This window comes from Sus scrofa, chromosome 5 (genome assembly GCF_000003025.6).
Source record: "Sus scrofa isolate TJ Tabasco breed Duroc chromosome 5, Sscrofa11.1, whole genome shotgun sequence".
NCBI lineage: Eukaryota > Metazoa > Chordata > Mammalia > Artiodactyla > Suidae > Sus > Sus scrofa.
Window position 1 is genome coordinate 63,469,993 of NC_010447.5, and position 101,355 is coordinate 63,571,347.

A 101,355-nucleotide genomic window follows, 5' to 3' on the forward strand; every position below is an offset into this window, starting at 1 on the left:
GTGGGTCCCTGAGAACAAGGCCCCCATAACCCGGCTGGCATAGAACAGTTGCATCAAAAAGCGTGAGTGCTTTCTCTCTCCCTGACCATCTCTTGGGCTTTCTCTCCCCACCATCATCCTGGCTGATCACCACAGGCTGTGAGATCTCACAGGGTCGGGATGCTGGGACCAGGTGGCCCCTGGAAAATATCTTTGATGTAATCAAGCATTGATCTTCCCTGTGACCGAGCCCAGGGCTGAGCGGAGTACCACAGAAGACTCCAAATACAAGAATCATCAGCAGGCCAGCAGAAAGTGAGGACCAGGAGCACAGGACTTCACAGGTGAACGTGGAGGGGGTGAGGTGAGAGCCATCAGCTGGGAGGCGTGATTGCTGGTCTTTCCCCCCGGCTCAGGGTGATCTAGTTACCGGGTCCTGGAGCACAGAGGGGCTCATAGTAACACGGGGCTTTGACAGAACCTAACGTTTCCCCTCGCGCACTTTTCTTAGCCCCTAAGACCAGTCTGTCCTGCACAGACATGTCCCCTGGAGCCAAAGTCTCCTTCTCCGGGATGGGAAAGGCTCCAGTCTACAGGGGATTTATAGACCCGATGTCCTCCTCTCTGTGCAGCTGCCCAGGGCCAGCAGTCCTGCCCTGAGGGTCAGGATGGGGTCAGGGGTCAGAGCCACTGGTGCACTTGAACCACATTGTTTCCTACAAAACACAGGCTGACCTCGATGACACGAGTGTGTCCAGGCAGAATCCCCTTGGACCTAGTCCAGAGAGGGCCCTGCCCTGGATCCTCCACATCAGAGGACAATTCCCCACTGTCCAGGCCCCCAGCAAAGAGAGGGGTCCGTGAGCACAGGGGACACACACACCCAGATAGTGTCCATGCCTTCCCCCTTCTAGACCATCTGTGTGTTCTCCTGCCCCAGTGGAGGAATCTCCTTACCCAGCGGAGCCCAGCTGACTTCAAGACCTGCAGTGGCCCCTTCCCAACACATCCAGAGTGGACAACGAGTGAGCAGCCCTGGTTCTGACAGTGACCGAGAGCCTGCTGTTTTCTGTGGAGGTTTAGACCAGGGCTTCTCAAAGTACAGACCATCTGCAGGCAGCATCAGCTGGGATGCTGATTACCTGAGAGGCTGTTAGAAATGAAGGTTCTCAGGCCACACCCCAGGCCTAGAAAGTCAGAATCTGTGTGTCACAAACTTTCTAGGTTATCCTTACGCACATTAAGGTTTGAGAGGTACTGGTTTATGGGGAACAAAGACACACAGGCTGGGTTGCAGCACCTGCTCACAGGCCAGGCCCCAGGCTGCTGGGAGATGAGGGACCTGGAAGAGCAGATGACAGGCCTCAGCCTGGCTCTCCCCTCAAGGCCACATTCTTACCTCTTCTCCAGCTTCAGGGTCCTCTGAGGGACAGGGCATTGCAGCACATTTTGGGCAGGGGATGCCCACCTTACACAGGGAGCATGAGGAAAAATCTCTGGCTTCAGCACACACACACACAAAGTGTACCCTAATCCTCCTTCACAAAAATCCTCCTTGCTAGACAGTAGATCCCCTTAATATTCAGACTCTGCTTAAAAGGGCCAAGCGCCACAGGACCAAGTCTAATGTATTTCTTTTGCAAATTCTGCATTCAGTAGTCAGGCTTCAGATTTTCATATCTATTACATTCTGATGTCTTGGTGGAAACTCAGCTTTAACACTTCACTCCAGAAGCATAAAAGAGCTATCAAAGGCAGACCGTGGAATTGCCCATGCAGGGATTGGTAAACCAGAGAATGTCCTGACTGGCCAAGCTGAGGGATGGCCTCCAAGAAAGGCATATGATATTGTCTCATTGGGATGCAAGGTACATGTGTCTTTATTGGAAAGATGGGTTTGCCAGTTTGCAGAGCTTAAAGCCGTTAAACCTTCCAACTAAATATCCACCTTCCCCTGTTCATGAAGTAGGTCTTCAATCATTTCATACCATCCCCTCCTCGACTCTTGTGGGTAAGAGGTAGACGATGCTTTGGTCACATTGATGTGATTTTCAGCCCATCGCAGTGTTTCAGTTCTCAGTGTAAATTAATTTTTAAAAAGTTATTCTGAATTAAAATGTGTACTGTTTAATGAAAAGTTGCTGTTGGTAGACATCTCAATTTCTTTTGAAAATAAGAACATATAGGAGTTCCCAGGATGTCTCAGTGGATTATGGATTGGACATGCTCTCCATGAAGATGTGTGTTCAATCCCTGATCTCTCTAAGTGGATGAAGGATCCAGCATTGCCACAAGCACTGACATAAGTCCAGTTGCAGCTAAGATCCAGTGTTGCCATACCGTGCCTCCAGTTCTGATTAAACCCCAGCTTGGAAATTTCCATATACCACAGGTATGGCCATAAAGAAAAAGAAAAAAGACAAAACAAAACCTATTAACAATTAGCTTCCTTCATGCTAATAATTTATTGATGATTATCCGAGAGAAAAAGAGAAAAAAGAATGAAACTATGAAGGAAGATGGAAAGAAAAATTCCATATCTTTGTTTTTATATAATTAACGTTACCATAGAAATCCTTTCCCATAAATTGTGTCCAGATTTTGGATTATTTACATGTACTAGATACCCAGAACAGGAATTATTCTTATTATTAGGTTTACAGAAACGACATTTATTATTATTCAAATGGCAAAAATATTAAAAAGTTTACCACATCGCCATGTAGAATCTGGACATCTATCTATTCTCCCCTGAATCACTCAACCGCCTTTAAAAAAAAAAAAAAAAAAGGAAAAAGAAAAAAATAAATCTGTCTTTCCTTCCAGCCCGGGTCTAGGTCACTGTCTCTTCCAGGAGCGGCTGGGTGGGCAGAGTTACAGGCAATGGACACTCTCGTGCTGATGACTCCGCTCACCTCCACCCCTGCCCTTTGCCTGGGCTCACTGCCAGGCCTCAGCTCAAGCAGACAAGGAACCGTTAAATAGTACTTGATATATTCCAAATACTTAAATGATTAAATTTTATGGTGGTAAGTCAAGGTTAAATTGCAATCCACTCACTGGATCGGTGGACTTGTCGGTTAGGAGAAAGCATCTGCTTCCTCATGGATGCTGCTTGTCTAATAAAGTATCAGAGGCTCCACTTCGTAAATACCCAGTTTACAGGATCGCCACAAGGTGGCAAGCTGGGAATGACAAAAATTCCTGGTAGGCGTCAAAACTGAATTGCCTTTTTTTAAAAAAAAGATCATGATTCATATCTATTTCACATTGTGACATCTTACAATAAATAGTCTGTTTAGGAGTTCCCATTGTGGCGCAGTGGTTAACGAATCCGACTAGGAACCATGAGGTTGCGGGTTCGGGCCCTGGCCCTGCTCAGTGGGTTAACAATCCGGCGTTGCCGTGAGCTGTGGTGTATGTAGGTTGCAGACGCGGCACAGATCCCGCGTTGCTGTGGCTGTGGCGTAGGCCGGAGGCTACAGCTCCGATTGGACCCCTAGCCTGGGTACCTCCATATGCCACGGGAGCGGCCCAAGAAATAGCAAAAAGACAAAAAATTAAAAAAATAAAAAATAAAGAATAGTCTGTTTATAAAGATATCACAGTTTCACTGTTTGAACTATCAAGGAAATGAATGAAAATAAAATATAGGTAGACACTAAAGAAAGAGATTCAACAGATGAGATGATGGATTGGTGATGAAAGGGATGGTGATAGAAAAATAGAGAGATAATAGATAAATTGATTCCTAGATACAGAGACACACTAGCTTTATGTAAGGGGCTTTTTAAACATGCTAAATCCCTTTCCCTTTTTTGCATTTCACGTGAAGTGAAATAGCCCTTTCAGCTCGTCACCAAACGATGCTTCAGGAGAGAAAGATGTTGTTATTCCAGGAAATAAAGGGAAAGAAGGAGTCATCATTCAAGCCTAGCCCTGCAAAATAGGATTGGGGGTCACAAGAAGGAAATAAATACTTTGGAAGACTAAAGTTTCTAAACTTCAGACTGTTCCCCTCACACTCCCCAGAGCCCCCACCAGAGCTCAGAGCCAGCTTCACACCCTCCCCATCCCACACCGGAAGTTCTGTGTGGGACAAACACTGAGGGCAACTGCAAGTCAGTCCACAGCCCCCTCACATTCCTCATGAGGAGGACCCACCTCATCCGGGTCAGCAGACACAGCTTCTCCTTTCTGCCATGCCCGTCCTTTCTCCTTGAGGCTCAGGTAAATGAAAGGGAGAAAGGCAGCTGAGCACATGTACGTCTCCCGCTAAATATGCTAACATTTACCCATTAATTTTCCAAGGATCTCTTACTTGTCATCTGTTCCCCTCACTCCCACGCCCCATGGCTATACATGAGCCCTATCTCCTTCTCTGCCTGTATCCTTATCACATGGATGACAGGACTGATTACACATATCAGAACTGGAATTTAAATTCAGGTGTTGGAGGAGGACCGGGATCCACTCAGCCACTTAGAGTTGATGCTTTATTACCTCTGGGACCTGAATTTATCATTGCTGACCCAGTTTTGTATACCACAGCATCACCAGAAACCATTCAGCCAGACACCTAGAGCATAGGATGTGCTTGCTGGAGTCCATCCTGATTTCCCGCAGGATGACATGGGGAGGCATTTACTGTAACCAGCTAAACGTGACCGTGAACCCAGGTTTCTTAAATTCTGTATCACTGCTTCATCTATATTTTGGTCACACCCATGGCATGTTGAATTTCCCAGGCCAGGGATCGAGCTGCACCACTGCAGAGACAACGCTGGATTCTTAACCCACTGCCTCACAAGAGAACTACAAGCATTGCTTCACCTATTAAATGAGGGGTATGATCCTGCCTGGAAGAGAGGGGTATGATCTTGCCTAGAAGAGAATTAATAATAAGTTGGCTCAAGCTGCTTCATGCCATGGCCAAATAAAATAAAATACAAAGAGCCATTTTTATTTGGAAAATAATAATAATAAGTTGGCATTAGCACATGGTATTAAAACTGCTAGCTAGCAGTAGTACATAGCAGTAGTAGTAGATAACTAGTATTAGGGCATCTTTCTCCCTCCTACCCCAGGAATCACAGGACTCTAGATTGTGAGGTTAAATTCTGTTACCTCAAGACTTGACTGGAGCCATCAAAAATCTGCCGGGGAACCAAAGTGTTGCGATGACAATCGGTGCCGCTCGGAGCTGTCCCTTCCACAAATGACCCCTCTCTCTTTTGTGTCTCCATTCTACGGCTCATGAAACTCTCCCTTACAGTGTGTAGCCTTTCATGAACTCAGGGAACAGCAATACTTTATAAGCTCTAAAGATTTGGTAGACTTTCTGTATATAATTCACCTCTACGTCCCCAAAGCCTGGTTAATTAAAAATCCCAAACTGTGTCTTAAACGAATGAAAGAATGGCACTCTGCTAGATGTGTTACACAAATCATATCAAAATAATGTTTGGAGAATGTTATTCAACTTGTGAGGAGTATCACAATGCAAGAGACACAATGCAAGTTGATTGTGATGTTATTACGATTCCATTGAAAAAAAAAAGATATGAGCTATGTATGGTTCAATACCACACATTCCTGCAATAAAAGCAGAAACTTTTAATTTTCAGAAACAAATGCAATCACATTCCCAGAGCAGTCCTTAGACAGCAAGTTCTAAAAATTTATAGATGCTGCAGGTTTCTTTCTGTATCTGAAGATACAGAAGACAAACCACAACATACTGACAGGTGAAGACCATGTAGCCGTGTACTCTGTCTTAATCAGATACAGCCAGGTGGGCAGGATGTTTATATATTTATCACTTGGAACACTTTTAATTAAAACTGCACAACTCTCATACTAAGTGAAGTAAGTCAGAAAGAGAAAGACAAATACCATATCACTTATATGTGGAATTTAAAATATGGCACAAATGGTGATAATACGGCACTATCTACGGAACAGAAACAAACTCATGGACATAGAGAAGAGACATATGGTTGCCAAGAGGGAGGGAAAGGGATGGACTGGGAGGTTGGGGTTAGTAGATGCAGACTATTGCATTTGGAGTGGATAAGCAAGGAGATCCTGCTGTAGAGCACAGGGAACTCTAACCGATCATTTGTGATGGAACAAGAGGGAAGATACTATGAGAAAAAGAAAGAATTTATATGTATGACTGGGTCGCTTTGCTATACAGTAGAAATTGACAGAACATTGTCAATCAATAACAATAAGGAAATGTTTTGTCTAAAAACATTTAAAAATTACTGTTACAGGAAGAGAATTCTGTTACAAAACATTTAGTTGAGCAGCTTCTATATTGAATAAGATAGTGCAGAAGTAAAGAACAGAAAGAATTCTAATTTTTGACTTAGGATAAAGGCTCACTTAGCCTTATGGATTGCTAAACAATACAATAAGTTCCCGGAATACTGTAATGTAGCATTATAATTCCCAATTTACTTATGAGAAAGTGAAAGCTTAAGAGGTTAAGTAATCTCTTTTCTGGGAATATTAATAAGTAAAGGTTTTGCTTAAGGAATATTTCCTTAGGAGCTATCAGAAACATAGCGATTAGGATTTTAAAATATTCCTTATGAATAAAAAAGATCTATACAACATGAAAACAAAGTGTTAATTAAGTTGTTTATCAAAGCATCCACCTTATCCATCTGTGTTCCTTGCATGGGCTGTAAAAGGGTTAGTAAAGTCTACTTTACCAAAGACCACTTCATCACAAGGGCAGGAAAGAAAGAGCAAGGTCAAGTGCTGCCTGAGGTCCAGCCCACCATCCTCATTCAGCCCTTTGCTGTCTATGACTAGCAACATCTAGCACGGAGCTAAGCACTGAATTGGCCTCATATATTGGCTCCACAATTCCAGCACGTAATGCCCAGAGACCATGCCAGGTCAAACCTACTAAATTAAAGCCAAGCAGATAGCAAGTGGAGAGCATGCAGACCAAGGACCCTTCCCCACTGCCATTAGTGTGGTAAGAAGCTCCCTCGTCCCATTTATGGAGTGAAGGAAAAAGAAGATGCTTCCTGATAAGACGAAAGCTAATCTCACAGAGAGTTTGAACCAAGAATTGGCCAAGTAATTATTACAGTGAGCCTGAGCTCGCCGAAGGACACATTTTATTTTATTTTTTCTGTTTACTGTCCCACCTGAAGCATATGGAAATTTCCAGGCTGGGGGCCAAGGTGGAGCTGCAGCTGTAGGCCTCTGCCACAGCCACAGCAATATCGGATCTGAACCACATCTGCCACCTACACCACAGCTGGCAGTATTGCTGGATCCTTAACCCACTGAGCAAGGCCAGGGATTGAACCCTCATTCTCGTGGAGACTAGTCAGGTTCTTAACCTGCTGAGCCACAGTGGGAACTCCAGGGGACACGTTTTAAATGGGAGAGTCTGTGTTAGCTTAATGGGAAAATTTAATCCACCCAATACGGTAACCTAGTGAGCAAGATTAAGTCAGTTATAAAAATACAGAACATTGCATTTATGCATATTTGAATTCTAGAGGACACATTTTCAAGCCCACTACAGACAGGTAATTCATAAACTTTCTCATGTTTGTACATGCACAAATCTGTCACCTTCACAAAACCCTTTCTGATCTTTCAGGTCAAAATTACCATGTTTATTTAATCTGCACAAACTTCCTTACTTTCTCCAAAGGGGGTGCTTCTTGAGAGCAAGTATTATGTCTTATTCCTCATTGTCTCTTTAGGGTCAAGTGAAAACACATAGTAAGAGCTTTAAAATATTGGATAAATAAAGAAAAGAATGCAGCAACAAAGGGTGAAGATGGCAAGGGAGATGGGGAACAGGGGAAACACAAGTCTGGCTAATACACTAGGTACAGACTGAAGTGGATGTGAGGAGTTAGAGACACGCCAGGCAAAAGAATCAAATAGAAAATGCCTCCGAATCCGAGTCTGGGGTGAGTCTTATCACATGCCATATCTTCACAATACTTTTACATCCGAAACCTATCCAAGGCAAGACAACACTGAAAGCATCACTATCAACAGTTCTATTGAGGGAAGCGGCATAGACAGTAATACTCATCCAATGTGTTTTTTTCTAGTCCCCAGTGACTAGTTCTGCCAAAGAAATGTGAGTGGGTGTCACCTGCATCACTTCCAAGTTGGGGCAGTGCAAAGGCCAAGTATGATTCTCTAGTCTCTCTCTTTCTGCCCCCCAAAATGCATGTTACCTGGTACATGTCCCATCCAGTGGAGCCTCAGTCAGCCTGGGTCCTGAATTACTATGTGGAGCAGAGCTCTCTGCAGACCACAGCACATTTGTAGCTTGGTGATCAATAATTTTGTGTGTGAGTCACTGAGATTTGAGAGTTAACTTATTCCAGGGGAAGAAGAGAGTCTATTCTGACTGATATAAAGGAGAAAGAAGACTTGAAAAGACAAAATCTGTCACAGGAAGAGATGCTTCTCAGCAGTTTCCTGGATCTTGACTTCCTTCTGTGTCTTCATCCCGAGCTGCTCTCAGGTCTCACCTTGCTTCCTCCTTGGACTTGGCATGTTACCAGTCACCATTTCTGATTTACCAGCAACTTTATCTAAAGCCCTGTTTAAGAGCACCTGCTCCTGGGTGCATCACTTTCACTTTTTCCATCAGTCTGTGCCAACGGTCACGCCCCATTTCTCCATCTTCTTTTCTTAGCATCTTGACCTTCATCCTTAAACAGTCCTCCTTCCCTCTGGTTAGCTCTCCTTTCCTACGATCCTCGTTGAGCTGATTTTTATCCTTCTACCCTTCTTCTACTAATGAAAAGGCAGCATGTGCTTTTAAACCCCTTCAATTCCTCCTTGATTTCCTGAACAAATCGGATTCCTGGACTTGGTGCTCCACGCACTTAATTAACTTCTTGGCCTTTGGGTAAGAAAGAGTTTTACTGAATTGCTTCCTTTCCTCAACCCAAGCAAATGGCACATTCAAATGTACATTTCCCTTCCTAGCACATTAGTTGTGTGATTAACCCACTTTCCTTCAGAGTTCATGTCATCAACAACTCCAGAGCAACAGTGTCCTCATGGATGGTGATTCTTAAACAACTGAAATACAAGGTTAGTGGCCCCAAGGCGGCCCTCGGAGTTCAAAACCTGATGCTCCCGCACTGGTGCTCTGTTGTACATGAGGTTTAGTGCAGTTTGGTCTTGCCTGCAGACCAGCCTAAGAACACCAGAAATATAGCAAAACCTGTTCTTCCCTTTAACATCAAAAGTGTGTGAACAGAATCTCTTTTCCTTAGCATTGAATCCTTCCCCATCCAGGCAGGTTACTTAAGGCCACAGTAAGCATCTGCTGAGACCCTGCCAGAGCCCAAGTCTGGGTAAAGTCTACACAGAGGCAGCTCCTTTATGCCCCTGTTTTACCTCCCAGGTACTGCTGCCAGAGTGCCTGAAATTTTCAGTTCCTTTGTTGATGTGGCCCTTAATCTCTTCAACTAGACTGTGAGGAGACTGGCTGCGCATTTCCACTGTCTATGACTTAATAGTTGTTCGCTTAATGTCTATTGAATGATTGGATGGCGCTGTGCTAGACATTTAAGAGAAATTATCTTAAGAATGAAGGAATATTTTTTGAGGACATTCTTTAGGCAATTGACACTTTGACACTTAGACTTTTATTTTCAAGAAAAGCAGCTTATGGGTTCCCTGGTGGCCTAGCAGTTAAGGATCCGGCATGGTCACTGCTGTGACTCTGGTCACTGCTGTGGCGCAGGTTCAGTCCCTGGCCAGGGAACTCCCACTTGCCATGAGCGCAGCCAAAAACTCAAGCAGCTTCTCATCAAGACCTGTATAACAAAAACTGTTGCAAATCTCTGTATCAAAAGATACACAGAACAAACCACAATATACTAACAGGTGCAGACCATGTGGCTTCTTATTAAGTCTTAATCTGACCCTGCAGATGAGACAGGATACTTCTATATAATTTATCATTTGGCTGCTTTTCAAGTAAAACCACACAGGAATATAACAGGAAGAAAGATTACTATTACAAACATACTGCTGCACCATGTATATGACATAAGGAGGGAGACGAGGGGTAGAGTTCTTTTTCTTAAAAAAAAAAAAAAAAAAAAAACAGCTTAATTAGCCTTTCACTTTGGGAATGGAGGGTCTTCTGGAGCTGATCTTGAAGGATGCTTTAGAACCAGGACAACCCAACTGTCTACACAACAGTAGAAGGGAAGCGGGAGGGTCAGGGTGCAGAGGCAGGCTATGTTTGTGCCTAACAAATTAAAACGAGGATTTTTGCAGGAGACCAAGGACCCAAGAAGTCTGGTCCTCCCTGATCTATGACTTACACCTGCTGTCCCAAAGTAGATAGTAATTAGTCAAACAAATATGAAATTAAACATGCATCCAAAAACCTCTCACTATGTCTTTCTACCTAAGCTCAGGCAGTAAAGCACGATGTAGCCTTAAAAGTGAGAAGAAAAGAAAAGAAATAACGAGAAAGTATAAAAGAGGACCAAGATACAGGAGCGTTTAGGCACCCATCCTTTATCAGGGAGGTTAGCTTATTGTTATCTCTTCTTGTCATTTCCCGATTTGACTTTGGTATATTGGGGTAAAGCTGGCCTCATAAAATGAGTTTGAGAATATTTCCTCTGTTTCAATTATTTGAAAAAAAAAAAAAAAAGAGTTCCTGTTGTGGCTCAGTAGTTAACAAACCCAACTAGCAACCATGAGGACATGGGTTTGATCCCTGCCCTTGCTGTGTGTTAAGGCTCTGGCATTGCCGTGAGCTATGGTGTAGGTTGCAGATGCAGCTCAGATCTGGCGTTGTTGTGGCTGTGGTGTAGGCCAGTAGCTGCAGCTCCGATTTGACCCCTAGCCTGGGAACCTCCATGTGCCACAGATGTGGCCCTAAAAAGACAAAAAAAAAAAACAATTTTTGGGAAGAGTTTAAGAATTATGGCTTCAAACACAATGTTGTAACTCAACTATATGTCAATAAAAATAAATTTCATAGAAGAATTATGGAGGAAGTGAGAAGGACTGTGAATTCAGAGTTAGTAGCTACAGACGATTACATTTAGAATGGCTAGGCAAAGAGGTCTTGCTGTATAGCACAGGGAAATATATCCAGTCTCTTGTGAGAGAGACCATGATGGCAGACAATATAAGAAAGAACATGTACATGTGTGTGTGACTGGGTTTCTCTATGCCATACAGCAGAAATTGGCACACCAGTGTCTATCAACTATAATTTATAAAATTCAACAGAAAATAAACATTAAAAAACTATAAAAAGAATTATGGCTTTAACCCTTCTTTCACTATTGGGTAAAATTATGAATGGAACCATTTGGACCTGGTCTTTTCTGTGCTAGGCAGTTTTTGATCACTGATTCAAGCTCTTTACTTCTTAATAGTCTGCTCAGATTTTCTATGTTGAGCTCAGATTGGTGAGCACAAAAAAAAAAAAAAAAAAGATTTTCTATGTTGCCATGATTTTCTATGTTGCCATAATTCAGTTTAGAGGGTTCTAGGTTTCAAGGAATGGATCCATTTTTTTCTAGGTTTTCCAGTTTCTTGGTATGTAAACAGTCACAGTATAGTCTTATAATCCATTGTATTCTATGTATATCAGTTGTAGAGTCTCCTCTTTCATTTGATTTCATTTCATTCATTCCTCTCTTTTCTTCTTCACTGGTCTAGCTTAAGGTGTGGGTTTTTTTGTTTAACTTTAAAAAAAAAAAAAAAAAAAAAAAACATGTCTTGGAGTTCCCGCGGTGGTTCAGTGGTTAACAAATCTGACTAGGAACGATGAGGTTGCGTGTTCGATCCCTGGCCTTGCTCAGTGGGTTAAGGATCCAGCGTTGCCATGAGCTGCGGTGAAGGTTGCAGACGCAGCTTAGATCCTGTGTTGCTGTGGCGCTGTAGTAGGCGGGCGGCTAGAGCTCCAATTCAACCCTTAGCCTGGGAACCTCCACATGCTGCGGGAAGTGGCCCTAGGAAATGCAAAAAGACAAAATAATAAAATTTAAAAAATTAAAAAAAAAAAAAACATTTCTTAGTTTCCAAGATCTCTTTTATTGTCTTTCTGTTCTCTATTTCATTGATTTCAGCACTGATCATTGTTATTTCCTTCTATCTAAAAATATGGGGCTTATTTTCCTTCTCTTTTTCTAGTTTTGGAGATGTGCCTTTAGGTTGCTATTTGAGATCTTTCTCCTTCCTTAATGTGGGCATTTAAATTTCCATTTTAAAAACTGCCTTTGGGAGTTCCCGTTGTGGCGCAGTGGTTAACGAATCTGACTAGGAACCATGAGGTTGCAGGTTCGGTTCAATCCCTGGCCTTGCTCAGTGGGTTAAGGGTCCGGCCCTGCCGTGAGCTGTGGTGTAGGTTGCAGACACGGCTCGGATCCCACTTTGCTGTGGCTCTGGCATAGGCCGGAGGCTGCAACTCCAATTCGACCCCTAGCCTGGGAACCTCCATATGCCGCAGGAGTGGCCCTAGAAAAGGCAAAAAAACAAAACAAAAAACTGCTTTTGGTCTTCCCCAGAACTGTTGATATGTTTTATTGCCATCAGTGTTTTTTCAAGATACTTCTCTATTTTCCACTCACTTTCTTCTTTAAGTCAGTGGTTAAAAAAAGTGTTATTTCATTTTCATACATGTCTCAATTTTCCAGCTTTCCTCCTGTTACTGAGTTCCAGTTTCATATCCTCGTGGTCAGAAAAGATACTTGGTATGATTTCAGTCTTTTTAAATTTGCTAAGAATTGCTTTGTGACCTCTCATATGATCTTTCCAGGAGAATGTTTTGTGCGTGCTTGAAAAGAAGGTGTATTATGCTGGGTTAAGATAGAATATTCTGTATATGTCTCTTAGAGCCATTTGTTCTAAATTATGGTCACTGTCCAATGTCACTGCATTGATTTCCTGTCTAATGATCTATTCCTTCTTGAAGATAGGGCATTGAAGCCCTATAGTGTGTTGTATTGTATTATACTCTGCGTATCTGTTCATATCTGCTTTTATATGTGGCTACTCCAATATTGGGCACATATGTATTTACAAATGTTAAAGCTTCTTGATAAACTTAACCCTTTATCATTACATAACAATCCTCTTTATCTCGTCTTATAAATTTTGGCTTAAAGTTTATTTTCTCTAAATGTAGCCACACTGTTCTCTTTTTAATTTCCATTTTCATTGGATATTATTTTCCATCCCTTTACTTTGAGCCTACATGTATTCTTAAAGCTAAGCGAGTCTCTGGTAGGCAGCACACAAGTGGGTTATGGTTTTTTATCATTCAGCCATTCTGTATGTTTTGACTGGAGGATTGAGTCCATTTAGGTCTAAAGTAATTAGGAATAGGTAAGAACTTGCTAATGGCATTGTATTGTCTTCTTGCTGTTTTACCATTCCTCTGTTTCTTTCTTCCTCTCTTTTGATTGTCTTTTGTGAATTGATTTTTTCATTATGGTGTGTTTTGATTCCTTTTTCCTTATCTTTGACCATCTACTCTAGGTTTTTTACTTTTTAGTTATCATAAAGTTTGCATACAACATCTTATAGATATGACAATCTATAACACACTGACAACATCTTAATTTCAATCACATACTAAAGCTCTAAACATTTACTCTCCCCACTCGTATTTTATGGTTTTGATGTCAGAATTTACCTCTTTTTATATCAGTATCCACTAACAAAACATTGTCTCTATAGTTATTTTTAATACTTTGCCCTTTAACCTATATACTAGAGTTAACTTGTTAACACACTAACTTATTGTGGTATTAGAGTATTAGATAATTACATTTATAAGTCCATAGGGTATTTTATTTTTTTTCTTTTTGTTCTTTTGTTGTTGTCGTCCCTGTCACTAACTACAATCCTTTCAGTAAGCTTGAAGAACTCCCACCAATAATCTTGTAGGCAAGTCCAGTCTTGATGAACCCCACCAACTGCTGTTTATGTGGGAAAACATTTAGCTCACCTCCATTTCTGAAAAACAACTTTTCAGGGTATACTTTGTAGGCATTTTTTTTTTCCAGCACTTTGAACATATATTCCCTTCTCTAACGGCCTGAAAGCTTGCTCCTAAGAAATCCACTAATAGACTTGAGGCAATTTCTTTTTATGTGAGGATTTACTTTTCTCTTGCTCCTTTTAAAATTCTCTCTTTGTCTTGATTTTAGAAAACATATCTTGAGGAAGCTCATTGTGAGTAGGACTTTGGACATGAACTTGGATGTCCAAGTCTCTCATCAGATTTGGGAGATATCATTATTTCTTTTTCTTTCTTTTTTTTTTTTTTTGTCTTTTGTCTTAGGTCTTTTCTAGGGTCACACCTGTGGCATATGGAGGTTCCCAGACTAGGGGTCTAATCAGAGCTGTAGCCGCCAGCCCATGCCAGAGCCACAGCAATGTGGGATCCAAGCCACATCTGCAACCTACACCAGAGCTCACAGCAACACCAGATCCTTAACCCACTGAGCAAGGTCAGGGATCAAACCCAAAACCTCATCATTCCTAGTCAGATTCATTAACCACTGCGCCACAATGGGAACTCCCCATTATTTCTTTAAATACAAACTTGGTGTCTTTCTCCCTCTCTTCTCCTTCTGGGACTCCAATAATGCATAGGTTGTTTCTGTGAAAGGTATGCCATCATTCACATGGATTTCTTTCATTCTTTCTCATTCTTTTTTTCTTTCTAGTCCTCTGGGTATTTCAATGGTCCTGTCTTCTACTTCACAGACTCTTCTGCTCAATCCACACTGTTGCTGATGCTCTCCGTTGCAATTTTTATTTCCTTCCTTGTAGTCTTAAGCTGCAGAATTTCCATTTGGTTCCTTTTTTATGATTTCTATTTCTCTGTAAAATATCTCATTTCATTATGTATTCTCTTCCTGAATTGGTTGAATTATCTACCTGTGTTTTCATAGAGCTCACTGAACTACGTTACTACTGCAGTTTTGATCTTTTTCTTTTTTTTCTTTTTACAGCTGCGCCTGCAGCATGTGGAAGTGTCCTGGCTAGGGGTCGAATCAGAGCTGCAGCTGCAGGCCAACACTACAGCCACATCAACACTGGATCTGAGTTGGCTCTGTGACCTATGCACAGCTTGCAGCAATGCCAGATCCTCAACCCACCAAACGAGGCCAGGAAGTGAACCCACATCATCACAGACACTATGTCAAGTTAATAACCCACTGAGCCACAACAGGAATTCCCCGTTTTGAATTCTTTATTGAGCAACCCACATGTCTCCATTTTCTTTAAGGTCGGCTGCTGGAAATGTTGTTCTTTTGATATTGCCATATTTCCTTGCTTTCATGCTCCTCGAAATCTTGCATTTGTGTCCTCACATTTGAAGAAATAGTTATTTCCTCCAGTCTCTACTGTTGGTTTTTGGAAAGAAATACATTCTTCTATCAACCCTGAGGATAGATAGAGGGTATGGAGGAAAGGGTACCAAATTCTGAGGCTTTCCTAGACGTTTTCTAGTGCTCCAAGCTCCTTGTTATGTCTTATGGCTGAATTCTTAAGCTTGTCTACCTTCTCTCAATCCTGCAAAGTTAAGCTGAGTGCTCACAGCTTCCCTTTTGCTTTTGCTAGGGAAGCGCCAAATGCTTAAGTTTGTGGTATCTCCCAGGCCCGTGAGGTCGTGCAGGTTTTCTGCACATGCTTACTAGCTATCTGCCAATACTCCTTCACATTACTGTCAGAAACATGCACAGGTATGGAGTTCCCGTCGTGGCGCAGTGGTTAACGAATCCGACTAGGAACCATGAAGTCACGGGTTCGATCCCTGCCCTTGCTCAGTGGGTTAACGATCCGGCGTTGCCGTGAGCTGTGGTGTAGGTTGCAGACGTGGCTCGGATCCCACGTTGCTGTGGCTCTGGCATAGGCTGGTGGCTACGGCACCGATTCGACCCCTAGCCTGGGAACCTCCATATGCCGCGGGAGCGGCCCTAGAAATGGCAAAAAAAGACAAAAAAAAGAAAAAAGAAAAAAAGAAACATGCACAGGTAGCCAACCAGGAGTGGGCAGGTGTGTGGATGAGTCATGCGAAGTGCTCGGGAGGCTGTGGGTCAGTGGAGGGGATCTGCAGGTGAGGAATTCCCCACTCTTTGTAAATAGGTTTTCCAATGCACAGCAGTTAAAGAATCCACATGACATTGATGCCCTCTGGAGCATTATCTGCACTCCCATTTCATAATTTTATCATTGCATCAGGCCAGATATTTCTGAGGGCTGAAATGATACATGATAAAACAAGTCGATGCATTATATGGGCATGAGAACATTACTTGACCTTTTTTTCTGTATAGTGAGCTCCTAGTACACAAGAAATATTAGGTAAGACACCCTTTAGAGTGAATAAAGTATTCAGCAAGTCCAAGAATGATAGCACAAGCAGAAGTATTGTGCACAGGGAAGACAAACATATCCAGAATAAGTCTCTATTCCAGGGAGGAAAACAACCACATCCTTATCCATGATGGGAGAGATGTAATGTAATCAGCTTTGAGAACAGGTGGCTAGTTCATCTCCAATGACGTGGCAGTATATTGGAAGAGTCTTTGGATTCTGCAGTTATCAGGTTTGAGACTCACCAGAATTGCACCCAGATCAGACTTGATGAGGGAAAGACCAACTGCTGAGCCCATTTATAACCTCCATTCTTCACACCATTGCCCCTGTGTTCACAAGTCGATGAGCAAGCGTGAAACTGATTGCCATGCCCAGAGCCTGTTATCTTGTCAAGATGATTTTTGAGCACCACCTCTAGGAAAAAGGACTTTTGGTGAGCATTCACCTGGGACACAAATATCTCCAGTTTTTGTGCCCTTACAAACTGTCTGCATAGCGCTTCTCCAATACCTGGCTGTGAATCGTCCCATCTTGTTCTTTCTAACCCTCCGAATATCCTGCCAAATGATTAGTCAAAACCCATGGATCAATATAGATCCATAACTTATGACCTTCCCTCCTTCCAGGGAAGCAGACAACGAAATGCACCAAAGTTCTGGACACTAAAAAGTTATTTCTTATTCACTTCCTTTCAGGACCTGCCTTGAAGGATTCCGTAATAGCAAGGTTATCAATTTTGAGGTGCTGCCAGCATATAAATCAGAACCATCTATAGATGTCTTGAAGTTTGTTCTGTCAATTAGTCATAGAAGCTTCCCATGAAGCCCTGTGCGGGTGAAAAACAAGGGGTCAGTGCAGTGGGATTAGGTGCCATTGGAGGTGCTCCAACGGGGTTGGGGGAATGTGTTTCAGCAAGTAACACTGAAAATTTATTATGTACAAGAAAATAATTGCCTGTAATTATGTGTAACAATTCATGTCATTATCACAACAATCCTCTGAGACAGAGTTTTTACTAACATCTCTATTCTACAAAGAGGAAAATCAAATTAAAAACTCATCTGTGAGTTCCAGTCGTGGCTCAGCCGTAACAAACCTGACCAGTATCCATGAGGACGGGGGTTTGATCCCCGGCCTTACTCAGTGCGTTAAGGACCTAGTGTTGCTGTGAGCTGAAGTGTAGGTCACAGACACAGTTCAGAACTGGTGTTGCTGTGGCAGTGACATAGTCCTGTGGCCACAGCTCCAATTCAACCCCTAGCCTGGGAACTTCCATATGCTGCAGATGAGGCCCTGAAAGAAACAAATAAACAAAAACCTCATCCAATATCACACAGCTGGCAAATGCTATATTGTGAAGCCAGGCAGTCTAGGCCTGGATGAAGGGAGTGGAAAACAGAAGATAATCCCGGAGATGGGAGCAGAGCTGTTGGCTGCTACTGAGGTCCTTCGGCGCCATCTGCTGCTGATCCAAGGTTAGCTGTAGCAAATGGCGTGGAGTGAATCCCTAAGGCTGTTCTTCTTCCTCTTACTGGATCTTCTGCATGGGACCTTTTTTCCTTCTATTGAGTCATCTATTCAAATGAAGGTATTTATATTACTTGGGTCTCATTTAAATTAAAAAATGGGTCCTTGAACGGCTCGAGTATCTGAGGAGGGCCCAGAAATGGGAGCAGCTGTCTGAAAGAGGTACAGAGCAGGGACAGGGAGTCCTCCCTACAGGTTCCTGCTAGGAAGCCCTGGGGGCAGAGCAACTGCAAGCACGGGGAGGATGCTGCAGTGAGGTGCTCTGGTCAGTGGGAGAACCAGGTTTGAGACTAGGACTGAAGAACATGTGAGTTTGTATGCAGAGGCCCTTCATAAACTAATCTCCTGTTTTGAGCTCTGGTTCCAGGAGAGGCTATTGCCTCATCTCGTGGAATGTGGGAGAGGTTCATATGCCAGGGATGATAGGTGTGATCCTATGGTTTTTTCAGGCCACCTGAGTACAGTGACCCATTTACTCCCATCCTCAACTTTGAAACTCACACCCAAGTCTGAGGCCCAAGAATTGATCTAAAACAGATGATGCAACACCTCAGGAAAAGCATACACCAATGATCAGGATTGTGCTTTTTCCCAAGTTCCTCTTGCTGGGAATGAGGGTGTGAGTGTGGACCACGTTTAGCATCTCTTCTCTACATAGGGGTGACCCTGAGCATCTCCAAGCCTGGGCAAAGTCATGCCTTGAACAGGGGAGCTAAGAAAACAGGACAGTTCACTAACCTACATTTCTTCTGAGGACCAATCCTCTAACAGCACTGGGATGAAACTTGCTAAATTATCAACAAAGAAAAAAAGTTACTTTATTCAGACTATTTCATTTTGAACAATTTCCATACAATGCAATTATACATCAGCATTAACATATCAGAATACAAGCAATTAGAGTATCGAAGCCTTCATCTCATATTTAATGGACTATCATGGGAAAGCTACGGTGAATGTTCCAGGAGCACTTATTTCAACGTCGTCGTACCCAGGGTCAAATATTTCCCCCTGGTGCAGCCAGCGGATAGCTTCTCCTTTTTCAGGCTCAGCCTCCCCTCGAGGGAAGTTCAGAGAAGAGCCTGAAATAGTAAAGTTTGATTAGAACAGTGTCCTGTGATGGAAGCAAGTCGAGCAAGTGGTGATGACAAAGCATCCTTGGAGACCCAGTAATGCTCAGAGAGGCTCAGACTAACTCATATGAGTTCTAGCATGGCTGCATCAAGGCTGTCCTATGGGGATCCAGCCCATCTGGGTCTCTGAGGCTTCAGTTTACTGGAAACTTTTTTCAGGCAAACTAAGTACACTGATCCATTTGCTCGCCACACATCTCTGCTCAACACAGGAGCCCTGCAAAGACCTGCATCCAGGCTTAGACAATCAGTAAGGAGATGGCCCAAGACACATAAGAAGCATAAAAAGGAATTTGAAATTTCCTCTTTTCACAGCTCACAGGTCTGAATTTACACTGAGAAGGAGACTGGAATCTGGAAAAAATCTCAGTTCCTTGCTGACAGTCAAACTCTGCGCTTAGTTGCATTAACTTCTGCTCCCAAATGCCCACAAATACAATCACGCACTGCTGCATCCACAATTGAGGAACCACAGGGATCCTCAGGTGGAGAAACACTCTTTGCTGGAGAAGGAGTGTCTTCTCCTGACCATTGAAATGTCTGAAGCACATTAGCTTTTAGTTGCCCACAAATTCTGAGTCTATGATCCACCACCAAGGCTTAATTTTAAGGCCACTATACATCACAAACTTTGTACATGTTAGTGCTAACACAGGAACACAGAGCATCTTAAATTATCAAAATGCTTCACAAACTCTAATACTGCAATATCTTTTTAAAATCTCTGACTACCTTTCAGGTACAAGACAGCACAAAGATGGCAGCAGAACCATTCTTAGATTTGGTAAAGATGCTCAATTAATCTACAGGTTTTAATGGAAGAACATCAAAGATAAAGTGATAAACATATGGACACATAATGGAGACATCCACACCAAGAATACAGAATGATTCCACCCTCCTAAGGCGGCTGAGAGCATGAAATAACATAAGTTTCAGGTGATGCTGTCAAACACAAGAAGTCATGGAAATTTTGATTCTCAAAGACAGATGAGCATTGAGGAGCTCACATTCACTCTTTCCAGGACAAAGACCACAGATGACAGGAGATCAGTCAACCCCACTCACCTGTCTGAGAGGCCCGCATCCCACTCTCCTCTTCTGGGGGCACTTCCCTCTTGCTCATCAGAGAGGCAGCAGGAGCCCCGGGCACTGGTACCTCTTCAGCATCATCATAACCCTCACTGGGGGCATCAATCCCCTGGGTTGGGGGTTCTAAGGACAGACAAGGGGGACAGATGAAACCAGAAAAATGGGTTTTCCTGGGAAATATCTAAAGTCCCTTCTGACCCAGAGTCTCTGAGCCGCTAACTACTGGCCATATTCACTCTTTGATTTCATAGGTTTTTTTCTTAGGCCATACTTGATGTCGATGTACAGCAACAATAAGCAAAAAAATATTTTTAAAGCTATGACTATTTCTGGATTAAAATTGTATGTCTCGAGATAACTGTTACACCAATGAACATTACCAATGAATTATATTTACAAGAAGTAATTTTTAAAACAATATGTGCCTGTTGTGACTGAATGAGGAGGGCTTCTGGACACACAGAGCCCAGCCACCACGTGAGACATCACAGAACAGTGAGGGAACGGGAGTCTGGACCCCATCTGGAGTCAAGAGGCCCCCTAATCCCAGTCAAAGGAGAGCCGCTCCCCTTGGGTCCCATCCATAAAGGGGAACTTCCCTGCCCCCAACACCCAGCCCAGGCACAGCCTCCTCTACCATCTGGAGCAGATTTGGAGTCTCTGTTCTCTTCACCTTCCCCGGTGTAATACGGCAGTTTCGTCACTGAGTCATCTGATAGGAACCCTAAGGTGAAGAAAATCATCACAAAGGAACAGAACAGACCTTCCCACTCCCATAGGAGCCACGAGGCTGAGAGGACGTGCTGGGACAGCCTTGGCTCCTGGAGTGTAAAGGGAGTTAGGAGTTCACAGGGGCTCTGGAGAGGCCCATCATGCCACCTTTGCTGCAGGGGCTGCCTCTGTGAGCCTGGGGCAGATGTAGGGTCTGTGGATGCTGAGAAGCCTAGGCTGACCACCAGGGGTCCCAGGAGGGCAAGACAGAGACACACACCTGGGCTGCCCAGCAGATCCTCCTTCGGTGTTACAAGGTAATCGATCTCTTCATACACGGCCTCAGCGAGAGCCCCTTCCAAGCCGGATAAGGCTGAGAAGACCACCAGCAGCTCAAACATTGCCACCCTAGACACCCTGAACCAGCAGGCGAGTTCTTCAACTCCCCCATCCTCATACACACAAAACCCTCAAGACTGCTGGGAACTCATATAGTCCATGCCCCGTGTGCTATGTCTGCACCTTCTGCCCTTGCCTGACCCTAAATCCACATCTCAGCCCTGACTCTCTCTTCTCACACACAAGAGGCCATCATGGTCACACCCCAATTCTAAGAACCTCTGTCTCGTCAGCCCTTAGAGTTCAGCATGGAGTGACGGAGTTTTACAGACTAACGGGGGTAAGAACAGAGACCTCACCCGCTTTTCCCCTCCTCACACGCAGCCCCATTTCCCACGTCCACACACTCTCCCTGTTACCCAGTGCCCCCAAAAGCCCACCTCTGCGCTCTGCTCTCCATCTGAGCAGCTGTGTCACCAGGATGATGAGGACCAGGAAGAGAAGAGCCCCCAGGATGAGGCAGAGGATCTCGGGAAGGGAAAAAATGCCAGGGATAGGATTGGAGCCTGGTCTGGCCCCTACGGAGAACAAGACAAGAGGGGTTGGACAAGGTCATGGGCACAGGGAAACTCCCTGCCAGCATTTCCACAGAGCTCTGGACAATGCAGTCCCAGCCTCTGACACAACTGGACTGACTGTGACTGGGATCCACCAGGTCCTGCCCTTTGAAAATTCAACTCCAGGGCAGAGCTGGTGATCATCAAGGAGCTTCCCTGCTGAGACAGCCTCTGAGGACCAGGCTCACACTGCATCCCTTCCCCAGGGATTCTCAACACCAGGGCATCAAACAAGTCCTGAGACTGGTACCTTGCTATTGAGGACGAACATTCATGGGCAAGTAGGAAAGCCTTAGAGCCTACAGCACAGGAACCGGCCTCCTGTGACCAGGTGCATGAGAAATTTCTGGCACCATCAAACAAGGCAGGGGAGTTTCCAAGGAAAATGCCCTGCTTCCTCCCCACCAGCCAGTGACTCCTGAGGACCTTTCCTCTCCTGAGTTGGCTAATTCTGCCAGAGAGTCCACAGAACAGGTCCCAAGAATCTGAATACCCTCCCCTGTCCATGGATTTGGCACAGTACCTGCTATAGTGGGGGGAGATGTGGTTCTTTGACCTAAACAAAAAAGCAGCAACACAGGAATTGACCAGAATGCAGGGCAGCCCACCTTCCCCTGCCTGAGCCCTGAAATAACCCCGCAGTTACCAAAACCTGCCGAGACCTCCCAGCTCCTCCTCTCTAGGTCCAGAGCTACAGCACCAAGATGTTTTCTGAACAAACTCCCCATCTTACCTCAGCCCAGCCCATGGACCCTTCACTGCCCCAGCTCACCCAGAGCAGATCCCAAGCCCCCCACTCACCAGAGCACCTCACTCCAGCATCCTCCTCGTGCTTGCAGTCGCTCTGCCCCCAGGGCCCCGCAGCACAGTCCCACAGGGAGGACTCCCTGCCCCTGCACTGCACCTCGTCCAGCCAGATGCTCCCACTTCCAGGGCCAAATGCCGCATCCCGCAGGGCTTCCAGGGCATGGCCACAGCCCAGCTGCTGACACACCACCTCGGCCTCCGCCAGGCTCCAGGAGTCATCACACACAGTGCCCCAGGAGCCGCTGTGCCACACCTCCACTCGCCCTGAGCACACGCTGTCTCCTCCCCTGAGTCGCAGCTTCTCTTTGTCTGAAAAGGCAGCAGCCCCTCCTGTCACTGCCCCTGGTGGGAAGGAGGGAGCCCCTGGGAGCCACAGGGGAGGCTGGAGGGCCTGACATACCTGTGCAGGGGGCAGCAGTTGGGCAGCTCTTGGGTCTCCTTCCTGCAGAAGCAAACGATGGGAAAGCTCTGGATCAGGGACAGCTGGGGTTGTCTTGTCCCCAAAACAAAGTTATCTATGGTCCTTGGCTCAGTGCAAATGACAAATGTAAGCACAGGCTTCACTCTCTGATGGGCCGTGACAGTCACTGCATCTTTTGTCAGCTGAAATGACTTTAGCTGCTTACTTATATACACTCTCCATATTCCACAACTAATACAAAACACACATGTTATACACTCAATCTAAACTCATCACTTAGGTTGCAAAATGCAAAATCTCCCTAACAACATAATACAGGCTTGGGACATATACATACAAACAAACAGTAAGACACCTGCACAGGAGACATAGGCTTCCTCTGTTAGAGAACATGAACTGTTTTTCCAAGGGTCAGAAGGACACTGCCAGAAAGAGGTGTCAGTTTTTCCGCACTGGATTCCATCGACCCACCGGGGTCTAGAACCTTCCCTAAGAGAAACGGAAGAGTTGAGGGTTCCACTGTCCCCACAGCCAAGCTGCCTGCAGATCATGGACAAGGTGATGTCTTCCATGGGGCTGCGGCAGACACCGCCCCAGGTCCCGTTGTAGAAAACTTCCAGCCACCCGGCACACTCCTGGTCCTCGCTCACCATCCTGAGGGCCAGGGACTCTGCAATGGAAAGGGGGGAACACGACACAGTGAGCCCTCCACTCAAAGCTCGGGGTTTCTTCTCTCCCAGAAATTGTGAACACTCATCCCCAACCACCTGAGCAGATGCCCACTGGGAGACAAGACTGAACTCTGTCTCTCTTTTACCTGACTTTGTCCATATCTGTCTGTCCTTCGACTTCTACCACAGTGATGCAGTGAAATATGAACCAAGAGGAAGACCATCCTGGGCACCTGCAGTAGGGGGAGCTGAATCTTGCTCCCTGACAAACTCGAAAATCTATGTGAAAGGGATGTGGATAGTAGTGTGGTAGCTGGAATAATCCCTGGAACCCGTGAAGCTGTGACTTTACTTGGCAAAAGGGACTTTATAGATGTGATTGAGGCAAGGACTTGTGATGTGAGATTAAGTTGGAATATTGTGGATGGACCACGTGAGCCCAGTCTAATCATATCCGTAGACCCACCGTCATAAAAGTGGAATACTCTTCCTAGCTCTGGCCAGAGGGAGCTGTGACTTTGGATAATGGTTAAGAGACATGCAACATTGCTGGTCTGGGATGAATGAAGGAGGCAGTGAGCAAGGAATGCATGCAGTGTCTAGAAGCTTGAAAAGACAATAAATGGACTCTTCCCCCAGAGCCTCAGAAGGGACACAGCCCTGTTAAAACCCTGATTTTAGCCCAGTGAGAGTGAGATCCCTGTTGGGGATCTCACCTACAGAACTGGAAGGCAATAAACATCTGTTGTTCTGAACCCCCAAGTGGTAATTTGTTTCAGAAAAAAATGGAAACTAGTACAGTGGATGTCAGATTTTTGTACCCAGACATAACTGAAGAGGGAGCCCTGCTTTCAAGTGGAAACTGTAACAAATGGCCCTGCCAGGGGATATTGCTAAGAAAGCACCAGAACCTCAGCTGCTGCAGGAGCTAGAGAAAGCATCTGCTGCACATCTGCGAGAAAGACCGGGTTCCTGAGAGGAAGCTTCCTAGTCTCTGGCCCTTTCAGCAATCTCCCTCAGGGCTCAGACCCTGACCTCCAGGGGCCCCGCCCTTCCCGCCAGCCTGTGGACAGGTGTGCCACGGACCTGAGCAGATGACCCCTGCGTCCTCCTTGTGTCTGCAGTCGTGCCGCCCCCAGCCCCTGAAAGGGCACTGCCACACGTGGGACTCCTTTCCTGTGCAGTTCACGTCATCCAGCCAGATGTGGCCTGAGCCCGCCCCAAAGTGAGCAGACCCCAGTGCACTGATGGCATCTCCACAGCCCAGCTGCCTGCACACCACGTGCGCATCGTCCAGGTCCCAGCTGTCATCACAGATGGTGCCCCAGGAGCCCTGGTGAAGGATCTCCACTCTCCCTGAGCAATAACTCTCTCCATCCACCAGGCGCAGCTGTCTGCTCTCTGAGGAGAGAGAGTCAGCAAGGTCAGGCATTTACACAGGGAAGGAGGAGGGTTTTCTGGTCCTGTGCGACCCCTACCTGAGCAGTTGGTGGTGCTCTCCTCTGAGGCTGTAGAGCCTCCTGGTTCAGACAGGGAGTCATTGCACTGAGGCAGCACCTGGGTCTGGTTTCCTACAGAAACAGCAGAGATCAGAGGGCTGGCAGGGTCCAAGAACAGGACATGGAATTACACTAAATAGTGACCTACTGCTGGGGTCTGAGATGAAAACTGTGACATAGCAACAAAGTTATCGTAACTTTACAGTTCACCTTCTTCGTGGAGAATTCTGCCTCTGTGTATTTACTTAAGGCCAGACTTTCTGCTTTAAGCTAAGTGTTAAACTAAAAATGATTTTAGAAAAGTGAGAAAATGTGAACAATTTTCATATTACTGAAAAGTTGTTCTAGAGCTACCAAGGCAGTGAGACTTCGGAATCCAAGATCTCAGAGAGAAATAATGGGCAGAAGTGAGCCACTACCCTGAGATCTTTGTCAATTTAAAGACAATATCTGACTCCCTGAAAAGCTCAGCAGAGGTTTTGCCAGACCTACAGGGCTCAGGGAACACAGAGCATAATTCAGGGTTGGCCAAGGAGGAGGAGCCCTGTTGATCAGACACCTATAATGTCTGGCAATCAAACATACCAAGGTGTATGGAACTCTCTTGTGGTACAGCAAGTTAAGGATATGGGGTTGTCACTGTGGCAGCCTGAGTTCCTGCTATGGTGTGGATTCGATCCCTGCCCAGGGACTTCCATTTGCCACTGCTGAGCCAAAAAAAAAATATATATATATATATATGTGTGTGTGTGTGTGTGTAGCATATGTGTGTGTATGTGTGCATGCGTGCAAAAAAGAGGAGAAATTTGACAAAAATCAATGAGGAGAAACAGAGGCATTAGAGAGAAATTTATAGGACATTCAGCTCCCGGAGTTACCTGACAGGGAGTTTGAATCACTATGACTGAAATGTGCAAAGAATGAAATGACAACGTAGTATTTGGTGGAGAAATGATAACAAAGGATCAAATAAAAATTCTAGAACCAAAATAGTCAATATTTGAAATATATACTCTCAGAGGATGAGAATAACAGCCCATCAGATCAGCTCAAGATAGAAACAGTAAAATGGAAGATCAGGAGAAAACGCACAGAACGAAGCACTCAAAGATACGATTGGAAAATATAAAAACATACTTAAAAATTCTGAAAATGTCCAACACGCATGTTCACTCAGTGCTAGATACATAAAGCCATAATTGACAAAGCTGAAAGTAGAAATGCAAAATCCACAATCACCCATTTTATACATCTTAGTGATTTTTAAACTCTTTGATGTTACATCCATTGGGAAGTGAGGTCCTTCCCTTGAATCTCTGCTGACCCTCCTGGGTTGCTTGTGAACAATACAAAGATGTGAAGGTAACACTGCTTGACTTTCAGCACAAGGTCTGAAAAGTCACTCAGCCTCCCCTTGAGTCACATAAGAAAATATTTGCTTTAGGAAAATATTCCCTGTGGAGACTCTGGTCCTGGAAAGAATGTCATCTGCGGGTCTCTGGTCACATCCCAGCTGAACTTCCAGCTCCCAGACATGTTCATGAACCACCCTGCATCCCCAGCTCAGCTGGGGATCAGTTCGATGACTTCAGTCCCAGATATCTGACCGCAACCTCATGAGAGACCCCAAAACAGAACTGCCAACCTGAGCACTTCCCAAATTTCAACAAATCATGAGCAAAAGAGAAAAGAAAAGCAACTACCATTCCCAACACATGCTCTGGGTACACATAAGCCACCACCACCAGTGAGAACTCCAGAACTGGGCACCAGCCATCACATCTACATACCTGCTGTCAACAGGACCACAAACACAGAAAGTTAGAAAACTTGAGGTGACAGAGAAACATGTTTCAGACAAAGGAACAAGATAAAGACACACAAAAGCAAATCAGTGAGGATGACAGTAAAGGTGACCCAGGATCTTGGAAAATGAATGGAGAAACAGACTGAGAATTGCAAGAAATGTTTAACAAAGAGCTACGAGATTTAAGGAACCAGCAAACAAAAATGAATAACACAATACCTGACATGGCAAATGCGCTGGAAGGAATCAACAGCAGGATAACGGAGGCAGAAGAATGAATAAGTGAGGTGGAAGACTGAGTGGTGGAAATCAACACCACAGAAAAGAATAAAGGGAAAAAATGAAAAGAATGGAGAACAGTCTAAGAGACCTCTGGCTCAACATTAAACATACCAACATTCATGTTACGGGGGTCCCAGAAGGAGAAGAGAGGAGAAAGGGCCAGAGAAAATATTTGGAGAGTTTGAAGAGATTATAACCAAAAACTTCCCTAACATGGGAAAGGAAACACTCACTCAGGTTCGGGAAGAACAGACAATCCCACATAGGATAAATCCAAGGAAGAACGTGACAAGGCAAAGACTAACCAAAGAGACAGATAGAAAACACAAAGGAAAATATTACAAGCAAAAATGGAAGAGCAACAAATAGCATACAAGGGAACCCCTGCAAGGATATCAGCTGATTTTTCAGCAGAAACACTGCACACCGGAAGGGTTGTCATATCAGACAAAATAGACCTTAACATAAAGAATGTTACAAGAGACAAAGAAGGACACTACCTAATGATCAAGGGATCAATTGAAGGAGAAGACGTAACAATGGTAAATATTGGCATTCCTGCTTTGGCACAACAAACAGAAGTCCAGGACCAGAAGGTTTCACATGTAAATTCTATCCTCAAGTTAACAGCTCTCTTTCTGAAACTCTTCCAAAACATTACAGAGAAGGAACACTCCCAAGCCCTGATACCAAAACCAGAAAAAGAAACCACAAAAAAAGAGAAAATTACCTGGCATTCCCAGTGTGGCTTAGCAGGTTCAGGACCCCACATCTCAGCGAAGATGCAAGTTCGATCCCTGGCCTCACTCAGAAGATTAAGGATCTCGTATTGCCACAAGCTGCGGCAAAGCTTGCAGATGCAGCTCAGATCCAGTGCTGCCATGGCTGTAGTGTAGGCCTCAGCTGCAGCTCTTACTTGACCCCTGGCCTGGGAATTTTCACGTGCCACAGGTGGAGCCAAAAAGGAAAAAAGGAAAAAAATGGCAGGCCAATATCATTGATAAATATAGATGTAAAAGTCCTCAACAAAACATTAGCAACACATTACATGGATCATACACCATGATCAGGGGGGGCTTTATCCCAGGGATGCAAGGATTCTTCAATATATGTAAACCAAGCAATGTGATACACCACGTCAACAAACTGAAGAATAAAAAGCCTATGGTCATCTCAATAAATGCTGAAAAAGCTTTTGACAAAATCCAACACCCATTTATGACTAAAAACCCTCCAGAAAGTGGGCATAGAAGGAACCCATTTCAACATAGTAAGGCCCATACATGACAAAACCACAGTTAATATCATTCTCAACACTGAAAAGCTGAAAGAATCTCTGCTAACAAGTATGTCCACTCTGACCTCTTTTATTCAACATAGTTTTGTGAGTCCTAGCTGTGGCAATCAAAGAAGAAAATGAAAGAAAAGGGATCCAAATTGAAAAGACGTAAAACAGTCGCTCTTTGCAGATGACATAATACTATGCCTAGAAAACCCTAAAAGATGCTACTGGAAAACTTCCAGAGCTCATCGATGAATTCCGTAAATTCGGAGGATAAGCACTGAACACAGAAATCTCTTGTACTCCTATACACTAACAATGGAAGATCAGAAAAAGAAATGAAGGAAATAACCCCACTTCCCACCCCATCGAAGAGAATAAAATACCTAGGAATAAGTCTACCTAGAGAGGCAAAAGAACGGTACTCTGAAAACTATCACACGCTGATGAAGAAAATCAAATATAACACAAACAAATGGAAAGAGATACCATGCGCCTGGATTGGAAGAATCCATGTCATCAAAACGGCTACACTATCTTCCATGATGGTGTCCATCAACAGAGGGCTGGATAAAGAAGAGGTGGTAATATATGCAATGGAACATGACTCAACCAAAGAAAGAAAGAAAGAATGCAATATGCAGCAACATGGATGGACATAGAAATTATCATACTAAGTGAAGTCAGTCACACAGAGAAAGACAAATATCACATGACATCATTAATATGTGGACGATAAGTGATGATACAAAGAACTTACAAAACAGAAGGAGACTCAGTGATTTAGAAAAGCCTTATGGTTACCAAAGGCGAAACATCAGGGGAGGGACAAAGTAGGAGTTGGGATATGTACACACTGCTCTATAGAGAATAGGTAGGTAACAAGGACCTACTGTGCAGCACAGGGAAATCTACTCAATACTGTGTAAGAAGCCATATGGGAAAGGATCTGGAAAGGATTGAAAAGATGTATGTGGATAACTTATTCACTTTGCTGAAGACCTGAAACTAACACAGCATTGTAAGTCAACTATACTCCAATAAGGTTTAAATATACATATATAGAACTTGTACTACAACAACAAAATGAAACGAAAAGCTAAAACCTTCAGGCTCAGATATATTTCAGAGTAAACAGTTAACTGTTAATAATAATTGCATGAAATTTAAATTTCCTGAATTTCAATGAAGGTCTTTTCCTTAAGATATACATGCTAAGAAAAGGAACCTGATGTCTATATAAGTAATTCTCAAATGGTTCCGAGGGGAAAAAAAAACCTGAGATATACACTTGTTGCTTTTACATTGTTCTCTATGATTATATGTGGTAAAATAATAATGTCTGCTTTGAAAAGTATTATTCCTCTTAATACTTCTTGCTCTGACCTGAGAAAATACATTGTTCTCTATGATTATATGTGGTAAAATAATAATGTCTGCTTTGAAAAGTATTATTCCTCTTAATACTTCTTGCTCTGACCTGAGAAAATAATGAACAATGAGTAAAAAAACAAAAAAATTCACCATGAAATATCTTACTTTTCAAGTCCATCTCCCTCATTCTTTGCCCTGAGGGACATTTCACTCCAGGAGCATCCTGAGTACCAGTTAGCCCTTCTCTCTCTTACCTGAGCAGATCACAGAGGCTGTGTTTCCATGGGCACAGTCAGGAACACCCAGGGCAGTCACAGGGCAATTCCACAAGAAGGACTCAGCCCCAGAGCAGTGAAATCGGGCTTTCCACATCTGATCACCTCCCTCTGCTCCCTTTGGGGTGGAGAGGGCGACCCCACAGCCGAGCTGACGACAGACAACATTGGCATTGGCCATGGTCCAGTGGGAGGCACAGAGTGTTCTCCATCCTCCAGAAATATTCATCTCCACTCGCCCCGCACACTGAGAGGTGCCATTTCTCATGAGCCGGACTTCTGAGTATGCTGGGGGGAGAGGACGGGATTTTAGCAACATCTCAGTTTTCTTACCTGAACTGGGTAGGCAGGGAGGTGAAGTCCTGATACACATCTCACCTGAACAGACAACTTGAACAGCTCCACTGTGGTGACAAGTGCCTCCTGGACAGGGCACTCTGGGGCAGGACGAGAGCTCATGCTCGTCCCCTTTACACCTGAACTCTTCAGCCCAGACCTGGTTACCTGGCTCTCTGAGGGGCCTCTGACCCAGGACAGACACAGCCTTGCCACATCCCAGCTCTGCACAGATGACGTGGGCAGTGGAGAATGTAAAGTTCCCATCAGACACTGGCATCCAGTCTTCTCCAGAATGCACTTCTACTCGCCCTGAGCAAGGTCTGTCCCCTACAACCAGGCGCACATATCCTAGGAAAACAACAACAACAACAACAACAAAACCAGTGAGCACTGGTGCTCCTGGCTTGGCAGTTAGAAACAACATGTCACAGGCAATGGTGTGAAAGAAAGCTTTTCTTTTGCAAGAGTGGGGCAGGAGAGAGAATTCGACACTTTGTGTCATAATTGTGTTCTCTTTAGCCAGTTTCTGAAGAGACATCCAGAAGGGTTTCTTTGCAGGGTCCTTCTGGATGGCTGAATCTCAAAAATGTATACCTTGAGGTTGAGTGGGAATGTGGATTCCTTATCTAGGGGCCTGGAAACTACAGAGCTCAAGACAGATCATCTGGAATAGCTGAATGCCAGGAACATGCATTGGTTGGAGAAGTGACTTTCTCATTTATGAACTTGGGACCTACAGAGCCCAGGAAAACTGCGTATGTAGGCACTTTAACTCGAATGAAAAGATGGGAAGTATAGAACCAATCTATAGAACCAGAGGGACATAGCCTATGGGAGTAGAGACCTGTCAACCAGACAAAGATAGAAAACCATCCTGATCCGTTTTCTCTTCCAAGACAAAGAAATCCTCAGGTGACTTAAGGTAGGGAAAATCATGAGGGCTGTCCACATAAATGAATGCCAGGCTGTAGACACATGTTCACTCAAGAGAAGAAATATATACATGATAACTAGATATTTTTATGGAGTTCCCTTCTTGGCTCAGTGGTTAGCGAATCCAACCAGGAACCATGAGGTTGCAAGTTCGATCCCTGGCCTTGCTCAGTGGGTTAAGGATCTGGCATTGCTGTGAGCTGTGGTATAGGTTGCAGACGCGGCTCAGATCCCACATTGCTGTGGCTCTGGTGTAGGCCAGCGGTTAAAGCTCTGATTCACCCCCTAGCCTGAGAATGTCCATATGCCATGAGAGCAGCCCAAGAAATGGCAAAACGACTAAATAGATATATGTATATTTTTATGGCATCACGTTTTGTTTTTCTGAAAAAAATGGTTTTTTGCTTCTTTTTTTTTTTTTTTTTTTCTGCATCTTAGGGCCACACCAGTGGCATATGAAGGTTCCCAGGCTCGGGTCGAATCAGAGCTGCAGCTGCTGGTCTACACAACAGCCACAGCAGTGCAGGATCCAAGCCAGGTCTACAACCTACACCACAGCTCACAGCAATGCCGGATCCTTAACCCACCGAGTGAGGCCTTAGTCAGATCATTTTCCACTGCGCCACAACGGGAACTCCTGAAAATGTTTGATGACAAAAAATTCTAAGAATTTCTCAGGTAACCTAAATGGGAAAGAAGATGAGTTAAGAATACTGGTGGGGTGGAGGGGAAGGGAGAGCATCTCTACTGAACCTCCAGAATTTGTCAATGAACCTGGGAAGGAGCAAGTTCTCAGTGGGTCTTTATTGGACAGCCGAGTTTGCAGATCACTTCCTATTATGCAGATAACTCAATGAAACAAATTTTTTTAATTCATCAAGTACAACTTCCTGGTTTCTGAGTATATTCCGATTATTTACTGCTACAGGATGTCCTGGTAAAGGAATGCCTAGCAATGGCCAGCATCCAATCAAAAAATTAAACTCGAATTTCCAAAAAGAAAAATGTAACCTGTAACTAATTTTTAAATAAAAATTATTTTAAAAAGATATAGAAATTACAGAGATGATTGAATTTGCTGGCAAGGTCTTTAAACCACAAATATAAATATGCTTAATGAAGCATAAAAATACGCAGAGAGGAAAAACCGAAAACAGAAAAAAATAGAACTTTTTCTACAATGACTTTTATTTTTTTCCATTAAAATACAAAACTGGAATGAGAAATTATTTGGATTAATTTAACAAGCAGTAGATACTGCAAAACAACAGAACTGGGAAACTAAACACATAGCAGTAGAGACTCTAAACTGAAGACGAAAGAGGAAAAAGGCAGAAAATAGAAATGGAGCCTCAATGGCATGTGGGATAATATCAAACCGTATCAAAATAAGTGTATTTGGAGATTCAGAATAGAGAATGTGTAGGAAAAAAATATTTAAAAGGATAGATGAAATTTTTCCAGATTTAATGAAAACTGAAAATCCACTGGTCCAAGAAGTGAAACAAACCCCAAACAAGATAAACATAAGGAAAAGGTTCTCAGATAACTTGATAGTATAATTGCTAAAATCCAGTGGGAAAAAAAAAAGTCTAAAAAGCAGCCAAGAAAAATTGACACATTATAAACAGGGAAACAAGGATAAGCAGCACTGACTTTTTGTTTGCATTGTGGAGGCAATGCAAGCCACATGAGGTAAAAACCTATTTCAAGTCCTGGGGTTGGGTTTGGGAGGATTCGTAACCTAGAATTCAGTCACCTATGAAAATACCTTTCAAAACTGAATGAAAACTTAAATGATTTCATGTTTTGAAAAGATACAGAATCTGAGGCCACAGATCCACACTACAAAAAATGGTATAGAAAGGTCTTCAAGCTCAGGAAAATGATAACAGATGAAAACTTGAATCTAAATAAAGCTATACTGAGTGTGCTAAATGGTAAATCTGTGTGCAAAATATGTTTTAAAAAAAACTTTCATTTTGAAAATAAGAGAATATTTAAGGCAAAATCATGGCAACATATTATAAGCGTCACAATGCAGTTAAAAGTAAAATGTATGAACAACAATAGCACAAAGACAATGACAGGGAAATGGAAATACACGCCAGAAAGAGCTTTCGTTGTAGGTGAAGTGACAAAATATCATTTCAAGGTAAAATGTGACTAAAGAATAATAATTTCAACATTACGTTAAACTCCTCAAAAGGTGATAAGGCTAATAAACCAATAGAGTGAATAAACAGAATACTGGGGGGAAAGAAAGCCACAGAGATTAAAGTAGGAACAAAGAAAACACAAAACAAATACAAGGCTAGTAAACATAAGCCAAATTATATCAATAAGTACATTAAACTTAAGTTAAATATTCTAAATAAAAGCAAGATGCTCAGATCAGACAAAAGATACAACCATGTGTGTCTATGAATATATGCGTGTTTAACTATAAATATGGAAACACATTAAAGAGGTAAAAAATTAGGTACCAGGCAAACACAAATTAATATTATACAAAATAAGACTATAGGACAAAGAATATATTCAAAGGAAAGGAAAAAAACATTTATAATGATAAAATACAAACAAAATTATGTAGTATCAAAATTCATGGGTTAAAACTAAAGTGATGCCTAGAAGAAAATTTAGAACCTTGATATTTCCTTCATGCTACATTAGAATAGATAATAATAACTGAATGAAATGACCTAAGAGTCCATTCAAGAATCTAGAAAAATAACAAAAATCATAACCAAAAGAGAAGAGTTAAAACTGAGAGCAGGAGTTCCCGCGTGGCGCAGTGGTTAATGAATCCAACTAGGAACCATGAGGTTGAGGGTTCGGTCCCTGCCCTTGCTCAGTGGGTTAACGATCCGGCATTGCCGTGAGCTGTGGTGTAGGTTGCAGACGCGGCTCGGATCCCGCGTTGCTGTGGCTCTGGCGTAGGCCGGTGGCTACAGCTCCGATTCAACCCCTAGCTTGGGAACCTCCATATGCTGTGGGAGCGGCCCAAGAAATAGCAACAACAACAACAACAACAAAAGACAAAAGAAAAAAAAAAACTGAGAGCAGAAATCAATTAAACAGAAAGCAAATACACAATAAAAAAAAAAAAAGTTTTTTTAGGAGTGGCTTAGTGCGTTACAAATCCACCTAGTATCCATGAGCAAGTGAGTCTGATCCCCGACCTCGCTCAGGGGCTTAAAGGATCCAGCATTGTTGCAAGCTGCAGTGTAAGTGGCAGATGCAGCTCAGTTCTGGCTTTGCGGTGGCTGTCCTGGAGGTGGCCAGCTGCAGCTCTGATTCAACCCCTAGTCTGGAAACTTCCATATGCCTCAGGTACAGCCCTAAAAAGAAAAAAAAAAACAAACAAAAAAAAAAAAACAGAAAAAGGAAAAATCAACTGAGTCAACTGGAGATTGTCTTAAAAAGAAGAGGAAAACTGATTATCCTTTAGCAAAACCAATTAAGAAAAATGAGAGAATACACAAATTAACAACACCAGGAATGAAAAGGAGAGTACCCTTACAGGTCTGACCAACAGTTAAAGATATGAGGTAGGAACAAATTGTATCCTAGTTTGAAAAACTTATGTGAAATGGACTCAGTCCTTGAAAACTAATTTCTTGAAAAATTCAACTCACCAAGAACTGATACCACAAAAAAAGGGAAACTCGGAGTAGTCCTAAATTTGTCAGAGAAACAGAATCCATTGTATAAAACCTTCCCACAAAGAAAATGGCAGCCTTCAAAGGCCGCCTCTTCCTCAGAGCTCAGAAACGACTGCTACATCAAGGTAAAGGAAGAAACAGAAGAAATGAGAGCAGGAAGGAAAGCAAACCGGAAGCTGTGGTCCACACACAAGTTAGCAAGGATCTTGAGTCCCCACCCCCACCCCCACCCCCCGTAATCAGTGGCATCTTCATGCCCTCACCATTCTGCACTTTAGTACCAGTCTTTCTCAAGTTCTGAAGATCCTCCCAAAACTTTATCCTGAACCCCCTGAAGTCTCTTCCTTATTGCATACAACATCCTCTACATTCTTCTCAGGCCATGGTTTCTACCTCTGGATTTCTCCTAAACTCAGTCCTTCACTTGCAAAAACCTACTCAAGAGGCTGAAATTTCACTGCCATATCCCATCCCTAAAATTAAGATGAAGAACACCCAAGAGCTCAATTCCAATTAAAACATCGAAAGGACATGCTCTTCTATTCTCATCTCTGCTACATCATCCCCACTTTGACTTACCTTCACATCGCTAAACATGTTCTGAAAATACAGAACAGACAGACCAGAGGGAGGAAACTGGTGAAAAATAGAAGAAAACTGCAACAGTTTATAAAAACGAGAACCTTTAGCAATTAGAGCAATAGTAGTCGGGGAGTACAAACCATGATCCATGTTAAAATGTCAGCGCACTCTCAAACTTTTTACTTTTACCTTACCTGGAATTAAAATCAAGACATCGATGTTCTTAACATCGAACTTAGGAACATTAGAAGCACCAATATCACACAGAGGTCCAATATCACACACTCCGTTTTCACTCGGACGCTCATTTCTCAAAAATAAGGCAGGGCACACCGGAGGGCTTCCACAAGCTTGTTTGCATTTGAAACCACAAGTAGGATATTGTGACAACAAGCCAAGTTACTCGAAATGTCAGGAAACAGATTTCTTCAAACAAAAATTTCCAACTGAAGCTCATACGCCCCTTGAAAATAATGATTTTCAAGGAGTAATAATGAAAAGAGTGGAAGAACCCTTTTGAGGACATGAATAGGTTTATGTCACATGTGTGGTAATGGCTTCATAGATGGATGCTGATCCCCAGACTCATCAGGGGGTAAATACAAACTATGTTCAGTTTGTGTATGACAATCAGACCTTTGGAAAAGAATTATTTTCTTAGGGGCCTACTAATATCCTCAAAGATCTGCTAGATGTGAAATTAGAAAAATCACTTTCCTGGAGTTCCCATTGTGGCGCATCGTCAATGAATCTGACTAGGAACCAGGAGGTTGCACATTTGATCCCTGGCCTCCCTCGGTGGGTTGAAGATCCAGCGTTGCCGCCATGAGCCATGGTGTAGGTCGCAGACGCGGCTCGGATCTGGCATTGCTATGGCTCTGGCACAGGCCAGCAGCTGGAGCTCTGATTTGACCCATAACCTGGGAACCTCCATATGCCGTGGGTGCGGCCCTAAAAAGACAAAAGACAAAAAAAGAAAGAAAGAAGGAAAGAAAGAAAGAAAGAAAGAAAGAAAGAGAGAGAGAGAGAGAGAGAGAGAGAGAGAGGGAGGGAGGGAGGGAGGGAGGGAGGAAGGAAGGAAAGGAAGGAAGAAAGGAAGGAAGAAAGGAAGAAAGAAAGAAAGAAAAAGAAAAATCACTTTCCAATGATATTCCCAGACGTGAAGGCAAAGAACTGATTGGCTATGGCTACTCATAACATACTGCCAATGGTCTCAGGTCTCTGCCTGCCCCAGCCATTAGAGCTCTGACCACTTCCTGAGACCCAACTGCCTACATGAGGAATTCACTGGGATATCTGATGATATCTTCCTCCAGTTGAGTTGTTCTGATTGGATTAACATCTGACATTTCATCCACCATTGTGATAACAACTGGAAACATCTCTGGCAGATACTGCAACCACCCACTCACACTCTAGCTGATGTCTTATTGCATCTGTCTTGGCACAGGGCAAATACACTAAGGCAGCACTGAGCACAGCTTGTGAGTCACTTCAGGTTCTCTCAGTCTCACTGTCCTTTGTACTTTCTTTGCTCCAGCTACCGTGTTGTAAAATTCTAAAACTTTACACTTTCCTACTACCTCAACATCCCCTTAAACAGGATGTGACCATCCCATCCAGGTGAACAGGGGCACCAATGTCAAAAGTCTAGCCCCTGCCGCAAATCGCCCTTCTTGCCTTCCCCTGCCTGTGACCTAGTATCATTCAAAGGCACCAGTGAAATCCCCTCATGCTTTTTCCTTGTGTAACTCCAACCTGACCCCCAATATTGTCACTTCTCCATGAGTCTTCACTCCCTCTTTTGGGTCCACACTGCTTGGTTGAACCTGTTCTACTGGTGCTTCCCCCATGTAGCCCCTTTAGGGTACTCTGTCTTTCTAGGACCTGTGAGCATAATACACTTTGTTACCTGCACCTTCCCTATGTCCCCTCTTGTAGCCACACCTGCTGACCATCTCCATAAAAGAATACAAAACCGCTACCATGATGACACGAAGTCATAGATATCCACCCCAGCAGTCGTATCTGTATGAAACATTTGAACTCACCTTCCTGCCTCTTAAGACACACCACAGAGACCTGATTGTCCAGTGACCAATAGATCTGGAGCCTTGACTGTCCAGAACCCAATAAGCCCGTATGTTTTCTTGAGCACCTGATGCTCTAGGAATCACTGCGTGATGGGAGTCTTCACAAAATTATGCTCAAAAGGCTGTGATCTGGTTTTCTTATAGGTACTCTGGGAATAGACTGAGGCTTTTCCTGCTGGAGACCCCTCCCAGACCAGACAGGCCTTACCTGAGCAGACTGCTCCAGCATCCCAATCATGGGAAGCGCCTTTAGTCCTGTAGTCTGTAATATTAGGATGCCTACAGTCAGTGAGAGTTGACTCTGTCCCTTCACATAAAGCATACAACCAGATGGGACCATCCCCTCGTCCAAAATAAGACGCCTTGGGAGCATCAACAGCAGTTCCACATTCCAGCTGTCTGCACACCACGGTTGCTCCCGGCAAACCCCAGTAAGCATAATTCACAGTGCCCCATTTTCCTTGGTGCTTCAGTTCCACTCTCCCCTCACAGCGGTGCCTTCCATCCTTCAGCCTCAGCTCCAGAGCTGCAAGAGAGACACAGACACCGAACATGGGACACAGGAGAAATTTTAAGAGGCCATTCAAATGGTGTGCTGGTAAGTGTTAAAATATACATACATGCACTCTGAAGGGGAAAAAAATTCCCTGGGTGTAGCATTTGTTAATTTCTGTCACCTAAATATTGCCATGATGGCCAGTTCTAAGCTACCAGTGTGGCATCACTGAATGGGGAGCAGGGAAGGGATGCTCCCAATTATCTCTCACGAGCCTGTAGAACAAGCTCCAGGGACATCCTGAGGACGGACCTTCAGAGACTCTGGAGGCTGCCTTCCCACCAGATGTGCCCAAGGCCAGTAGGGGCCCAACTTCCCTTGTCTCAGTTACAGTCATGACCATGATCCCAGAGAGAAATCTTCCCCCTCCTTCTCCGTCCCATAGGGCGCACTCTCATCTAGCTTGGGAACAGAGGACTATGACCAGCAGCCTCTACAATGTCCCAATCATCCTGCTGCCTGGTACTCATGTCCTTGTGTAAACCCCACACTTGACTCTACCTAACAATATGCATCTAACAAATGGGATCTGGCAAAAGTGATGTCCCTTGAGAGATAAGGTTTCAAGCCAGCTCTGGTTGCTCCCTTGTTGGCCTGTCTTGCTCTCTCTTGCTGTGCTGAAGCCACTGCCACATCTGAGTTGCCTACGGAGAGACCCCCATGACAAGGGCCTGAGGGAGGCCTCCAGCCAACAGCCAACAAGGGCCTGGAGCTCTTGATTTAACAGACCACCAAGGGCTGAAGGCTGCCACAACCAGGTGAGTCGTGTGAGTGGTACCCACTCCTAGCTAAACCTTCATGTGACTGCAGCCTTGTAAGAGATCTTGAGTCAGAGGAGCCAGGTAAGCCATGCCGATTCCTGACCCACAGAAATTATGAGATGCTAGATGCTCCACAGGGAAAGAGGAGCTCTCAGTTATACGGAGCAGGACATCAGAAGGGCTCCTTGGTTGCCAGGGGTACTGCTGGAATGCATCCCCCTACAGCTCTGAGTTAGCAACCTTCGCAAGAGTTGCTGTTTCCTGTTACTGACCAAACATCTTGGAGTTGTTCTGGTCTGAGGGATAGAACAATTGTTAGCTGGGGCTTGAGTTGTTCACACAAGTAGTTACTGAATAAGCTTGCAGCTTAGGTGAGAGTACAAACATACACATAAGGAAAGGGTGAGGCAGGGCCAGATTGTGCAGGGGATATACAGGGAGCAAGAGAGTAGCCATTTTATGGGCCTGACCATACATATAAAAAGGACGGTAAATGCAGAACAAAAGCCTACAATCGATTCATGAAGGCTAAAGGAAGGGAATCAGTTGTTCCCTGAGGGCTCAGCAGGTTAAGAATCTGGCATTGTCACTGCAGTGGCTCTGGTTGGTGCAGTAGCATGGGTTCCATCACTGGCCCCAGAACTTCCACATGCCACAACACAACCAAAAATTAAAAAAAAAAAAAATCAGTAAATAAAGAGCTCCTGTAAGCCCACAAAATAAAAGACAACCTATAGAATGAAAGGAAAAAAAAATACTTTCAAGTCATAATCTGATAAGAGGGTAATATCCAAAATACCTAAGTAACTCATATGACTCCATAGCAAAAAAAAAAAAAAAAAAAAAAAAAAAAAAAAAAAATCTGATCTATAAATGGATAAAGGACATGAATAGACATTCTTCCAGAGATATACAGATGGGAGTTCCCTTCATGGCTCAATGGTTAACGAACCCAACGAGGAACCATGAAGATGGGGGTTCAATCCCTGGCCTCACTCAGTGGGTTAAGGATCCTGCATTGTTGTGAGCTGTGTTGTAGGTCACAGACGCGGCTCAGATCCCGCGTTGCTGTGGCTGTGGCAGAGGCCAGCGGCTACAGCTCTGATTGGACCCCTAGCCTGAGGATTTCCACATGCTGTGGGTGCAGCCCTGAAAAAAAAAGAAAAAAGCATATACAAATGGCCAACAGTACAACCAAATGGGCTCAACATCAATAGCCATCAGGAAAAGGCAAGTCACATCCACAACGAGCTGTCACCTCACACGTTTTAGAATGGCTACGATCAAAAAGACAAGAGATAGGAATTCCCACTGTGGTGCAGTAGGTTAAGAATCCAAAATATACAGACAACTCATTCAACACAACAGCAAAATAATAAGCAACCCAATCCAAAAATGGGCAGAAAACCTAAATGACATTTCTAAAAAGAACATGTATGGATGACCAACAGGCACATGAAAAAATGCACTAATTATGAAAGAAATAGCTTCAAAACTACAATGAGGTACCACCTCAGAACACTCAGAATGGCCATCATTAATGAGTCTACAAAGAACAAATGCTGGAGAGGGTGTGGAGAAAAGGGTACCCTCCTACACTGTCGATGGGAATGAAAGTTAGTGCTACCATTGTGGAAAACAATAAGGACATGCCTCAGAAAACTAAAGATAGAACTAATACAGCATCCAGCAATCCCACTCCTGGGCATATATCCAAAGAAAACGTTCATTCAAAACATACATGCACCCCCTATGTTCATTGCAGCACCACGCACAATTGCCAAGACATGGAAACAACCTAAATGTCCATCAAAACAGGTCAATGGATTAAGAAGATGTGTTTGTACATATAATGGAATACTACTCGGTCATAAAGAAGAACAAACAAATGCCATTTGCAGCAACATGGATACAACTAGAGATTCGCATACTAAGTGAAGTAAATCAGAAAGACAGAGACAAATACCATATGATATCACTTGTATGGGGAATCTAAAATATGGCACAAATGAACCTATCTGCAAAATAGAAACAGACTCGTAGATATAGAGAACAGACTTCTGGTTACCAAGGGGGAGGGGGAAGGAAGTGGGATGGATGGGAATTTGGGATTGGTAGATGTAAACTATTGCATTTACCATGGTTAAGCACTGAAGTGCTACTGTACAGCAGAGGGAACGATTTCCAGTCTCTTGGGATAGACCATGATGGAAACAGTATGACAAAAAGAATGTGTGTGGGTGTGTGTGTGTGGGTGTGTGTGTAGGTGTTTATGAATGAGTCTCTATGCTATACAGCAGAAATTGACACAACACTATAAATCAAGTGTCCTTTAATAAAAAACAAAATTTAATTAAATTTTAACATAAATAAATAGGGAAGGCCAGGACAACGTTTTTCACAACAGCAAAAATACTAAAAACTACTAAATGCTTAATGAAATGCAATTTATATTTTAAGGTAGACAAGAAAAATTAAACATAACATTCTCTGTGTGTTTATTTGGTCCTCTGTCCTCCATAAGGTGCAGTGTGCGCCTGCGTTACACATTAATCAGAACTTTTCAAAAATGTTGTACCTGTTGGCCTGCTCATCTGGGAATTTCACTTTTCTCCTTTCCTCTGATGCTAGCAATGTAACTTCTTAAAAGAATGGCATGCTTCCCCAGCTCTCTAGGGGGTCATGGTGACTTATTCCTCAGCTGGACTACGTATCCTTGTTGAACTTTATATAAAATATCAGTATATCATTTTGAGGTACGATCATTTGTCTCAAAAATACACATGACTGTGCCTTTGATTTCTACCAGGCAGAACAGTTCCCAGAGCTCTCTGAAAATCAGCTCCTGGGTCATAATTATCAGGTTGGCTCAAATGAAACTCCCTTGGTTTCTTCTTCTCTTCACTGTTAACTGAAATTTCATTGACATGCCCGGGTGATTAGGTGTGTATATTGCATTTCAATTGTATAATGAAATAATTGGAGGCAACTAACATTTTCCATATTACCCCTGTAATAGCTGATATTTTTGTAGTACAACAATAAAAAGTGTTTCGTGTGTAAAAAAAAAAAAAAAAAAAAAAAAAAAAAAAGAAAAACAGTTAATGGTGTATATGTCCAAAGTAGATTGTCTTTTTTTTTTGGTCTTTCTGCCATCTCCTGAGACACATGGACGTTCCCAGGCCAGGGGTCGAATCGGAGCTGCAGCCGCCAGCCTATGCCAGAGCCACAGCAACATGGGATCCAAGCCGCATCTGCAACCCACACCACAGCTCACAGCAACGCCAGACCCTCACCCACTGAGTGAGGCCAGGGATCGAACCCGCAACCTCATGGTTCCCAGTCGGACTCGTTAACCACCGAGCCACAACGGGAACTCCTAGATGGTCTTTTTTAAAAAGGTTACGAAACTAATATATACTGCATTATCTATCTTGAGGATCTATGTTTTGGGGTATAATGACATCCACTGTCTTTGAAGGGACAACTTCTTTTCAATGTCCATCATGGATTTCGTGGTGGAGATTCCTGTAATGTGTGCCCAACTCAGAAATCATCAAATGCTCAGAAAGGAAAGGGATATCGTTGCAAAAGGAGCAAGTCCAATGTTGTGTGAAGTAGAAGAATAAACTTCTAGTAGGATAGCACTGATGGATGTTGTTTCAGGAAAAATGAAAAGAACGCTCGCTTTGCTGAAATGTTCCCGCTTCTCGAGAAACTACTGAAGGAATTTCCTACAGTTTTCCTAGTTGGGGTGGGGGGAGTGGTCCTTAGGTCAGAACACCCATTGTCTCTCCCCCTTCCTGGGACCAAAACCCACCTCTGCCCTTCAGAGCCCTCAGAAGGAGATTCTTCACTGCATCAGGTCGGCACTCCAGGAGCAGAGACTGGAGGGAGGGGTTTTCCAAGGAGAGTTCTGGCACTAGAGACTGAGGTCTAAGGGGACACCAATGAGCGCTGAGATGAGACAGGACCACGCTGAGGCTCCGCTGTGCCGGTACCCAGATCTGCAAGAGCCACCTCCTCCAGGCTGAAGACTGGGTTTTCAGCAGCACTAACTCTGATGCCTGACAAGCTCTCACTAAGTGGAAACCTGATCCCAAGAAAGGAAAGAAGAAGGCAATGCACCCTGCAGAATTCCCACCAGATCTGAGGGAGTTGAAAGGAACATTGCAGGCGTGCCCACTGTGGTGCAATGGGTTAAGGGTCTGACTACAGCGGCTTGGGTTGCTGTGGGTCCTTGAGATTGATCCCAAGCCTGTTGCAGTGGATTAGAGGATCCAGCATTGCCACAGCGGTGGTGCAGGTCCAGGTGCAGCTCAGATTCAGTCCCTGACCCAGGAGATTCTTCGTCACTGGTGTGGCCATAAATACAAATAGATGAGAGATTTTTTTAAAGACCCATTGCAGGACCCCAGCACATCAGGAAACAGCTCATGGAGACTGGGGCAGGGATTCAGGAAACCTTCTATAGCTGGTGCTGAGCATCACTTAATCTCTAGAAAGAAGAGTCCCATCTCCTGGCTGCAGGTTCCACTGCTCTACAATGGACACCTGGAAGGAACAGGTGAGGCCAGGAGGCAGGGCATTTCACAGAGCCTAGTGCTGGACAAACCCTGCAACACGCAGAGAGGAGGCTCAGGGGGGGTGAAGGAAGGGAGCCAGAGAGGAGCAGGCAGGTGCAAGGTTATCTATGATCTGCTTGCATGCAACTGACATGACCCCCCAACCCTGTGGGCACCCACTGTGTTTCACAAACCAACTGACTCAATCCCTTCTCGGCAGCCCTGTTCCTCTCACACAGACAGGCTTCACACACCCTCGCACACCCTACACACCTCACACACACACACAAGCACAGAGCCTAAAGGAGCCTAAATGCATAAAACATGAGAATCCCATGGAGAGTCCTCTACAAAGCAGGCAAATGGTGTGTGTGGGGGGAACAGCCCGGACACCCAGCTGAGGTCAGTCCCTGGACCTGCCAAACACTGGGAGCCACGGGGACTCCAAAGAAGCTCCCTGAGAGCAAGGGAGACGGTGGACAGGACGGAAACACACTCACCTCAGTCCACACCAAATATCATCCCTCTGTAAAATCTGCCGCTAAAATAAGTCCACCCTCCACAGGAGAGGAACCAGTATTCACCATCAGCAGTGGTCCTTTTTGGTCAAAAACATAGGGTCTCCAAAGAGGCTTGGGCTCCCTAACTCCAGGCATCCTTCCCTGCAATGAAGCATTCACACCCTGGCTGTTGATCCCAGGAAAGAGACGAAACTCTTACCTTGACCGCCCACCACGATGAGCAGGAGGAAGCAGAGTCCCTGAAGAGAGAGATGTCTGTCCAGAGCCATCCTGACTCCCAAGTCATCAAGGTCAAAGTCCCAGCTGCAAAATAACCTGGGAGGAGGCATCAGGGGACCGACAAAGGTCTATATAGACCCTCCCCTGACACCCTCCCTACCGACAGCCAATAGAAATGTCTTTTACCATTTCAGATGCTATCGGAGGCTTCATCTCCATTTTCTGAAGCTCAGACACCAATTAGCTTCTGAGCCTTCAACATCTCCTTATATGAGCAACACCGTCCTTTGACCTCATGCTTCCGTGGGTCCCTGAGAACAAGGCCCCCATAACCCGGCTGGCATAGAACAGTTGCATCAAAAAGCGTGAGTGCTTTCTCTCTCCCTGACCATCTCTTGGGCTTTCTCTCCCCACCAGCATCCTGGCTGATCACCACAGGCTGGGAGATCTCACAGGGTTGGGATGCTGGGACCAGGGGCCCCTGGAAAATATCTTTGATGTAATCAAGCATTGATCTTCCCTGTGACCGAGCCCAGGGCTGAGCGGAGCACCACAGAAGACTCGAAATACAAGAATCATCAGCAGGCCAGCAGAAAGTGAGGACCAGGAGCACAGGACTTCACAGGTGAACGTGGAGGGGGTGAGGTGAGAGCCATCAGCTGGGAGGCGTGATTGCTGGTCTTTCCCCCCTGCTCAGGGTGATCTAGTTACCGGGTCCTGGAGCACAGAGGGGCTCATAGTAACACGGGGCTTTGACAGAACCTAACGTTTCCCCTCGCGCACTTTTCTTAGCCCCTAAGACCAGTCTGTCCTGCACAGACATGTCACCTGGAGCTAAAGTCTCCTTCTCCAAGATGGGAAAGGCTCCAGTCTACAGGGGATTTATAGACCCGATGTCCTCCTCTCTGTGCAGCTGCCCAGGGCCAGCAGTCCTGCCCTGAGGGTCAGGATGGGGTCAGGGGTCAGAGCCACTGGTGCACTTGAACCACATTGTTTCCTACAAAACACAGGCTGACCTCGATGACACGAGTGTGTCCAGGCAGAATCCCCTTGGACCTAGTCCAGAGAGGGCCCTGCCCTGGATCCTCCACATCAGAGGACAATTCCCCACTGTCCAGGCCCCCAGCAAAGAGAGGGGTCCGTGAGCACAGGGGACACACACACCCAGATAGTGTCCATGCCTTCCCCCTTCTAGACCACCTGTGTGTTCTCCTGCCCCAGTGGAGGAATCTCCTTACCCAGCGGAGCCCAGCTGACTTCAAGGCCTGCAGTGGCCCCTTCCCAACACATCCAGAGTGGACAACGAGTGAGCAGCCCTGGTTCTGACAGTGACCGAGAGCCTGCTGTTTGCTGTGGAGGTTTAGACCAGGGCTTCTCAAAGTACAGACCATCTGCAGGCAGCATCAGCTGGGATGCTGATTACCTGAGAGGCTGTTAGAAATGAAGGTTCTCAGGCCACACCCCAGGCCTAGAAAGTCAGAATCTGTGTGTCACAAACTTTCTAGGTTATCCTTACGCACATTAAGGTTTGAGAGGTGCTGGTTTATGGGAAACAAAGACACACAGGCTGGGTTGCAGCACCTGCTCACAGGCCAGGCCCCAGGCTGCTGGGAGGTGAGGGACCTGGAAGAGCAGATGACAGGCCTCAGCCTGGCTCTCCCCTCAAGGCCACATTCTAACCTCTTCTCCAGCCTCAGGGTCCTCTGAGGGACAGGGCATTGCAGCACATTTTGGGCAGGGGATGCCCACCTTGCACAGGGAGCATGAGGAAAAATCTCTGGCTTCAGCACACACACGCACAAAGTGTACCCTAATCCTCCTTCACAAAAATCCTCCTTGCTAGACAGTAGATCCCCTTAATATTCAGACTCTGCTTAAAGGGGCCAAGTGCCATGGGACAAACTCTAATAAATTTCCTTTGCAAATTCTATATTTAAGTTAATGTTCAGAATGTCGTTATATTCTGATATCTCGGTGGACACTCAGCTTTAATATTTCACCCTAGGAGTTCCCACTGTGGCTCAGCAGAAATGAATCTGACTAGCATTCATGAGGACATAGTTTCGATCCCTGGCCTCGCTCAGCAGGCTAAGGACCCAGTCTTGCCATGAGCTGTGGTGTAGGTTGCTAATGTGGCTCATATCTGGCGTAGGCCGGGATTCCACCCCTAGCCTGGGAACCTCCATGTGCCATGGGTGGGGCCCTAAAAAGACAAAAAAAAAAAAAAAAAAAAAAACAATTTCACCCCAGAAGCATAAAAGATCTATCAAGGCAGACCGTGGGTTTGCCCATGCAGGGATTGGTGAACCAGACAATGTCCTGACTGGCCAAGCTGAGGGATGGCCTCCAAGAAAGGCATATGATATTGTCTCATTGGGATGCAAGGTACATGCGTCTTTATTGGAAAGATGGGTTTGTCAGTTTGCAGAGCTTAAAGCCATTAAACCTTCTAACTAAATATCCACCTTCCCCTGTTCATGAAGTAGGTCTTCAATCATTTCATACCATCCCCTCCTCGACTCTTGTGGGTAAGAGGTAGACGATGCTTTGGTCACACTGATGTAATTTTCAGCCCATCTGACTGACAGTTGCAGTTTCCAGTATAAATTAATAAAAATGTTATTCTGAATTAAAGTGTATATTGTTTTATGAAAAGTTGCAGTTAGTAGACATCTCATATCCTTTTGAAAATAAGAACATATGGGAGTTCCCATTGTGGCTCAACAGGTTAAGGACCGGAAGTAGTGTCCATGAAGATGCAGTTTGGATCCCTGGTCTCTCTCGGTGAGTTAAGGATTTGACATTGCCGCAAGTGGTGGGTGTAGGTCACAGGTGCGGCTCAGTTTCGATGTTGCTGTGACTGTGGTGTAGGCGCCACCTGCAGCTCTGACTAGACCCCTAGCCCAGGCACTTCATGTGCAGCAGGTATGGCCATTTAAAAAAAAAAAGAAAGAAAAAGAAAGAGAGTTCCCATTGTGGTGCAGCGGAAAAGAAACCAACTAGGAACCATAAGGTTTCGGTTTCGAATCCTGGCCTAGCTCAGTGAGTTAAGGATCCAAAGTTACCATGAGCTGTGTGGTATAGATTGCAGACACGGCTAGGATCCTGCCTTGCTGTGGCTGTGGTATAAGCCAGCAGCTGTTGCTCTCATTAGACCCCTAGCCTTGGAATCTCTATATGCCACAAGTGTGGCCCTAAAAAGTATAAAAGAAAAGAACATATTAACAGTTAGCTTCTTTCATGATAATAATTTATTGATCATTATGAGAGAGAGAAAGGAGGAAAAGAATGAGAATATGAAGGAAGATGGAAAGGAAGATTCCATATCCTCATTTTTGTGTAATTAATGTTACCATAAAAATCTTTTCCCATAAATTTTGTCCATATTTCAGATTATTTACATGTAATCAATACCCAAAATGGGAATTATTCTTATTATTATGTTTGCATAAAAGAAACGTATTACCAGTCAAATGGCAAAAATATTAAAAATTTTACCATATTGCCATGTAGAATCTGGAAATCTATCCATTCTCCTCTGAATCACCCAACCTTCTTGAAATAGGAAAAGGAAAAAAGCAAATCTACTTTCCTCCCACCCCAGGTCTAGGTCATCGTCTCTTCTGGGAGTGGCTGGGCGGGCAGAATTTCAGGCAATGGACACTCTTGTGTTGATGACTCCTCCCCACCTCCACCCCTGCCCTTTGCCACAGCTCATTGCCAGGCCTCAGCTCAGGTAGACATGGACTCTCTACAGAGTCCTTGATAATTTCCATATATCTAAATGGTTACTTCTTCTCACGTAAAGTCAAGGTCAAATTATAATCCACTCACTCTATCCCTGGACTTATCCCGTAGGAGAAGCTTCTACTTGGGTGCTGCCTGTCCGTAGAATCAGAGGTTCCATTGTGCAAGTATGCAGTTTACAGGATCGCCACAAGGTGGCAGAGCTGGGAATGATAAATTCCTGGAAGCTAAAGAAATCAAATCTTATTTCCTTGATTCTTGAAAAAGATCACAATCCATATCTATTTCATATTTTCATGTCTTACAATGATCTATTTATGAAGATACCAGAGTTTCATTGTTTGAACTATTGAGGAAATTTATGAAAATATAAACATAGGTAGACGTGAAAGAGATTAGACAGATTGGATGATGCATTCGTTATGTTGATGACGGTGATAGAAAAATAGATAGTAGATAAATTGATTCATAAATACAGGGACACAAGACCTATGCATAAGGGGTTTTTTTAACATGTGAAATCCCTTTCCCTTTTTTTCATTTCATTATATGTGTAATAGCCCTTTCAGCTAGTCACCAAATGAGGCTTCAGAAGAGAAAGATATTGTAATTACAGGAAATAAAAAGAAAGAAGGAGTCTAGACCTGAAAAATAGGATTTGAGGTCACAAGAATAAAATAATACTTTTGAAAGACTAAACTTTTCTAAACTTTGAAAGGCTAAACTTTTCTAAACTTCAAATTTTTCTCATATATAGATTGAAATTTTGGTTTGGTAGGACTCAGACCATAATTGTATTACAACTATAACGAAGGAAAATGCAATATATAATTTAAGGAAACTTCCCCTGGCAGAAAGGGGAAACAGAAGGTCTCTTGCTACAAGGTGGCTGCAGGCTAGAGGGCGAAGAAGAGGCATGGGAAACAGAAATGAGGGTAGCTGCTGCCTGAAACCATCAGTGGCCCCCTCTTCCTTCCTTCTGAGGTCAAGCTTTTGGCAAGAATGGAAGCCCAGATGGGTTGAGGAGAAAGATAAAAGTGGAAGGGACTTATTCCCAGTTGAGCCATTGATGCCTTGTTCTGGTTTCCATTGATCAGAGAAGCTCCCTGATGCTCCCAGAAAGTAAACCCTGGAATGAGCAGAGAGACTGCGAGGGCAGTAAGGGGAGGCAAGATAGAGCCCCCAGCTCAAAATTCCAGGTCACCAACATGCTGCCCCATCCTTCACGCCTCCTCAGTCTCAGAGTCCGCCTGATGCACCCCTGCAGTTCACGCAGCCACCCTGTGGCCCCCTCACCCTAGCTCTCAACATTTCAGCACCTAGATGTGAGAAGGAAGCATTCTGTGTGGGACTCATACTTCCCAGAGTCCCCACCAGAGCTCAGAGCCAGCTTCATGCCCTCCGCATCCCACACCTGAAGTTCTCCATGCGACACACACTGAGGGCACCGGCAGGTCCATCCACAGCCCTGTATTGTTCTCCACAATGAGGACCCACCTCATCCAGGTCAGCGGACACAGCTTGTCTTTCCCACCATGCCCATCCTTTCTCCTCGAGACTCAGGTAAATGAAAAGGGAGAAAAGACAATTGAATGCATGCATTTCTCCCCCAAATATTCTAATATTTACCATTAATTCTCCAAGGATCACTTACTTATCACCTTTCCCCTCACCCCAAGCCCCATGGCTGTACATGAGCCCTATCTCTTTCTGTATATGTACCCTTAACACATTGATAATAAAGACTGATTATAAATATCAGAACTGGAGGAGTTCCTGTCATGGCTCAGTGGTTAATGAATCCAACTAGGAACCATGAGGTTGAGGGTTCAATCCCTAGCCTTGCTCAGTGGGTTAAGGATCCAGCCCTGCCGTGAGCTGTGGTGTAGGTGGCAGACGTGGCTCGGATCTGGCATTGCTGTGGCTGTGGTGTAGGCCAGCGGCTACATCTGATTCAACCCCTAGCCTGGGAACCTCCACAGGCCACAAGGGTGGCCCTAGAAAAGGCAAAAAGACAAAAAAAAAAAAAAAAGAAAGAAAAAAAATCAGAACTGGAATTTAAACTCAGGTGCCAAAGGAGGACCAGGATCTGCTCTGTCACTTAGAGTTGATGCTACATTCCCCCTGGGACCTGATTTATCATTGCTGACCCAGTTTTAAACTCCATATCATCACAGGAAACCATTCAGACAGACAGCTAGAACACAGGATGTGCTTGCTGAAGTCCAGTGTAGACTTCCCACAGGATGACATAGGGATGCATTTAGTGTAACCAGCTAGGTATGGTGCCACCAGGCATTGAGATTTCACCCATAAGGCACTGTTACGGGCTCAAGACCCTGTTCTAAGGAGGGATAGGCTGGAAAGCAGGGGCTAACTCAGGGCTGGCTGGCTATCCCCCAGCAGCACACTGTACCCCAGAGCTTGGGGTGTAGGGTCAGCATGGACAAACTCACTCTATGATAAAGATAAGTCTTCTTTGACATATAAGGAAATATCACAGTGCAATCTCATCAAAGATTTGGAAAGAAGGAAAGTCAGAGAGGACATTAACCCACCGGGTCCCACAATGAACCTGAGAGGGTGCAATGCAGTGGTTAAGAGAACAGGCTCAGGAGCCATACTGCCTTGTTTTGACTCATAGCTTAGCCACATACCATGTGTGTGACCTTGAACAGGATTCTTAAACTCTCTGAACCTTGGCTGCTTTGTCTATAAAAGGAGGGTTATGATCGTGCCTAAATCATAGAGTTTGGGTGAGGGATAGATGAGTTTTCATTACTACATGATGCTAAAACTGCTAACTAGTAGCAGTACTTAGTAGCAGCAGCAAAAAGTTGTATTAGGGCATCTTTCTACATCCCACCCCAGGAATCACAGGACTCTGGAATGTGAAATTAAATTCTGGAGTTCCTGTTGTGGCTAGCGGTAATGAATCCAACTAGTATCCGTGAGGACACGGTATCCCTGGCCTCACTCAGTGGGTTAAAGGATCCAGCGTTGCCTTGAGCTGTGGCATAGCCACAGACACGGCTTGGATCCTGCGTTGCTGTGGCTGTGGCACAGGCAGGAGACTACAGCTCCAATTCCATACTAGCCTAGGAATTTCCATATGCTGCAGGTGCAGCCATAAAAAGACCAAAAAAAAAAAATCTATTCTTCAAGCCTTGACTGAAGCTGTCAAAAATCTTGCCAGGGAACCTCAGTGCTGTGATGAAAACTGGTGCCACTTATAGCTCTGTCTTCTACAAATGACCCCTCTCTCCTTTGTGCCTCCGTTCTACTGCTCATGAAACTCTCCTTTACCATATGTAACTCTTCCCTGAACTCAGGTGTTTACCTGGCAATTTAATTCATAAGCTGGAATGGTTTTGGAAGAAGTTCTGTGTCTATTTCACTTCTATATCCCCAAGGCCTGTCTAATTAAAAATCCAATTGAATGAATGAATGAATGAACAGCACTCTGCTAGGTGTTAACACAAATCATCCTGATCAAAAAGAACTGATGTGAGAACATTATTCAACTGGCGGTGAGGACTTACTTAAAAACACAATGCAAGTTGCATCATTTGTTGTAACGATATTACAAGACTATTAAAAGACATGAGTTATGTGGTTCAATATAACATGTCTCTGCAAGGAATGCAGAAAATTTCCAAAATCCAGAAACAAATGGAGCCACATTCCCAGAGCAGTGTTAGACAGCTAGTTCTAATAATTAATAGATGCTGCAAACTTCTTTATCCGAAGATACAGAAAACAGACAACATACTGACAGGTGGAGACTGTAAAACCTCGCGCTCTGGTCTTAATCAGATATGGCCAAGTGGGAAGGATGTTTATATATTTATCATTTGGCACATTTTCAATTAAAACCACGCATGGCTGTAAAAGGAAGAGGATTTTGTTATAAAAAATTTCGTTCAGCACTTTCTATATTGAATAAGCGCAGATGTAAAGGGGAGAAAGAATTCTGCTCTTTCACTTGGGATTAATGTTTAATTGGCCTTATGGATTATAAAACAATAAAAGAGGTTACAGCAATATTGTAATGTAGCATCATAATTCCCAATTTACACATGAGAAAGTGTAGGCTTAAGAAGTTAAATAATCTCTTTCCTAGGGAAATAACTAAACATCCTTACCTGAAGGACATTGCCTTAGGAGCTATCAGAAACATAGGCATTTAGGAGTTCCCATGATGGCTCAGTGGTTAATGAACCCAACTAGTATCCATGAGGACAAGGATTCGATCCCTGGCCTTGCTCAGTGGGTTAAGGATCCAGCATTGCCGTGAGCTGAGGTGTAGGTTGCAGATGTGGCTCAGATCTGGCATTGCTGTGGCTGTGGTGTAGGCCAGCAGCTACAGCTCTGATTCAACCTAGGGGTCTTCCCTAGTCCTGGGAACTTCCATACGCCTCGGGCGTGGCCCTAAAAAGGCAAAAGAAAGAAAGAAACATAGGGATTTAGCTTTAGATACAAAATATTCCTTATGAATTGAAAAAGTTCTATACAACATGAAAAAAAATTACTAATTGAGGTTTGCTTTTTTTTTTTACAAAATCGTTGGAGATCCACCTTAGCAATCTGTGTTCCTTGCATGAATGGTACAAGGATTAGTAAAGGCTCCTTTAACAAAGACCACTTCATCACAAGGGTAAGAAAGAAAGAGCAAGGTCATGAGCTGCCTGAATTCCAGCCCATCATCCTAGTTCAGCCCTTTCCAGTCTATGGTTAACAACATCTAGCAGAGCTGAGACCTGAAAAGAGCTCATTCATTTCTCCGCAATTCCAACACATGACCCCCAGAGACCACACCATTCAAACCCACTAAATCAAGCAGATAGTTAATGGAGAGCATGCAGACAAAGGACCCTTCCCCACAGTCATTAGGGTAGTAAGAAATCCCCTCATCTCAGATGCCATCTTTGGTGGGAAAAACAGAGATGATACCTCCTGAAAGAGGAAAACCAACCACAACAGGTCCTTTGGACATAGAATTGACAAAGTATTTATTACAAAGTATTACAAGTATTTAAAATGTGTTCATTCTTCAAAGCTAAAGTAAAGAATGAACACATTTTAAATAGAAAAGTCTGAGTTAACTTTATGGAAACGCTTAGTCTACACAAACACCCCTTGCTAGTGAGCAAGATAAATCATTATAAAAACAGAGAATACAGCATTTATGCATATTTGAATGCTAGAGAACACATTCTCAAGCCCACTATAGACAGATAGTTCCTAAATATTCCTGTGTTATAAATGTACAGAGCTGTCACCTTCACAAAGCTCTTTCTGATCCTTCCAGTTCACAATTACTACCATGGGAGTTCCCATCATGGCTCAGTGGTTAACAAGTCCAACTAGGAACCATGAGGTTGCGGGTTTGATCCCTGGCCTTGCTCAGTGGGTTAACGATCCAGCGTTGCCGTGAGCTGTAGTGTAGGTCCCAGAGGCGGCTCGGATCCCGCGCTGCTGTGGCTCTGGTGTGGGCCGGTGGCTACAGCTCCGATTCGACCCCTAGCCTGGGAATCTCCATATGCCACAGGAGCGGCCGAGAAATGGCAAAAAGACAAAAAAAAAAAAAAAAATTACTACTATGTTTATTAAATCTGCACAAACCTGCTTACTGTCTCTAAAGTAGGAGATTCTTGATAGAAATATTGTGTCTTATTCTTCATTGTCTCTTCAGGGTCAAGTAAAAGCACATAGTAAGAGCTTAACAAATATTGACTAAATAAAGAAAAGAATGCTGAACAAATGCTGAAAGATAACCCTGCCATTATTGACCACTGGGGGGCAAGGGAGATAGAGAACAGGGGAAACACAAATTTGACTAATCACACTCAGCACAGACTGAAGTGGATGTAAGGAGTTAGAGACACACCAGTCAAATGGATCAAATTTTAAAATGCCTTCAAATCCCACTCTGGGAAGAGTCCAATCACATTCAATTTCTGCACAAAGCCGTACATCAGAAGCTTCTCCAAGGCAAGAAAAACACTGACAGCAAGAGTTTTTTTGAGAGATTTGGTATAGACAGTAATACTTATCAAATATGTATTTTTCTAGTCCCCAAACTAGTTCTGCCAAAGAAATATGAGTGGGTGTCACCCATGCCACTCCCAAGTTGGGGTAGTGAAAAGCGAAGTATGATTCTCTAGTCTCTCTCTTTCTGCCCCCAAAAATGTGTGTTCCGAATGGCACATGTCCAATCTGGTGGAGCCTCAGTCAGCCTGGGTCCTGAGTTACTATGTGGAACAGAGCCCCCTACCGACCACAGTATATTTGAGGCTTAGTGATCAATAACTTTGGGTTCTGAGAGTCACTGAGATTTGAGGGTTAACTTATTCCAGGGCCATAAGAGAGTCTATTGTAAGTGATGTAAAAGATAAAGAAGACTTGAAAAGAAGATGGCATCTGTCACATGAAGAGATGCTGCTCAGCATTTTCCTGGATCTCATCTTCCTTCTTTGTCGTCATTCCAAGCTGCTCTCAGATTTCACCTTGCTTCCTTATTGGGCTTGGTTTTTTTCCCAGTCACCATTTCTGATTCACCAACAACTAAATCTAAAGCCCTGTTTGTTAGCAGCACCTGCACCTGGGTGTATCTCCTTTTGCCTTTTATATCAGTCTGTGCCAGTAGTCACACTCCCATTTCTCCACTTTTGTCTCTTAGCATTTTGACCTTCATCCTTAAACAGCTATCCTTTCCTCTGGTTAGCCAATCCATTATCTCTGATTTTATTTTTATCCTTCTACTATTCCTAAACTAATGAAAAGGCAGCACATGCTGTCTAAACCTCATTCATTTCTTCTTGATTTCCTGAACAAACTGGATTCCTGGATTTAGTGCTCCATGCTTAAGCTTCTTGGATTACCTTCTTGGCCTTTGGGCAAGAAATAATTTTACCAAATTACTTCTTTTCCTCAAGCCAAGAAAATGGCACATTCAAACACATGCCCTTGTGAGCGCAGCGCCAAGACCCCTCTCAGGCCTTGGAAGGAGCTGGGGCTGTGAGAGGCCATGAAGATGAAGCTTCAGTAGCTTCATAATTAACCCATTTCTCTTCAGATTTGATGTCATCAACAACTCCAGAGCAATTGCGTCCTTATGGATGGAGATTCTTTCTTTTTTTTTTTTTGTCTTTTTTGCTATTTCTTGGGCTGCTCCTGCAGCATATGGAGGTTCCCAGGCTAGGGGTCGAATCGGAGCTGTAGCCACCGGCCTACGCCAGAGCCACAGCAACACAGGATCCGAGCCGCGTCTGCAACCTACACCACAGCTCACGGCAACGCCGGATCGTTAACCCACTGAGCAAGGGCAGGGACCGAACCCGCAACCTCATGGTTCCTAGTCGGATTCGGTAACCACTGCGCCATGACGGGAACTCCTGGATGGAGATTCTTAAACCACCTAAATCCAAGGTTAGTGGCACCAGGGTGGCACTCGGCGTTCAAAGCCTGATGCTCCCACATTGGTGCTCTGTTGTATGTGAGCTTTGGTGCGGCTTCATCCTGCCTGCAGACCAGCCCAAGAACACTGGAAATAGAGCAAAACATATTCTTTCCTTTAACATCCAAAAGTCTGTGAACAGATTCTCTTTTCCTTATCATTGAAACCTTCCGCATCTGGGCAGGCTACTTAAGGCCCCTGAAGGCACCTGCTAAGACTCTGCCAGGGCCCAAGTTTGTGGTAAATTATATACCTTCATACCTCCTTTATGCCCCTACTTTACCTCCCAGGTACTGCTACCAGAGGGTAGCTCATTTCTTTATGTGGCCCTTAAATCTTCTAAGCTAGGTTTTGAGGACAGTGTCTGTATTTCCACTGACTATAACAATATGCTTAACTAATGTTCGCTGAATGACTGGATGGCACTGTGGTAGACATTTAAGAGAAATTATCTTAAGTAAAAAGAGCTATTTTTGACAACATTATTTAGGTAATTTATATTTTTATTTCAAACACATATGTTTTCAGCTATAAAGGAAATTTTTGATTTTCAAAAACAAGCAGCTTTGAGTTCCCTTGTGGTTCAGCAGGTTAAGGATCCAGCACTGTCACTGATGCAGCTCTGGTCACTGCAGTGGCACAGGTTCTATCTCTGGCCCAGGAATTTCCACATGCCTCAGGCACAGCCAGAGAAGAAGAAAAAAAAAAAAGCAGCTTATCACCCAGAAATGTTTAACAAATGCTGCAAGTCTCATTCCTTAAAGACATACGAGACCAAGCACAACATACTAACAGGTGGAGATCATATGGCTTCTTATCAAGTTTTAATCAGACCAACAGAGGAGACAGGATACTTTTATATATGATTTATAATTTGGCTGCTTTTCAAGTAAAACCACACAGAAATAAAACAGGAAGAAAATTTGTTATTAAAAAAAAAAGCACAGTTTATATGACATAAGGCAGGATGTGAGGTGCAGAAAGAGTTATTTTGCTTAAAAAAAAAAAACAGTTTAGTTAGTTTTTCACTTTGTGAAAGGAGAGTCCTCCTTAGCTGATCTTTAAGGGCAACTCAACTGTTCTGCACAACACCTAGAAGAGAAGCAGGAGAGTTAGGATGCAGAGGCAGGATGTTTGTGCCTTAATATGAGGATTTTCCCAGGAGACCCAGGGCCCAAAATGTCTGGTCCTCCCTGATCTATAATTTACAGCTGCTGTCCCAAAGTGGAAAGAAATTCAAAAATGACATTAAGTGGTCACCCACAAACCTGTTACTACATCTTACTATATAAGCTTAGGTAGTATAGCAGGATGTAGCCTTGACAGTGAGAAGGGAAGAAAAGAAGTCAAAGCTAAGTATGAAAGAGGATCAAGAAACAGGTGCTTTTAGGAGTTCCCGTCGTGGCGCAGTGGTTAATGAATCCGACTAGGAACCATGAGGTTGCGGGTTCAGTCCCTGCCCTTGCTCAGTGGGTTAACGATCCGGCGTTGCCGTGAGCTGTGGTGTAGCTTGCAGACGCGGCTCGGATCCCGCGTTGCTGTGGCTCTGGCGTAGGCCGGTGGCTACAGCTCCGATTCAACCCCTAGCCTGGGAACCTCCATATGCTGCAGGAGCGGCCCAAGAAATAACAACAACAACAAAAAGACAAAAGACAAAAAAGAAAAAGAAAAAAAGAAACAGGTGCTTTTAGGCACCCATCTAAGTAAGACTGCAGAGACTGAGGCAACTGTATAGAAAAAGTTAGTAAGTGGTTTGCTCAATTCTCTGGATGTCACAGGTGCTCATGATCAGCTACAGGAAGTCTGGGTTCTTTTTGACAATGAACTTGCATGGCTTTCCAAACATTAGAAGGCAGAATGGCTGATAAAGCTTTTCTGCATAGACTTTCCTGAGATTCCTAAACTGTAACAAAGTAACAGGAAACCAGCTTAGCCTACCCAAAGCACTCAATAGAAAATACCAAGAATACACCCCCATGCCATCTGTACTGTTAGCTGAAGGGTACTTACGGGGTTGAGGATGGTGGTCATGAAGACTCATCACAAATATGGTGCTCAATTTAACTTTTCAGAGAAAAGGAATTGCATGGATGAAGAAATAATGGAGATATTTAAACCTATAGGAGAGTGGTTTATAGAATCTAACAGGAAATTCAGAACCATTCTTCATGATATGAATTTACCAGAATGATTCTTGCAGGAATTTTCCCTGCAAGAGATAGTGAAAGAGAAAGCCCATTGAAATCGTCACATTACACAACCCACATTTTTTAAAGAAAAGTGGTATTTGTCAAGTAGAAGGAAGGAGAATGACATGGATGGTAAGGTTATGATCATGGACAGACTGTAGCTAAGACTGAACTTGCCCCTTCTCACCCTAGGGTGATAGGCTGCAGCCTGTGTGAACCACCTGACCAGTGAAAGACCTGTCCCAAATGGCACTGATACCAAGAGCTCGTTTTTTTCAGAGGAGTGTAGAAAAACTGTCAAGTGAGAAGGAAGAAGAATATAAACTGTGGGTTGCAGAAATGGAGTGTTTCATTCCCTGGAACACAGTTTTAATTGTTAAGAACTTAGAGAGCTGTGCCCTAAAAGCATGTCATTTGATGAAAGTGAGAAGCTGGGGTAAGGAATTTAACCTGTAGCTTTTTGGAATCTGCATGGGTTTGGACTCAAATCCATTTCCTGATGTCCTGAGTGTTTCTAAAAAAATTTTTTTCTCATGAAATTTCTGGGAAGCAATCCACCCTGGTCCCCTTGCTAAGATTTATGATTTTAACACCTGTAATGAGGAAGTCAACACCTCACCTAACAGTTCTTCAATGACTTCTCTCTCACCCAAGAAGAGAAGGTCTCTGATCCTAGACGCCACTTCCACCACTGTGTCTATTCCCTGATTCCTTTTTTTTTTTTTTTTTTTTTTTTTGATCTTTTTGCTATTTCTTGGGCCGCTCCTGCAGCATATGGAGGTTCCCAGGCTAGGGGTCGAATCGGAGCTGTAGCTGCCAGCCTACGCCAGAGCCACAGAAACGCAGGATCCGAGCCAAGTTTGCAACCTACACCACAGCTCATGGCAACACCGGATCGTTAACCCACTGAGCAAGGGCAGGGATCGAACCCGCAACCTCATGGTTCCTAGTAGGATTCGTTATCCACTGCACCAGGACAGGAACTCCTATTTCCTGATTCTTTTATTTTAATTGAGATACAGTTTACATATCCCATTGTATGTGTGTACAACATAATCATTTGTACAACATAATCACTTGATACACAGTAGCCTCCCATGATTTATAGGACATATAGTTCCAAGACCCTCAGAAAACACCTGATACCATGGATAGCACCAAATCCTATATAAGCTGTTTTTTCTATACACACTTAACTATGGTAAAGTTTAATTTGTAAATTAGGCACAGTAAGAAAATACTATTGGTGTAAGCATCATTTTCCTTGTGCTTTGGGGGCATTACTAAGTAACATAAGGGTTATTTAAGCATGGCAAATCCAGGACAGCTGATTTGATAACTGAGGTGGCTCCTAAGTAACTAATGCATGGACAACATACATAGCATGGATATGCTACAGAAAGTATTGTTCACATCCCAAGTTGGCCAAAACAGGATGGTACAAGATTCCATCACATGGCTCAGGATGGTGCACAATTTAAAACTTACAAAAATTTTATTACAGAATTTCCCATTTAATATTTTCAGAGCAAGGTTGACCATGGGTAATTGAAGCCACAGAACACGAAACAGCAGATGACAAGGGACTACTAAATGTACACATTGAGAAATGATCACCACAAATCTAGTTAACATCCATCACACTATAGTTTTTTTTCCTTGTGATGAGGACATTTAAGATCTACTCTGTTAGCACCTCCCAAATACACAATACAGTATCATTAACTATAGTCACTATCCAGAATCCACAGGATCCTCAGCCTTCTTAAGCAGCCTGATTGAGTCCAGGAAAGCCTCAGCTGGTAAGGCTTTCAATACCCAGCAGTTTCTGCACCTTCCAATGTAACACATCCCCATCCTAAAACAAAACAAAAATTCTTTTCTTCAAGACTTTTAGACATATAATTCACATATTTATAAGTTTGAGGTGTGCAACCTGATAATTTGATACATGCAAATATTGCACAATGATTAGTACAATAAGGTTGGTTATCACCTCAAACATCTCACATAATTACCACTTTCTATTTTGTGGTGATAACTTTCAAGATCTACCCTCTTAGCAACATGCTAGTCTATGATACAGTATCGTTACCTATAGTCACCATGCTAACATTAGATCCTAGAACTTACTCATCTTATAACTGGAAGTTTGTACCCTTTTACCAACATCTCCACATTTCCCCCCAACGCAGCCACTGTCAGCTAATATTCTACCCTGTCTTTCTATGAGTTTGGCTTTTTTAGATTCCACATATAAGTGAGGTCATATGGTATTTTCCTTTCTCTGCCTGATTTATTGCATTAGTATAATGCCCTCAAGGTCCAACCATGTTGTCACAAATGGCAGGATGCCCTTTTTCTGGCTCAATAACATTATATTATCATGAATCCTTACCATATAATCCTTACCAGTCTCACAATGACGGACACTCAGTTTATTTCCATGTCTTGGCTGTTATGAACAATGATGCAATAAACGTGGGGTTGCAGATATCTCTTTGAAATTTAACAGTTTTCCTTCCTTTGAATACATACCCAAAAGTAAGACTGCTATATCATATGGTAACTCTTTTTTTTTTTTTTTTTTTTTAGGAAACTCCATACAGTTTTCCATCGTGGCTGCAGCAATTTACTTTCCCACCAAAAGTGCTCAAGAGTTCCCTCATCTCCAAATCCTCACCAATGTTTATTATCTCTTGTCTTTTTGATAATAACCACTCTAACAATGCAAGATGATACCTCATTGTGGTTTAGTTTACATTTCCCTGATGATTAGTGATGTTGAGAATCTTTCCATGTGTGTGCCCATTGACTATCTGTATGTCTTTTTCTGGGGGAGGGGGGGAAGCTCTATTCAGGTCTTCTGTTTTTTAATCAGGTTATTTGGTTTTCTGCCATTGAGTTGTACTAGCTTCTTATATATATTTTGAATATTAACCTGTTATCAGACATTTGGTCTGAAAATATATCCCTCCATTCCATAGGTCGCCTTTCCATTTTGTTTACTGCTCTTTTGTTGTGCAAAGATTTTTAGTTGAGTGCAGTCCCACTTCATTTTTGATTTTCATTTCACTTTTGTTACAATTTCCAGAAAATCATTGCCAAGACCAATGTTATGGAGGTTTTCCCTGTTTTCTTTTAGGATTTTACCATTCTAGGTGCTACATTTTGGTCTTTAGTACATTTCAAGTCTGTGTGTGTGGGTTGTGTAAGATAGAGATCCAGTTTCATCCTTCTGCATGTGATAATCCAGTACTCCTAACACCATTATTGAAGAGACCATCCTTTCTCTATCAACTATTCTTGGCCTCTTAATTATAATCTATATCTCCCTTTAGAAATGCTAGTATTTGCTTTCATATTTAGGTGTTCTGATGTTGGGTGCATGTTCATTGATTATTGTTATATCCTCTTTACAAACTGAATTATTTTTCATTATATAATGACCATCCATGTCTCTTTGTTACAGCTTTTGACTTAAAATCTATTTTATCTAAGTGTAGATAGATACCGCTGCTCTCTTTTGGTTTCCTTTATCATGAGATATAATTTTCCATATATTTAATTGAGCCTGCTTGTATCCTTAAAGCTAAAGTGACTCTCTTGTAGGCAGCATATAGTTGGGTTCTGTTTTGTTTTTATAATCTATTCGGCCACTCTTTTTTGATTGGAGAATTGAATCTATTTACATTTAAAATAATTATTGATAGGTATGGAACTGCTAATGCCATTCTGTTGGTTTCTTGCCTTTTTTTTTTTTTTTTTTTTTAGTTCCTTTGTTTCTTTCTTCCTTTCTTGTCATCTTCCTTTGTGAATGTATAATTTTGAACAATGGGAGTTCTCATTGTGACACAGTGGGTTAAGAATTTGACTGCAGTGGCTTGGGTCACTATGGAGGTGCAGGTTCAATTTCTGGCCCTGGGAAGTGGGTTCAAGGATCCGGCACGTTGCTGGAACTGCTGCTGGAATTCAATCCCCGGCCCGGGAACTTCCATATGCCACGTTGTGGCCATTAAAAATAATAATAATAATAATTTTAGACAATGGTGTGCTTTGATTCTCTTCTCTTTATATTTTGTGCATCTACTGTAGGTTTTTACTTTTTTGGTTACCATGAGTCTTATAAAAAGCATCTTATAGATATAACAATTAATTTTATTCTGAAAACAGTTTAGTTTCAATCATATACAAAAACTTACCCATTTACTTCCTCTCCTAAATTTTATGCTTTTGGTGTCACAACATACCTCTTTTTATGTTTTCTACCCACTAACAAATAACACTTCAAAGACTTATGTTCGAGGAAATATTGTCCATGATTACAGGTAAGAATTCACATAATCAGCACAACAATCCTATGAGACGGAGTTTTTATTAACATCTCTATTCTACAAAGAGGCATACCAAGTTAAAAACTTCTCCAGGAGTTCCCATCGTGGCTCAGAGGAAACAAATCCAACTAGGAACCATGAGGTTGTGGGTTGGATCCCTGGCCTCGCTCAGTGGGTTAAGGATCTGGCGTTGCCGTGAGCTGTGGTGTAGGTCACAGGTGTGGCTCAGATCCTGCGCTGTTGTGGCTGTGGCATAGGCCGGCAGCTACAGCTCCGATTGGACCCCTAGCCTGGGAATCTCCATGTGCCTCGGGTGCGACCTTAAAAAACAAAACAAGAAAAACGTTTAAAAAAAATTCTCCAAAGTCACTGGCTAGCAAACACTGTATTGGGAAGCCAGGGAGTCTGACTCTGGAGCCAATGCTCTTAACCTCCACTCCTTAGAGATCCTGGTTGAATGAAGCCTGAAACCCAAGCTAATACTCGCCAAGAGAGCAGAGCGGTTGGCTGCTACTAAGGTCCTTTGGCGCCATCTGCTGTTGATCCAGGGTTGGCTGTAGCAAACGTGATGGATCCCCTGCAACTGATGCTTTTTCTCTCTCATATGGGATCCTCTGCATCTAATATGTCTTCTTCTTCTGTTGAATCATTTATTCAAAGAAAGATATTGAAATTAATGGTTCTCATTTAAACTAAACTATTGTGGCTTGAACCTGTTGTTTAAACTGAGAAGAATTAAAAGGCAGAGGGGTGATGACTCCAGAATGAGCCTCTTTGAGTTTTGAAGCCTGTCTGACTTGTGCTTACCTTTAACCTGGTCCAAAACACTTAGAATTACATTGGCTTTGAAAACTATCAGCGAGTTAAAGAACTTCAAGTATATAACAGTGGTGGTTGTAGTAGTTTTTTCTGCACAGAGGTGGCTCCCAGGTGTTTATTAGTGGAATCAGCACATAATTTTTTGAACCAATGAAGTTTGTGTGGTCAAATTTAGAAGAAAACTTTAGCTCTGTCCTCTTGAAAGTTTTCAAAATTATTTGAAAATATTATCAGGTTAGATACATATTAACCCAACCTGAGACAAGCAGTTTCTTTCTTTGTGACTTTTGAGATTAAGCCATTCAACAGGATCAGGAAACTGCTAGGAAACTTTTACTAGAATAGAATTTAGAGAACAAAAGACATGGCCCTAGGTGGCAGCCTTTCCTCAAGACAAGGGACTCACTGCCTTAAAGTATAGGATAAATATGCGATTTGCTAGAAATTCTGAGTCTTATCCTGAGATTGTGGGTGGGGATTTTTTCCCCTGATTGAGCTATTTCTTTTCTTTTCTTTGAAATAAGGCTGCTTGTAATGGATAGTGTGATCCAATAATTTTCATCTATTGTTTGAACAACGGAGAGTTTGTTTCCCTATGTGAGTGCCCAAGAACATTGAGAGATGGTGAGTAGGGAATGTATGGCTTCAAGGCCCTAAGGAAACTCCAGTCTTTTGATTCAGAAGCAGCATCTGCAGTGGCTCTATATTTCTGGAGAAAAGAAATGGGTAAATTAAAAACAGAAATAGAATCACAGGAGTTCCCCTTGTGGCTCAGCAGCAACAAACCCTCCTAGTATCCATGAGGACACAGGTTCAATCCCAGGCCTCACTCAGTAGGTTAAGGATCTGCCATTGCCATGAGCTGCGGTGTAGGTCACAGATCCCGAGTTTCTGTGGCTATAGCGTAGGTTGGCCACTACAGCTCTGATTAGACCCCTAGCCTGGGAACTTCCATTTGTCTCCGGTGCAGCTCTAAAAAAAACAAAAAAAAAGAAACAGAATCACAAATAGAGAGAGCAAGATAAGAGTACTGGATTAAGAGATAAAACTACTATGTATAAAGTAGATAAGCAAAAAGGTTACATTATACAACACAGGGAAATACAGCTATTATTTTGTAATAACTTTTTTTTCGTCTTTTTAGGGCCACACCTGTGGCATATGGAGAGTCCCAGGCTAGGGGTCTAATCAGAGCTAGAGCTGCTGGCCTACACCACAGCTAGAGCAACGCTGGATCCTTAACCCACTGATCAAGGCCAGGGACTGAACCACAATTTCATGGTTCCTAGTCAGATTCATTTCCGCTGCGCCACAACAGAAACTCCTGTAATAACTTTAAATGAAGTATAATCTATAAAAATATTGAATCACTCTATTATATACCTGAAACTAATATAATATTGTATATCAACTGCATCTCAATTTAAATGTTTTTGTTTTTGTTTTCTTAAGGCCACACCTGAAGCATATAATTCCTTCAGGGTATCAAAATTGCCTCCAGAGTTCCAGTCGTGGTGCAGTGGAAACAAATCTGACTAGGAACCATGAGGCTGCAGGTTCAATCCCTGGCCTTGCTCAGTGGGTTAAGGATCCAGTGTTGCTGTGAGCTGTAGTATAGGTTGCAGACGCCGCTCAGATCTGGCGTTGCTATGGCTGCGGCATAGGCCTGCAGCTCTAGCTCCGATTAGACCGCTAGCCTGGAAACCTCTATATGCCCTGAGTGCAGCCCTAAAAAGCAAAAAATTAATTAATTAATTTATTTATTTAATTACCTCCTTTAAAGGATTTTTGGATGAAAATAATAGCAATATTACCTTGGTTTAATGATCTTAGGGTCCCAGCTCTGTTATAAGAAATACCACAGAAGAAATAAAAAATTGACAATAAGCTAATGATTAGTGACCACAAAAATGCTGAAGAGAAAATAAAAATCATCACAAAAGATTCCAGGTCTAAATTTCTTTCAAATACATTGTTATGAAAAAGTTTTAAAACCTTCTTGTCCTAAGATCTTAGAACTAAAAGATGGAAGTCATGGTGGTAAAAATAAATATGAGAATTAAATTTTAATCCAAGTTCACTTGGATTGAAGTAAATTGATATGTAAATTTTGGATATTGTTTATATGTGGAATCTATTAAAAAAAGATACATATGAACTTATCTTCAAAACAGAAAGAGGGGTGTTTCTGTTGTGGCGTAGTGGAAATGAATCCAACGAGTATCCATGTAGATTTGGGTTCGATCCCTGGCCTCTCTCAGTGGGTCAGGGATCTGACATTGCTATGAGCCATGGTATAGGTCACAGACACCACTCTAATCCCATATTGCTGTGACTGTGGCATAGGCCAGCACAGCATTCAACCCCTAGCCCGGGAACTTCCATATGCCGAGGGTGCGGCCCTAAAAAGCAAAAAAACAAACAGAGAAGAAAACAGAAAGAGACTCTTTGAGGTTAGTAGATGCAAACTAGTGCATTTGGGGTGGATAAGCGATAAGATCCTGCTGTATAGCACAGGGAACTATAACTAGTCACTCGTGATGGAATACGCTGGAGGATAATATGAGAAAAACAATTGTGTGTGTGTTTCTGTGTGTGTGTGTGTGTGAGAAGACTGGGACACTTTCTGTACAGGAGAAATTGACAAAGCATTGTAAATCAACTATAATTTTAAAAAATGAGAGAGATGCATAGACATAAAAAACAAACTTATGGTTACCCAAGAAGAAAGGGGAGAATGATAAATTAGGAGGTTGGGATTAACAGATACACACTACTATCTATAAAATAGATAACCAGCAAAGTCCTACTGTATACCACAGGGAACTATATCCAGTATTTTGTAAAAACTTGTAGGAGAAAAAATATGAAAAAGAATAAACATATGTATAACTGAATCATTGTGCTGCACTTCTAAAACTAACATGACATTGTTAATTAGCTATACTTCAGTTTTAAAAAAAGAAAAAAAAAACTGGGAGTTCCTATCATGGCTCAGTGGTTAACGTGGCTGGTGGCTCATTCATGAGGATGCCTATTCCATCCCTGGCCTCACTCGGTGGGTTAAGGATCTGGCATTGCCATGAGCTGTGGTGTAGATCGAAGACGCAGCTCAGATCCTGTGTTACCACGGCTGCTGTGGCACAGGTCGGCAGCTATAGCTCCGATTCAACTCCTAGCCTGGGAACCTCCATGTGCCTCAGGTGTGGCCCTAAAAATACAAAAAAAAAAAAAAAAAAAAAAAAAAAGGAAGAAGAAGAAAAGAAAAAAAAAAACTTACATTAAAAGAATAATGAGGATCTAAATAAATTGAAAACTGTTTATACAAGTTTCATGGAAGAAAATAATCATTGCAAAGATGTCAGCTCTTTCCAAACTGATCTCAGATTAAATGCAGTCCCAGTTAATATCTCAATCGGCTTTCTCATGGAATTTTAGACACTCTTTAAATACATATATGTATGTATTCATGCATAATATTCATATTAGATATATATACAGATATATGTAAAAGAGCAAAAGCTGAAGAATTTTTTACCTTAAATAAACAGGGGGAGAGGACTTTCTCTGAAAAAGACAAAGGCTTATAACAAAGTTAGATCATTAAAGTAATGTGATGTTGGCAAAGAGACAAATAAAAGATAAATGAAACCAAAGAGAAAGCCAGAAAAGAAACAGATCCGCATATATATCAAGACTTGTTATATGATAGATGTGGCATTATTAATCAATAGAAAGAGAAGTCATTCAATATATTGTGCTGAAGTAATTAATTATCTATAGGGAAAAATTTTTATTGGATTCTTAGCCTGCGCTCTAGTGAAAATCAATTCCAGATGGATAACAGTTTTCAATGTGAAGTCAAAGCATTAAAATGTACAGAATAATACATATTTTTATAACCTTGAAGTAAGCAAGTACTTTTGTATCTACACACAAAAAACAATTTTCATTTTTTTAAAGAGTGAAAAATTCAACGACATTAAGACTTTCTGTTAATCAAAAAAATACCATAAAGTGAGTGAAAAGACAAGCCATAAACTGAGAGAAGATATTTGTAGGACATATGGATTAGTCTCCAATATATATATATAAATCTTCTAAAAATCAGTAATAAAAAGACAACCCGGAGTTCTCACCATGGCACAGAAGGTCAAGGATCTGACGTGGCTTCCACGGTGGCTCTGATTGCTTCTGTGGCTTGGATTTGACCCCTGGCCCAGGAACTTCCATATGCCACAGGGGCAGAGAAGAAGGAGGAGGAGGAGGAAAGGGAGAGGAAGAAGGCCGCAACTCAGTGGAAAAATGTGCATTGACATAAATTAGCAATTCACAGAAGGAGACGAATGGGAATAAACATCTCTTTATTAAGAGAAATGCAAATTAAAATCACAATGAAATACCTTTTTTTTTTTTTTTTTTGGTCTTTTTGTCTTTTTGCCTTTTCTAGGGCCACTCCTGCAGCATATGGAGGTTCCCAGACTAGGAGTCTAATCAGAACTGTAGCCGCCAGCCTACACCTCAGCCACAGCAACGCCAGATCCAAGCCTCGTCTGCAACCTACACCACAGCTCACGGCAACGCCGGATCCTTAACCCACTGAGCAAGGGCAAGGATTGAAACCGCAACCTCATGGTTCCTAGTCGGATTCGTTAACCCCTGAACCATGACGGGAACTTCAGAAATACCATTTTAAAGCCACTAGAATGAAAAAAAAAAAAATCAGTAAGTCTAATAATACCAAGTAAGAGAGTAAGTTGGAATCCAATAATACTAAGTATGGGAGTGATACAGATGAGTGGGAATTCTTACACACTGGCGGTGGTGATGGAAATTGGTGCACTCACATTTGAAATAATTAAGCTTTACCTTATAAATTAAACATTCGCAATTCTACTCCTTGGGATATATCCAAACATCTCTTGCCTGTGTACACCAGGAGACAGCAACAAGAATATTTATAGAAATGATTTGTGGAGTTCCCATCGTGGCGCAGTGGTTAATGAATCCGACTAGCAACCATGAGGTCGCAGGTTTGATCCCTGGCCTCGCTCAGTGGGTTAAGGATCCAGCACTGCCGTGAGCTGTGGTGTAGGTCGCAGACACGGCTCGGATCCCGCATTGCTGTGGCTCTGGTGTGGGCCGGTGGCTACAGCTCCTACTCAACCCCTAGCCTGGGAAACTCCATATGCCGCGGGAGCGGCTCAAGAAATGGCAAAAAGACAAAAAAAAAAGAAAGAAATGATTTGTTCATTATAGCCAAAAGTGGAAACAATTTAAATGTTAATGAAAAAATGAACAAATAACTTGGGGGGAGTTTGTGAACTGCTGCTCTGCACTGAATACGTTCAGTGAATGCAAGCAAATCTCAGAAAACTACAACAGGATAATATCATTCTGAGAAAACTTGAAAATAAATGCACTATTGTTTAGAGACACATAAATGTGTGATAAAAGCATTTTGTAAAAAGCAGGATAGTGGTTACTTCCTGGGAAAGCAGGGAGAAAAAAGAGAAGGAAACAAGGGTTTCAATGTCATCAATAACATTTTTGTGAAGTTGCAAGAAACTGCATTACTGTGATTCATAAATTACATGTTCAGTTAAATGTAGTCTTTGTAGCAAGTGTTACGTAATTAATAACTTTAAACAATGAAAAAAGAGGCTCGGGTACAGTTTAGTATGGGAGTGGGAGTGAGGGAGAGTCAGGAAGATAAGGTTCCCAGTTTGGGAAGCTACAGACGATGATGATTTTAGTAATGATAAATAATTTTGTCAGTTGGGAAAAGCTAAATGTTGAAAGAAACATCTTAGACCCACTATGAAATGGACTTGGGCCAGGACTCCATACACTTCTGGCTGCCATTCACTCCCCGGTATATTCAAACAAGGTCACGATGGCTTTTTAGGTCCCTTGAAACTGTGGGTATCCTCTTTGCCCTCATAATACGATTACTCTGATATGTGGCCCTCAGTCCCTTTAGAGAGGATTTGGAGAATGTGTATTGAATATATTTGTGGTAGCATTGCAGGATTCCTTTTCAAGGGGACCTACGCTCCCTTTCAATCATAACTGACTAAGACCTTGAACCTGGGCACAGGATCATGAATTTCCTTTGTGGGGACTGACTCAGTCCCTGGCAATACTTTCACTGGCTTCCCATCACTTGCTCTTAGGACCACCAAGGTCTACTAGTCATTACCTTAGTTCCCCATACTCAGGGTCCCTGGTTTCCACTCCAATCTTGCCCTCTATTACAATAATTACGGCCACCCTGCTCTGTGGGTAAGTGTCTCCACAGAGGCTCTACTACTCCGGAATCCTACCATCCCAATCGACACTAGGGAGCACAGTTTTGTAATTAATCTTAGATGGGGCTCAGTAGAGCTTTTTAATTGAGCTTGGGCCCAGGGACAATTTCCATTATTCATTTAATCTACTTACTCATTTGTTCTTCTTTTGTAATTTCTAAGGTTTATATATTAGGTTTCCTAGGTCTGTCTTCCTAATCCCTTGCCTCTCCTCTGATAATTTGTATACTTTTATAACTTTCTAGAAATTTTTGCTTGCTTTTCAGGCCATTTTGTTCTCAGCAGCAAGCATACTTCACTTGTTTCTCTATTGTATTTTTACTTAGAAAATCATGTGTATTGGTTTGAAGCAGACTTTTTGTACTGTATTGGCATTTTCTTGAGATTCCGTGTGTGTCTGTATGTCTGTGTCTGTGTGTCTGTGTGTGTGTCTCATTTGCAGAGCTCTCCTCTGGTTCTCTTAGCAGCTGGCCACGGTTGACTTCTGCTCCAATCCTCTCCTCCTTCTTCCAGCCCTTGTAAATGAAAGCAAGACCAACAAAGGGCAGCACCCCAGGCACCAGAAAGCAGCCAGTTAGATGTCATTGGCCTCTGCAACGCCACTGTTGGCCAAGGCAGTCACCGCTCCATCATGCATGGGCCCCTGCCACTGTCACTGTCTCTATCTCGCTGCTCTTCTCTGACTCCCGGCACCAAGGGTCACACATCACTCACAAGCTCTGTAGCCCAGCTGAAGTCTCCAAAGCCACAGCTGCCAAGAGCCCCTTCCCACGCCACATGACAGCTGATATGTGAGCCAGGGCACCAAGGAGCCTCTGTACAGGACATCCCCCCTACCCCTGCCCGGCTCCCTCTCCAAGAGCTGGGTTCTCCCCTATCCCCTGCTGGGCCCCTCTCCAAGAGCTGTGTTCTCCCTTCCATGGTACCAAGAACAGTGGAACCAAAGTAATACACACCTTAAAGAGGAGTGCAGGGACAGGAAACCCCCGGAGTGAGAAGCACGCCAGAGAGGTGATCTAAGTCACTTACATAGGACAGCCCTTCCAGGTCTTTGTTTACCTTCAACCAACAACTGACTGGACATAGGACCCTCCCCAATACACATGCACATCTTTTGGCAAAGATGGATTCCAGAGCAAAGGGTGCCGGGATGGCATCAGGACTTATGGCCTGGTACCCCCTCACTTTCTGACCCCTGGGAGTCTTACTGTGCATGTGTAATTGGGGAGGTCTCCTTGACCCTAGGAGACCAGCAGAGCTCAGCTCCTGCCATTCACATCTTCCTTGAAGTGTCAAAGAGAAACAAGGCCCAATTTACTGGCCTAACAAGTCTCAGCCGTTCTCAGCCCAGGGGTTCATCTACCTCCTACCTCAGTTTTACTCTCTCATGCAATGTGCCATGTTATTTCTTCACATAAATGAAGGTTTCTTGGTTACTTATGCTGTTGCTTCTTCAACAAGCACATAGGCCCTGAGAGCAGGAACCTCGTTTGCCTTGTGAATTTGTATCCCCGTACCTGACGGCACGTGGCACATGACAGAGGCTTAATAAACACTGGCTGAATTTGCTGTGGATTCAGGAGGCAGCTGGTCCTGACCATGCAAGAAAAGCATTCTCTTGGCAAAGCAGGCAAAGGATGAACGTGGGGATTTTGCTTACATGAAGTTAGCACAACTCCTAAGCCATTTCCTCAGCCAGACTTTTTTCCTTCTTGAATCTCCGCACTGGAAACTGCTGCCTCCGCCCGCCCAGCCCACTGCCAGGCCCAGGGCCCTGCACCATTGCCCCTCAGAGTCCAGGTGGGCAGCAACAGATGCCCTCCTCCCAGGATGTTGTACTTTCTTTTCTATGAAAGTATTACACACAAAGAAAAGTTATAAACTGCAGAAAAGTGTGACAAAGCGGGGGAGGAGAATCATAATTTTGACATGTTTAGCACACTGGGAATTTCCTTATTCTTTTTTCAATGCATTTTCTTCTTGAGATCACCTGTAAAGTTTGCTAAGCCTTTCTTTCTCATTATATTAGCATTTTTGTCATTGGAAACTGGTCCACAAATACCATTAAATAGCTAAATAATATTTCACTGCCTGGATAATTTATTGAATCAGTTCTCTTTCAGACTTTAAATTGGTGATATATTCATCTTCATTTTCACTTGCTTTATAAAAATTTTTTCCCTTTTTTATTAAAGCATAGTTGATTTATGTTATGCCAAATTTCTGCTGTACGGCAGTGACCCAGTTATACATAGACATACACATACAGTTTCTTATATTATCTTCATTATGTTCTATCTCAAGAGACTGGATATATCCCGGTGCTGTACAACAGGACCTCATTGCTTAGCCATTCAAAATGTAACAGTTTGCATCTACTAACCCCAAACTGTTGGTCCTTCCCACTTCTTCCCCTCTCCCCCTTGGCAACCACAAGTCTGTTCTTGGGAATTCCTGTTGTGGCTCTGTGAGTTACAAACCTGACTAGTATCCATGAGGATGCAGGTTCGATCCCTGGCCTTGCTAAGTGGATTGAGGATTGGGTGTTGCTGTGAGCTATGGTGTAGGTCACAGACGTCGCTTGGATCTGGCATTGCTGTGGCTGTGGTGTAGGCCGGCAGCTCTTCCAGACATTTTTAAATCCTAACACAGCCATGGACATTTATCTCCAAATATAAATATTTGTTTATATTTTTTAAAATGTTCCCAGGATAGAGACCTATCTTGATATGGCTTTTGATATAGTTCCTGATAAAACCAGGTAGAGGCAGATGAAAACTTTTAGAAGCCCTAAGCAATGAAAAAATTATTAAAATCCTTCCATGTAATAATTCATAATAAAAATACCAATCACACAGTACCTCGTATTTCTCCTGTATAGAAGTGAAAATGCATGATTGTTAAACATCTGTCTCTCCTGCTAAACCATCAGCTCCATGAACACAGGGACCTTGACCAACTTATTTATGTACCTTCCATATATTAGGTGCTGAGTAACTGCTGGGTAGATGGATGGGTGATCAACGTACCAATGGGAATTTGAAAGATAAAGAGAGAAAACTGTTGAACGCCAACCTCCAAACAGCAACCCCCTTCCCACCACCCCAACTTCACCCCCAGTAGCAGAACTCACACCCATGTCAGTTCCATTTATTCTTCATACAAATATTTCACAGTTTTATTTTTTAAATCATTTACACATTCATACAAAGAAAAATAAATTTCAGGATGGAACCTTGGGACCACGGTAGTTTAAAAAAAAAACCTCTCTGGTCATTAGCTACTGAAAACAAGGCAAAAGGCTCCTCGGCCACATCAGTCATTTTTGGGGTTAGGGCATCTCCCCAGCAGGATCCAAGCTGCTCCCTCATCTCCCCGAGCCTGCACTGTGTGAAGGTGATATGGGGGAAGGGGACTTTTCGACCCTCTTCCCAAGAAACATTCCAAGAAGTACAGCAAAGACTCAAGGTAACAATGAGTCACCTCTCTGCTAGGAGTTTGGCGGGATGGCAATTTCCTGAACCCACTTTCCAGAGGAGCTGGCTCAAACCGTCCTCACAGGTGTCTAATCGGAGTGGGTCACTGCACTCACAACACTCCTTGCCCCCCATGCTCTGTCCTCCCACCATGGGCTCCAGGCCACAGCCCTTGACCTGAACCTGTCTGGTCCCCTCGAGGCCCATCCCACAATAGTCCTCCTCGATCCCACACCCCACACTCTGCAGTGACAGACCCCAGCAGCTCCCGAGGACCCCTAGGTCACGACACCAGCATTAATGCACACAGCCCAACCAGGGAGTCCGAGCCACAGCCAGGGGAGGCCAAGAAAGACAGAAAGAATTCCGAGCACCCCTAAAAACTCAACTCTGCTGAGCCAAGTCAACACTTAAACAGGCCCTCTCCTAACACATCCCACCCTCAACACAGTCATCACACAGGCGCTCGGGAGAACCTGCCACACACCACCACCCAAGAAGGCCATACCATTCTCAGTTCCCAGTAAAAGCAGGGGAAAGGACAGATGTTACAAATGCGGCAGACCCGACCAGAAGTGGCAGCTGATGACAACAGTTACCCTCTATCTTCGGGTCCCACCCAGAAAGCAGCACCAAGAAAGGGCATGATGAGCAGAGAGATCTGGAGCTGGATGGTTCAGCCCTTGAATCACCAAGGGACTCCAAGACAACACAGCGCTTTCTCCCACAATCATGTAGGAGCAAGAACACAGACTACCCACCCTACAGTGAGGCAGCTCCTGAGAGGCTGTACCGCTTGTGGTCATCAGCCCACCCCCTTGGCAGGCCCATTTGGGGAGAGGGAATCACATCCAGAGCGGGGACCCCTCCGGGCAGACACTCACAGGGCAGCCCATCCCACTGTCACTGGGGGAGGCCGAACATAGCTAGGAGGGTGGACAGATCCCGGGCATCAGCCGCCCCATAGGCGTCGCTCTGGCCTAACATAGACAGGGCCAGACGCAGGGTGCTCCAGATGTTCTCTGACATGGCACCCCCTTCGCCCCGAGGGCCCCGGCTTTTCCTCTGCATGTTCAAAGCTTCCAAAAAGTGTTCCACAGCCTCCCTGCAAGGAAGCAGAATGAGAGCTGCTGAGCAGGACAACAGTGGAAGGAGATGGGTCGGTGGGCATGGGGGGAATGCAAGCCGGGGCTGGCCAGTCAAATAACAGGATCAAAGAATGAGGCACCAGGGAGTTCCTTCTGTGGCTCAGGAGAAACGAATCCAACTAGTATCCCTGAGGATGCAGGTTCGATCCCTGGCCTCGCTCAGTGGGTTAAGGATCTGGCATTGCCGTGAGCTGTGGTGTAGCTTGCAGATGCAGCTCAGATCCTGGGTTGCTATGACCCCTAGCCTGGGAACTTCCTTATGCTGCAAGTGCAGCCTTAAAATGCCAAAAAAAAAAAAAAAAGAGAGAGAGAGAATGAGGCGCCAGGACCAAAGGCGGGGAGAAAGGGGAGCTCATTCCTCAGCAGATTCTCTCACCGGTGGGCCCCGAGGTTGATGCAGCTGATGCCCAGATTGTAGCGGGACCGTATGTAGCCAGGCTGGAGCTCGAGGGCCCGACGGTACGCAGCTACTGCTTCTTCACTCTGGTTTCCGTTGGCCAGGGTGGCCCCAGCTTATTCCACAGCAAGTAGTCCTAGGATAGGCATGGCCAGGGTCAGGAATGTGAGCCGCCCAGAGCACATTCTGCCAGCTCTCCCCATTCCCTCTGTTTATCTAATGGACGTTACCATCACACTCCTGTCTCAACAAATCACTGTGTAGCCACGATGTAATCACTCTCACCCACCCCGGCAGACTCCCCTAGGTCCAGCTGACCCTGGACTCCCAGCTTCCTGTTCCCAATTCTTCTGAGGCAATCAGGACAAGGAACCCTGGGGTGAAATGTCCCATGACTCCAAAGGGCACATCAAATGATTCCTCCACACAGCAGAGCCACATCCCGTTTCCCTTCCTCCCCCGAGGCTCACATTGGGACGAACGCTGAGGGCGGCTGTGAAACAGTCCACTGCCTTGTCATACTCCCCACTCAGGTTGAAGAGGACCCCCAAGCCACACTGCACATCAGGGTCAATGGATGTAGGGTCCAGGCGCACAGCTGCCAGAAAGAGCTCCTTCACTTCGAGAAACAGGGAGCTGGGTACCAAGAAAAAACGCACAAAAAACCAGGTGGATGAATACGTCTATATTCCTTAATCAACCCATCATATCCCCAAGATGCTTCAGTCTGGGTCTGCACCCCTCCTCCTTCCAACCCTGAGTCTCCCTTTCCTCTCTAAGACCCTGAGCCTCAATCCACCCAGACTTCCACAGTCAAGGGCCTCCTGCTACGTGGGTTACTACTCATCATCCCAGGACTCTTCACACTCACTCAGACAACAGAGACCCCAGGATGCGCTTGCTGTGGCCCAGCCCTGCCCCGCCGGCCCCTTCCTCTGCAGGCACCACCAGGTGGGCATAGGCCGGTGTGTAGCGCAGCCAGTCTCGCAGGGTCTCACAGGCCTGTCGCTGCAGGGACTCGTTGGTGAAGCTCACAGCTAGCGCCATCAGTGCCGTCCGGTTATCAGGCTTTAGCTCCAGGCACCTTTTGAACGAGATGGGCAGGGCTGGTCTCTGTAGTAACACCGGACCATCGGCAATCTGGGATCCAAGCCCAGCTTCTGAATGCGGTTATGCTGGCCTTATCTGCCAACTCCCTGAATGAAGATCTAGAGGAATACTCTATAGGTGGGTTATTAATAAAGTTACAAATCCGAAAGAGGCAAAATCTTAGGAACCAACTGGGGTCCCACAAACAAAACCAAAAGCTGATGAAAGAATGGAACCAGTTACCTCCAAACTTACTTCAAACCTTAGTTTCGTCATGAGAAAACTCTTGTTAGTGACCAGAAGGAAGCCAGGATCTGGAGTTCCTGTCATGGCTCAGTGGTTAATGAACCCGACTAGGAACCATGAGGTTGTGGGTTCAATCCCTGACCTTGCTCAGTGGGTTAAGGATCCAGCGTTGCTGTGGCTGTGGCCAGCAGCTGCAACTCCGATTTGACCCCTAGCCTGGGAACCTCCATTTGCCATGGATGCGCCCCTCAAAAGACAAAAAAAAAAAAAAAAAAAAAAAAAAAAGATAGGATCTGTCACTCTACACGCTATCTGCAGAGCCCCGGAACCACCTCACCCCACCTCTCAGTGCACTCACTTCCGCAGCGCGCTGATGGCTAAGAGTTCTTGCTCATTCTCCGCCTGGGTGGTCCCCAGATACTGCCAAGCCTAGAGAGAAGTGGACAGATTCCAGCACCTCGTATGCACCTCCACACCGTCCCTTCCTCCAGCTCCCTCCAACCACCATGCCACTCTCATACCCCCATCCCAGGCCCTAATTCATCCGCACTACCCTTAGGGGCTCCCTCAAAACTGGAGGTCAGCATAGTGAAGTGCTCACTTCCATGTGCTTAGGGTCCTGCTGCACAGCTGCCTCGAAGAGCAGCACAGCATTCGGCAGGTCCCCCTCCCGAAGTCGCCGCAGCCCTTCCTCAAAAGCCTGGGGGTGGTCACGCAGGGGGTTCTCCTCCTCAAAGTGGTACCCCTACAAGGAAGAGAAGCCAAGTGAGACCCCATCAAAGAGGGAGTCATCATGGGACAGCAGATGGGAGATGACAACCAAGAAAGAAGTAGAGAAGGTGGAGGCATTTCATCTAGAGAAATGCTGGCAAATTCTCCGTATCATAAAGGAGATCACCTACGACCACAGTTAAGTCATTCCACACGCATCGTGCTCAGACTGCTACCCTTGCTCACAGTAACTAGAAAGCCAGGCAAACTCTGATCTATGCTGGGATTAAGCTCATTTTAGGAAGCCTTTATGGGCCTATATTTCCACTTCCTTGACTTTTCATCATTGGACAGAGCACATTTCTTAACAGGATCTGCTATAATGAGATAAGCTCTCTTCAGCTATTCAAAGGGCAATTCTTATTATCCTGCAACAGTGTGATAATGTAGAAAGAAAATGCACCTTGGAGTCAGAGGCCCTGCCATTCAAATCCAACTCTTACCCAGCTCAGAGTCGTGTGCACTGACTGGAGGGCATGTGTTCAAGCACGCTGAAAAATGTAATTTATTCCCCAATTTCATTCTCAAAAGTTACTAATATTAATCTGTATCTGACTGTAAATGAAAGCTAGATGCCCAAATCCTAAGGGCGGAAGTTGCTTCAGAAAGACTGTCTTCTTCTAGCTGAGGCCTCCTCGTTTGAGGGAAGAGTTGTGATGCTGTGTACTAAGTTCTGTCCCTAGATGGTCCACAAAGGCAGAGAGGGGTTGAGGTAAAATGGGTCCCTGGGAAGCGTGGGACCTGGGACAAGTGAGTAAAATGCTCCTCTTTGGAGAGTAATGGTCACCACCACAAAACAATATACCAGAATGAAAACAATGCAAAATACAAGGCAGGGCCCTTTCTAAACGTAGCTACGGACAAATCAGAATGAAACAATGTAAAATAAAGACATGAGTGAGACCCTTCTGTACTCTCATTGTGAAACTGCTAAAGAACCAGAAATGCTCAAATGTTGCCAGCAAAGTTCTAAACCATTATAAGTCATTAGATGCAAATTATTTGTGACAAATAAAAATTAAGTAATTATAATGGAGATTTACTAAGTGAGACATAATAGGAAATGGATTTGAGATAAATGTATAAAAAGTGTACTCATGCTGTGACATCTCCATACAATATGAAAACAAGACTGAAAAGGGCCCTAAACCAAGGAGAGCAAGCCTTTTCTGTAAAGGGCAGAGGATAAATATTTTGTCACAGCTTCTTTTCTCCACCTGTGCAGTGAAAAAGCAGCCACAGACAATATGCAAATGTGAACAGCTGTATTCTAATACAACTTTATTTATGGACACTGAAGTTTGAATTTTATGTAATTTAATTTCACAAATTATTACTTTGTTTTTTCAACCATCTAAAAATGTTTAAATCTGGGGGGTTGGAAGGGACAGACTGGGGGTCTGGGATTGGCATGTGCACAATGAGTACATGAAACAACTGGCCAACAGGGACCTACTGTACAGCACAGAGAATTCTACCCAGTATTCCGTGATAATCTACGTGGGAAAAGAATCAGAAAGAATGGATATGTGTATATGTGTGACTGGATCACTTTGTTGTAGAGCAGAAATTATCACAGCCTTGTAAATTAACTATAATTTTAAAAAATTAAAATTCAAAAAATTAAAAATAAAAATGTTAAATTTGGAGTTCCCATTGTGGCGCAGCGGAAACGAACCCAACTGGTAACTAACAAATTGCAGGTTTGATCCTTGGCCTTGCTCAGTGGGTTAAGGATCCGGCGTTGTTGTGAGCTGTGGTGTAAGTTGAAGACATGGCTCGTATCTGCTGTGGCTGTGGCTGTGGCTGGCAGCTGTGGCTCCGATTAGATCCCTAGCCTGGGATCCTCCACATGCCGCAGATGTAGCCCTAAAAGAAAGCAAAAAAAAAAAAAAAAAGTTAAAATCATTCTCAGCTCACAGGCCATAAAAAAACAGGTGGCAGGACAGATCTACCTGCAGGACACAGCTTGCCAACCCCCAGCCTAGACTATTAGAGTTCAACAAAATAAATCTTTCTGCGTTCACCCTCAACTACTATCCAAAATCACTTCAGGTTTTAAGCCACCCCATAGGAAACAGACCATTTTCACCTATAACACGATTTCCTAATGAAAGTAATTCCTAACTCTTAGAGCTAATGAGAGCATATGAGAATATCTGCCAAAGCTTTACAAAAAGCTTAAAGTACTACTTGTAAATTGGTATTATCTATCCTCAGTAGACAATGCAACAAATCAATGCCCTCACACTGCAATCACAGGGTTCTCAAAGTATCCTCCTGTCTGTGTTATCTATCTTCCTTGAGGTTTTATCAACTGCTGATCAGAGAAATTTTTTTTCCCTTTTAGGGTCACACCTGTGGTATACAGACGTTCCCGGGCTAGGGGCTGAATCAGAGTGCAGCTGCTGGCCTACAGCCACAGCAATGCCAGATCTGAGCCACATCTGCAACCCATACCACAGCTTGCAGCAACACCAGATCCTTAACTCACTAAGCGAGGTCTAGGATCAAACACACATCCTCACAGACACTATGCTGGGTTCTTAACCTACTGAATCACAAGAGGAACCCCCAGAGAGGAATTTTTCAAAAGTAGAATATTTGCATGCATGAGAACAAAGTCCTCTACAGGAACCTAGATGCAGTATGCAGGATAAGCTTGAGATCACTGTGGCATCCTAAAAAGCCTAATCTAAGCCAACTACTAGGTCTGATCCATTGTTGGTCTGCTCAAAAATTTCACAGGATCATACTGCAAAAATGGGATAACGACTAAGTAGAGTGTGTCCCATCACAGAAACTTGTCACTAACAGCATACAGTATCTGCTCGAGCTATAGGTAATGGTCTTGAAAATCTAAGGACCACCAATAAGAAATAGAACATTGAGGAGTTCCCATCGTGGCTCAGTGGTTAACAAATCCAACTAGGAACCATGAGGTTTCGGGTTCGGTTCCTGGCCTCGCTCAGGTTAAGGGTTAAGGATCCGGTGTTGCCGTGAGCTGTGGCATAGGTCGCAGATGAGGCTCGGATCTGCCGTTGCTGTGGCTTCGGCGTAGGCCGGCAGCTATAGCTCCGATTAGATCCCTAGCCTGGGAACTTCCATATGCCGTGGGAGCGGACCTAGAAAAGGCAAAAAGACAAAAAAAAAAAAAAAGTACAACTGACATATAATTCAATAATAGTTAGCATAAAGCCAGATAAAATCTGAATTGTTCATTATTAGAAAGTAATAAAGTACAGTACATTTCTGCGGAACATTAATGCAGCTGTTTCTATTCCTAATATTGCAATATCCCAAGGTAGCAAAGATATCAAAATAGGGTTCAAAACTTATGTCTCTAAGTTTTGAATTAAAGAATGTACTCCACCTATCATGTCACTAATTCGGAAGTAAAAAATGCTAACAGGAGGTGCTGCTCACATAAAATTAGAGCTACATCTGTATTTATCAAAAACATGGACATTTTTATCTAAACTTTACATCTTGCCATTTATAAGTCAAAACGGCCTGTGAAAGAAATAGCAACAACAACAACAACAAAAAAGACAAAAAAAAAAAAAAAAAAGGAGTTCCCGTCGTGGCGCAGTGGGTAACGAATCCGACTGGGAACCATGAGGTTGCGGGTTCGGTCCCTGCCCTTGCTCAGTGGGTTAACGATACGGCGTTGCCGTGAGCTGTGGTGTAGGTTGCAGACGCAGCCGGATCCCGCGTTGCTGTGGCTCTGGCGTAGGCCGGTGGCTACAGCTCCGATTCAACCCCTAGCCTGGGAACCTCCATATGCCGCGGGAGCGGCCCAAGAAATAGCAGCAACAACAACAACAAAAAAGACAAAAGACGAAAGACAAAAAAAAAAAAAAAAAACGGCCTGTGAAACTTATCAAGTTTTTATAACAAATTAAGAAAAGCCTTATCTCCAGGGGCTTCCTTCAGTACTTCCTCATCACGGTTCTACAGAAGAAACTCTGATTATGGCAAAAACCAAAGGGCAGGATTCCAAAAAGCAAGCTCTCTTTTCTACTATACCACAGGACAGCTCTCAGGGATGAGAAACGAAATCACATTTTTCCTAATACTAAGATTTTCATTGGCTTTCAAATCCCAGCCTTTCTAAGTCAGCCTGAACTAGTCTTCTCCACCTCTGCAAGAGCCACTTCCAGCAACGTGCCCTACGTCTCAGGCCCTGGCTCTAGCCCCAACCAGGTCTGAGTGAGAAAAAGATACCAGTCCTGACCTCCCCAGTCCCTATTTTGCCCTTTTCAAAACCAGGCAATTCTCTCCTTCCCACAGCAGACTTTAAGTCAGCAGCTCAATTACTAACCACATCCCCCAATACCCTACGACCCTAAGGTGGTTTTCTTCACAGTGATATCCCAATATGACATATGCTTCTAAGGCAACAGGATATATACTACATGCAACATCCAAGCACCCTTCACCACCAATAGCTGGGAAATTTTCCTAACATTTAAGTTATTTAATATAATCCCTTGAAAATACCCTAAATTGGGGGCAAGTGGTCAATACCTACAGGAAGAGATCAGAATGTAAAATCAACTTGTGAACTACAGATGTGATAAATCATTGAGTAATAAAAATAGGTAAATAAATAAATGTGAAAAAATAATAAAATAAAATACACTTGTGGTTGACATGACACTGTAAATCAACTATACTTTAAATTTTTTTTTAACTTAATAAAATAAACTTGTGGAGGTTCCCTGGTGGCCTAGCAGTTAAGGATCTGGTATTGTCACTACTGTGGCTCAGGTTGCTGCTGCGGTGCGGGTTCAATCCCTGGCCTGTGAACTTCCACATGCCGCACACAGGTGTAGCCAAAAACAAATGAACAAAAAATAAACAGATACTAAGGTGGAGGGCAGAGACGTGGTCAACCACCTACCATTTGCTGCCAAAGGAGATAGCAATCTTCTTAAAATGCTGTCAACCAACTTCGAAAGCAGAGCTCGTTCCTCTGTGCGTTTAATGCATCATGTGCAAACCTCTTTTCTAGGTGTTATCATTTATTATTATTATTTGACAAGGATAGCCTGTTATTATTAAACTTTATATCCCAAGAATAAAGCATACTCTCAATAACTGCAGGAGAGTGAGGGCAAGGGAACAAATTCAGGCTTCTTTTCACGGAAGGGGGCTTGGGGACCCTTCAAATTCAAGATGAAAGGAGATACAATAAAACACGAAAATCCCGCGATCTGCAAAACCAGTTCTCACCTTATCATAGGAAGCAGACGTGAGGTCGTCATAGTCAGAAAGCCAGGGGTGGGCCTCAGCATCCCGTTTGGCCATCTCCTCCAACTCTGCCTGCAACTTGTCCCAGAAATCGACATCAGACTGTAAGGAAGGGAAGGCAGATAGGAAAGGAAGATCCATCATGACCTCGCCACCCCACCCTCAGCTCCACTAACAGGGATTCCTCAGGCAGCAGTTCTTTAATTTTAATGTGCTTAAGGCCAGCTGAAAACTTTTTTTAAATGCAGATTCCTAGGGCCTATCCACAGATTCTGACTCAGTAGTCTGTGATGCCCAGGAATTAATTTATTTATTTATTAATATATCTATCTATCTTTTTAGGGCCACACCCATGGCATATGGAAGTTCCCAGGCTAAGGGTAAAATCAGAGCTGCAGCTGCCGGCCTACACCACAGCTACAGCTACACAGGATCTAAGCCACATCCGCAACCTACACCACAGCTCACGGCAACGCCCGATCCTTAACCCACTGAGTGAGGCCAGGGATCAAACCCGCATCCTCATGGATACTAGTCAGGTTCTTAACCTGCTCAGCCGAAATGGGAACTCTCCAGGAATTTGCATTTTCAATAGGCACGCACCCCACCCCAAGCAGGTCTGAGAGAGTTGAGCCAGGGACATTATGAAATACAATGTTCATTATCTCTGACGTTAAGACACCCACTCTCTACAAAGGAGTGTTTTCTCTTGGGCCGTCTACACCACTAACCTCTCTCACCTCTATAGCTGACTTGGCTCGTTCAAACTCCATGTCAAGAGCAGACGTGTTTACTGGTCTTGTGAACTGGTCAACCCAGGCATCTGATGTACCCTGTGACAAAGAACGGCGATGGTCATAGCACCACCCACTTTCCATCCCCTAAATACCAACTAAAAACCCATTAATCACCACCAACCTGGGCACCTCTGAGAAGAACACTCTCAGAATCTCTCTCCCACCCACTCAGGATATGGATGCTACCAAAATGAGCCGGCGATAAAATCCCATCCCCATCTGGGACCACTGGACACTGAGCCCACAGCCAGGGGCACCAGCCAGCTCTGAGGTGGGACTGGGAGGTGACGATGTCCTACCTGCTGCTGAATAAACTCTGCTGCCCACTGCTCTGCCTGAGCTCGGCCCGACCCTGCGCCGGACTCCAGGGACACCTGCCCCTCGCCAATCTGCCGCACGAATTTCAGGAACTGGGGCACAGAGACACACACAGGCCACTTGAAAAAGGCTTCCGGGTGTGACCTCTCAACCATGCCCAGAGGAGCCTGCACCTACCCCTTCCCCTGACCAGCTCTAGCTGCAGACAAGATATGCTAAAGACCCTGAAAAAAGCAGAAAGCAAAAAGAAAGGGATTTCTGCCTCTAAAGACTTGAAAAGGCACAGAAAAGGGAAAGGGTTAGTAGGCAGGAAATGAGGCGAGGATACCAGAAGGAAGGGGCAGGGTCCTAAGTCTCTGTTCTCCAGAAGGAAGGAGGGGACCTAGGATCTCATCTCTTTCCTTTGAAACGAAACTAGGGGAAGGGAAGCAAGATTCCCAACTTCTAACACCAGCTCTGCTGGGCAGAGCAGCAGCAGGAGGTGGCTCACCTCAGAGTTGGCCAGTTTGGGGTCATCCACCTTGGCCACAAAGTCACTGGCTGCCTGCTGCAGGTCCTCCTCAGGACGATACTCATCATACCTGGACAGGTAGGACATGCTCATTTCACATGTTAGTCTGCCACCACCTCCCCAGGCTGTTCCCTCCTCCAGGCCCACGGTAGTCATAGTTCTCATCAGGGAACCAAGGGGTGACGCTACTCCACTCTGGGCTTGAGGACTCACATGCTCCAATTTACACCAAAGCAGTGGCAGAGCACTGGCCACAGGCTTTTATCCCTCCCTTTCCCAACAGACTGGAACGGGCTCCCAGTTAAAAAGGGAGCAAGGGTGCGTAAGATAAGAGTTACAAACGTTCGGTAAGACAGTTAGGGTTCTTGACTCAATTATAGTGAAGACATACGCTAATTTGGGGTAACAGTACAAGGGGAAACCTTAAAGTAAAAAATGAAGGGATTGTAAGCTGGTTTGGAAATGTGGATGGAGGAGGTTGGGGAGGCTGGGCAGACAGTCCAACATCCCTTTCACAGGCATCCATCCAAACACGGCTGGACTCACCAGCGGTCAGCGGCAGCTGTTCCCTCGGCGTCTCCCAGCCATAGCTTTTCCTCTGACTGCTCCAGATACTCCTCAGCCCAGCGGGCAGGGGACACAGACAAGGGGTCTGCAAGGAGCAGAGAGGTGGGGAATCACTGAGGGATCAGGAAAGGAAGAATATCGACCAAGTCAAAGTGGATTACATCCTACTGAATACCTTAGAGACCCTGGGTCAAAAGAAAATACTTCTGGAGTTCCCATTGTGGCTCAGCAGAAACAAATCCGACTAGGAACCATGAGGTTACGGGTTCAACCCCTGGCCTCACTCAGTGTGTTAAGGATCAGGTGTTGCCATGAGCTGTGGTATAGGTCCCAGACACGGCTTGGATCCTGTGTTGCTGTGGCTCTGGTGTAGGCTGGCAGCTGTAGCTCCAATTCAACCCCTAGCCTGGGAACCTCCAAATGCTGTGGGTGCGATCTTAAAAAGAAAAAAAAAAAAAAAAAAAATACTACTAAATTTTCAACACCTAACCCACTCTCAAGGGGCCTGGGGCAGAAGTTTACTGAGTTGGGAACAGGAGACTAAATAAGGAGGCTCAGGAGAGGAGTTAAGGACCAAACCCTTTGCCAACATCAAATGCTATCACCAACATGAGGAATCTAAAAAAAAGGACACAATGAACTTCTTTGCAGAACAAATACTGACTCACAGACTTTGAAAAACATATGGTTTCCAAATAAGACAGGTTGGCGGTTGGGGGGATGCACTGAAGGTTGGGATGGAAATGCTATAAAATTTGGTTGTGATGATTCTTGTACAACCATAATTGTAATAAAATTCATTGAGTAAAGAAAAAAAGAAAAAAATACATAATTGCTATTTAATCTTTCAGAAATTTAAGCCACTTTAACGATTAAATATTTCATATTTAGTTTATATTTTTATTGAAAGTCTATCTCCAAATGAATTATCCAAATAAAGAAATCAAAGGAAAAAAAAAAGACGAAACCCTTTTGCTTGAAGTATAGGAGCCCTTCCTAAGAAACAGCAGGCCCTGGGCCACCGTCTCGCTCAAGAGACTACAAGGAACTGGCAAGGAGCCAAGGGAGAGCACAGGAGCTCCTGTTCCTTAACCAAACCTCTGGTCTGTTCCCCTCTAGAATTCACACCTTCCCAACAACAGGAGCCCCTTATTTCAGCTTAATATACCTACCAGGAGACTATGAGAAGCAGACTGCTGGGCTAGAACTAAAAATACATGGGTCCACTCTTCCTACTGGATCTTTTATTTATTCATTTATTTATTTTGTCTTTTCAAGGCTGCAACTGCGGCATATGGAGGTTCCCAGGCTAGGGGTCCAATCAGAGCTGTAGCTGCCAGCAACTACAGCCACAGCAATGCAGGATCTGAGCCATGTCTGCAACCTACACCACAGCTCACGGCAACACTGGATCCTTAACCCACTGTGCGAGGCCAGAGATCAAACCTGCAACTTCATGGTTCCTAATTGGATTCATTTCTGCTGCACCACGACGGGAACTCCTGGATCTTTTTTTCATGTTTTAACTGAGACGTAACATACAAACATGAAAGTACAGAAAGTGTACCAAACATACGTGTGCTGCTTCATTAACCTCCACCTATGAACACACTCAAGTCACCCCCACCCAGATCAGGACATGGAACGTTTATAGTTCCCTCGCAGGCTGCCGTGGGTCCCCAGCCCCTGGGATAAACACCATTCTGATTTCCATCACTTCTGACTGGTTTTGAGAGCAAAGTCTTTAAGTCCAATTCTAAAAATTGTCTTAGAAGCTCTAGTGACAAAGGGCAACATCAGAATAAACATATCGAACTTTCCTCTGCCTCCAGGACTTTACCCTTTACTATTCTAGGGCCAGGAAAAAAAGCAAAGAGAGAATTAGTTAAAGGGTTTAAAAGATCCTGAGGGAGTTCCCCAGTGGCTCAGCAGATTAAGGTTAAGCAGCCTTGTCGCTGCTGTGGCGTGGGTTCCAGCCCAGGCCCCAGAACTTTGGCATGCTGTGGGCAGGGCCAAAAAAGGGGAAGGGGGCCTGAGGTGTACCTTCCTTCTGCTCTGTCCCTGTGTCCTTATAAATCAGACACTGAAATGATCATCCTGTCTTTGTCCCCAATCTGAAGATTTGTCACTGCTTTTAACACCAAGAAGACAGGTTTACCTCCTCAGTATTAACATATAACAGAACTTTCTTTCCATTTAACTGAGACCCTGCCTGAATAATTTCAGCAAACTGATCTCAATATTTGAGAAAGTAATGTTAAAACCTGAGGGGGGGAAAAAGAGCACAACTCACTGAATTCACCTAATTAAAAATAAGAAGTGATTTATTACTAATAAATCAAAGATAGAGTTTGACAGGTTTTTCTGATCCTGGACTCTGTCTCTTCACTTCAAGGACTCTCAACTTTTATACCCAGATTTCCCTCGCTAGCTTTTATAGGCAACATTTCTCTTTCCTTTGCCCGACTAGACTGTTGGCTCAAGCGTGGAGACCTAATAAGGAGATGCTGAATACCTCTGTCCCAATCTCTGGAAAAATAACCAGTCCCCTCCCCCTCACTCTCCGGTCACTGCTTACTCTCAACCAGTGTTCTGCAAAAGCAAATTCTGGCCACGAGAACTCTGCAAATTACTGAGAACACCATCTCTGCGAAATGCCCCTCTCAAGGGCAAAAACCAACAAAAAAGCACAAAGCACCTGGACTTTAAAACAGACAAGGGGGAAGTTCCTATTGTGGCTCAGAGGTCACGAACCAACTAGTATCCATGAGGATGCAGGTTTGATCCCTGGCCTCGTTCAGTGGGTCAAGGACCCAGCGTTGCCCTGAGCTGTGGTGTAGATCACAGATACAACTAGGATCAACTAGGATCCTGTGTTCCTGTGCCTGTGGCATAGGCTGGCAGCTACAGTTCCAATTCGACCCCTAGCCAGGGAACTTTCATATGCCTCAGGTGTGGCTCTAAAAAGCAAAAAAAAACAGAACAAAAAAACAGACAAGACGTAGTTTAGGGGAACAAAAATCCCAGAGGTGGGTCATCCTCAAATAGCTAAAACTTGGTATGTGGCCATATGGGCCACAAGACTTAGGGTTTTATGGCATCGGGAAGCTGCTCCAACAAAGGAGTCAGAATAAAATAACCAGAGGAATACCACTCAGCGTTCACACTATTTTTTGAGAAATTCCTACAGAAAAGCAGATCCATTTGGATACCAGTGAGATTGAAGCAGCAGAGGCCTGCTGCGGGAAGGGACGATCCTAGGTCATGGAGACTGTACCCAATAACTGATTCAGAACATTCACCTCGTGTGGTTTCTCAATTTGTGTTCATTTCATTGAGGCACATCTACCCAAGCTTAACGGTCTAAAACTCAGAACTTCCTACCTTCAACCACGCCAAGTTTCCAGGTCTGCAAAATCACACCGTGGTCAAGAACACACGTTCTAGGGTCAGCCTACCTGCTCTCAAATCCCAACCCCACCACTCAGTCACGGTGCATCTTCAAACAAGTTAGCCCTCTAAGATTCCATCTCCCTATATGAAATAGGGATAAGAACAGCTACCTCACAGGGATTCTTACGAAGATCAAATGAGATAGTGCCTGTGCAAAGCACAGAGTAACAAATATTAGCTATTATTATCACTACTGTGTGCTCATGGCAAACCCATACAAAAGTAGAAGACATCACAATGAGATCGTTATTCCTTTTACTCCACAGCCTCCTCCTCTGTCACCCAATGGAGATCCACTGCCAATCACCACCTGCTACTGCTGACCCCTGCTTTTCCTGTAAAAGTGCAGGTTTACCTCTCATGATTATCCTGTGAACCTCACACACCATATTAGCTGGGGCCATCTAAATGCAAGACCCCCTTAAAGATGTGTTTCTTTCCTAGAGCTGAGCAATCACAAGATGAACAGTTATGTGGCCCAGAAGGGTTTTTTTGGGGGGAGGGGGGTGGAATTCTATCGAGAAATATGTCAAATGAAAAAATGAGCTTCATGTGTTAATGGAATAATGCAATTGTGGTAGCACTTAAATAAATCTACACATATGATAAAACTACACCAAAACTATAAATACACAAATAAGGGCATGTAAAACTGGTGAACCCAATAAGCTCTGTGGATTGTACCAATGGCAATTTTCTGACTTTGATATTGTACATAACTAACAAATGCAAAATGTTACCATTGGTAAAAACAGAGGGAAAGATACACAGGACCTTTCCATACATTTTCTTTGCAACTTCCAGTGAAACTCTATTTCCAGAGACAACACTAAAACGAGAAAAACGAAGTTTCAAGGTTCCTTTTAAACTAGAGCTTAGAATCCTAACAATGTGGACTTAAAAATAATAAAGATTTAAAGAATATAACCTTTCTTTCAACTTGAAGTCTACTTTCCACAAACAGGCAACCAATACCATTAGTATAATAATATCAGCCATAAATGCTATGAGGCTAATGGAAATGAATTACAGTTGGCCCTCTGCATCCAGGCATTCCACACCCACAATTCAACCAAGTAAGGATGGAAAGTATTGGGGATTCCAGAAAGCTCCAAAAAGCAAATTCACATAGCATTTACATTGTATTTACATAGCATTACATTGTATTAGATATTATAATTAATCTAGAGATTTAAAGCATATGGGAAGGTAGGTTACACACAAATACCATCCAATTTTATACAAAGGACGTGAACATCAGGATTTTGGGAACCATGAGGGTCCTGGAATCAAGCCCCTGTTGGTGACCAAGGGACAACTGTATTTCTTTTAGCTCCTCCCAGATCTCAATTCATTTCTTCAATAAATTCTGAAGGGCCACTACATGCAAAGCAATACACTACTGCAATAGGACGTTTTTATGCAGGCAGACCCCACATAGCTTGACTTTCCCTTCCAGTTTTCCACATCCTCGCCACTGTGAAGCAGCCACAGTTCCAAAAGAACGTACAAAACAGAGAGAGATCTCCCAAAGAGAATTTAACAGGTAAGACAGGTTCAACAGGTCTTTCTAAAGTAGTTTTTCATTTACAGGTTAATGAAGATTTTGGTAGCTCCAAGTATGCAAGTAATTTTAACAATTATCTCATCAATCTCAATGCTTAAAATAGGCATGTTTTTTTTTTATTATTATTATCAAGTATGAATGCTACCCATACATTATAACAGAAGTCTCTCTGTGATAAGAGATAGCACTTAAACCTACGGTGTGTATGAAAAGCTGAGTTTTGATCTGATAGAGGGTCTTTGTTACAGCTCAGATTTCCAGTTGAGGCAAATCCACAGAGAAGAGTCTCAACGATAGTGTAATAATTCCAAGTATGGAGCCTGGAATCAGACAGACATGAGTCTGAATACTATCTCTGTTAAATGAATGATTTAACAGTACTAGACCTTCCAAATCTCAGTTTTCTTATCTATAAAACCTGCCTTGCATTACTGTGAAGCTCAACTTGGTTTAAGAATACAAAGTGAGCAGAAACATGAACACCTATTGTTCTTTCTCAAACTCCTACTTAAACAAGGGAAAGTGACTCATGATAAAAAGGACTAACAGCTTTCATTAAAGGTGAGTTTCAGCTGTAAGAGTTGGGGGGTTTTCTCTTGTGTGTGGAAGAAGCTCTGTCTCCAGGAGAATAAAAATGATGGGGGGAGGAGGAACCAATTGGGTCCAGTTAAACATCTCAGGAAAGTTCAGGAACTGTGATGAAGTGAACACCCTGAGAGGCTAGAATCTTTGCAACTTTCTCCATTTGTATCCCTTGTTTTTCTTTTATTTTTTTCTTTTATTTTTTTTCTTTTTTGGCCACATCCACAAGTTCCTGGACCAGGGATCGAACCCATGCCACATCAGCAACCCAAGATCCCGTTATTCTTGAATTCTTAAATTGGAAACAGGCTAACAGTGCTTCTCTTTGAGAACAATCAGGAAGAGCAAGGCTGAAGGGAATGCCCTTGCCCCCAGGCTTAGGGGGAGAAGAATCAATCCTAAGGAGTGCAGTGAGTATAGACTTCCCTCTTCAGAAAAATAGGCTGGGACTCTGAAGAGCTTAAATTGCAGGCATGGTGGTATAGCATAAGAGGTAAATCTGCAGACTCATTCAAACCCAGAGTCAAATCCCAGCTCCACCCACTTGCAAAGCTGTGTCTCCTTAAGCAAATTACTTAACCTGTCAGCCTCAGTGTTCATCTGTTCACTAGGAATAAAAAGAGTAACTACCTCTCAGAGTGATTAAACAGACAATGCATTTAAAGCATCACCACAAAGCCTAGAACATGGTAAGTAAACAATAACTCTTATTAATAGTTTTTATTACTATCATCAAGAAATCAGAGTTGCCGGCATGGCTCAGTGGTTAATGAACCCGACTAGCATCCATGAGGACGCAGGTTCAATCCCTGGCCTAGCTTGGTGGGTTAAGGATCTGGCATTGCTGTGGTGTAGGCCAGCAGCTACAGTTCCAACTGGACCCCTAGCCTGGGAACCTCCATATGCCTCGGGTACGGCCCTAAAAAGACAAAAAAAAAAGTATAACCTTCAGGCCTTTGAATGCCACAATTCCACCGTCCAAGGCTCCAACTCTGTTCAAGATGACTTGATGCCAGAATCCCAAAGGAAGTGCTGAACAGTTTTCTCCTCCTGGGCAACACTGTCACCCATCCACCCTGTGGATCCTCTCCACCAAACTACAGTAATACAGTTCCAGATAACGAAGAAGAAAACTTAACTCCTCATGTTCTCTCTCTCTTCATATGTACCTCTCTCTTCAAAATCTCTTATCCAGTTCAAACTCAGTCCTCTGTTTAATATGTTTCAATTTCATATTACCACCTAAGAGAAATCAGGTTCAGTGCCCTAAGGAAAAGAGCCAATAGTCCAGTAAACTCATAAACAGCTTGAAATTATTCTACATCCTAAAATAAATTAGGGTAACAGTGTAGAATTTTGATTGTACCATAGGAATGATTTTAGATTTTCCATGACAATCCTCACCTGTAACTTCAGAGATGAATTCTTGGGACCAGTCAGTCTCATTATAATCCTGAGTTACATCCACAGCATCTCCAGCTGCAAGAAACTCCTGGGCCCAGTTCTCAGACAAGGCCAAGTCCGCCACACCAGGGGCTTGAAAGAGAGAGAGAGCTAATTAAGAAAAATACACATCAGTCTATCATGCCTAAGGAACCCTGAGTGCACATCAAAACACTGTTCCTTTGGTCTCGTTCTGCACCCCAGTTCCCCAATAGCAGCAGCACCCAAATATGGAATCCCTTGTCCCTATCTGCACAGAAAATGGTGATCGCCTCAGCACTAGACTTGGACACACCTCTCTGGGGTGCCTGGCGGAAGTTTGACTGCTCAATCTCCTGCATCTCTGCCAGGAGGTCATCCATCTTGAAGGTCTGAGGGGCACGGGATACAAGTGGTGCATTCTGGTCCTGGAGGAATTCGGCCACCAACTGTCAGAAGAGAGAAAGAGGAAAAAGGAAACAAACTATAGATTTGGAAATGCTCAAAGACGACTTAAAACCAAAACAAGCAGAAGAGTTAAGGCAAATCTCACTTTATCAGGGAAGTTCACAGATGGAAATACAGGTAAACCAAGTTGAAAGTAAAAATACAACAGGCAAACAGAAAATGCAGCAGAACAGACTGGTATGTTTATTTACCTCATCTTCAGAGGCTACCCCCAAAGGCTTAGAGACCTAGAGCAAAAGAAAGGGAGACAATATGGAACCGTGGTGAAGATGACACACACACAACCCAGTTAACCCTGGGTTAACGTTGCAGCTCTTCCTCCTATGTGACCTTGGACAAGTCACAAAACTTCTCCCAGTCTCAGTTCCCTCATCTATAAAATAACTGCCTTCATCTATACAAAGACACTTAGTATAAGCTTTAGGAAATACTCATCAGTTGATAACTACAATTACTATAGAGAAAGCAGTTATCCCAAAGTGGGCATGGGGACCCTCCATCCCAAGTCATCACTCAGGGTTTCCACCAGAAGAACACTCACCGCCTCGGAGGCTGGGGCTCCGGGGGGCCAGGGGCCAGGCCTTAACCCCTCCTGCCGAAGGGCCTTGTCCTGGGTGAAGTGCCCTGCCAGCTTCATAAGCGGGTTGGCACCCCCGCATTCCGCCTCCACCAGCTCCCGCATTGCCATGGTGACCGCCCAATCTCTGAAGGACAGAAATTTGGAACTGAGGTCCCAGAGCCAGACCCTTCCACAATCCACAACTCAGCCCGGATCTGGGGGAGGTGGGCAGATGTCCGTCCTAGGTTGCTGACTGCCGGCCACTCTCCACCCCTCTAACTTTTGCTGTGGCCCCCACCTCTGCCAGGAGTCAGGAGGCTGGTACCCTCCTGCCGCCCCCCTCAAAAGCCACCGCTCTCCGCCTGGGCCTCTCCAGTGACCTCCACAACTGCAGTCTCAGGCGGCGGGACAGGCGCCTGAGACCCCCAAGGAAGGAGCCTGGACCCCAAGGAACCCAGGGACAATTCTGCACCTGGGCTGTAGGGGAGAATTAGTCGGGAAAGGGAGAGGGGACTAGCTGCGGGACCGTAAGCCCAATTCCCCCCAACCTCAGTTTCCCGCGAGCACCGCTGTGGGCCATTCCCTCCCACTAAGTCACCTGAGGCCCTCCCCGCCGCTCGGCTGGTCCCGGCCCACTCCTCCCGCGCTCCGAGTACCCCGTCTCCGCGGCCCGGGTCGTAGCTCAAGCTCCACCTCCGCGACCCGCGAGGGCACCGCAAGGGCGGGGGAAGACCAGGAAGGTGTCCGCGCGTTCCCTCGGGGCCCAGCGCTCACCACCTCGCGCAGAGCCGCAGGACCAGCCGAGGTACCAGGTGCGGGCTGGAGGGGGAGGGGAGAGAAGGGGGCGGGGGGCTAGGGGCGGGGCTCAGGCTTAAAGTGGCAGTGACCGCCGCGCGGCAGTCGCGGCCCAGGCGGAAGCTGTTTGGAGGGGCGGGGCCTTAGGTCTGCTACGCCCGCGTAATGGGAGAAGCCGTAGCCCTTAAAGGGGAAGAGCCGCTTAAAGGGGAAATCTTGGCGCGGCGACTTTGGGAGCGCTCCGAAGGATGGTGGACTCTAGGACTTGTTTGATGGAAAGCTCAGAGAAGAAGGGAGCTAAGAAGGGCCTTCATAGCTTTGGGAGAAAGCCGTGCAAGTGGATTCTGGGCTCAGATCATTCCACCTTTTCCCTGGGGGGGCGCATTGAGACCCAAGGGGATTCCTTCCCTTTCTGGGCCGCGAATTGGGCCCTGACATGGGAGTGTGGGGGTCAAATCCGGGGCCTTCTCCAGCCTTCTAGCCCTGCCTCACTCCAAATTGCCCCTAGCAGGACAGCGTCACTGTCTCCGTGGTGACAGAGGTCTGCCCCCAATCCCTCTGCCACATCTGCGTATTGGGGAAAATAGCGCTAGTTGATGACAAATTCCGTTGACTAAAATAGGGTCCAACGCATCCTGAGACCTCAAGCTGCTAACCTACAGAGAAAATGCACAGTGAGTCACTCCTCTCCCCCGCTTCTTCCCTCACCACTGATCAAGGTCACCATGGTGGCCTTATTGTCACTGCTCCAGAATAGGAAAGCATAAATATGATGCAAGAAATGATTTCTAATCATGGAAGAAGCTTCAGGCCCCACCATCTGCCACAGAATTGGCTCTAGTGTCACACCTCGAGGACACTGGGAAAGAAACCCTGAAATCTCGTCTGCCTTCAAGTCCAAGGGTGTCCTGACGTCAAGAAGAAGAGCAGGAGGTGTTCAGGACTGCTGTTTGAGCAGCAAGAACGGGTTTGTGCCAAAAGGACAAAAGTAACATCCCAGTCTAGGGTGAAGGAGAAGAGGCAGGTAGTCAGCAGGTGGCGCCCTGGGCCAGGCTTGTTTCCTGGCTGGCTGCAGATTTCAAAGGTGGAGACTCCAGAGGAGCATGGCTGTATAAACTCACCCCTCGGATGGTAGAGAAGCTGCCGTGATACCTCAAAAAACCGAATGACAAAGTCTAAGATTGTGCAGAATTTCTCTTTTTCCTTACCTGACCCCACTACCCCTTTTCCCCTGCAGTACACAGATCCAGCCCTTGCCTGGATGACCAAACCTCTATCACTCTTACCTAGGGAAACTCTTACACATGTGTGTTTGCAGGTGCACAGGTGCAAGAATGTTCATAGCAGGAGTTCCCATTGTGGCTCAGTGGTTAAGGAATCCGACTAGGAACCATGGGGTTACAGGTTCAATCCCTGGCCTTGCTCAGTGGGTTAAGGATCTGGCGTTGCCATGAGCTGTGGTGTAGGTTGCAGACACGGCTCAGATCCTGCGTTGCTGTGGCTCTGGTGTAGGCCGGCAGCTAAAGCTCTGATTAGACTCCTAGCCTGGGAACCTCCATACAGCACGGGAGCAGCCCTAGAAAAGGCAAAAAGACAAAAAAAAAAAAAAAAAAAAAAGTAACTAGAGAAAATGAGTAATGGGGAAATATTGGTTTCAGGGTCAGGCTTTGCCATTGACTGTGAAATTTAACTCCATTGAAGAGATTCTCCAATCAGGAGGCTGATGTGGTGTAATGTTCACCTTTCATTGGCTCAGCCATTTGGCCACTTTAATAGCAGAGGAGGCTGGGAAATGTAGTTTAGCTGGATGCCCACAATGGGCTTGACTAAGGTTTGGTGTGCAGCTGGCAGTCTTTACAACAGTCCCCCCTTCTGGTCACCAGTGTCAGGCCATAGCATTGTCTATGAAATTAAACTCCACTGAAAGGATTTTCCAAGCAAGAAAATGGTTGATGTAGCTGTTTCAGTCTTCCAGTCTCAGCTGTTCCCTCTACTGCAGCTTTGAGGGCCCCTCTCAGTTGTGTCCAGGACAAGAGTGCCTGTCTTGTCTGGGCCATGCCTTCTCCATCTCAGATTTCTTTAGATCCCAGCACTTTTTCTGATCCCACAGCTGATACCAGCTCCTCGAACACCCCATCATTGTGAATATTCATAATGTCTAATGTGTGTGGAAAAGACTATTTCATTAGGTGGGATTTAAGTTAATATTTAATTCATTACAATTATAAGTGTAAAACCTGCTTTTGCTCACATCTTTAAATTCAACTTACAAATCCTGAAGTTCTATTTATAAACGTACTAAATTTTTAAAATTCCTTCCACTTGTTCTTTGATTGACATTTAACTCAACTTGAACAGATTTAAATTTCCTTAGGAATTAATCTCATCTACGAACTTAGTAAAATTTCCATAACTGTTTTAGACCATATTCATATGCTTAATATATCTGATTTTTTTCCCCTCATGTACTTCAATTGCCTAACAAGGACTTAAAATACTTGCAAAATCTTTCATATAACGTAAGCAACTCTCATCAATTTAGTTTACCATGTTTGGCTGCTTGACTTCTCTTAGATGTTCTAATACCTTTTATAAGTGTGAGCAGTGTCATACCTTTTAACTAAAAATCATGACACTAAAATCAATGATCAAGTTGGAAACACAAAGCTTTACTCAAATTCATGCAGACTTTTAAACTTATCTTAATATCACAATATTATGATTTACTTCACTGTCTCTATACTAAATTCTACACCTTCTCAGGAGAGCAATTTAACCATGTCAGGAAGGCTGAGGTCATTAGGTCAAAATATTAGCACTGCAGAGTAGTAGTTGTCAGATGGAAGAACAGAGCTGAGGAAAGCACAGGGCTGAGGGGCTTCAGGCTGCCAAGGCAATTTTCCCCATTAACTCCCTGAGGGTTCCGCAGGCGGAGTCACCTCTGCTGACTGCAGGGTGGGATTTCAGCTGGACCAGTTCACAGTTCACACAGCAAGGCATCTTTGGCATCACACCTTACCCCGTATCAGGTAGATGGTCTGCTACTGCACCCCCATCTAGATCTCAGCAAACTTCTTTCACCTCAGCCCCTGTTGCTAAGCCCCTACCTTTTTGGTGTTTTTTTTTTTTTGTTTTGTTTTTTTGCCTTTTCTGGGGCCACTTCCACGGCATATGGAGGTTCCCAGTCTAGGGGTCTAATCGGAGCTGTAGCCGCCGGCCTACACCAGAGCCACAGCAACACGGGATCCGAGCCACGTCTGCGACCTGCACCACAGCTCTTGGCAACGCCGGATCCTTAACCCACTGAGCTGAGCGAGGCCAGCGATTGAAGCTGCAACCTCATGGTTCCTAGTCGGATTCATTAACCACTGAGCCACGACGGGAACTCCCTAAAGCCCCTACCTATTAAAAAAATAACCCTCTACTTGTCTAAAACAACCTGACAACTATAAAAATAGTCACTCTCCTATGGACATTAGCCACAAGAAGCTTCTGTAAGATGCTACAGTGAAGAAAGAAAAGCCGAGGTATGTCAGGCTCCAAAGCCTGTGTTCAAAACCACAAGCCCAGGCTGCCTGGGCTTTGGGTAGAAGGAACTTCAGGGAGCCTGCCATCCCCGAGACTCCGTGTTTTTCAAGACCCCATTGTCACCGGGGCTAGGGATGGCTTTGCCCATCTCCCAATATTTAATGATAGTGATGGCTCATGTGTAATATGCTGGTTCTGAGTTGCTTCAGAAAAAGTGATCTTATTGAGGTTTCACTCAACCTTTGGACTAAGCAACTTCCCGTGTTAGGTGACGAGCCAACGCTTGGAGAAGCTAAAGACCAGGACCGAACACTAAGCCGCTGAGATTTGAACACAGGCAGAGCTGATGGCAAAGGCCTCCTCAAACCCCTCACCTCCGTCCTGCCCTCCCTGCCCCTGCAGGAGGTGCCCCCTGTGCTTGGGGATTTCCTCAAAGCAGCAAGATGGCTTATGAAGAGGAGGGCCCTGGGTGCGCAGGCCATTGGCACGGTGGGGGGACTGCCGAACTTCCAGGGGGCCAAGGCAGCAGAGCAGCTAAGTCACCTGGGGCCTGGTACCCTGGAGCTTTGCCCTGTTGTCCTCTGCAAGTGGAATCACTCACCCTCTCTTCACTGCTTCTGTGACTTTTTTAAAGTGACTCTCCTTCTCCGTGGCGCCCTGGAGCGTGGAAGACTAACTGAAAATCAGAGATTTTCTCGATGGCTGGTTTTGCCCATTAATAGCAGCCACCACCAGCCCCCTACCCCGAACCAGCCACGAAGCCAGTGGGGCCAGGGCAGCCTAATCCCAACTCACCTGTTTAAGGGAGAAGGACCTCATCTGATGGGGAGACATTGGCTTAAGTCTCTGAGATTGGATATTGGGGACGGACTTCCCTCATCCTGTGGATTAGAACCCTCACCCTGGCATCATGGGGTTCCAACTCTTTTTCTGACAAAGCCCGCTCCACCACATCCCAGAGTCTCCATCCCCCCGCCCCTCCCACCCACCTCTGCTAAATTTAAACCCTCATCTGTCCTTTTCCTGTAGGACCAGGGTATTTTAGGGAGCAACAGCGTGGTGCCACAAGAGATGCAGTGACACTTCGCTGTGAAAAGAAGCGTGCCAGCTCCTTGCGTCTGGCAGACAACCGGCCCACCAGGGACTCGCCTGGCTCCCTCTGCGCTGGCTCCCTTCCTCCTGCTCCTCGGCTCGCCCAGGAGGGGGCGCCCTGTGAGGGAAGCCTGGGGCGGGGTGCGGGGCGGGGCGGGGGAGGATTCCGGGGAGGCACAGTCAAGGACCTCAAACCCGCAGGGCTTGGAGCAGTACTGTGGACCCAAACCCGTCTCAGCTCATGTGACAGACGCGGGGGACCATCCACGCGGTCCAGAGGAGCCCTGAGGGGACCCGGGGGACACACTTAAGGGGCCAGCATGGAGGTTAAAATCTGAAGGGAGTAAGAGATTTTCCACAGCTCCCAGAAGGCTGGGAGCAGACTTGTCATTCCGGCCCTGCCCCAAAAAAGCTCCTGGGCTGGGGGTGGGAGTGGGGGCTGATTCTGATCCTCACATCAGCCCCAGGGCTGCAGGGTGTGTGCCTGTGTGTCCACCCTCCCACAAAGGCACAAAGGTGACCTTTCAGTACTCAGGTCTGGTCACAGGAAGCAAGACACACCTGGTTCTCTTCTCCAACATTTGGTTCCTGCCTCTGCCTCTACAGCCCTGCTTCTCCCAAGGGCATAGCTTTCCATCACACATTTTCTCAGGAATCTCATTTTCCTCTCGGAGAGTAGGATTAAGAGGAAAACAACCTCTCGGCTCAGAAGAAAAGATTTGAATGAGGCCAAAGGAGATGCATTTGCTGTTTCTAATTACAGGCGAATAGGAAAATTGGAAGAGTTCCCATCGTGGTGCAGTGGTTAATGAATCCAACTAGGAACCATGAGGTTGTGGGTTTGATCCCTGGCCTTGCTCAGTGGGTTAAGGATCTGGCGTTGCCGTGAGCTCTGGTGTGGGTCACAGACGCAGCTCAGATCCCGCGTTGCTGTGGCTCTGGTGTAGGCCATTGGCTACAGCTCCGATTAGACCCCTGGCCTGGGAACCTCCATATGCTATGGGAGTGGCTCAAGAAAAAGGCAAAAAGACAAAAAAAAAAAAAAAAAAAAAAAGGAAAATTGGAAATCCTGGCCCAGGTCTGGCGTCCGGAGGCTTTGACAGCTTCTGGGAGGGAGGTTGGGGAAAAACTTTCCAGGAGATTTTGAACAATAAAATAAAAACCCATTTGGACTCCTGCTTGCCGCCCTTTCTCTACACTAGGGGAGTGGGCATCTTGCCTGTCTCCTGATTCCTGTGTCCTGTGTGTGTGTGTGTGTGTGACGGAGACAGAGACATTGAGAGAAGAGGTTAGGCCCACAAGAATGAGCGGTAGTTTGGAGCATGTGGAGCCACAGGGGCTTCAAACTCCTCTCCAGGCCCCCAGGCTCCTGCTTATACCCGCCTCCCATCATGACACGACCATCTGCCCAGCCGTCATATAAGGAGGTGCTGGCAGTCATGGACTGGGATCTCGGGTGCCAACACTGAGGGTGAAGCGGGGAGACAAGAAAGGTTACATCCATAAGGCACAGTCCATGGTCAGTGGTTCTGAACCTGGAGAGTCTCTGGGAAATGAACATGAATGGCGCATTTCAGAGGAAACCCCATCTTGGTCCCAGAGACAGATGACCCAGGATGGCTGGGAGCTGGACAGATGCTGCGATGGACTCTGTGCTGCTGATGTGTGACCTCAAGGGAGGAACAGAGTTCCTTGCAAGCTCACCCTCTCCCCCACCCGCTCCCTAGAGCTGGGGCTTGAACTTAAATGAAGACCCCAGGTCCTAAATCTCAGCCACAGTTGGGGGGCTCCAAGCGCAAACACTTGGCTTCTGAGCCTTTGTGTGGGAAGTTGTGGTCTCTTCAGCCAGGGGTGTGTGAGGACTAGAACAGAGAGCAAGGGGCAGGGGACGGGGCGGGGAGGGGGGGTGGGGGGGGAATCAAACTCCCTTACATCTAAATCCTCAAACTAAAAACTCTCTCACACCCCCCGATGGCTAAAGTTCTGACATCTGAAGGCTCTGTCTCTTAAGCCATCACTCTGAGCCCTTGAGCAAGTCCACTTAGAACAGGTAGGGCTGCCTCCCACGTGCTATTGCCACAGACTTGGAAACAGGAGCTGGGCATCCACAAGGAGAGGCTGTCCGGGCATCAGCTGAGCCACCTCTGTCTTGTGTACACTGACCTCCTGGCCACCAGAGCAGCTCCCCATCTCCCCTCCTACCAATAAGTCTTCTCTCAGTCTGAGAACCACACATGCCACCTCATCATTTACGGAGCCCCTACCACAGGCCAGGCCCTAGGCAAGTTGCTGAGGATAGAGAATCCAGTGGGGGAGACAGACACGAACCACCTTAGTAGGAAGTGCTGTGATGGAGGCGTGAACAAGAGGGGCCAGAGCACAGAAGACTTTCTGGAGGAGGCAACACTGAACCTGGGTCTTCAGTGATAAGTGGAAGATTGCTAGGCACACAAAGGGGAAAGGTCACGCTAAGCAGAGGGAACCGTTCATGAAGACACAGAGGCAAGAACGGGCAGGATGAGTTTGGGGAAGGAGGGGTGTGTTGTGTGACTGGAGCCCAGATGTGCAGGGGTGGTGACAGAGAGGGGTCAAGGAGGCCAGGAGGTGGGTGAAGGGGCCCCTCAAGGCTTCAGGACTTGACCCTTGGCAGTGACACGGAAGTAGGGACAGTTCCAAGAGGAGAGTTGCTAGAAAAGTTCCATGGAGTTCCCTGGTGGCCTAGCAGTTAAGGACCCAGGGATGTCAGTGCTGTGGCTTGGGTTGGATCCCCTGCCAGGGCACTTTCATACGCCACAGGTGCAGCCAATGAAAAAAAAAGTCACTCAGATCTGGAGTTGGGTGGAATGGAGCAAAACATCAGAGGCAAGAGCATGGAGGAGCCAGGTAAGGGGCAGGTAAGAGGTTCTTTCAACAGACCAGGCGTATATTAAAGACGGTATGAATTGAAGCAGTGTCAGGAATAGTAGGGAGAGAAAGAAAAAGACATTTGAGAGGTGTTATGGGGTAAACATGAGCGTTTAGTCCCCATCTGGACATGAGGTTAAGGGAGAGGGAGAAATCCAGACTGACTCCCAGATTTCCGGCTTGGGTAACTGGGAGAAAGGCAAAAGGGACGAGTAACACTAGAGCAGAATTCAGGCAAAGGTCAAGTTCGAGGCACAGAATGCCAGAGAGGAGAGAAAATAGGTAGGTGTAAATACAGGTTAGGAAGGAGGTCTGGGTGGGGATGTAAACATGGACATTAACTCAGCTGGCAGCTGGAGCCATGGGCAAGGATGGGCACCTGGCTGAAGTAAGACCAGGCACAGGGTGGCGTGGCGTGAGACATGTTTCTACCATATTTTCTTAGCCTCTTTGCTGAGAACCCCATCTTCCTGCTTGAAAAATAGTCACAGTGCTGGTGAATGACTTCAACTTAAGAACAAAGACCTAAAGGCATAAGTTATTCACAGGGTCAGCCGAATGAGGACATAATGCGTCGGTCTAGGCACACTGGACCTGTGCAGATTGGCACGCTGTTTGCACAAGCATGATATGTCCTCTAAAGATTAAGAGAAAGAGGAACCTCATGGCCCCAAGGGGTTTATGAGCGGTCGTTAGCAGACTATGCATTAGCAAAGAGAACCAAGGTGCAAACCCAGGCACAGTGAGGATTCTCTGAAATGCTATGCCTAGATAGCTAACTCAAATGCTAATGATTCTTAAACGCCTAAAGTTTAGAGTAAAAGTTTAATCAACTACCAGCTAAGTGACTTTTAAAATAATAAAAGAACTTATAATAATAATAAAAAAACCCTATATCCTCCACCTATAGCCCCCTCCTCACTTGACGTCATCCTCAAGGCAGTGTGGTTGGCGGTGCTCTTGGTCCCTGAGACCTAGAGTCCCCCAGTTCCCATCTTTACTTAATATAAATGTCTCTGTGTCTTGTTTTATGTTAACTTTTTTCCTGAAGTTTCACAGCACTGGTTCTTCAGCCCCATCCTGCTGAGGTGGTCTCGGCAGTGGCACACATGGT

At 44.5% G+C, this 101,355-nt stretch overlaps 2 protein-coding genes across 5 annotated transcripts; both read right to left on the minus strand.

Moving 5' to 3' along the window:
* On the minus strand, positions 18,682 to 44,544 carry CD163L1 (CD163 molecule-like 1). Of its 4 annotated transcripts, XM_021090888.1 has the most exons (15): positions 44,417 to 44,544; positions 38,023 to 38,340; positions 30,578 to 30,886; positions 30,179 to 30,487; positions 25,159 to 25,251; positions 24,767 to 25,081; positions 23,365 to 23,679; positions 22,989 to 23,030; positions 22,583 to 22,897; positions 22,305 to 22,337; positions 21,605 to 21,742; positions 21,106 to 21,198; positions 20,752 to 20,838; positions 20,091 to 20,237; positions 18,686 to 18,971 (listed from the first exon to the last, which is right to left on the minus strand). In XM_021090888.1, the coding sequence occupies exons 1-15, from the start codon at positions 44,484 to 44,486 to the stop codon at positions 18,826 to 18,828; spliced, it is 2,730 nt and encodes a 909-aa protein (XP_020946547.1). In that variant the 5' UTR covers positions 44,487 to 44,544; the 3' UTR covers positions 18,686 to 18,825.
* Positions 72,430 to 92,770, minus strand: PEX5 (peroxisomal biogenesis factor 5). The gene is given in 17 exon segments (XM_013988424.2): positions 72,430 to 73,876; positions 74,296 to 74,431; positions 74,434 to 74,452; positions 74,787 to 74,952; positions 75,188 to 75,400; positions 76,010 to 76,080; positions 76,253 to 76,396; positions 81,661 to 81,780; positions 82,419 to 82,511; positions 82,775 to 82,885; positions 83,284 to 83,374; positions 83,851 to 83,956; positions 90,878 to 91,009; positions 91,212 to 91,344; positions 91,555 to 91,590; positions 91,905 to 92,067; positions 92,521 to 92,770. Coding segments are annotated over 16 exon segments (1,920 nt in total). The 5' UTR covers positions 92,052 to 92,067; positions 92,521 to 92,770; the 3' UTR covers positions 72,430 to 73,674.

What these genes read in the sequence shown, in the direction of transcription:
- CD163L1 (XM_021090888.1), bottom strand. Translation starts at nt 44,486, where the DNA reads ATGGCTCTGGACAGACATCTCTCTCTTCAGGGACTCTGCTTCCTCCTG. An exon ending in CTCCAAATCTGCTCCAGATG is followed by an intron (nt 20,238 to 20,751) that starts GTAGAGGAGGCT and finishes GTCTGTCCTTAG; the next exon opens with AACCCCCAACCCAGGGGATT. An exon ending in GATGCGGGCCTCTCAGACAG is followed by an intron (nt 18,972 to 20,090) that starts GTGAGTGGGGTT and finishes TTACTATTTCAG; the next exon opens with GCTCTTCTCTGAACTTCCCT.